At 37.4% G+C, this 126,713-nt stretch overlaps 3 protein-coding genes across 3 annotated transcripts in view; 2 read left to right on the top strand and 1 right to left on the bottom strand.

Moving 5' to 3' along the window:
- Positions 1 to 2,563, bottom strand: part of p2rx1 (purinergic receptor P2X, ligand-gated ion channel, 1) — a 27,139-nt gene extending 24,576 nt beyond the window's left edge. The window contains exon 1 of the mRNA XM_073840058.1: positions 2,301 to 2,563. Within this exon, the coding sequence (XP_073696159.1) occupies positions 2,301 to 2,437 (137 nt within the window). The 5' untranslated portion in view covers positions 2,438 to 2,563. The remainder of the gene's footprint in view (positions 1 to 2,300) is intronic.
- A 2,994-nt stretch (positions 2,564 to 5,557) lies between these two features.
- Positions 5,558 to 103,058, top strand: LOC141334722 (multiple epidermal growth factor-like domains protein 9). The gene is made up of 6 exons (XM_073839940.1): positions 5,558 to 6,153; positions 19,454 to 19,652; positions 67,840 to 67,979; positions 84,088 to 84,237; positions 96,411 to 96,680; positions 100,936 to 103,058. The coding sequence occupies exons 1-6, from the start codon at positions 5,652 to 5,654 to the stop codon at positions 101,376 to 101,378; spliced, it is 1,704 nt and encodes a 567-aa protein (XP_073696041.1). The 5' UTR covers positions 5,558 to 5,651; the 3' UTR covers positions 101,379 to 103,058.
- A 4,236-nt stretch (positions 103,059 to 107,294) lies between these two features.
- LOC141335340 (uncharacterized) lies at positions 107,295 to 112,449 on the top strand. Its single transcript, XM_073840764.1, has 4 exons — positions 107,295 to 108,962; positions 109,348 to 109,381; positions 110,589 to 110,648; positions 110,793 to 112,449. The coding sequence occupies exons 1-4, from the start codon at positions 108,861 to 108,863 to the stop codon at positions 111,209 to 111,211; spliced, it is 615 nt and encodes a 204-aa protein (XP_073696865.1). The 5' UTR covers positions 107,295 to 108,860; the 3' UTR covers positions 111,212 to 112,449.
- The last annotated feature ends 14,264 nt before the right edge of the window (positions 112,450 to 126,713 follow it).

Raw genomic sequence — 126,713 nt, 5'->3', positions numbered from 1 at the left:
ACTGGAGTAATGATGTTGAAAATGTAGCTTTAATCACAAGAATAAATTACATTTTAAAAAATATACAAATAGAAAACAGTTATTTTAAATAGTAAAAATATTTTAAACATTTTACTGTTTTTGCTGTACTTTGGATCAAATAAATGCAGGCTTGGTGAGCAGAAGAGCCGTCTTTAAAAACATTACAAATCTTAATGTTCAAAAATTAGTATATAATTTTATTATATATTTGTCATCCACATACATGACATTTCATGACAGCCTTTTTCACACCATGCATATAAATAAAACCTCCAGATTACTGCAAATTATACATCTTTACGAAATATTTGGCTAATCGCCATTTGTAAATTTTTGCGATACATAATTACTTCGCAAAACATCTCTTGTGAAGCATAAACATAATTAACAGAAGAAAAACATTACTGTGTAGGACTTGTCACTTGCCGTTGGAAGCTCCTTGCTCCTTCTACAGTATTTTGAAAGAGATTGCAGTACCAGTTTTGGCCACAATCCTACATACGGTTCCTTTAAATAAATATAATAAATTATATACTCAATTTATCCCTTTTAATGTTATAAAGGATGAAATTCCACAGTGTAACATATTTTGTTTTTGTGTGAAACTGTATCTGAATTTTAAATCATGCCATTTTATGGCTTAATATTCTGCTTTACATTGTCCAGTCCCTTTACTGTTTATTTTACTTTTGCAGATCTTAAAAAGGGTTATGAACTGCTTTAAATTAATATTTAAAAATTCTGCAGATACACTAAATGAAATAAATATAATGAAAATATAATGAAAATAAAATCTTCCTTGATATTTGTTTATATTTGTGTATTAAAAACATTTTTGATTAGACTCCTATCTGATTGTCTATATTAAAAAAAAAGGTATTTTTTTATTTGGGCTAGTTGGGCTAGCCCGAAAATTAATTTAACTAGCCCAAATTAAAAAATACCTTTTTTTTAAATATAGACAATATTTAAAAAAGTAACTAGCTACTTGAGTACTTTTTCCATCGGATACTTTTTTACTCTTACTCGAGTAACTATTAAGATTGTTACTTTTACTCTTACTTGAGTAAATATTTCCATAAGTACTTGTACTTTTACTTGAGTACAGATTTTGGGTACTCAACCCACCCATCCAAGCTGACAGAGCTTGAGAGGTGAAAAGGTGAGGCAAAGAATGGCAGATAATTGCCAAATGCAGATGTGAAAAGCTTGTCACATCATACCCAAAAAGACTTGAGGCTGTAAAGGTGCTTCAACTATGTACTGTACTGAGGTAAGGGTATGAATACTTATGCAATGTACTTATTTCAGTGTTTTATTTTTAATACATTTGTCAAATTTGCAAATCTGGTTTTTGCTTTGTCATTATTATGGTGTATGGAGTGTAAATTGATGTGGGGAAAAACTAATTTAAAGCAGTTAACATAATGCTGCAACAAAACAAAATGTGAAAAAAATGAAGGGGTATGAATACTTTTGCAAGGCACTGTCCCTCACATTCATCACTGATTTGAAGAGAAGCATAACCCACGTACTGAACATTCATTTGGCTTCTTTAAATGCAAATTGTATTGCTTAGAGCCCACAAATTAAACCCACTGATGCTGAATGGGTTGCACAATACACTTTTAAATTACTTAAGAGGAAATGCTCAACATTGTCAGGGCCTGACTGTTGCAAAGGTTAACATCTGTCGAAGCCTGCTTTTTCTCCATGAATGACTACAGCATGACATTGTACCGCTCAAATGAATGTTTGCTTTCATAAACATGTCTGTATGCGACACTCATATCATGAATATCACGTAAGTGAATCTTTTACACAGACGCCACGTACATCCAGTTATCTAATACATACTGAGGACCAGCTGTTGGCTGTATGACTGGAGATGTTCTGTTGCTACATTATTGATGCTATAAGCCATTAAATCGAAATCAGACACAATAAAACATATGGACATACTTTTGAGCAAATTGAGCTAACAAAATAAATCTCAGCTAATTCAAAGCTAAATTTCCACAGAAAGGTGTCACTTCTGAAACAAGTAAGAGTCTGATGGTGTGCTGCTAGTTAGACTAAATAATGCATTTTTTCTAATTAGTATGTCATGACGGCACTTAACCGTTCAATTCAACATTAGGCTTGACCCGTTAGTTTGTTTGCATTCTGTAAATTTTTTGCCCTTGTTGAAGCATGTTCTGTTTAGTTACTCATGCACACAGATATTTGTCTGCTTTCTGTTTCAGTTTTTTTTTTTACGAATAAAATAAATCTCTTACCCAATGATGTAGGCTAGGACACCCATTTGGATGATTCGGCACACAACTGCCACTCTTTTGTTCTTGACCAGAACCTGTCGAGGTGTTTCGTATTCAAAGAAGAAGTTTGAAAAACTTCTCTGCACTTGAGATTTCATTCTTCTCAATGGAAGGAAAAAGTACAAAGATGTTATATCCTCTTCTCTGTCTTCACAAGCCTTTTGTTCACTGGTAGGATGTCCTGGTAAGTGCTGTAAGATGTTTGTAGAGTGCTGTTATCTGACTTCCTTGCTCGCCTCAGCTTTATCTGTCTCTCTGACTTTCTTTCTCCCTCTCTTCTAAACCAAACACTTCTCAAAGTAAACCGCCCACGTTACGTTGTCTTCATCCCCCTCCTCTTGTGACTGTAACGCAAATTCACGTACAGGCGGATAAACTTCTTAAGGGAGGAGTAACAACTCCGTCCAATTGCAAATAAAGGCTTAATGTCCACCACACATCTGTGACATGTCTGAAACAGCCTTCTCTCTCACTCTCTCTATCAGCACTCTTCATGCTTTTTTTGGCCACTGCCTTCCTGAATGACTGCTAAAGATAAACCTCATTTCATTTTACTGTATGTTCACACATATACAGCTTCACAGGATTATTCTTATAAGTGTATGAAGCACCTCGGTTTTAATTGCTTTATACAGTTATGGTCAACTATCAGACATCAAACCTGCCTTTGAACTATCCAGAGAGCTGTGGATCTGCATGTGAACAGCTAAAAATGCCTGCAGTGATGTGAAATCTCTTTATTCATGGGTTGAATATCAGACTGGGTTCTCCAGTGCACATGTACTGTAAGTTGCCTAACAATGTTGTTATACAGAATAGAATCTTTTCTCATGGTCAAAAAAAGATGCAAATTATCAACCGCAGTCAAACAGTGGAGGTTTGCCCAGTGTATGTGCTTTATTAATGTGACTTTTAATGTAACATTTAATGTTATTCTTTTCTTATAAATACAATATGTGACATTTTGGAGTAACAGAAATAAAAACAGGTATTTGTCTTATCCCATTTTATCCTTTTTGATTGTCAAAATCCAGGAAAGGCTGTGAAAAGCTTCAAAAACGAAATCAAGATTTGTTTTATTTAGTTTAGGATATTTCAGGTATCTGCATTTTCTATTTTGATTATTATTAAATAAATTACTTTTTTTTTTTGTTTTGTTAAAATACCAGTCGACAACCCTGCTGAAAAAAACAAAACAATAGAAACCATCACAGAATTGTAATAGTTTTACTGGTTATAATGGGAATTGTACAGGTTTTAATGTAAACTATAATGGTCCCTGTTGGTCTCTTCTAGAATTTTTCACCTTATATTGGTGGCTTTATACCCATAAATCCTAAAGGAATACGGTTTAGTTCAAAAGTGTATATACATCTTGCAGAATCTGCAAAATGTTAATTATTTTACCAAAATAAGATGGATCATACAAAATGCATTATATTTTTTATTTAGTACTGACCTCAATAAGATAAGACGTTTACATATAGTCCACAAGAGAAAAAATATATATATAAATGACACTGTTCAAAAGTTTACATACACTTGATTCTTAAACTGCACACTGTTCTTCAGAAAATCCTTCAGGTCCTAAAAATTCTTTGGTTTTTCAGCATTTTTGTGTATTTGAACCCTTTGCAACGATGACTGTGTGATTTTGAGATCCATCTTTTCATACTGAGGACAACTGAGGGACTCATATGCAACTATTAGAAGGTTTAAAACGCTCACCGATGCTTCAGAAGAAACACAATGCATTAAAAGCCAAGGGTGTAAACTTTTGAACAGAATGAAAATGTGTACATTTTTCATATTTTTTTCAATATCATATTTTTTCATTTAGTACTGCCCTTCAGATGCTACAGAAGATATGTACATGTTTCCCAGAAGAGGTTAATGCATCATGTTTACTTTTGAAGCATCATTGAGCATTTGAACCTTTTGAACATGGTCAATTTTTTTATAAATTCAATTATTATTTTCTCTGGTTGACTATATGTGACCATGGACCACAAAACCAGTCTTAAGTAGCTTGGGTGTATTTGTAGCAATAGCCAAAAATAATGTATTTTATGGGTCAAAATTATAGATTTTTAGAGGATCATTAGGATATTGAGTAAAGATCCTGTTCCATTAAGATATTTTGTACATTTCCTACCGTGAATATATATAAAACTAAATTTTTGATTAATAATATGCATTGCTAAGAACTTCATTTGGACAACTTTAAAGGCGACTTTCTCAATATTTAGATTTTTTTGCACCCTCAGATTCCAGATATTGAAATAGTTGTATCTCAGCCCAATATTTTCTTATCCCAACAAACCATACATCAACAGAACACGTATTTATTTAGCTTTCAGATTATGTATAGCCTAAATCTCAATTTTAAATTGACCCTTAAGACTGTTTTTGTGGTCCAGGGTCACATATCTATATGTCTTTTATGTGAAATATCTTATTCAGTACAGTAATAAATTAAAATAACATGCATTTTGTTTGATCCCTCTTATTTTGGGATAATAATTAACATTTTGCAAATTCTGCAAGGTGTTTGTAAACTTTTGACTTCAACTGTATGTCCCGAAATACAAACATGGGAACATTTTAATGGTTTAATATTTGATGGTTTCTATTGTTTTTTTTATTTCAGCATGAATGTGACAGATGGTAGCGTGTTTTTTTACTAATGGTGCGTTAGCACTAGAGGACGCTATTACTCTGTACTTTTATTCAGCGCAAGCTCGACGTCTTCTTGTAAATGTGTTCCTCCTTCAGGCATTGGACTTTCTCCGTAAACTTTCCATTAACAATGAATCCATAAACATCGTCTGAATATTACGCCATTAAATTATGTAAATTTCCCATAATGCGGTGTTAATCTCAGTTAACACACCAGTTACACTCAGGTAGAATGAAGCCTCTTTCTCTTTTTCGCATTGCTTTAAATTAAAGCAGTTTTCTCTGAGAATGTCTCTTATCTCGGTATACCACACGGACCCTTTTCACTTCGTCTTACCTGTTTTCTTTCTTTTGTCACTTTTCAAGACAGTTCATAGAGTTGTCAGTTTTGCGGCTCCTCTTTGCAGTCGTATGATTGGTACAGTGTTACGCCAATCTTCATGTAGCCTGCGCTCTGATTGGTGGAGGCGTGGCCATAGTGGGCGGGGTTTACAACTGTCAGTCCCGCTGGAGTGAAACCGTGCAGTTCTCAGCGCGAGTGGACAAGTAACACGGATTCGGTAGTAGGAAAAACATCTGTATAGTACTAAAGGATACAGTTGAAACGTTTCACATGGGGAGCTAAAGAACAAAATGACGTGTATGCGTTACACTATGTTACTGTTTTCAGTTGTGGAGTTATTGTTGTTTGGATACACAGCTGGTTTGTCGCGTGCTGTACGCGATGAGAACGCATCTCCAGGCGCCAGACCCCCGCGTGCTGTGTTGGATGAGACGTTGGAGACGACCACCATCCCAAACCACTTACAGGAGGACGACAGGGACTCCAGGTTTTCAGCTTTCACCCCCACAATGACCATCTCATCCAGGGACTTCAGGACCACTGGTAAAACAAACCAACTGCAGCCCGTCTGGCTGACCACCACGGCTGCGCCTCTGACCAAAACAATGGACCCAACCTCCAAACGCAGTAAAGTCAAAGAAAACTCCACAACACTAAACATTACAGTAAAACCTACTTCTTCCTCTCCATTAAGTGGCACAAAAAACACAACACCACCTGCACTGGATACTGCAAACACTTCATGGACAGTGAAAAGCACCTCAAAGCCTCTTGTCGTGACCACTGAGAGAGGTAGGCTTAGTTCTTATTATTTTCAATGACATGCAATGTTTATAAAATGCATTAGTTTCCAAATAGTGTTCCTTCACCAAATACAAAAAAAAAAGGCCAGCTATAGTGTGTCCTTGAATTTCTTTCCCAGCCTCTGCACAACAGATTTTGAGGGGTTGCAAGACCTGCACAAGCTGCGCTCATGTGCTACATTTCTTATTTTATCATCATTACAGTATATACACAGAACTGCACTGTTTCCTATATATACTCCCTAGGTCACAGTTCAGTTTCAAACTGAAGAGTTCACAATAATTGTTGTTTACTGCTTCCTATTTTGGTTTTAAACCAAAACCAGTGCAGTCTTTGTTTGGAGACACACCTTTTTCTCACTTCACTTTTGTGACAGTACTGATAACTTGGCCATTTGATCAGCTGTATCATAAAATGAACTGACAGATAAATCCTTTCCACAAATCTCAGTACCTCAGTACAGCTGTATATCTGAAGGACGTTTGAGATCAGGCCAGTTGCGCAGAGACAACCTTCTTAAATTGCTTTAATGTGATTAATTGCCATCTGACTGCCAAAAGAGGAAAACAATCATAAATCTTAAACCCTCTCCTCATTTATCTTAAGTTACATGATGCCAGACTGGCTTAGAGAATAAGGATGATTAATTTTCATTAAGGTCATATCTAGTATAGTATCAGTCACCTTTATGTAGGCTTTATCTGTTTAATAGAATGATGCATTAATCTGTCTGATTCATGAGCTTTCATCCTGACAGTCTCTTGCTCAGAAACAGGGTGAGAAATTCCTCTTTTTGGTGCAATTAAATTCTCTCACTCTGAACTTGGACATGTTCAGTGACAGCAGTGGGATGAAGGCAGTTAAAAGGAAAGTGAACCAGCCATATGGGGTATAACCAAAGGTTCAGTTAAGACTGTATGTGATCTTCAGCCCCTCTGGAGTTCATTGGAAGTGATTGTACTGCAGGGAGACAGGTGTTTGAGATTACAGTGAATAAAAACCATCTCTTTCTATGTAGTGTCCTGAAGGCGACTGGCTCTGTTTCTGTTTGGGATTTGTTTCTGGATTGTTGCCCTTTGCTGTTTACTGCAGGTCTTAAATTGCTTCTGCGGAAAGGCAGATATATCACGTTAAACCCACTGATTCAGCAGCTTTATACACATATGAAGCACCGTCATCATATTTTAAGGCCTTTGTTCCTTCATGTACTGTATGTGTTCCCTTCCGAAGGGAACTCTCACTGCGTCCTCTAGATTCTTCGCATGCTCGTTCCCTATTCTCAGGGAACTAGGGTTACATACGTAACCTGAGACGTTTTGCATTGGAACATTTGTTGTGATTATCTGATTTATGAGTGGAGTGAACATTTCAGAAGCTGACTGTAAAAATAGCTGTCGTTTTCTAGTGAGGCAAGTTCAGTGACCTTGTTTCCACTAACATCTGTGACACCATAGTTTCTGGGAGGTGTCATTTTTGACCTGGATAGCGTCTTATTAGAAAGCTTAACCTAAAATCATGAGCGGAATATTCAGGATCGTCTCCAGTCATTATGATGTTAAGTAAATGTTTTGTTGTGATGATTGCATAAGAACATCTTTGGGATTTAGTTCTGGCAGCTGCTCCTTTTGATAAACCTTTTGTGACTGTTTAATATTAGCGGTGGTTTGAGAAAGTGAGAAACCCTTAAAACATTCACCTCTGTCACAAAATGATTTCAGACTCAGAAAAGACACCTTCACAAGTTATTGCAGAAGCAAGAATCAGAGCGAGACACCTTGAGTTCCTTTAATAATGAAAATCACCCCATACTACAGACCACACAAAATGCAATTTGACTTTTTATTATTACGAATGTTAGTGAATTGTTTTCTTTATTTTGTTGCTACAAAACACAGTGATCATTGATCAGTCTTGTAGATGTGCTAATGCAGTTTTATAGCTGTTGCACACACTGGTAATTGTCTCTTTTCAGTTTCCTCCATTATGTTCCCATCTTTGCTTTGTAGATCTATTTCTACAATCGCTTGTCAGACAAGCAAAGAAACAGAAATAAGATTGGGGAGAAATCATGTTTCTTTGTTCATGGAACATCTTTATGTATAGACACAATTTGTTGTACAGAAATTAAAGGATTAGTTTACTTCCAGAATGAAAATGATGATCCTGATCATTTACTCACCCTCATGTCATCAAGATGTTCATTACTTTCTTTCAGTGAGGTTTTCAGCGAGACTCAGTGGGTTAAAAGTCCAAATTGCTGTTTCAATTAAGCTTCAAAAGGCTCTACACAATCACTCATGTTTAGTTCTTTGTCTGTGTATTCCAGATCAAAAAGGTAGGGTAGGGTGAAAATCTCTATTTTATTCTCCAGCTTCAAAATCATCTGACATTGTTGTTTTACTTTTTATTCTTTGCACTTTCTTTCCAATGTGACTACGTAATGCGTGAAGTCGAACTAGTGCAAGACGAGCATTTGGGGTTAAAAATTATATAAATTTTTAAATTTACAAAAAAAAACAAAAACAAAGACCAATCATTTCTCTACATAAGACTCTAATTCCAAGTAGAGCCTCTTGAAGCTGTACTGAAACTGCAATTTGGCTCTTCAACCCGTTAAGTCCCATTGAAGTACATTATATGGAGAAAAATCCAGGAAATGTTTCCCTGGAACCTTAATTTCTTTTCGACTGAAGAAAGAAAGACATGAACATCTTGGATAACATGAGGTAAGTAAATTATCAGAATCATTTATTCTGGATGTGAACTAATTCTTTAAGTTCGCAAGAATGAAAAAATGTTGGCATTAAATTGCATAACAACTACAGTTGTTAGTTTATCCTAGAAACCGTTTGAACTTAGCCTTGCAATGTATTACAAAAGTAGGGTTAATATATGACAAACTGCTATCATATAGTCTTAGTCTACTTCTCTTATTTTGCACTGAACCGCTTAGTAATGTTTTGTTCTCAAAGATTTTTTGTTAATTTCAGACATTGTTAAATGTCAACCACCCTATTAAAGATAATTAACAATTTACAAGAATGCAGTTTACAAGCCGGTTTGAGGGTGAAATAATGCTTATAAAATTGACACCTGTTTATATTTAAGATGGTTCAACAAGAGTGGAATTAAGCATTAGACAAAACAAGAATATGAGTCTGTATTTTTCCCGTCAGAATCTTTAATTTGCCCTGTCCCAATTTCAGTGATTCCTGTAATGTGGTGTTTTTATTGCAGTGCAATCAGGGAAAATCACTTCCCAGCGATGTTTGTTCATGCTGTGGTGGTTCTTAGATAGGAGTATTTCATATATACAAGAATGCACTTTATTTCAAGGGTGCATAACAAACATCATAAAATAATGTGAACAATACACTAAAATACTTCATGGAGATGAGATTGGTTTATTGAACTGACCTGTTATGTGGCATACTCAATGGTAATTTTCTATATATTTTTTTAATTGCCAACAAATCATTTGTTAATAGGAATACACCCCAAACCACCATACAGTAGCTGTGATTCAGAGTTACACTGTACTGTAGCTGATATTGCACGTCATATCGTGCTCTACGTGTACGCAGCGTGTGGCTTATTAAAAACACAATTCAGACAAGGACAGTGAAAGTCATTTCATAAATCCCCAGCACTGCCGGACACACACAGACTCGTACGATGGCTGTTTTTCAGCTACCGTGCTGTCCTTGCTCAGCAGTTTCATAAACGGGTTTGAAGTAACATTAGCTCAAACTGATTGCTACCGTACACAGAGGTTATAGACTTTTAAAGTCTTTAACTATGCGTTACTATCTTACTGTACAGTTATTGACTAGATTTTTATAAGATGTGCTGTAGTAAGTTTAATATGGGCTGCATTTGCTGTGGTCTAAGTTACACATTAGGATATTATTTAAACATTGAAATTATTCACATCAAGCTCTGAATTGAAAATACTCCTGTGTGTTCACTTGGGTTTGGCTGTTTGAGCATTTCAAAGTCTGTTGACTTTAAACTTCAAATAGTTTGTTTGATGTCTCATATGCCAAACTAATACTATGCAACTGAAATGAATTGCAGTAGCGCAGCATGGCGACTGAAGTAACGGCTAAAGCTACTTTTCTTTAAATATGCAAATTAGTTGGAAGAGCTATTCATTTAGTTTTCTAACGTGCTGGGTAGCACATATTGATTTGCACCTTATTTGTGTATTCCCATATGGGAGTTTTATAAAAGCACTGGTCTGCTATTGCTTAGACTGCCATTCTTAATAGAGCTCCCAGCCTACAAACACCCTAAATCCAGTTCTTTTGTGAGGTGTAGACACTTCTAGACTACGTGGATTTATTTTTCTGCCTGATTAGAAACTCTAGGGAGTCCTAGAGCTATAATACACAGATAAATGCCCTTCTGCTTGTGTTTGATATCCAAGCTCTCAATATCCGCTCCCTCAACTATTTGAAAGTCAAATCCATAATGAATTTATAATCTACTGGCATAGCAGGCATACAGTATGAGTCTGTGTTTGGATATATCATTGCTAAAACACAAAGCATGTTGTAGCAATATATCCTAATGTTATATCCCTGTGCTATTCCTTATATATGCAAACAATATGACGTTTATTTCGCCTGTGGCATTAGTCCAGGCATTGAGCTTGTCATTATAGCTGAATTTATCTGCTTTGCATCCCTTATATAAAACGTGCATCCTAACCATCCAACTTTAGTGCATTTCTGTGTGTACTGTATTTATTCGTTTATGCATTATAATCCATTTCCTTGCTACTACCAATCAGCTCAATATCCAAAAGTGCACATATAGATATTGCTCAGCTGTTTATCTCCATCTCACACTCTGCTGGCCAGCACACTAAGTGCTCTGATGAAAATGAAGAGTGTCAGTTCGTGGACTGAGCACGCAACAAAGAGCAGGAGCAAGAATATCAGCACACGCTTAACTCGGGGTGCATTTACAGAGCTTTCACAATGCGTGCATGTCTTTGTGACTGAACTGATACCACACCCAGGCTTCTAGAAAATCCACTTCTTCTGAAAATTAATTTTAGGACAGGTTTGAACTTGTATGTCATTTCTGATCACTAATAATTCTTATTACAGTAGTCCTTCAGCTTTTATCTGATAGTCATGTGCCTTTCTCAGAGATGTAAAAGGGCTTATGTAGTTTAAAAATCTCTAAAGTAGGACTTGGTTGTACATAAGCGTAATAATTCCAAGCCGCACTTATTCAGTAAATATCATTTGCCGCTCATCTATCATTTACTTTGCTTGTTTGTGTTTTTTAGCTAGTGTCAACCTTTCTTTTTGTGATGTTTATGTGTTCCTCTTTTCTCTGTGAGATGAGAACAGAGCTCTCACACTCTCAGCGGTGCCACACAATCTGGCATGTGGGTGGCAATGCAGGGTGACAGTGGCCCCATCACCCATAACACCATGTTGCTCACCCTGAGGGTCAGCATGTCGTCGCACAGGCCCGTACACTTGTTACTGTTATATAAGTGTCCCGTAAATTTCTTATGTAACAACGCCAAAGCTACTGAATCTGATCATGGGATTTGCCCAAACATGTTCCGATTATGTGCGACTTCCCTGCACATCACAAACAAGAGTTCACCTTTTTTGGAAGCTATACATCTGATGATAGTGTCTACTTTTCACTAAGCATTTTAGCATTGATGGCACCTTAAAAAAGTTGTTAGTCTTCATTCAAGTCATGTAGTAATCACAATCTACAGTCATGTAGTAATTATGAATGATCACAAGGCAGTAAAACTACAAATTATGCTCCTTCCTTTTAACATAAATTATGATTGCAGGGCAGATTAGTGATTAACAAAGCCTTATTCGTATGGTTCCTTGCACAATACTATATGACCTCAAAACACATTAACCATAGCTTATCATGAAGTTCAAAGATTTGTTGAAGCAAGTCAAAATGCCATGGTTGCTTAAGCAAATGTTGTCTCACATTTGCTTTTGTGAAAGCTGTTGCCTATGTTTCTGGATGGGTTTAATGTAGGTTTTAGGGCTGTCACGATTCCTCGATTCAGTTTCGAAATACCGGAAGTGGTGCATTCCACAGGCAAGAATCAATGAAACACATTATTAGACAGTTTTTGCAAGGCTACCTGATATATTAAACCCATTCAAAAATCATAAAACATAATGCTATTGTGAATTCACAAAAGCTAAAATTCAATTAAATAAATAAATATAAATATAAATTATTTCTGTTCACTGTAAATGCTGCTCCACACAAACAGTTCTCATTTACATGTCTCAAACTCCATCTCTGCATATTGCTGTAAGGTTGGGTTTATTATAACGTTGATCTGGAAATGCAATATGCACCATTTCATCCGATTTGTAAGATAAATTATTTAGAAACCTACGCACACACAGGAGAATAGATCAATATGAATACATCAACTGTTCATTGCAATTTATTCTGAATTTACATGTTTTGATGTTCACATATTCAAGAAATTACAGTGGCTGTAGCATTTCTGTCATAAAGAAATGGCCATTGATTAAATGGACATTGGAATTAAATGCTGTTTAGTGAATATTAAACAAGGATTAGATCACGTTGTAAAGTGTAAAAACAGTCGTCAGACCGTTGGTGCCCCTGCAATCATTTGTTATAATGCATAATGCACGTTAGCTTTATTGTTTATAATACAAAATGTATTTTAACAGTTTTGTTCAATAAAATCATATGATAAGTCATTTTAAAGACTTGTTGGCTTAGGTCTATTTTTATTACCATAAAAAAGTAATTACAAACATCTGATCACTCAATTAAATCATCAGAATAATCGACTGACTACTCACTTACCAAAAGAATTGTTAGTGACAGTCCTAGTAGGTTTACTTTTTTTTTTTTTTAATGCGACTGACTGGACATTTCATTTAGGAATTGCTGTGATACGTACAACACCCAATGTAATAACATTACATTGCCAGATTTAGGGCCATCTGTTTGAGATAAAACTGAATGTGCTTTTAGCTCTATTCACTGGACATTTCACTTTTAAAATGTCATGAAATGTGCAAGAAGCGACATAAAAGCAGTCACCATAGGCACAAATTTCCAATGAGCCCTGCATTGATGAACAGTAGTGCAAATATGTACATGTATGTTATTTTTAGAGGTCAGCTTCTTTTTTCAGATACTTAAGTGCAGGAAGCAATGTGTGAATTAGTACAGCTGATAGCTTCATTCACCATCTCTTTGCCAGCGCATCGATCAAGATGAGTCTTTAGCTGCATTCACTGACAGCCTTCATTTTACAGTCTGGAGCCAAACGGCAGTCTGCCATTAAGGCTTTAATGATGGTAACTTGATATCTATCCGTATTGCAACAATGAGACTCCTCATGCAGACATTTGAACCTACACAGTATTTTGTTGTGTGAAAAAAAATGATTTGGAGCAGGACTTTCCAAGAAGGTGCCAAAGGTGAATGTAGGTCAGTGCTCCCAGCCCTGTAAGATGTGTAGCCGCTAAATGAAAGCTTTAATCCTTATTCAACCAGAACAAAGCTGTGATGTCGTCAACAAAGACTATGAGAAGCAGACAAGTCCTTTGCACAGTCTGACTTATGTTGCAGCCTGGAATTAAACCACACCATGCTGGTTTCATCTGGCCAGAAGAAAACTGGCCCCCCTGACTGAGCCTGGTTTCTCCCAAATTTTTTTTTCTACATTCCTGTTATTTCTAACGGAGTTTTGGTTCTTTGCCTCTGTCGCCTTTGGCTTGCTTAGTTGGGGATGTTTAATTTTTGGCATTGTTGTTGACTTGATTTTACAGACACTATTGGAAGGGAATTGAACTGAGCTGGACCATGACATAACTGAATGAACGAACTGACTTGAACTGAAAAATTGACTGTTTGCAATTGTCCTCTTTAATTATTGACACACTGTTTTCCTGTTTAATTCTGTAAAGCTGCTTTGACACAATCTGTATTGTATAAAGTGCTATATACTGTAGGGCTGTGCAGTAAATCGCATGCGATTGTCAAGTGTTTTAAATACCGCGCCATCTGAACGCAGGTGATGGAGATTTTCTACTAATCACAGAACCGGCTTTACTGATAAGTAGGGGTGTAACGATATTACAAACCGAACCGAAATATCGCGATACACCAACCACGATACGTATCACGAAACTCTCGTGGCGTACCGCGGTACTCTCACGCCCCCTGCTGCCCATTGTTGGGGTTGACGTCACTTGTCTCTAACTAATTTAACCAATTTAAACACATCTTTATTTTATCACATTTGATTAAATTGTATTAGCAATGATGAGCTTTTGTTCTAAATTTTGTTCTAAATATTATATTCTAAAGTTAGTATTTTCCAAGTGCATGTAATGTCATGTGACTTGAGTGAGCGATCACACTCGGTTACTACTCAGGGCTCGACATTAACGCTTGTCCGGGACAAGTGGATTTTGTGAAAGGGCAAGTGAAAGGGGATTTTACTTGTCCGACCGGACAAGTAACCTGATTAAAACATCAATTACAAACAATAACTAGCGCAGCAACGAAACTTTGGTGAGCATAATTCTGATTTTATTACTTAAGATGACTGAAAACGGACAGTATCAAGCTCGTGCAGGCTATCTGACAGAAAATCAACACTAACAGGCTCAACAGCATACACAAAGAAACAAGCATGAACAAACATACTGCGGTAGGAAAGCACCATTACGATTGCAAACGTGAGTGACATTGATGATTTTATACAACAGTAGTTCAATAAACTAGTAGTTAATATTAACTGACTTACATTTTAGACACATCATTAACCATTTTGCAAACGAAAATAGTTCTAAGCAACAGCAACAGTTCTAAGCAACTCCGTGAATCTCCGAGCAACACAGCGGTATTTCAGTCCTGAATGATTTAACTTTTTTTTTTTTAATGAATCGAGTCAGTGAACGAACTGGTTGAATCCATCTATGGTTGAATCCGTGACTCGCTCATTAAGACAGTGACTACTGCCACCTATTGGTGGTTCGATTTTATATTTAAAGGTATTGCATTTTTCCAATATTTTTGTATAACATTAATCTTATTACATTATTTATGTATTTGCAATTTTACTGTGTAAATGCATTTTTTGGAACCTCTTATCTTCATTAAACAGTCTAAGTAAATACAGTTAAATATCAATTTCATTGCAGGCCCAGAAAGATGGAGTTTGTTGATACTGATTTAATTTGTGCAACCATACAGAGTCTAATTATTCTAATTTGATGTATTGATAAAATTTAAGAATTTGCTGTGAATGATGACACATACAGTTAGTAAGGTTAGGAAAATAAAGTTAAAAAGTGTCCTAGAAATCAATTTAAGGCAAATATCACAAATATTCAGATTAAAGCAAGACCTTATAGAGTAGTGATGAGACTATTGCTTCAGATTGGATTAATTTACAGCAAAAAAGGCATTTTTTTTGCCCCGGACAAGTAAATTTTTAACTCGGACAAGTGAATGTCTAATTTTCACTAACTTACTCAGGTATCCTGACTGTACTAAAATGGGTTGGCAAAGTTAATAAAGAAAAAGTTTAGTTGTTCTTGTTATTAAGTGAATCTATTGTTCCTTAGCATTGCTGTTAAGATGACATCAACCCTAACCCCAGAGCAAACAGAAACCGAACCGAACCGTGGCCCCAAAACCGTGAACCAAACCGAATCGTGCCTTTGGTGTATCGTTACACCCCTACTGATAAGATATGCATGACAATCGCATGCGATTTATTGCACAGCCCTAATATACTGTAAGTAAAGGTGACTTGACCTGACTTTTACATGTTTGTGTAAAGTAAGCCTATACCTCATTGTCAGGTATCTTGAGCTGACTTCATTTCCTGCATTCTTAATGGATACTCAATAATGGAGAATCACCTTGTAAATGTCCTACCAACCACAAACACTCAAAGTCTTGTCTCAGCAGGTTTATGATTGTGTAAAGAAGACAGGCTCTTCCATCCTTATGTCCATAAAGACCATCACACTACCATTCAAAAAGAATCAGTAGGATGTTTTTAAAATATTCTATGCTCATTGAATCTGCAATTATTTTATGTAAAATATTAGTACAATAAATATATATTTTAAAGGATTAGTTCACTTCCAGAATAAAAATTTCCTTATAGATGTTCATGTCTTTCTTTCTTTAGTCACAAAGAAATGAAGGGTTTTAAGGAAAACATTCGAGGATTTTCCTCCAAATAGTGGACTTCAGTGGCGGCAAACAGGTTAAAGGTCCAAATTGCAGTTGCAATGCAGCTTCAAAGGGCTCTACACAATCCCAGTTGAGGAATAAGAATCTTATCTAGCGAAATTAAATGATTTTCTGAAAAAAGCAAAAAATGATATACTTTTTAACCACAAATGCTCGTCTTGCACTAGCTCTGCTATGCTTGTCTTCATGCATTGCGTAATCACATTGGAAAAGAAACACACTGTTAGATCTTCGTCCATGTACTTCAGTTTAAAAAGGTAGGGTAGGGCGAAAAACTCAATCTCATTTTCTCTTCCAGCTTCAAAATTGTTCGTCATCATTGATTTGCTTTTTTTGTAAAGGGTGTTTGACTTTCTTTGCACATACACTTTTGTAATCTTGCTAGTGCAAGATGAGCACTTGTGGTTGTGTTAATTTTTTTTTTTTTAGAAAATGAGAGATCATTTCGCTAGATAAGTCTCTTATTCCACAGCTGGGATTGTGTAGAGCCCTTTGAAGCTGTGCTGAAACTGCAATTTGGACCTTTAAACTGTTGGGCACCATTGAGGACCACTATATGGAGAAAAATCCTGGAATGTTTTCCTCAAAACCTTTATTTCTTATGACTGAAGAAAGAAAGACATGAATATCTTGGGTGACATGGTGGTGAGTAAATTATCAGGAAATGTATTCTGGAAGTGAGCTAATCTTTTAAAAATATAATTAATTCCTGTGATGCCAAGCTGAATTTTCATCAGCCATTACTCCAGTCTTCAGTGCCTCATGATCTTTCAGAAATCATTCTGTTTTGATGATTTGGTGCTCTAGAAATGTCTTATTATTAATGTTAAAAGCAGTTGTGAAAGTTTACTGTCACTTTTGATTTATTTAATGCATTCTTAATGCATCATTCCACTGGTACGGAAAAAACCCCACACTAACCTCAAACTTTTGACCGGTGTATCTGTGTTTCTATTAAATGATGCCTGCCCTCACGGGACTGTGAGAAGTAGGCTAGGAGGGAGTCTTGTAAGACGATACATGACAGATAAGATGAATACTTGTAATTGTTCCATTAAGAGACAAGTAAAATGTTTTCTTTTTGACTTTGTCTGGCAGAGCTCCCCTATTGTGTAATCTGATCTTCAGCAAGGTCACCTCTGATTCAGATCAGATTGCCCCCAGTCAGCTATGGGAACTGTACACGCTGAGAGCTTCTGCTAAATATATCACAGTGCTCCATTTCTCTCACTGCGTCAGTGCACATGTGTATATGTTTTTTCACGTGTTCACACTCGCAGGTCCGATGGGAGGTCACTGTAAAACAATGACACACTGCGAGAATGGCCCCCTCTGGGTTTATGCATGCAGTATGTTAAAAAGACAGAAGAAAAGGAACTTTTTCTGAATTTAGCACCCACCAGATGTGCTCCCTTATGGAGCGGTGTTATTTCAACCTATCAAAATGTGCTTCTTGAGATTTTACTAGTGATCCAGGGCTTGCCTTTGGCATTTTGTCAGGTAGGCTTTACAAAGAGATCCAAAAATGAATATTTTATCCGTTATTTTTTCCTCTCACACACGTCTTTGAAACTATCATCATCCTAAATTACAGCTGTGCTTTTCCTCTGGGTGAAAGCACCGGCTTCCTTTTTACCCAGAAAAAAACTGTATTTGAACACTGCATGTATGTGATGTAGTTTCTCATCAGATAAGCACTGGGGTTGCTACACAGCACGCTAATATTACAGCACAGTCAGAAGAATGGTGCTTTAATAATGAGGCTTCTTTGTTCTGCACAGTTTTTGACTTCTGGGAGCAAATAATTTCGCTGACAGCCTCTCGGTGACCTCAGTAATATTGCTGATCGTATTAGATGTGTAAGGTTACTGCTGCTGTAGGTGCTGGAGGCTTTGAGTTACAGAGCAGACTGTTTTTATACCAAAAAACTGTTTACTGAGGTGTTGACGTACACAGGAGAGAACAGCTTGTACTGTGAGAGCCGATAACAAGACGGACCAAGCTCAAGCCCTCTCTAAATCCTACAAAACATTCCTTGAAACAGTCCTTGAAGGCAGTAGCCAAGTACAGGCTGTATTCATCAAGCTGGTGTATTTCAGTCTGTTTTCAGTGACTACAGGTTCAGTGCACCCCTGGAGGTGCAGTCACCCCACTGGCTATGAAATGTGCACTTTCCATATCATTTCCATAAGGTGCGCTACTGGAATTGTAATGTTGCTGTTTTGCTCATACAGTTTCTTTGAGAGATATTTTGGCTTGAAAAAGAAAAACCAATACTTTTGATCCATATAGTGTATTTTTGGGTATTGGTACAATATACCAGTGCTACTTTAAAGGGATAGTTCACCCAAAAATAACAATTCTGTCATTAATTATTCAACCTCATGTCATTCCAGACCCATAAGACCTTCATTCATCTTCAGAACAAAAATTAAGATATTATTGAAAGCTCCTCTGAGAGCTTTCTGACCCTGCATAGACAGCAACACAACTGACACGTTCAAGGCCCAGAAGGTAGCAAGGACATTGATAAAGTAGTCCATGTCCATGTGTGTGCAAAGAAAGCAAAAATAACTAAGATGAGCGAAGGTCTTATGGGTTTAGAACGACATGAGGGTGAGTAATTAATGATAGAATTTTAATTTTTGGGTAAACTATCCCTTTAGAAGTGCTTTATATTTTAATTAATTTAAGACTTTGCTGAGTTCCACAGGGAAAAGTCATATGTTCAGAGTGAATAATTAATGACAGAATTATAATTTTTGAACAAGCTATTTCATTAACAAACCAACATTATGCATTCATGCTGATAGTTGTCAGTATGTGAAGACCAAGACCGCTGGAACACAAAAGATCTAGTTAAACATTCGAAAAAGTACACTTTTAAATACCAATGTTCTCTCATATGACTCATTTCAGCATTAACTGGGGAAAATCATCACCAAGATAATAAAATCTTACATTGGAAAGAAAAGATAACATGTAGTTAATCTCTCTTCTCTCTCGCACACAGGACTTCAGTGCAACTGTAGTGCTGAGGGCTCAGAGGACCAAGATACCTGCGACCCTGTCACAGGTCAGTGTATATGTCTACCTGGATACATGGGTCGGCGTTGTGATGAATGTGCCGATGCATATTTCACCAATGGGACCAGCGGCTGCCAGGCTTGTGAATGTGACTCCTATGGAGCCAAGAGTCGACTCTGCAATAGGTGAGTATCTGCTCTACTCACACCAATTACATCACCCTTTTCTGGTTCAGAACTATGGGTATCATGCAGATAGGTGGAGAATTTCCTCAGAAACCTCTTTACAACAGAATGTAGAATTTGAATAAATGTATTTAATAGCACTGTGTGTTCCCAGCTTTATAATATATAATAGTCCCAAACTCCCAATGAAATGAAAATGTTATTTTTTGGGCTTTTATTATGAATATCCTAGCCTTAATGTTATCTGTAAGCTAGTGTGCTCCAAAACAATGGCAAAATTCACATTTAGAAGATATAAGCATTTAACATTTACAGTCTGTAGCTTCCACCAATAAGGATCAATGATTTTAATTGATTTGTCCAATTAAATGCTATGTATAATCCGAAGCGTCCCGCCCCCTACATTATAAATAGATGCTGAAGCTGCAGCTGATCACTTGTTCACAGAATTCGCATTTTCTCTATGGTGAATAGCAACATAGTGCACTATATAGGAGATAGGGAACGATTCAGACAGTGTAAATATGTTTTCCATTGGCGTCAAAGAAGTCTAGTTCCGCTAGAAACACAAATCACAGAAGTGCATTGAAGCTCGCTTCGGTCCAGAGACATGATAGCACGGAGCGGATCATATGCATGACTCGGCACAGACCACAAAATGTATCGGACACATTTGAATTCTACACAGAATGCTATTTTATATATAGATAATGCAATATGGATGAGATTGTGTCTGTCATACGCTGTGAAATGTGGCTTTACACAGCTCAACAGCTCTAGCCCAAGCTGTGATATAAACAAACCCAATTGGCAATTTAAAAAAGGGGGCTAACTGCTGGATATGTCTTCCTGTTTCAGTTGAACTTACGTCAACACAAAGAATAACACTGCGTGTTTCTAAGCACTTCAGTGGACCTTTAAAGTGTCTCATGCAGTGTGATACAGCTACTGGTCGAATTATGATCTGAACTATGAGCTGTGTGTCTGGGTTGTCGGATAGCATTTCATGTTTCATTTCCTGTATCTCTCATTGTGTAAAGCTGTACTTACCGTATGTCTCATGTTTGTCCTTAATTTGACATCTGCATGAATGCAGTCAGCAGGCATGGAGAGATCAGTCTCTGCACTGCAGTAACTGGCTGCTGGGTTTTCCCTACCCCTCGACTTTGTCAGCTTCCTGCCAAACTGCTGCAATCATGTCACACTTATTGTATCATAGTAACAGAATGTCACCTGTCAACCGTCTGTGGTTTTTCCCAGTGAGCCCCTTTATGATATGAGTCTCTGAGTAACCTTCGCCGAGTACGTTCCCCTGCATGGATCCTGTCTGAGCATGTTTGTGGGTGTGTCGTGGTGTCATACCTTGTCATTGACTGTGTTGTTTTGTGCACCTGTTATTCATATTAGACTGTAGGAATACAGTTAGGCCACAGAAACCTTATATTGTCATACCAAACCACCACACATTCCTAGGAATGTGAAACTTATTTCACAACATTACAATAAAAACAAAAACAAAAAACAAATAGGACAAGGTAATATAAATATTTAAAGGCAATAAACATCTGTCCGTCTGTCCATCTGTCATAGCATCCTCTGTGAACTTCATGTTGGCTGTTTGTTTTATGCTTGACAGTAATAACTCAAACATCGTTAAAGTATTAGTTCACTTCCAGAATAAAATTTCCTGATAATTTACTTAACCGCATGTCAAGATGTTCATGTCTTTCTTTCTTCAATTAAACGCATTGCGTAATCATATTAGAAAATTCACGCAGTTAGTTATGAAAAAGTCCATCTGATTTTCTCCTCCAACTTTAAAATCGACTGACAATGTTGTTTTACCTTTTTTTTTTTTGTGAAGGGCATTTGACTTTCTATGCACATTCTCTTTGTTAACACTGTGTCGGTGTCAAGGGGCAACCTCCCGCTCTCTCTATTGAAACCAACATGGAAGTGACTTAAACTGCAATTCATCGTCTGGCCGCTAGAGACTGGCTTCAGAAGGGAGTCAGTCCCATTGACTCCCCATGTTAAAATGCCCAACTTTACAGCAGAAAAAAGTATGTTTACAGCCTGGTTCAAAAAATGGTTTTGGTCTATATAGCTAGTTTTGCCCTTCATGTCAACTGTGAGGGGGATGGATTTTTTTATAACTCATCCGTTTAAGTTATATTAAGCCTTAAAGTTCTGCATAATTAAGGGCGTGGTCACTTGAGTGACAGGGGGATTGCCGCTGCTGTCACCACTGGCGCACTAGGCGGGCGTGGTTTCAGCAACTAGCTCCACCCACGTCCCGCCTTTTTGCCCATTTTAGATTATCCGGGAGTGACACGCGGTGACGCGATTCCAATATGGCGACGGCCAACTACCGCCCACTATAGGCTTCAAAATAGCTCTTCAGAATCCTACGGGTGACGTCACGGATACTACGTCCATATTTTATACAGTTTATGGTCGGTGTAGATCCTTTTTTTTTTTTTAGGAAATGACTGATCATTTAACTAGATAAGACCTATATTTGCATTGAAACTGCAGTTTGGACCATCAACTTCTTGATCCCCATTGAAGTCCACTATATGGAGAAAAATCCTGGAATGTTTTCCTCAAAAACCTTAATTTCTTTTTGAATAAAGAAAGAAAGAAAAAAGAAAGAAAGTAAGTAAGAGAAAGAAAGACATGCACATCTTGGATGACTTGGGAGTCAGTAAAATTATTAGGAATTTTTTATTCTGGAACTGAACAAATCCTTTAATGTCTTCTTGGTCTCTGTACATAACATTACATGTAAATGTAGTGTACTATTATGTTGACAGTGTCTCTCTTTTTATATACATCTGTGTGTGTAAAGCAGACATGAGAGTACAAGGGTAAAGTTAGTGACTCCACACGCTGAGCAATTATAGCTTTCCCACAGCAGACGGTTGCAGATGGAAACGGGATAGCCGCAGTCGTGCGAGAGTTGGCCATCCGCTTGTGTTTGATTTGGAGCGGGCTCAAAGACTGCAGCCCCCCTCTGCTCCCCCTGACATGGAGAAAGGCATCATAATTCACAGCATTCCCACTCCCTCTCCCAACACTGGCTGTAGACAGCTTCCATTACAGTATTCAATCTGTCATTCATAAAGTCCTGCTGTGTCTGTTGTGTTTAAGTAGTATGTGCTTTTTAGAGTAAGAAACACGCAGTTGGGATAAGCAGGAAGAGTCTAAAATGTTAAGATATTCGAGCAAATTAATTTGTTTGTATACTGCATGTAAGGTATAACACATGGTGGTCTTTAGAAATTATACTGTGTGTGAATGTTTGTGTCATTTGCTACATAGTGATTAATGAGTCCATGCTGAGAAGTACATTGCCACACTTGATCACAGATCACGACATCCATCAAAATACAGACTGAAAGTGACAGGTCATTAGCCCAGGGTGCTATAGATGTATATTTCATGCTGTAAGCTTTCATGCTACACACACAGGCATACAAGACACCCTAGCAGCCCCACAGTGAGTGGGGATCCTGACCCTAAATGGGAGGGGGGCACTCATAGCAGTATGAGCCAATTTAAATATGGTTAAATTTGCTATGTAGAACTGTTCTGCTTCACACCGAAATCGCATATAGCATCAAGGTCACAATATGCAGCCAGTACCAGTAAACAATAAATGCAACACATTTGAATGTTTATTATTGATTTAGACAGAAAATGAGAGCTGTGCTGATTGGCATGATCGAGGGGCGGTGTGAAGACAGCCTTTGTCAGTCCAACTGCTTCCCTGTGAAGTAAAGGAAAGATTAGGAAACAATGTTCCATTCTGAATTGTGTCTGTCTTGTTTGTATCATGGTTTATTTGAGTGGTTTAACATTTACATCGCTTGAGCACGACGTCACTACTTGTGGATGGATAGGGCCCCATCTCATGGTGCGTGGGGGAGGGGGAGCCTACGATTTGCGGTACACTACACACAAGTCTAGATGTTACCATATGACAAAGAAGCTGTGTCTAGTTGAAGCTCTGGATTTGCGGCCTGTCGGCAAACAGCGTATTATTGATACTGTTGTAGCTGCTGGAAATGTTGCTCTTTGTCTGAACATGTAATTTCCATGACTTCCTCTTTTGTCATATCAATAAGCCTTTTGTAATTTGGCCATTACATCAGGACTCATACATTTTCTAGACATAAAGACCGTTGTTTTTTAAGTAGGTGTTTGCAGAAATACTTTTTTTTATTATTATTAGGGCTAAATAGTGACACAGAATCACAAATCAATTTGGTTAGCAAGCTCTTGATTCTATTTGATTCTAATCTTGATTCAGTTTGATATATCAGATCCAGTACATATCAGGTACAATAGATCAATTTTTTATTAATAAGGAAAAAAGCTCTCTCAACCAACTAAATCATTGTGTTTTCAGCCTCTGCCACCTCAATTAGTACATGAACACATGAACAATCTCTTTGAGAGTCACTTCACATGCATTTTGCCATTTCTTTTGAGAAAAACGTATTGGTCTTCACAACAACCTGTCAAAATTAAACTTCGGGTTTAACATGAAGAAACTCTGACAGAAATATATTAGTTAATGTAATGATAGTACTGCTACTACTATTAACTTATTAAAAAAACTTTTTTTTTATTAGAATATGCAAGATGTACATAAATTGGGATCACAAACAGGGAAAAGAAATAAACAAACAAACAAACAAGACAAGCAAAACAAAACCTATACAGTCAGGAACTGACAGATGCGTGCGTTTGTGTGTGTGCGTGTGTGCATGTAAAGGCAACTGGGTGGGCGTGTCACAGTACATACTTTGGAAAACAAGAGATAGAGAAAAAAAAGGGAAGATATATATATGCAAATAAACATACATACATAAACATGTATAAGTCAGTATATGAAAACAAATAACAGATACAAATAAAACATAAATATAAAGAAATCAATCAGTGGTAAGGAGTGACTACTCAGTGTTTAACCTAAGTTTCCAGCTTTGGGTGGGGTGTGTGGGGGGGGGGGGGTAAGTCCAAAACTCTCTATTTTAACATTTTGAACAATAGGGCTCTACAATCTTTTGCTTTTTTTTTTTTGAAATTCTTGTGTGTTTTAATTTTTCTCATAATCAAATGAAAGCATAAACATTTATTTTTAATCAAATAAAAAATAAACCCTTTTAATTTTTGGCAAACAAACAGAGGTTTACTGTTAAAATCAATAAATAATAATAATTTAACATTTAAATAATAATTGTAGTATTTTTTTCCCTGCAATTACATGGTTAATCTTGTTATATTTATTTTTTATCATATATTGTTTTCTGTCAATTATTTAAATAGGAATATATAAACACCTACATTATACTGTACAAAAGTAATACAGGACTAATGTTCTGTTACATGTTTCACCGTAACTTTTATTTTGACAGGTTGCCGTGAAGTTTCTGTGTGTACAGTATGATATGATGCTAGTTTTCTCACAGCAGCTTTGGAAATGAATTTATCTGTTCATGTGAGATGCAAATGCCAAAAATTTGCGGGAGCGTCAGGCATGCTTCAGTATGTAGTAAAAACGCGTCTCCGCCATAAGAGGCAAACGGAACATGCAGGATAAGGATTCATATTAAAAAGGCCTTTTTGCATTTCAGTTTTTACAGAAACTAGTCCATATCGCGATTTGAATTAAGTGACAGACCAGCTTTTGATTTATGAATCCAAAAATCTGTGAATTTATGTTGCATTCCGTGCTATAGTAGATTCGTTTTTTATGAATGGAGTCCGCGATCCCATCTGTGTTGTGCCGTTGGGGGGGCGGGGCGCACCCCTAAGATAATGGTGGGGGAAACACTGCTACTAATACTACTACTACTACAACATCTACTACTACAACTACTACTTCAACAACCACAACTACTACTACAATCTCTACTTCTACAATAACGGCTACAACTACTTCAACCACAACTACTACTACAATCTCTGCTTCTACAATAACGGCTACAACTACTTCAACCACAACTACTACTACAATCTCTGCTTCTACAATAACGGCTACAACTACTTCAACCACAACTACTACTACAATCTCTGCTTCTACAATAACGGCTACAACTACTTCAACCACAACTACTACTACAATCTCTGCTTCTACAATAACGGCTACAACTACTTCAACCACAACTACTACTACAATCTCTACTTCTACAATAACGGCTACAACTACTTCAACCACAACTACTACTACAATCTCTACTTCTACAATAACGGCTACAACTACTTCAACCACAACTACTACTACAATCTCTGCTTCTACAATAACGGCTACAACTACTTCAACCACAACTACTACTACAATCTCTACTTCTACAATAACGGCTACAACTACTTCAACCACAACTACTACTACAATCTCTGCTTCTACAATAACGGCTACAACTACTTCAACCACAACTACTACTACAATCTCTGCTTCTACAATAACGGCTACAACTACTTCAACCACAACTACTACTACAATCTCTACTTCTACAATAACGGCTACAACTACTTCAACCACAACTACTACTACAATCTCTACTACTACGATAACTGCTACTACTACTACATCAGCAACTTGAATAATGATAATGGTATAAATACTTGATAGTAATGATAATAAGATAACAGAAGGACAAATCAGAACAGTAATAATAGTAATGATAACAAAAGTATAAGTAATAATATTAATGATAGTAATGAAGAGGTGAGGGGAGGTTGGGAAATCTTAAAAAAAACAATTTTTAAAGGAATATTTATGTTATTTTTTTGTTTAAAATTTGAATAAATTGCTGTTAAATATTGTAAGTTTCATGATTTCAATTAATTAGACATGCTTTTTGATTAATAAAAAAGTCTAGAAAACTAAAACAGAAAAAATGTAATCCAGAAAAATGGAAATGGGGAAAAAAAGAATTTAAAAAAGAAAATGTAATTTAGGGAAAAATAAAACTGATTTCATAGGACACTAGTAATATTTGCATGTATTTAGCAAAGTGTTCTTTTCTAGAGTCATTTTTTTCTAGCTGACTAACAAGCTAGGGACATTGAATGGCTTTGATATCTTTCTGCAGTTAAAAACCTGGTTGATTGGTTATGTGATACATTTCTAGTTGTACTGTTTCGTTTAACATACCTTCTGATTTTCATTCATGTTTATTTCATGCTGTAATTAGTAGTAAAGAGGAAAAGATGATCGGTTCAGGTGTGTTCCACACTATTGATTGAATGCCAACTAATGTGGCTACAGCGAGTTGTCACTCCACATAAAAGAGTATCAAAAAGATGTTTACTGTGTGGATTTCATGATAAAATTGAATAAATTTGAAAGCAGATAATTTGTGTAATATTAAAAGTAAAAAACGGCAAAACTTATTGCTATTAATTAATGGCATGCACATGCACAAATAATTTTTTGTGAAGTTTTGTTCACACATTAACAGAAAACAGCATAGAATAAGGCTGTGTTTACATTAGCACAAAAAACACACAGACACTATTTAGGAAAAAAATGTTTTTATTCTACATGTAATATATGTATCATGTTTCTGTGTTAGTCATTTGTTCTGTTGCAGTGACTGAAGGCCGTATAGCTTTAGAGAGCTCTGCTCTGGTCATGGTCCAAACCTCAAGCTATTTCCTGAGCTGTAAGACCAAAGGCAAGCTGAAACAAAATAAAGAAAAACTGCTAGCCCTGATTTGGTTGTGGAAGTCTGATCCTGTGGAAATTGGTAGTTTTCACATTCCTGGCTGCCCCGGAGTGTTTGGGGAATGCTGATTGAACCAAAGCTTGTGCTTTACTGCCTCTCACACTGACTCTGGACCGACCTCCTTATCCCAGACTGTGATTTCCACCATTGTAAGAGAAACCACGAAACTGGTCTCTAATCAGCCAGACACTTACAATGTGTTGTTACTTCTTGACAGCGCTCCACTTTCTGACATGCACTGCTGCCATTAGGTTATAAGGGACATTTTCAACCACAAATATTTACAGTGAGCCTCAAGTCATTATATTAAACTCTGCTGATATTGTAAGGACACACACTATAATTAGATGTAGCCTAGACAGAGGAAAAATCTGCCATCTGAGGGTGCTGCGGTATGCTGTTTGCCAGACAGATTAAGAAAATAAAGAAAACCTCTCTATAATTCGGTCACATTGACAGCTGTAAAGCTGTGTTCCCTGCTAAAAGTCTCCGGACTGAAAATAGTTGTTGTTCAATACAATCGAAGTAACTTAAGATTTTCAGCAGTCTTCTCCTCAGTAATAATTTTTCAGTTGATTTTTTTTTTCTTCACTCTGTTTTTTTAAATATAGCCTATCTGGGTCTGTTGTGGAAAAAGCTGTGCCGTTGATATGTTTTTTCCCCCTCTCTGGCCTGCTTCACCACATTTTAGCCTGCTACAGCAGTTGTCAAAGAAAAAACAGCATTCAAAGCTAAAAAGTTGCTGCATCAAAACCAGTTCAGATATTTAGTAACTCCAAGACTCTGAAGTGTCACATCTTGTTTGCTTTTTCGCTTCTGCTTCGGTGTGGCTCAAGCCAATGTCTTTCTGATGCCAGTGACCCTTGTTTTCTTCTGATGAATGTGCCTTAGGACATTTTTAAAGTGCCAATCCACATTTGCCAGATCTGGCTGACTGTTGGTGGTGTTGCAACAACAAAATCCTTCAAGCCCTTTGTTCCCATATACTTCTACATTCATTCCCCCAAGATGTTTACAACCACTAAATCAATTCCCATGGTTCCCTCTTTAGAGTATACCTAGACAAACATTGCTTCTGCTTGAGTGTTTCTGTAAATAGCAGTGAACAAAATGGTTCTTCTGAAGCTACTTAAAGCAACACTATAGGAAGTCGAGACACACACACATAAACACAATCACTTGCTCCTCAGATTTATGTATATGCAGATCCAGGAACGTATTCATAAATCATCAGTCCATATTACAAGAAACACAGACGTAGCAGAATTCAGTTTGTTTAAGCCTATAAAAATTACAAAGCGATTTATATAAATGACATGCACAATTAAGTTCCGCCTGGTCGCATGGAGTGAGTAAATGAGATGAGACCTGCTCTATATCAGCTCTGGCATGTGGAGAGACTTCTTTGGCCCATTATGTATACAGCTTACCTGAGGCCAGACTTCAGCGGAAAAAACACCATACAAGGCTTTTGTGAAAGAGAGTTTGTGCGCCACTTTAATATGTGTGTCAAACGAGAGATGGAGAGAAAGATCAATAATAGCAGTGCACAGTGGGACCTGATGTTCGTGAGTTGCACTGTATGTGTTTCTAAATTAAAAAGTATTGCACATTGTTTATTGGCACAGGACACTTCATATCAGTGTAAATGCATTTGTTGCGTAGCAACTGAAAAGGGAAGAACCCCTCAACCCAATAAAAAGATTAGCAAACAGGGGAAAAGAGCAGAGATAGAAGTGTGGGGGGACACCATCTGTGAGAGAAGCCTTTAAGCTGAGTATTTGGCAGTTTGCGTTTGTGTGTGTGCATCTTATTGGGGCATGAAAAACAGGAACTTGAATGTAAAACTGGGCCAAAGAGTGACATTCTAACACATTTAGCCTCTGAATATGCTGTTTATTTTCTCCTTTAGATTTAATGTAGATATGCTATACTGTAGGACATGTGGCTTCAAAGTAACATATTGCTGTATGTGTTCATGCATGGTTGGGACATGCACCTTATGGAGGCTTGTCACGGTTTGATTTACACTTATAGGCATGCAGTAGCCTAAAGGGAAACATGCTACATTGTCTGATCCTATACTTCATTGATTCTGTTATAATAAATCTGATAGCATGTTATAAATATAGGCAAATTGCTTTGTTGCTTTTTAGCTTTTTTTGTTAGGTGTCAGATCACCAAAAAATGGGATACGTATACTTATGTCAAAAATACACTACTAGTCAAAAGTTTTTAATGGTTTTTTATTGGTGGTGGGGGGTCAGTAAAAGCCTCCTTTAGCGATCCGATGTGTTTTTGTAAGAAAAATATTCATATCTAAAACGTAAGAATCACTTTAATCTAGCTTGTGCAGTTGTACACGGAACTTGCTGCTTTGGGAAGGGGCATGGCAGTACTGAAACGCAGTCTAAGCTGTTCGACAATTGCAACGCAGTGAGGCTGCTAACCAATCACAAAACGATTAGTTTTTCGGAAGGCGGGCCGTCATCAAACCCGGAAATAAACGAGCCATTTGTGCCAGCCTGCCACCAAGCATGAGAGCATGTTCTAGTCCACCCCTAAAACAAAATAAAGACTTTGTAAAAGAGCATAATAGGACCTCTTTAAAGAAGTCTCTTCTGCTCACAAAGCCTGCATTTATTTGATCCAAATGATCCAAATCAGAATATCAGAATGATTAAATTACGTTTTAAAATATATTCAAATAGAAAGCAGTTATTTTAAATTGTAGAAATATTTCAAAATTGTACTGTTTTTACTGTACTTTGAATCAAATATATGCAGGCTTAGTGAGCAGAAGAGACTTCTTTAAAAAAAACATAAAAAATCTTACTGTTCAAAAACTTTTGACTGGTAGTGTAAAAAAGTAAGAATTTCATTGCATTAAAAAAAAATTAAAGCAAGTGGCATCTGAATGATTCTATACCATTTTTCAGAACTAACTTTGATTTTCTGAGCCATTTTATTGACTTTTAAATAAATGGTGTAAAGGTTATTTTAGTAGAGGTACATTGTTCATCACATCTATAAACACATTATTTATTTTCCACTAACAATTTACCAACAAAGTGTCCAAATTCTTTCATATTATTGTTGAACAACTGAAATATATTTTATAGTCAGTAGAGATGCACCAATTGCAATTTATAATAAAATACATTTTTAAACATCATAGGATCTTCTTACAACAAAATAACTTTAACAACAAAATAAAGTGCTTTGTGCCTTTGAAAAAGGTATAAAATTAGTTCCTGTAACTAACATAGTATAGTTATACTAACAAAAATCTTTTCCTCAAGGTATTTTTTTTATTTTATAATAAAAGAAATGTATAAACATTACAGCATCTTCTCATATTAAAATAACTTTAACAAAATAAAGTGCTCTGAGCCTTGAAAACATTAGAAATAAAATATAAGTAACAAAGCAGGCATACAAAAATCTACTTTCCTTCATTGAATTTTAAATGGATTTTTTTTTAAACATTAATTACAGGATCATCTCACAACAATAACTTTAATAACAAAACGTGCACTGTGTCTTCAAACAGGTAGAAATAACAATGCTAGTACTAAATGCTATTACTTGAGCATTAATGGCAAATTTTCCTTGATAAAGAGAAGCATTTCTGCCTTGTCACCAGTTAATCCAGCGGTAACGTTACTACACTTCGAAACATTCATTCACATATTTGCGTTACGCCACCGCATACAGCGTCTTCACACACAGATGATATTTACTACATAATTTAATACAAATTAAATTCACGTCGCGCACGCTTTAATTACCTTCTAATGGAACATATACGCTCGCTTCGAACTATTAGTGTGTGAAGAGGCTGTATGCGGAGGCGCAGCGCAAATATGTGAATGAATGAAAGTAGGGCTGCACGATATATCGTAAAAATACTGTTATCGCGATAACAGTATACGCGATATTGGTATCGCAGAGAGTTGCGATAAATGACATTTAAATTATATGGCAAACATATGTGCTTCGCATGGTCCTGATTTGACCAAACAGATGGGGGCTTACTATCTTTATACCCGCCTCCCAAGTAGGTGCTATAATGCTATTGGCTAGACTGGGCCAAAAGGTGAACCTGGTGGCTCAGAGCAGAGAATGAAAAATAAATAGGGCAGGAGTATGAAGGGAGAAAATGACAGCAGTGATGAACTTGTGCCTAAAAAGAACTGTAGATCTGAAATATACATTTCGCATATGCTCCCAAAATTTAATCTGCCTGACCTCAAATTATATTTAGGAGCATCTGTGCCAGTGCAAGAAATTGTTGTGGTGCGACTTGATTTCATTTCTTTACAAAACTTTCGCTAGCCTAACGAAAGTTAAAACAACGAAAGCAAAAGTAAAACGCGCACCCGCATTCAAAAGCAATTTTAATACCCCACGTTTATAGAGCGACTCCCCAATGCGTGCAAATGGGCTACATAACATATCTAGGCTGTTATTAGTATGTAGGCTGTAATAAGTTGTCTATAACTCTGAATCATACTTAAAAAATTCGGTCTCTATTTGCACTTGAGACTTGACATAGTTGACTACTTTGATTATGGCTGCATTTATTGTCTACACGACTAAGAAAGAACTGTGTCATTTATTTTTTTTGTTATTTCTACTGTAGATTGTTTAAAAATTCAGTGGTTGTCTTTCATTTAAATGGCTGTACCTTTAATAGAGAAAATAAACATCTTGTTAATGTACTCATAATTTCATTCATTCGTGTCCCTTGCTTTGGGCATAAAATAAATGTATAAAAAAGGCTTTCAGAATCAGCCCATTTGATTTGCTTGGCAACCAGAATCAGCCTTGAAGAATCAAGATCGGTGCATTACTAAAAATATATATATTTTTAATGCTTCTACTTTTTTGAAGTTTAATAGTAAACTTTTTGTTTAATAGTATTTGTGTGTCTGTGTGTGTGTGTGTGTGTGTGTGTGTGTGTGTGTGTGTGTGGGCATGTTTTTGTGACATATCAGGACACAAATGTGTGTAATAACATGGGTATGACATAGGTATTACAATGAGAGGGTGACTTATGAGGACATTGCCCATGTCCCCACTTTTCAAAAGGCTTATAAATCATACAGAATACGTTTTTTTGAGAATGTAAAGATATGCACAGTCTCCTGTGAGGGCTAGGTTTAGGTGTAGGGAAGGTGTAGGGTGATAGAAAGTACGGTTTGTACAGTATAAAAACCATTACGCCTATGGAATGTCCCCACAATTCACAAAAACAAACGTGTGTGTGTGTGTGTGTGTGTGTGTGTGTGTGTGTGTGTGTGTGTGTGTGTGTGTGTGTGTGTGTGTGTGTGTGTGTGTGTGTCTGTAATAATATTTATTTTTATAAAAAAAGGCAAAAAAGGGAAATATTTTGTTTAAAAGATACTCTTGAGTGTACATGTTACATGTAAATAAAAAGTAATGGCAGAATATCTGCTGAGGTTTTAAGTCATTCATCGTGTTTTAAAGTCTAAATTTTTGCAACTTCATTGACTTTTTTTGTAGCCTGAATTACATTTAATTTGGATGACAGATGAATATCTATTACCTGTTTATTTTAGTATGATCATTACATATATAAATGATAAAAAATAGATAATAATAATAATAATTATTATTATTATTATTAATAATAATTTAAAAAAGCATTTCTCTAGGGAAATGTTATATCGCAAGATATCGTTATCGCAATATTCAACACCAATATCGCAGATTTTCCCAATATCGTGCAGCCCTAAATGAAAGTGTAGTAAACGTCAACGAATTTCCCCTGCTCAGGGAGTAGGGAGCAATGAACACTGGGCAGGGACCATGTCAATCGGAACACAGTTCATTCACGGAGCTTACTTCTAACGAGTGGGTTATCTGAATCAGGTGTGTTCAATTTCAATTCATTTCAATTTCAATTTCAATTTCAATTTCAATTTCAATTGAATTGAAATTGAAATTGAAATTGAATTGAACACCAAAGACATGTTTACACGCGACTGTGAGTGCGCGGCTGTGACGTAATTTCATGCGCCGCTGGCAATAAAAGGATCGGCTAGGAATCGGCAAGAGGAGAAATTGACGAGCCGGTCACCGATCCGGGCCGATCATGCGCAAATTTGCAGATTCCGATCACTAGTCGATCAATCGGTGCATCTCTAATAGTCAGTATAAACTTTATTTTTGTAAATGGTTTAGCTTCAAAAGTGTGCATGCCTTTTTGTAAGAAAATAATTACCACTTGGTTTGCTGTTTTGTTTAATGCGCCTGAGGCTAATACAAAGGCATTTATACATTTTTAAGTGTGGTGTTGTAAGAACTAGTGTTTTTTCATGTTTACATATTTGAGCATTTGAGTATGTGTATTTGCGTCAAATATCATCACAGTGGGATGTAAACATATTGACAATATCAGCTGTAAACATGTGTCTCCAACACATTCTTTAATGCGTTTATCTATTTTATTGTTATTAATGAATGAATGAATTAACCCAGTTAACAGTTGTAGTCTTGGGTTATTTCTAAAGAGTATAAGCAAACACACAAATATGTACAATGACAAGTGAATATGAGTGAGATCTTCTTGGATATTCCACTGAAGACAAAGGGGTCAAATGGGACTCAAAGCATGTGTGTGTGTGTGTGTCTGTGTCTGTGTGTGTGTGTGTGTGTGTGTGTGTGTGTGTGTGTGTGTGTGTGTGTGTGTGTGTGTGTGTGTGTGTGTGTGTGATGCCAGTGACTGGCTAGGCATGACACATCTCTGTGTTTAGACAGACATCCAAACAGTGGACAGAATCAACCGCAAATGACCCACATTCACACACGCTGCCATGTTTGCCTGTAGGTATCCTTCGGGGAGAAAGTCTGCATGTTTGAGTGCATGAATGCACTCAGTGTTTCTGGTGTGGATTTGTGTGTGTGTATGTGTGTTTCCTTGAAATATGCAGAAATGTTCCTGAAATTCTGAAAATTAACTTTCAGTTTTTTACGTTTTATTTGGGGTTTATCTTTGTTCATGTAGAAACCTTTATTTCAGTCCTGTTAGGTATGCTTCCTGTTCACCCACACAGTCTAATGTGGGTAGCTGCAAAAGTACCAAACCTTTACCAGGACAAAGTGAAACTTAAAAACCTCCTTTTAGTTTCTTTTGAGACAGTTCAGTAATATGTTAGGTGTTCTCTCCTTTATCACTCATTTCAAATATACAGTGAGGAAAAAAGTATTTGATCCCCTGCTGATTTTGTACATTTGCTTACTGACAACGAAATTATCATTATATCATTTCAATGGTAGGTTTATTTGAAAAGTGAGAGACAGACAAAAGAAAAACACCTATATGAAAGACTCCTGTCCACAGAAGCAATCATCAATCAGAATCCAAACTCTCCACCATGGCCAAGACCAAAGAGCTGATTGTAGACCTACGCAAGTTTGTAATGGGCTACAAGACCATCGCCAAGCAGCTTGGTAAGAAGGTAAAAACAGTTGGGGCGATTATTCGCAAATGGAAGAAACACAAAATAACTGTCAATCTCCCTGGGTCTGGGGCTTCATGCACCTCGTGGAGTTTTTAATGATCATGGAAACGGTGAGAAATCAGCCCAGAACTACACGGGAGGATCTTGTCAATGATCTCAAGGCAGCTGGGACCATAGTCACCAAGAAAACAATTGGTAACACTGCAGTGCCCGCAAGGTCCCCCTGCTCAAGAAAGCACATACAGGCCCAATGAACATCTGAATGATTCATGGGAGAACTGAGTGAAAGCATTGTGGTCAGATGAGACCAAAATCAAGCTCTCAACTCAACTCACCGTGTTTGGAGGAGGAGGAATGCTGCCTATGACCCCAAGAACACCATCCCCACCGTCAAACATGGAGTTGGAAACATAATGCTTCAGGGGTGTTTTTCTGCTAAGGGGACAGGACAACTGCACCACATCAAAGGGACTATGGGCAGGGCCAGGGTATTAAAGACAGCCAGGGCTTTGAAAATGGGTCGTATTTGGATATTCCAGCATGACAGTGACCCAAAACACATGGCCAAGGCAACAAAGGAGTGGCTCAAGAAGAAGCACATTATAATCCTGGAGTGACCTAGCCATTCTCCAGACCTTAATCCCATAGAAAATCTGTGGAGGGAAGTGAAGGTTCGTCAGCTTCGAAAACTTAATGACTTGGGGAGGATCTGCAAAGAGGAGTGAGACAAAATCCTTCCTGAGATGTGTGCAAACCTGCTGGCCAACTACAAGAAACGTCTGACCTCTGTGATTGCCAACAAGGGTTTTGCGAAGGGGTCAAATACTTTTCCCTCATTAAAATGCAAATCAATTTATAACTTTTTTGAAATGTGTTTTTCTGTTGTTTTTTGTTTGTTATTCTGACTCTCACTGTTCAAATAAACCTACCATTAAAATTATAGACTGATCATTTCTTTGTCAGTGGGCAAAATCAGCAGATGATCAGATAATTTTTTTCCTTTTACCCACATTACTGCATTAATATTTGTCTTTTTTCATTAACACACTGCTGGCCCAACTGGATATAATACCTAAATCCTAGTGAGACAACTACTGCCACTCTAAAATATACTCAAGAGACAAACATTTGTGTTATCTTGCCATGATTTATTGCTAGTTTCCTCACACAACAGAATATTACATCAACCCATCTGTTTCATGTCATTTGGAGAGAAATCAAACTGTCTGTAGACAGAAAATCCTCAGTCATTTTTCTCTCTGTGCTGCTTTCTATTTGAATAAATGGGCTCATTTTTATGAGGCCCACCTCACAGTTTTCTCCATTCCAGCATATACACACGTCACACACTACATTTGAAAACATCACTGCGGGTAATCCACACTTCCTGCTCTACCTAGATGTTTCTGAATTCCGGCTTTGCCTTCAACTTCACTTCCTAACCTCAATGGAAATGTTTCTTCTGAAAATAAGAAGCCAATTATAGTAGCCTCACTCACCCTTAGCTCACATGTCAATCAACTCGGCCACCCCAGTGAACTAAAGTCATAACTCTGGCCCGGTCCTAATACAGGAAATTCAATTTTAATGCAGATCTTACTCTCATGTATCTAGACTTCAGTCAGTTGACATAGCCCCTGGTCCACAGCATAGTTTATTGTGGTCAAAAGCCGCTCACTTAGACAGGAACAGGCATATAAATCAATCAACATTTACGTAACATTTACATTTATTCATTTAGAAGAAGTTTTATTCAAAATTGAAAACCTTTTATACTTGACTTTATTTCCTGACCTCCCGTCATGAACTTGGAATGTCCATTGGGCCATTGCGCTTGAAACTCAAATCATAATCATATTGCTGGTAGCCACATGAAATAACGATCTATTGTATAGCTAATTATGTTAGTTTGTGGGTTGCAACATGGACACACAGTTCCTTTTTGAAACATGTTAGGTTCTATGAGTGTATCTGACTGTCTGTTCGTTTGAAAAAGGAAGCATATTTTTAGAAAATAAAAGCCCCTGAGTCTGTTTCAGTTTATGTCTATAGAACTGAAAAGCAGAACAAGGCAGCATATGAGTTAAAAAATATATTTTAATGAGAGGGCATAAATGACAACTCTGTCCTGATACAATCTTGTTAGGTTAAAAGACAATAAAACATCATCTAAGAAATGCTGCAAGGCACAAAAGAGCAGCTAGTCCCCAAGCTGCACATTGAACTGATGGATGCTGAAGTATGACCGATTAGCCACAAACAGGATTACACTTCTAATAGTTTCAATGTAGAATGGCTGCTCAGAGGGCTTTCTAGTAGAAATTACAATGGCTATTAGTCTATTCTGGTTTCCATTTGGCCTTTTAGGCCTGCCTTCAACATAATGATGATTTATTAAAACAATCAATGCTCAGTATTGGACATTTATAGATAGATAATTTGTGTGCCACATTTAACATACTGTATTGTTTTGTGTACCTGCTGAGTATACCACAAAAAGGCTTATTGAAGGTTTGTGGAGTTAAAAACAATATTTAATACGACAGCAAACTTGCAGGCAGAGCTGGAGAAAAGTCTAACTCATTTCACAATAGACCAATTTGGAGTAGACGTCACAGTTACATCACTTGCAGCTGCGTGCGCATTGTGGTGGCAGAAAAACACTGGTAACAAGTAGAAGGAAACGCTAAAATCCATGGAATAAGAGAAAAATGTATTGTACCTTTGAATGTCAGAATCAGAATGCAAATCATTTTTATAGAATACTATCGTCAAAGACGCCATTTGAAGCTAAACGCAGATGTTAAAACGCACATATGGGTGAAACCTGCTATGATGACTCTAGTTTTAAAGTATAAATTTGATATAAACAATAGGTCCACATAATATTCACATATGCAGTTCATATCACGAGCTGAGATTAGTTTCTCAGTTTGTTACCTGTATAAAAGACATCTGTCTATAGAAAGCAATCAATCAGATACAAGCACATGTACAGGCCCAATGAACATCTAAATGATTCAGAGGAGAACTGGGTGAAAGCGTGGTCAGATGAGACCAAAATCGAGCTCTCAACTCAACATAGGAATGCTGCCTATGACCCCAAGAACACCATCCCCACCATCAAACATGGAGGTGGAAACATTATGCTTTGGGGGTGTTTTTCTGCTATTGTATTAGCCCTACAGTTAAGGCATGAAATACTATTTAAACCTTTAACATTTAAAATAACATTTACCTATTTTGTCTCTCATTTTTTTTTTACTTTTTTTCTTGCAAATGCAAGCTTATATCTAGTTCAGACTTTCTAACTCGATTTAACTCGACAGTAGCGAGTTTGTTAATTCTGAGGGAAATAATCTAGAAGTGTTGGATATAAACTCATGATTCTGAGCCGAGGGGAAAATGAAGAATGACGAGTTGATTTCTCTTATCAGAATTGAGATACAATCTCGGAATTGCAAGAACAAAGTCAGAATTTTTGCTATATAAACTCAAATTTACAATTTTTTTATTCTTTTATTCCATGGCTTCAAAGACTGCTTGTTCTGCCACCAGGCTCTGCACAAAAAAAAAAAAAAAAAACATCATTACTGTTTGCAAACACAGAAACTGGTCTATTAAAAGGGAAGTTTTTTGAAGAAGCAGCAGTGAAAAACTGCTTTAGAGTCAAAAAAAAAAAGGTAGTAAGTGGTCATGTAAAACTTAACCTTTGGTTACTTGCATTATAATTGGAGAAATCATTTTTAAAAATATATATGACCCCCTTATAGGACATGAACTCTTTGTTATTCTATAAAAGCTGGACGTTTCTTCAAATTTCTGTGGAGTAGTTCAGGTGTGGTTTATGTGAGGAAAAAGAACAAGTAAATAAGCTGGAAATTGCTGTTTGTGACTCCAGTCTGTTCATAATTTGATTTTACTGTTTCGTTTTATTGCTGTTGTTGTATGCTCCTCTCTGTGTGTGTGTGTGTTATATCCTGGTGGGGACCTAAACCTGAATACACACAGACTGGTGAGAACTTGTGTCACGGTGGGGACCTAAAATGAGTTTTTTGAGAATGTAAAAATGCAGAAAGTTCCCTCTAAGGGTTAGGTTTAGCGTTAGGGGTAGGTTAAGGGGATAGAAAATACAGTGTCCCAATGTCCCCACAAGGATAGTGGAACAAACATATGTATGTGTGTGTGTGTGTGTGTGTGTGTGTGTGTGTGTGTGGTCTGGTATTCATCACGTTGTGGGGACCAAATGTCCCCATAAGGATAGGAATACCAGTAGATTTTGACCTTGTGGGGACATTTCTGAGGTCCCCATGAGGAAACAGGCTTATAAATCATGCACAATGAGTTTTTTTGATGAAGTAAAAGTATGCACAATCTCCTGTGAGGGCTAGGTTTAGGTGTAGGGTAGGGTTAGGGCGATAGAAAATACGGTTTGTACAGTATAAAAACCATTACGCCTATGGAATGTCCCCATAAAACATGTAAACCAGTGTGCGTGTGTGTGTGTGTGTGTGTGTGTGTGTGTGTGGTGAAGACTGAAAATAAGAAAGAATGTGAGCCAATGTTGTGGTGAGTTTTTGTGACTCTGTGCATCCAGTGTCGCTCTAGTATTTATAGCAGAGGTCAAGTCTCTGCTCCCTGATAGTATGGTGATACTTCTCGAGTGACAGCTCCAAAAGTTTCCTTCAGAACAACACCACATCCTGTTACCCTTATTACTTCTCCCTTCTTCTTCTCCCTTTCCGATTTTCACCCCTCCTGATTTTGTATTTTCTCTCTACTTGTCTTTGTTCAGATGTCTACTAGTAAAAATGCTTTGCCATTCCTAATTTTTCATGTATCAGCACAACAATTTGACTGAAAAGTTACATTGAAAAATGACCATGTAATTATGGTATTTGGTAATGTGTTTGGTTTGTTGGCTTTTTGTTTTAAAGGGCTAGTTCACCGAAAAATGAAATTTCTGTCATTAATTACTCACCCTCATGTTTTTTCAAACCTGAAAACCTTCGTTCATCTTCAGAACACAAATTAAGAATTTTTGGATGAAATCCAAGAGCTTTCTAACCCTCCAAAGACAGCAAGGGAACTACCACGGTCAAGGCACAGAAACCTACTAAGGACATTGATAAAACGGTCCATGTGACATCAATGAAAACTGCATTAAATTTGTGTCTGATGTTCTTTTTGAGATGATCCAAAGAGTATGCACTTTAATCGAAGCAGAAACATCTGACCGTCTGTACAAACAGTCACATGATTAACGTTATAAATTTACTTATTTGAATAGTGACTTAGATATTGTTCAGAATCAGAAATATTTCTTCACTGTTTTATGTTTTAGACTATTTTTCTTTACTGGCTGAAGCTTGATTTTAAATGCTTTGATGAAAATTTGGGAACTGGATTTTCAGCCCTTAACTGCTGATTAGACAGCATATTGAAGTACACAGGTTATGTTAGATTTTTACGCTGAGGACAAATATGTCAGCCTTGTAGTGAATCAGCCCTCCCTGCTGTTCCCCAACGAGTGCAGCCGTCAACACAACACTCCACCTCTTTTTTTCTTTCTCTCTAACCTTATGCTCCAGGCACTGCAGAAAAAGTAGAGGGTGGGATGGAGGTTTGTGCGGATCCGTTAACTGGGGATCATGTTGGAGATTCATAAATCTGTGATAAATCAATCAGGCTCTGGAAAGCCCAATGAGAGCCCACTTATTGTGTGCCGGAACACAGCAGATGCAGGCGCACTAGACTGGAGGTAATTGGGTAGGGATTATATGTGACAGCAAAGATCAAGTACTGGGGTAGATGCACAAGTGGATTGTGGGATAGCAATAGACCGTTTAGACCCTCACAACTGTATAGCCATTACTAGGCAATCAATAAATAAGGTAATAAAGTTTCTTTTTTAAAAATTATTAAAGCCATCCCTAATAAAAAATGCAACATGCTACCTTTCAAAAGTTTGGGCGCAGTAAGATGGAAATAAAGATACTTCGGTAACACTTTATAATAACTACACACTATGAATCATTAGTTAAGCATTGGTAAATAGTTAATTAATCATTTATAAAGCATTATTCCTACATTAATAGACATGTGTAAACAGTTTATAAATACAGCTATAAATGCTTTATTCTTGTTTTATAAGCATCTGTATAATATGCTTAATAATTGTATTTTGATACTTTAAGGATCAGTTAATCATTTCTAAATTAAGCATTACATTATTTACTAGTCTCAGCCTCAGACGTCACGCCCACGGAACGTTGGCTAAACGTCATATGGTACACTTAACTGGAAACACTTCAGGAATGTCGAAGTCGTCATCTGATTAGTTGAATTTGACGGATTTCCGGGAGACGTAAGTGTCGCGTTTATTTTCGGTCTGCCGGGAAAAAAAGCGCAGACTGATTTACTCTGCGTTTTGCTAAAAGGTGCTTATGCAGACACCATTGTTGTTTTACGCATTTGCGACGTTTGCGAACAAATTACTGACTTACTGCTTGTTCTCCGTCTTCTTCGTTAACTTTCAATGCTGGTTATTTCAATGACTGACTTGTTGCACGCCAGTCTGTTGTTGTGGGGGCGTTTCCACGCACCGAAACGTGACGCTGAACAAAACGAACTGCGATTGGTTGTTTGACATGTCGATCAAACGGTCTTATGGGCGGGCCTTGGCCAATGAAAGCTGCCATGAATTCCAGACCTTCAGCCGTCAGTCTGAAGGTCTGGCTACGCAAGAGTAATTATTTATAAACTGGTTAGTTAGTAGTTGTAAGTGGTTCATGAGATCATTTAGAAAGTGTTATTAAATGATTCATAAACCATTTGAATGCACATTTATAAATCTCATTATTCAGACATATTTGAACAGTTAGTCAGTGTGTTAAGAAATGCTTATAACACATATTCCTACTGTAACTCATAACTAATTTACTAGCTGCCAGTTAATGGTTTTTGTTAGCGCATCTAAAGTGAGGACTATTTATGCCTTGTAAAGTGTTTACAAAAGTCGTTCTCCTGTTCTGGCGATATCACTTCTAGCATAGTTTAGCATAGATCATTGAATCCTTTGAGACCAATATAGCATAGGAAAACGGCTGAATGGATTTCAAAATGGTAAAACTCAACTTATTAACACTTTACAAGGCATAAATAGTGCTCACTTTAGATGAGCTCACAAAAAACATTAACTGACAGCTAGTAAATGTTTTATAACTGCCTGAATTAATTATTAGTTACAGTAGGAATATGTGTTATTAAAGCATTTATTAACACACTGACTAACTGTTCATATATGTCTGAATAATAAGATGTATAAATGTGCATTCAAATGGTTTTTGAATCATTTACTTAAAATTCTAAATTATCTCATGAACCACTTACAACTACTAACTAACCGGTTTGTAAATAATGTAATGCTTAATTTAGAAATGATTAACTGATCCTTAATAAAGTATGAAAATACAATTATTAAGCATATTATACAGATGCTTATAAAACAAGAATAAAGCATTTATAGCTGTATTTATAAACTGCTTACAAATATCTATTAATGTAGGAATAATGCTTTATAAATGATGAATTAACTATTTACTAATGCTCAACTAATGATTCATAGTGTGTAGTTATTATAAAGTGTTACCGATACGGTTATTCAGCAAGAATGCATTGAATTGTTCAAAAGTGTCAGAAAATACATTTATGATGTTTAAACAAATAAATTTCAAATAAATGCCATCTCATCAAAAAATTCTGAAATTCTTCTGTTCATGTATTGGGAAATGGTGACTTTAAGGGGGTGCTGTGGGAGTAAAGAAAATATCTGTCACGTAGAGGAGGAGATCTGGGTCCAAATGCGGGGAAGAAGATTTTAATTAAATAAACACAAATAAACAGAACAAAAGGCCAACACGGCACAACACAACTTGAAACAATACAAAATAAACAGAACTGAAAACACGGTCAAAGATCCAGGGAACACAGAAACAAACCACACAGAAGACAATGCAGCCAGAATGAGCAGTGAGACATGAGCAGCTTTAAAGTCCGTATAATTGTGAACAGGTGTGAGTTGAGACAAGTGTAACGAACACAAGACAGGTGTGTACAATCAGGGAAGTGCAGTGCAAGGGGAACAGCGACCTCAGGGGGCTGAGGGAAAACCCCACAGCCCAGATCATGACATTACCCCCCCTCAAGGGAACGGCTTCCAGACGTTTCCAACGAAAAAACTAAACAAAACAAACCATCTGGAGGGAGGAGGAACGGTGGAAGGTGAATCAGGGGGAGGGATGGCGGGCCAGGCCCGTGCAGTGGAGGAACTTGAGTTGGCTTCGCCGCCAGAGGAACGTCAGTCGCCAGAGGAACGTGAGCTGGCATAGCCGCCAGAGGAACGTCAGCGGGCACCACTGCCAGAGGAACGCGAGCCGGAATAGCCGCCAGAGGAACGTGAGCTGGCATAGCCGCCAGAGGAACGCCAGCAGTCACCGCCGCGTCCGGCGCAGAGAAAGCGGTCACCGCCGCGTCAGGAACAGAGAGCGCGGTCACCTCCACGTCCGGAACAGAGAGAGCGGTCACCGCCGCGTCCGGAACAGAGAGAGCGGTCACCGCCGCGTCCGGAACAGAGAGAGCGGTCACCTCCGCGTCCGGAACAGAGAGAGCGGTCACCGCCGCGTCCGGAACAGAGAGAGCGGTCACCTCCGCGTCCGGAACAGAGAGAGCGGTCACCGCCGCGTCCGGAACAGAGAGAGTGGTCACCGCCGCGTCACGAACAGAGGGCGCGGTCACCGCCGCGTCCGGAACAGAGAGAGCGGTCACCGCCGCGTCCGGAACAGAGAGAGCGGTCACCTCCGCGTCCGGAACAGAGAGAGCGGTCACCGCCGCGTCCGGAACAGAGAGCGCGGTCACCGCCGCGTCCGGAACAGAGAGAGTGGTCACCGCCGCGTCACGAACAGAGGGCGCGGTCACCGCCGCGTCCGGAACAGAGAGAGCGGTCACCGCCGCGTCCGGAACAGAGAGAGCGGTCACCTCCGCGTCCGGAACAGAGAGAGCGGTCACCTCCGCGTCCGGAACAGAGAGAGCGGTCACCGCCGCGTCCGGAAAAGAGAGAGCGGTCACCGCCGCGTCCGGAACAGAGAGCGCGGTCACCTCCGCGTCCGGAACAGAGAGAGCGGTAACCGCCGCGTCCGGAATGGAGAGATCGATCACGGCCGCGTCAGGAACAGAGATAGCGGTCGCCGCCACTTCAGAAACAGAGATAGTGGTCGCCGCCGCATCAGGCAGAGAGTGATTGATCGCCACCGGTTTGTAGGTGTCCATCGCTGCCAGGCAAGCATATATATATTCGAAGCGAGCGGCCGACTCTTCGAAAAAATTCCTCCCCGCTGGACCCATTTGTGCTGGCTGCATTCTGTCACGTAGAGGAGGAGATCTGGGTCCAAATGCGGGGAAGAAGATTTTAATTAAATAAACACAAATAAACAGAACAAAAGGCCAACACGGCACAACACAACTTGAAACAATACAAAATAAACAGAACTGAAAACACGGTCAAAGATCCAGGGAACACAGAAACAAATCACACAGAAGACAATGCAGCCAGAATGAGCAGTGAGACATGAGCAGCTTTAAGTCCGTATAATTGTGAACAGGTGTGAGTTGAGACAAGTGTAACGATCACAAGACAGGTGTGTACAATCAGGGAAGTGCAGTGCAAGGGGAACAGCGACCTCAGGTGGCTGAGGGAAAACCCCACAGCCCAGATCATGACAATATCCATAATGCAGGCTGACCTAATATGAGTTCATAGTGGTTCATCCAGAGCCCACAGTGCTACTGCTGTCTGCCAGATAGCGGTGCATATATCTGCTGTCTGCTTAAACACTATTATCAGATGTGCATTTTGGGCATGTAGTGTATTTAGAGTAAATGCTTTTGGAGCTAAGTCATAAGATGGTTTTTTAACACACATCGGCTGAGATGAGGAAAATAGGACTGCTTAACCATAGTAATGTGTCTGCTGCCAGGGATTATAAAAACACTGTGACAGGATTTGGATGCAAGCCTTGTGGGTCACAGTGGAGGTATTACAGTGATGTCATATGCTGGCATTTTTCTCTTCTGCTGCTGTTTCAGTGACTTGAAGTGTGTCATCTTGAGAACATGTGTTTGTGAGCTGTTACATGTGTTGATAGGCTGAATAATGTGGTGTGAAGAGTGTTGGCCTTGCTCTTACAAATGGTGGAAAATGTGTGAAAACACCCAAAAAAGACTTCAATTCAAAGTTTTTATAAGTCTATTTGTATTTTCAATTTATAAAACGTATTAAAGGTTTAGTTCACTTCCAGGATAAATATTTCCTAATAATTTAGTCACCCTTATGTCATTCATGTCTTTCTTTCTTTATTCAGTCGAAAAGAAATTAAGTTTTTTGAGGAAAACATTCTAGGATTTTTTAAATGATGGCCAACAGGTTGAAGGTTCAGATTGTAGTTTTAATGCAGCTTCAAAGGGCTCTACACAATCCCAGTCACGGAATAAGGGTTTTATCTAGCGAAACAATCCGTCATTTTCTAAAAAAATAACATTAATATACATTTTAACCACGAATGCTCGTCTTGCACTTGCTTGTTGAAATGTGAAAAAACATCAAATGCCCTTTACAATGGAAGGTATAAGAACAGTGTCAGATGATTTTAAAGTTGGAAGAGAAAATGAGATAGAGTTTTTCATACACAGACGAAGAACTAACCACGCATAACTTTTCCAACGTGATTACTAGGGCTGTCCCCTAATAGTCGCTTAGTTGCAGGAAAAAAAATCCACAGGACGTGATAGACAGATGGTTAGCAACTGATCTACAGTGTGAAAAAATGTTGGCCCCTTTAATATATTTTTTTTTTGCATGTTTGTCACACTTTAATGTTTCAGATCATCAAAAAAATTTAAATATTAATCAAAGATAATACAAGTAAACACAACATGCAGTTTTTAAATAAAGGGTTTTATATGAAGGGGAAAAAAATTCAAACCCTCATGGCCCTGTGTGAAAAAAAGCTACACATCATGTTGAGATTTAAAGAAATTCAGGAACAAATATAAAGTAATTGAGATCTATCAGTCTGGAAAATGTTATAAAGCCATTTCTAAAGCTTTGGGATTCCAGCTAACCACAGTGAGAGCCATTATCCTCAAATGGCGAAAACATGGAACAGTAGTGAACCTTCCCAGGAGTGGCCAGCCGACCAAAATTACCCCAAGAGCGCAGCAACGACTCATCCAAGAGGTCACCAAAAAGACCCCACAACAACATCTAAAGAACTGCAGGCCTCTCTTGCCTCAGTTAAGGTCAGTGTTCATGACTCCACCATAAGAAATAGACTGGGCAAAAATGGCCTGCATGGCAGAGTTCCAAGAAGAAAACCGCTGCTGAGCAAAAAGAACATAAAGGCTCGTCTCACTTTTGCCAGAACAGATCTTGATGATCCCCAAGATTTTTGGGAAAATAGTATGTGGGCTGACGAGACAAAAGTTGAACTTTTTGGAAGGTGTGTGTCCCATTAGGTTTGGCGTAAAAGTATGATCCAATGATCCAAAACACACCAGCTGAAAAATCGACCCCTCAATGGCTAAAGAAAAACAAAATGAAGACTTTGGAGTGGCCTAGTCAAAGTCCTGACCTGAATCCTATTGAGATGCTGTGGCATGACCTTAAAAAGGCGGTTCATGCTCGAAAACCCTCCAATGTGGCTGAATTACAGCAATTCTGCCAAGATGAGTGGGACAAAATTCCTGCACAGCGCTGTAATAGACTCATTGCAAGTTATCGCAAACGCTTGATTGCAGTTGTTTCTGATAAGGGTGATCCAACCAGTTATTAAGTTTAGGGGGCAAACACTTTTTCACACAGGGCCATGTGGGTTTGGATTTTGTTTTCCCTTCATAATAAAAAAACTTCATTCAAAAACTGCATGTTGTGTTTACGTGTGTTATCTTTGATTAATATTTAAATTTGTTTGATGATATGAAACATTAAAGTGTGACAAACATGCAAAAAAAAAAAATCAGGAAGGGAGCCAACACTTTCTCACACCACTGTATGTGGCTATATAGTACATCAGGCGGGACATCCAAACACTCACCTATCATTCATCAACCTCAACAGGAAATTTTATTCTGTAAGTGAACTAATCTTTTAATGTTTCATAAAATGTAAGTGACGCATGAAAAGTCAGAATATCAAAAAAGCAATTTGTTTATAGCTAAGGATAGTTAATTATTTTCTAATATTTTTCAAAATATTTGTTTCACAGAACAACATGCTACAAAAAAAAATTGTGAAGTATTACTTTTTTTGTGCCCCCTTAAAACAAATTTACTCCAGATTTTTTTAATCAAATATTTAGTGGTTTATCACTCCCCAGTGCCCTGAATGTTTTTGAAGCACCCACAGATCAAATCCTTCCTTGGCATGTGATGCTTATCCATCCTGCTTGAGTGTGACAGCACAGCGATTGACCTGGACTCGTCTGAGAGCTTGAATGAAGTGTCCATCTTCCTATGAGCCACATCCTTGAACTGCATCATTTCTCAGGCTCTATGGCCAGCAAAAGCACATTTGATGGTTTTCTGCTGTTTCCAGGGGCCATTTTAACAGGTCATGAATCCATGACAGTTAAAGTGGATCATCATGGCCTGGTTTTCATGGCCAGCGACTGACAAAAGGACTAACCTCTCATAAAGCACCTTGACTCAAATCTTCAGTGTACCTCTTTATCTGTCTGTAAGCAGCTGTGACTAAATCCGTTGGCTTTGATCTCATTTATAGACTTTAATTTCAATCACAAATAATCTTATAATCATAATTATAATCATAATAAAGATTATATCAGCATATAAAATGGAATAATGCTGATTTAATCATCTGCTATGGCAGCTGAAGATTTTGGCTTGTGGAAATGGTAGCAGAGGCAGTCACAGAGGGTTTAATGGAGATATGAACACAAAGACTGGCACAGCAGAGAAAACTGAAATCCCTCCCACATAATGCCCCTTCAGCAATCTGTCCCCATTCTTCTGCAGCATTGGCTAGTCACGCTCCATCAGCATCTTGTTTATTGGAAGAAAGAGAAAAGGAAACAGAAAAAAACGAGAGTGAGAGAAACCATTAAAAGCTGTATGTGACAACGTCCATGTGTCTGCTGGCAGGATCTAGTGCTGGTCCTTCTACAAAAGTCTTTGAATACAACACAATACAACATACATGCATGGCAATGCTAAATTAAAGGGATAGTTCATCCAAAAATGAAAATTCTGTCATTAATTACTAATTAATTGCATGTCTTTTGTTTAGTCCTTAACATAGTCCTAACCCCAACTATTAATTAATGTTAAATAGCCCATCAAGGAAATTCTAAATTGAGAAGAATGTTATTGAAGCCTTAAATATAACCCTAATACTGAACCTATCTGTGAAATCTGATTGCTTGATAGGAATGTTGTTCTGGAACCAAAAAGGATGTTGATGCAGGAATATGTCCTGCTTAGAAAAATCCCTGTAAGCACTGAAGGAAATGAAGAGGAATATGTCCAGTAAAGAGATTAAATCTGGAATTTCATTGCACTTGTTATAACTGGGCAGTAATATTGTTGGAATGGGAGCTTCATAATTTCCTGCGGTGTTTGTCTGTGTATCTGTGAGGTTCTTTCACACCTTTCTCACTTTTGACATTAAGAAAAAAATTAGGGCTTATTTTCCCTTTTTGTTGTGGTCCTGTATGTTAGACATAAACACTTTAATCACAATCTTGGCATGAGATGCTGTTTCTCAGTCAAGTGAGAACAGCATGCATGGCACACCAGGTGGAAACATTAGAGTGCGGATGGTCTGCATTTTTCTTGTGGGTTCTGTGGGAACTCTGACTGAGATGCAGGTGCTCTGTGCCGGAACAGAAGTGAGGCATTATACCCAGGAACATTCTGTTCTTCTGTTCCTGCTGTTAGAGGTTGAACCTCTGTTTTTTCTTATCATCTCTGTTGTTCCTGAAAAGATACAGGAATTACATCTAGTGAGGAAAAGCTCTCTGCTTTTTATTCTTCATATAGACATGAAGGGTCTTTTTGAACAGTAACCCATACAACAAAAATGTCCTAAAGATAAGATTTAAATGTAAAGTATATCTAAATATACATAAAATGGCCAAAAATACATTTATTATATAGATTTAAATATACTTAAAGTTGCACTCAAAATTATTCAACCCCACCAGAGACTGCAGTACTTTACAAATACAAGATCCAGGATTTTATAAAAATTGCATTTGCAACAGTTTACTGCAATATTAAGTCACTTATTTTTATGGTAGGGAACAAAATTGTTTTAAAGCACAATTAAGCCTTGAGAAACTATTAAACAAACAGAATTAGCTTGGGCTGTTACACATATGTACATTTAGCCCATGCATATGCTTAAGTTGAGTAGCAAATATGGCAAAGTCAACAGCTCTCTATAAAAAAAAAAAGCTATAAAGAAGCTATAGAGAAGAAATAGTTTTATTACATAGATAGTTTTTAAGACTACATAAAGATTTAAAGGACATTGACAGTTTATAGGGACACAGTTGGTAGCCTTACAAGCAATGGCATATGAAAACCAAAGATTATCAATGATCCTAAAGCTTTATCAAGTAAGGAATGGGCCAAGATTGCATGAATGTTTAGAGCCAATTAGATTTTTTTTTTCCTTATTCATCAACTTTATGTTCTCAGAATTACTCAAATGTGTACTAATAAACTTTCTCAAATAGTTTAATGATGGCTTTGTTGAATTGTTTTTATAAAATTTTGTTCTCTGCATTAAAAATCTCTGGCAGGTCGAGGGGGTTAAATAATTTTGATTGCAACTGTACCTACATTTATTTTTAATTATTTTTAGTTATGTATTTTACCTCATACATTTCATCAATCATAAACGTATTTATATTCTCCAAAATATGATAATATAATAATATATTTTTGCATTTTGAATTTACAGAAAATTTATTTTTCTTGCCTTTTGAAGTACATTTTGGCATTTGAAGGTTTAATCAAATATATTTTCAATTTGGGGGAAAAAACTAAGCCATGCTGGTTTATTTAGCATATTTGTGAAGTATAGTTAGGTCAGAAAAAAATCTGTATGTGAATTATTGTGTCCAATTTGGATAATGGTTGATATAATTCCAAAATATATTGGAATCTAATGGCACTAAAAATCACTATGAAAAGCAGGAGAAGTCACTGAATATAATAATTTTCATATATAATAAGTACTTGTGCAGGTACTCTTTAGATTTTGGTATATAGAAAATATAGAAAATTAGATAGTAGTCTAAATGTCAATTAAAAATATTTTCAATATACAAATATCAAGTAAGGAATTTTATTTCACTATTTATTTCACTATTTATACGGGGGCAGCCGTGGTCTAATGGTTAGAGAGTCGGACTTGTAACCCAAAGGTTGCGGGTTCGAGTCTCAGGTCCGGCAGGGATTGTCGGTGGGGAAGGTGTATAACCAGCACTCTCTCGACCCTCAATAGCACGACTGAGGTGAGTCCCTTGAACAAGGCACCGTACCCCCAACTGCTCCCCGGGCGCCGCAGCAATGGCTGCCCACTGCTCTGGGTGTGTGTTCACGGTGTGTGTGTTCACTACTGTGTGTGTGCACTTGGATGGGTTAAATTCCTAGTATGGGTCACCTCCTTTCCTTTCCATAGGGTATCTGCAGAATTTCTAAATATCAATTTAAGGCGATTTATGACCCTTTTTAGGGATGCACAAAAATAAACAGTATGAGTGAGGTTGGACAATGTACGGTAACATATTAAGCCATAAAATGACATGATTTACAGTTCAGATACAGGTTTTCACAAAACAAAAAATCTTATACAATGGCATTTTAGCCCTGTTAAGGGATTAATCAAGTATATAATTTATTATATTTATTTCAAACATAAATATTACTGTCTTAATTGTTTAGATTTTTATAAGGCACATTAACTGCTTTCACATTTACAACTTTATGTGTTTGCTGCATAAAAACATGGGTCGATATTTGCAATAATCTGACCATAAACAGCTGAAAAATTTATCGGAAATGCAAATTCATTCTCTGTCACGAGGTGGCGCTGTAGTTCTGTCCCCAACTGTAAGATTTCTTACATTTATAATTAAGACTTTTCTTATGCTATTTAACATATTAACTTTTTATGATCTTAAATTTGATACAACTGAAGTTTGTATTGAGTTTTTAAGGACCTGCGGGGGCCCTCTATTTTAAGATAGCCCATCGGGCAGTCCGGTGAAACATTTTGGTAGCCCGACTGGAAAACACATCAGCCCCGGGACATCGGGCTAGCGATTTTGCGAGCCCTGTGCAGTCATTGCTTTCGAAGACGGATACCTGCTGTTTGGGAACGCAGTTGTATAAAACAGTTCTGGGAGGCAATTATACAGAAATACTTTGATGTCAGATTTTCCTAAATATAGTATATTAGCAAAATTGGTCTATCACTTGTCAGCATCAAGTCTATTATTCTCTCTCCCTTTTCCTTCTCTCCATGTTCCCCCCACTCATCATTGTCCATTTTGGTTCAGTCTGCTGTGAGGTCTAAAGGCTCTTTTCATGAGCCATGGAGAGGTAATGGTGTGAAGTTGTGTGTATGACGGCAGCCCCAGCCCCTCGTCCTACAGCCTGGCCTCTTGCCCACGGCAGCTCTCTGTTCCCTGGGTGCAGCCACGGCTGTGAGCGATTGAACAAGCCCTGTTTGATATAATCTGAAAAGGCTTTATTCATGCTGGAGGACAAAGAGAAAAGACCGGTCAAGACATGACCTTCCAGGGATTGTCATCCAATCAGATGACTCTGTGTGCATGGTTTCAGAGGATGTGATCCAGGCAAGACGTCCGGGGCCCTGGTGGGACGACGCTCTATTATACTCAGTAATTGCCGAGAGAGTTCCAGAAGAATGAATCATAATGCCTGACATTTTTTTTTTATAATTAAACCCATTATTTTCTGTGTTAGAAACGATTTAATAGACATTTGTTTCTTGACATTTTCCTCATTGCTGTTTTGCACTATTGTGGGGAAAGTGTTTCATCTTTCATTGAGCCATCATTAGAAATTCCCTATTCAGAAAATCAATATATGCAATAGCCAGACCTTCAAGAGCTTTTACACCAAGAGCAGCATGTTGTTTAACACCATGTGAGTTCATTACTGATTACTGGAGTCTGTGCTACTGTAATTATAGAGATAAGAAGTCAGTTTGTGTCCTCACTACACATTGATGAGACAAACCTTATGTTTAGGAGAATTTTGTGACCTCTAGCTAAATAAAATGTAACTGTCTGAGGTGCTGGACTGATTAAACAAAGATATTGTAGTGCCAAAGCCAGTAAAAAGGGCCAGTGGCGTGAAATGAACACTACCAATATGCTAAGGTGCTTGAGGCTTTCTGTTCCCTCACATCTTATATGCAGACTAATATTTGATCTTGTGGGTGCATGAAATAAGATTGAGCTATTTAATTATTCAAATGATATTGACACAGTTCGTGCTGGCCTGCCAATCATTTTGAAATCCCCAAGGCTGGCTAACTATACTGCCATGCTCTGTTGATGCTACTGGATGTTGCTGTTGATCTGGTTCAGATCAGGACATGCCGTAATGAATCAAGCCTTCACCTAGTGCAAAAGGGCAATGTCTGCCTAGAGTGTGCTGAAAGAGTCATAATTTTGATTTATAACAGCCTCTCTTCCGAGTCCATTGGGCTTTTATGTTCTAATGACTTGTCAGTAATTTGCTATTACTGTATTCCTGCTTTGCTAAGTGATCAGCTATCCAGACTGGGCAGTATCAGGAATGGACATGGACAAAAAAAATAAGGGGAAAATCTATCCATCTATCTATCTAAAATTATTTAAAGTCATTATTGTGTTAAATGAGAAAAGCTTCAAAAAGACTTTGTTGGATGGAGTAGATGAAAGCCAGTTTCCACCACTGAAAAAAAAGGTAGTTGCGACTTGTCATCTCACAATTCTGACTTTTTTTTTTCTCAGAGATGTGTGATATAAACTCGGAATTGCAAGTTGTAAACTCATGCAGGTTATAAAGTCTTGGGGGAATTGCGGGATATACTGTAAACTCGCCATTTTTACTTTATATCTTGCAATTCTGACTTTTTTCAGAATTGTGTGATACAAACTTGCAATTCTGAATTTTCTCTAAGAAATGCAAGATATAAACTCTCTCTCTCAATTTTGACTTGAAGTAAACGTGCAATTGCGAGTTATAAAGTCCAATTTTCAGAGTGAAAAAAGATGGTTTATATCTCACAATTCTCACTTAATAACTCGGGATTTTATGTTATTTTGTGTTATTTCTTAGAATTGTGACTTTATTTCTCTTGGAATTCAGGCTTTTTTTCTTACACTTTTGAGATTTATATCGTGCAATTCCGAGAAAAAAAGTAAAAAGTGCAAGATAAAAAGTCACAATTATCTTTTTTATTTTTTATTCAATGGCTGAATAAAAGTACGGGCTTCCATACTTTAGAAATAAATATTAACATTTGCATTAATATATAAATATGGCGTTATTTTTAGTGGAATGCCTCTCTAAATAAGAAACTAAAACTACCATTAGGTGGCAGTAAATGTGTTAATGAGTTTAGTTATTCATTCATTTGATTTGTTCAAATGGCTGATTTATTCAGGAATTAAGTAAATGGCTCTTTTTATGGAGGGACCATTGAATCATACACTCGATGTATTCAAAATGCGTTGCTTGGAAGACCACACAAGTCCTGCTATGGCTTTTATAAGGAATATTTTCAGTGGAAAAATTTAGCAAAAACAGACAATACAGTGTCTACGCGGACTCATTCATAAAAACGGAATTTACTATAGCGCGGAATGCCGCAGAATTCGTGGATTTTTGGATTAATAAATCAAAAGTTGGTCTGTTACTTAATTCGAATCGCGATATGGACTAGTGTCTCTGAAAACTGAAATGCAAAAACACCGTTTTAATATGAATCCTGCATGTTCCGTTTGCCTCTGTATGTATGAATGGCAGAGACGCGTTTTTTTTTTCACTACACACATATTGAAGTACACGTGACGCTCCCGGTAATTTTTGGCCTTTGCATCTCACATGAACTGATAAACTCCAATAAATAAATCTCCAAAGCTGCTGTGAGTGTCACTTTTTGTCAATTTTACCGTTTGATTAGTGATCATAGCATCATATCATACTGTATACACACAGAAACTTCACGGCAACCTGTCAAAATAAAAGTATAGTTTAACATCTAACAGAACAGTATTAGTCTTGTATTACTTTTGTGCAGTATAATGTAGGTGTTTATATATTCCCATTTAAATAATTTACATAAACAATATATATGATAAAAAATAAATATTACAACAAGATTCACCACTTTATTGTAGAAAAAAAAACTACAATTATTCTTAAAACTTTTTTTAACTGAATATAATTTTTCTTCTATGTATTAATTTTAACAGTAAAGCTCTGTTTATTTTTATTTTTAAGGGTTTATTTTTCATTTGATTAAAAATAAACCAGTGTTTTTGCTTTCATTTGATTATCAGAAAAATTAAAACACAAGAATTTCTGAAAAAAAGCCAAAGATTGTAGGGCCCTATTGTTCAAAATGTTGAAAGTTTTGGACTTATTTTTTCAGTGAAATAAATTTTTTCGTTATTACACAAAGTAGGCTAAAGTACCGGGAAAGAAGTAACGTTGGCTACCGGCAACCAGCAATCTGTGCAGCAAGAAATATTGTCAGCCAAGTACTTGGCAACAACCTCTGACCTGTGGTCAAACCGTACTTCTGAGCCATACATTAGCTTGACCATTCACTTCATCGACAATGAATGGGGTTTGAATTAAGCATTAAGAGATAATTGTTAAGTGTTCATTGTGACTTTAGACTTATGTTTACATTTTAATTATTTAAGTTTTCCATGGTTGTTGACATTTCTGTCTTAATCACTGAGGGGATTATGATCAGAGGAAGGTTAAGTTTAAAATAAAAATGTTTAAATGTAATATATTTTTCTCCTGGTCCTTATTTTAAATGGGTCATAAAAAAATATCAATAATTATCGATATCGATCGATATGAAACACTGATATCGTGATACAGTTTTCAGCCATATCGCCCAGCCCTGTTCTATAGGCAGTGGGTTGACTATGATGTCCATAGGTCTGGGGCGGGGTAGGTGTGTTAACTGTGTTATTTTTCTACATAATTATTTTCTAAACATGTCAAATCAACAGCACTAAGATACATGGATATATATATGTGACCCTGGACCACAAAACCAGTCATAAGGTTAAATTTGACAAAACTGAGATTTATACATCATATGAAAGCTCCATAAATAAGCTTTCTATTGATGTATGGTTTGTTAGGATAGGACAATATTTGGCTGAGATACATCTATTTGAAATCAGAAATCTGAGGATGCAAAAAAATCAAAAAGACTGAGAAAATCACCTTTAAAGTTGTCCAAATTAGGTTCTTAACAATGCATATTACAAATCAAAAATTACATTTTGATATGTTTACAGTAGGAATTTTACAAAAAATCTTCATGGAACATGAACTTTACTAGCCAGGAAAAATCCAGACCCTAATCTATTAAGATTATGGGTCTGGCCTCAAGCAATGAAAAGGACCTAACTCGAGGGGCGGCACCAAGCATGCATTTGAAATTCTCACTGCACGCAATTGGATAACTCCAGACCAATCACAACAATACATGGTGTGACGTATCCAGAGCGACGGTGAACATATAAGAGTGGATTTCAATGTTATAACATAAACAATGTGAAAAGATTAATAACTATTAATTACGACAGCCGAATCAATCTCATTAAAACAATTAGGTCCGATCAAACTATTCATTAACTATCAACTAATATGTGGATAGACGCTAGAGTTTCATTCAGCAGCGAGACATATCGTCCTGTTCAAGTTAGGCTACTGTATTACAATTGAATAGTTCAGTTTTTCGTTACAGTAAGTTTCCCAAGTGACTCTTACCATTTGTAAATGAGATGGACCTCATCCACCACAATCCCAATCAGGTTGTCCCGGTAGACCTTGTTCGTTAACATTTATCGCCACTTCTTTTTTAACAGCCAGGACTCGAGACTGCCGAATGCTATCTGGCATTGCCCGGTTCTGATCTGTTCCCCTTCATGGTCGCCCCATACGCTTAACTACCAGCGGAGCTAACTGATAGATTAAACTCTTGCCGTATCCAGTCCGCAAAAACAGCAAAAACGTCCTTCTTGCAAAGGAAAGATTCGAGCGCGGCTTTCTGTTCCTCTTTTGTAGCGGCCAAAGCCATTTCAAACAACTGATTTTCATCTGTAGAATAGATCTCTTTCAATGTTTACTAAATGATTCCGTACGTCGCAGCGCTGTCGTCATCAGCTTAGCTCGCCTCTGGCCCGCCTACATCAGATACACCGATTCGATTGGTTCCCAGAATTGCTTACGTATTGCAGTAACATGCATCATTGCTCGAGGCCAGAGTGTCTTGCAGAGACAATTCAAATTGTGCTCTCGCGAGATCTCTGGATTTCCAGGGTAGAACTTTACTTAATTTCTCAATGATTTTTGGCATAAAAGAAAAATCAAAAATTTTGACCCATGTATTTTTGGCTATTGCTACAAACTTACCCCAGCGACTTAAGCCTGGTTTTGTGGTCCAGGGTCACATATGGTGAGAGAGAGAGAGAGCGGTGTATTCCGTTCACGTAATAGTTTTGTGGACGCTACCAGTAAAAAGTTTTCCACATTTTAGAGTAGCAGTCACTATGAAAACAAAACTGAGGTATGGGAATTATGTAGCGACCATATCAGTCGCCCACTACCACACACAGTGGTGGAAGAGCCCAGTTACGCTTCTTACTGATCTTGTTACAGAGGATTTAATTTCCGTCCAACCAGAAGTGTGAAGACACTGACACCCAACAGCGTGAGCCTAACTAAACAAAGCTATAACACACCCTTAGAGCACTCTTTACTATAGCGTATGAGATTACTTCTTTCCTTTTTTTCCATTTGCCATTTTCCATTTCTGTTTTTATTTGGATAAGATGAAATGACTTGGCTGCTGATATCTCTTGCCTGTGAGGAGGATTAGTTTAGCCTGCTGTGTGGCCTAATCAAAAGCCAGGCAAAAAAAACGTGATGCTTGCCAAAGGAAAAATAAGATCTGTGCAATGGAACGGTTTATTTTTGATGGGGAGGAAAAAAGCATTGCTCATCACACACTGCTAAGTGCTTCGTCTGTTCACTTTTGCAGAAAGAAGTCTTAAAGTGGCCATGGGTGGGAGCAAAAGTGTTTAACTTTCTTCTTGTTTAAGTCTAGTTGGTTCCTCAATGTGATGCAGTTGAAGTTGCTCTGATGTCTGGCCAGACGTTGGAGAATTGTGACGGAAAGAAAGCACTAATCCTGTCTGTGGGGTTTGCACAGATAAATTGGCTCAGATCCAGCTCATTCACTGTTCTGCTCAGCCTCATGAAGAGCTCCCGCCCCTCGAATGAGCACAAACCTCAAGGAGTCGACCACTGTGGCATTAATGCAGAGAACCCAGCAGACTTTAATCTCACGTAAATTAAACATTCAAATAAAGGTCCCCTCACTGAGTGCCTCCAGGTGAGAGCAAATATTAAAATGGAAATTTCAATACAAAGTTTTTCAGGGAGAAGAAAATTTAACGTTGTTCCTAGTGTGATTCTTTCAAATTTAATTGCAACTTTTTGCATGTGTGTGCGTGAATGTGACCCAACACGAATCCTACCCTTAAACCAAAAAAACTCTTTGCATTTTAGATAATAATTAAAACATTTAGTAGGTTTATCTATTTATATACTCCTGATCATCGTTAAAAGTCAACTCAGCCCCCCTTTGATGATCACTCATCATTTCCTTTCTATAATTGCCTGCTTTTTAGTCTCGTTTTCTCCTCGACAGCTCTCTGCATTCATTCTCGCCAGCTCTGGCCTGTAGGCAGAAGGGGTTATTAACAGTCTCCAGCTCTGCTCCAAGCACAGTGTGGCTTTGTTCTGTCAGGCCTCCCACTGCCCTCCACACAATCAGCATTTTCACTGTGCAAACAGGGATTTTTAAATCTTATGCTTTTCTATCAGGATGGCCCTGTACTGGAATCCCTCACTCCAAGTCACTTGGCATGTTACTTGTACTTCTGGTGGTTAATGGTGTTTTCCTACTATTGGACAAACAACCTTTGCCTCTTGGTTGTGGTCCGGAAGCTTGAATTAGTTGCTTCAGATGAATGCACTATTTTGGTGCAGTATTAGGTTTCTGGGGATGCTGTAATTTACATTAGTTTGTTAGTCCAGTTGAGGCTCAAACATATAGTTCCTCCATCAGAAAAAAGCCTCTAAAATATCCCAGTGAATGAGGGCACCACCATAATTAGGCAAGATACTGTCATCCACTATTTTACTCTATGTCTGTTACTCTGGGTTATTATTTCCAAGAGCTCAAAGTTTTTTGGGAAGAGATTGTGGCAGAATAGTGACATTAGTGAGTGATCAGAAGCGACAGTCAATAACAGAGTCAATGAATAGTAAACAGTCAGCTTCACAATTTAAACATTTTTCAATCGATAATAGTAGTTTCTATCTGAGATATTACAAGAGAGCTGACTTTTATAGTATTTCTCTGGCACTTATTCGAGAGAAAGTAGATCAGGAGATACCCAAATATTACACCAGCTCGTTTATGGCCTGCCTGTAATGACCCAGGGGAAGTGTGCCTGTTTTACTGAGCGTGAATAAACCCCGAAATAACAGTAGGAGTAAGAGAGAAAGACTCAAATTCATGACATGTGCAGCAGATGCTGCTGTTAGGAGTGTTGTGGTGGTGGTGAATTTATGCTCTTTCCATTTTTATATTCATTTTTCTACCTGATCTCATGATGAAAACATACCTGTGGGAACTATTACAAATTGACGCATACATGAATAAATATATTTAAAAATTCATTACTTCTGGCGCCCTGTCATACACACATTCGTAAATTAAAAAAAAAAAAATTACCATTTTTTTAGTGCATGGTTTTTGAAGTAACAATTTTAAGCATCCTGTCAACTTCTGATCTGATCTCATGATAAAAACGTATCTGTGGGAACTTTTCGCAAGATACAAAATATGCACCAATAACAAAACATATCACTGCAGTTTCCAATAAAAAATTAACACTAGAGGCGGTAAAACAGCGAGCACTTGTAATCGTTTTCAACAAGCGCGACATAGTTTTCGACAAGTGCGACATTTTGATTCTACAAGTATTGTGTTTTGATATTGCTGTTAGGGCTGGGACGATACGCTAGTCTGACGATTCAAATGTTCAACAAAATCTGTAGAAAAAATATTTTCTGAAATAAAATAAAGTGCTATGTTACTTTGCAAACCGTTTTAGTCATGTTTTCTCTGCCAAAAAAATTTACTTTGTTTACCGCAAAGCATATTTTGGTCATCTCATTAAAAATAACATTCAAATTGAATCATTTTAGAGCTTTAAAGTCAGTCCCTCCAGAAAAACGCGGCGTTTTTTTGTGATTGTTGCGGGCAAAAATCCTTGATTATGCGGCACGTTTTCTTAAAAAATGCGATTGAATATGCGGGATATTTATGTAATTTTATGCGATGAAATTGCGGGAACTTGCAAAAACTGCGGGAACTTGCAAAAACTGCGGTTTGGTGAAAAAGAGAGAAAAAAGTGATTCCCCCAACACACTTATTGCCAGATGTAGCACCGTAAGGGGTGAATTTCGTTATTCTGGACTCAATTGTAATTATAACATCGACTACTCCACCCTGGGAATCTCTCCCAGGGAAATAATGGTCAAAGACACCCAGGTCTGTTCCCACAAGAATAGAGCAGAGACGTGAATATAGAAAAAAAGATACAATATTTTATTATTACTGGGATAAAAGCTAAACACACAGACACAATTTAGGACACAAGGGGTTAATATGGCTTCCAAATCAAAACAAAAAAATAAACAAATTAGACAAATCAAAAGTAACACATCAGATGGCAAGGAGAAATAACCAACCTACCCCAATTCCACTTCACTACGCACTTCAAACGTACACTAATGTACTCATTTCACCACAAACACACGTGTATTCAGATGACACGTGTAAAAATCAGAAGAACAAAATCACTCAGTGAACAAGGGTACCCATTAACATGGACCTAGAGTGGTCAGCACTCCTTAGCCCGTCCAACTAAATTAACAAAATCAACATCAAATTGACACAAATCAATAAACACACACACACACACACACACACACACACACACACACACACACACACACACACAAAAGAATACAATCAAATAGTCATAAGTCAAAATCATCTAAACACGAAAAACAAAAAAAATCAAATGACCATAAATCAAATCAAATCAATTAAAAAAAATAAATAAATTGATCAACAAAAATAAAAAAGCAACAAAATAACAGATGCAATCACATTACACCTGGTCCATCAACAATATACACACAACAAAATTTACTCCATAAGATCACGCAAACTCACAACCCTTAGTACCGATTTCTCACGCTCACACACTCGTACATATACACACTCGCACACGCTTCCAACAATAAACAAACAGACCACACTCAAACCACTCACATCAACTTATAATTTCATCCACACAACAATCTATTGGTACCATACGAACCCCACAAACACAGTCCTCCAGTTGAAACAGTGCGGGGGTGGCCAAACGGCCACACGGATTTATATTCGGGTCTCACAATCTCTCGATGTCCAATACACTAGATGTGGACTGGTCAGGCTCGCGAAAATGAAGTGAGGCAAGACAGAACGTCGCGGCAACGCACGACCACAATAGTACTCGAAAGAACAAAGACAAAGACCCAAACGGAAATGGGATTATGAAATTATGCAAGCCCGCATATTTTGCGCGCGGAAATCTGCAATTTATGCGGCGAAAGTGCGGCGTATTTGAAAAAATGCGTCCCCCGCATAAATATGCGGACTTTGGCTGATTATGCATGGAATCATGCGATCGCATAATCGCGTTTTTTCTGGAGGGACGTGCTGGAAATAGTTATGTTAAATGCTGGAAAGTCATTAAAAAGGTGCTTGAATTTCTCTCTCAAAGGTTGTATTATTATTTTACCACAACACTATGGTTATAGTTAGCATTAATACTTCTGGTTTTCTGACTTAAGTCAGTGCTGTTTATAACAGAGAATTCTGGGCAGAATTTGAAGCTTAGCGGTCCGAGCTGATAAACGGTCCGCATTTTGCCAGTGTCGTTGTGGGTTTTTGTTTTTTTTGCTGTTTTAGGCTGTAAGGACCTTTGAAACAACTGAAATCGTGTGGCGAAGTGATATAGACATGTAATGCGGTTAAGTGCTGCCTGGAATTACGTTCGTCGTGCGTTTCCCTGAAAATAATGCACACCATTGGAACGTTCGTCAGCCAATCAGATTCAAGCATTCAACGGCCCCATAGTATAAGGTACGGTTATGGTGATAGTGGGTTTGTGAAAAATGTGATGCATTTTTTTGGGATTCTTTGATCAATAGAAAGTTTAAAAGAACAACATTTATTTGAAATAAAAATCTTTTGTTACAACGTAAAAGTCTTTACTGTCACTTTTGATTAATTTAAGGCATCCTTTAATGCATCCTTGCTGAATTAAAGTATTACTTAAAAAATCTAAATCTTATTGACCTCAAACTTAGTGTGCATTGATTGCACTTTAAGTCACTTCAAATAAAAGCGTAGATTTATTAAAATGCCAAACGTTTAAGAGACTACAATGAAAACACACTTAATAAGGCTAAAAAGCTTTTCTTACATGGCGTGTCTGACAAGGATGGACTATGTGTTCTTCAACTGAACATGACAGTCTACTTTAGCACAACTGAACCATAGGACGCCAAGAGCTTTCAGAAGGTTGTTTGACTGCTCTGAAAACCTTTGGGTCTGACCATATAATTCAGAGATCAGCATAACCCACTACCGCAATAAAACTGGGTTATACATTAGAGGTTCCAAACCACCCAGGCCTCAAACCGCACTGCCCTTAAATAGTCTGGAAGGAAGTAGCCAAGTACTAAAGCAGTGACCACCAGATTTCCCTGGATGCTGTGCATTAATGTCAGCTACAAACGAACTGGTCTTGCACAAATGGATTTCATTAAAACAGCACATCCCTAAATACCCAACATGAGTATTACAAAACACAATAGCAGTGTGAGCATATCAGCATTCGCAAATAATTGTACTGCTACTTTTAAAAAGTGAATATATTCAGGCTATATTTCCCCCTTATGAGTTGGTATGAACCGTGCTGTGCCATCAGCATTTTCACAATTTGCTAAAACGGTTCATTAATTAATCTTGACAGGTGCAAAGGCTGCATGATTTACGAAAGGTTGTACATTTGCTTTCACAGCATATTTAATGCTTGTCTTTTGTGTGGGATTGTTGCCCTGGTGATTATACTGTAATAGACTTTCAGTTTAATCACAGCGGGGTACTTTCTGGTGATCTGAGGTGTTGTTGCCATGGAAACCTCAACATTCTTACACCCTCAGGGCAAAGTCAGCGAGTGTATTCTCCGGAGTTCTCAAGAGCTTAAGGTTTGCGACCAGTGCCGTTCTGGATCATGTCCAGGAGGAACATCTCATTTGTATTACTTTTAAGCCTTAAAACTGCAGTGTGCTTGAACACATTGCAGAAATAATTAGTTTGCAAATAAGTTTCCTAAATATCCTCTCCATCTTCCATTGTTTGGCCAAGCAGAGCCCCTAACTCATTTACTGTGCAAAAAGTAGACATTGCTCTACTCATTAAACATTTACTTGCAGTTGTTTCTGCAAATTAGGAGTTTAAACCATGAAAAATTACACACTGCAGGCTACAGCTCTAATTATATTATCTGTTTTTTTATTATTATTATTCAAATGGATACTAAATTGGAATATTTGGGAAGACACTGAAATGCATTAAAATTGAAAGGACTAAGCCAGCCCATGACAGAAGTGTGCTGCTCAAATGAGTCTCTCTTTCTTTATAGACACTGGATGGGATACAGTAATGGCTTAGTTCTCTCTAGACGTGACTGTGAGGCCAAACATCAAAGTTATTGACTTGTGCTGTGGAGGATCATGGTGTCAGCTTATAGCTCAAAGAGACGGGCTGAAAGGTCTTTGAGCTGCTCTTCTTCAGCGCAGAGAATCTGCTCTGTATGATGCCTGCTAATACTCTCTTACCACTCACTCTCTTTTTCTCTTTTTGCACATTGCACTTTAACAGATTTCATCCAATAAAAAAAAAACAAAAAAAAAAACATCGAGACTTTTGACCATTTAATGTAGTCTTTTTGAGTGTTGAGCTGTGGCTCAGTGGTTTTGTTTTCATTTTTAAATTGGACACTTAAGACTTCTATGGCTTAATATAACGCAAATTATGTTTGTAGTAGGAAACCGATTTACGTTAAAAAAAAAAACACAAAAAAATAAAAAAAATAAAATAAAACTTTCTAAAGACCTGTGTCTTTGTTCTCTCCACTTTAGCCCTGATTTGAGGCATTTAGTAGACCACAGCTAACAGCAGAGACAAGAAACACTAGATGCCATCCTGGCAAGCTGTAAACATGCTAAAGCTTATGACACTGCAACCACTAAAGGAGTTTCTTTCATGGATTTCCTCGATATCCGCGGGTGTTTAGACTCCATGTGGTGAAAAATCGATGGTATGGCATTTGGTTTTAAGCCTACACTTTTATCCATCGCCACCTTGTAAGCTTATTCAGTAGCTGTTAGGGATGCTCATTTTGGTTAATTTTCCTGACCGACAACCGCCGTTTGTTATCCGAACATTAACCGTTAACTGATAAAATTAGAATAATAAATTAGTTTAAAATAAAAATAGAATGCACGAGTATCTGTGATGATACATTAAAAATACAAGCAGATGTTTTATTTTAACGTGCAAACAGCAGCATACAGAGCAACAACAAAAACTGTATTGACATACTTAAATTATCACGCATCAGCAGCGCTTCTGAGAACAGAGAAAATCTGAATGAAAAAAAAGAATAATATAAATAGGCCTACACTAAATATGTATAAATTAAATAACTACCTAATTAAGATGACAAAACTAAAACACACTGAATCCTTTTATGTGCTTTGAAGAACTGTACCGGTCTTATTCTTCTCGTCGGACATAAAAATATATAGCAGGCCAGCCAATACCTCAGTGTGCTTAGTTTTTAACATGTCGACATGCTGTACAGATAGATTGGAACGCTGCCGGTTAACTCTTAGATCCGCGAAAAAAACACCATCACAAAAACCCTTTCAATTTGCGGTTCGGGACTTCCATCCACTGTCATATGCGTGTGGAGAAGCGCGTGTTTTACAGCATTCAGCAATAGCCAATCACAGATATGTATGTTGATTTGATTATCACTGTGGCCAATCAGAGGAGGCTATGTTACAATCCACTCACCAACCAAAGTGCCGGTTTCAGTTTAGCTGATTTCTACACTTTCGCGAACTCTCTTATTAAAACAAAGAAAGTGTTGGCAGCATTATATAAATAAGAGATTAATTGTGCAGTGTAAAGGTTATTTTATTACTTTTTAATAACTTTATGAGATTGCGATGAACTACTCTAGGATGAGTGATAGCTTTCCAGTGATTGTAACGAGAGCGGCCTATTGCGCACTTTCTAGACTATAATTCATTCAGAATTTGAATACATTCACTCACGGATTCACTCTCTAATAACCCAATAACGCCACTTGCCATTGAGTTGCATATACTACATCTGTTTACTAAGTAAAGGTGAGGCGAAATATGTCTACAGCCACACTGCACGTGTCGACACGCGCGCGAGTAAACAGATAACTTACATATAGCATTATTTCTTTCACCATGCAGCAAATGTAAAAAAAAAAAAAAAAAAGAATAGAAAAAAACCCTTATAAACCGTTTAACTGATAGTAATAATCGGTTAAAATTCTTACTGTCGGTTAACGGTTAAACGGTCAATATGAGCATCCCTAGTAGCTGTAGTCTACTAAAAGCCTCAAAGGCATCAGGGCTAAAGTGGAGAGAACAAAAACGCAGGTCTTTAGGAAGTTTTATTCATCCACAGGCATCTTCCCATTCTTTACTCCTCATGTTATTGCTTGGAAAGCAGTAAAGATTTCTTCTCTTGTTGCCTTTTATTTTGTTTTCTGAGTTGCAGAAAAATAGCAACAAGTAGCACCAATAGCTCACCGAGTGCAACCATTTGAATTTATCAGATTATTTAAATAACGTGTATTTTCTACATATATTTCTGCTACATATTTCAGTAAGAGAAATCCTTTACGTTGTTATAAGCCATACATTCCCTTTAAAGAAATGTCAAAGTGTGTTTTAATGAACGACTGTACATATGTGTGTTTGTTTTAACCTGTCAGCAAACAGTGTGGCGCTAAAAGAGTGTTAGTTTTTTTCCCCTCAGAACAGATGAACATACATATGGTATGTTTTATGAGATATTGGTTTTGGTCTTGTCACTGCAGTTCTGACTTGAAATGTCCGCTGAGTGGCGCTGTAACTCTAATGCACTGTGACATTTTAAAATAAATGATGAGGTTCGGGAGGAGCACGATCAGATAATCAATCCATTCGGCACAGGTGCAACTTGTTTAACCAATCATTGAATTAGCGCATCATCTATATATTGCCAGCCGTCTTACCTCCATCCAGCGACAGTTTCTTGGCATCCCTCCTCCACCCCTACTCCCCACTTCTAATCTGTTTCTATCCTAAACTATCAGGGGGAGTTCTCTGGGTCCGGCCTGTATTCCGGGCCCGGAACTCTTCCCCAGGACAGCACGCCAAAATATGCTTATTACTCGCTCAAGCAGATTAGATGTAAGGGCGAACTCGTGAATGTACCATGTCGGCACCGATAGCCTTCTGGGCAGTGCACCGACATACAACGTTGTTGTGTTCCGGGCGTCCCGTGTTCGAATCCCGACTTGAGGACCTTTTCCGACCCCGACCGTAATCTCTCTTCCACTTTGCTTCCTGACATATCTGATCTGTCCTGTCACAATAAAGGCAAAAAAATGCCAAAAGTAAATCTTAAAAAAAAAAATAACATACCATCTGCACTACACGTAAACCTACCCGATAGTAGGAACAAAAGTGAATGTGATGTCAAAACGCAATTGCAAGCATGCCGTTTTAGCTTTTTTTTTCCCGATCTGTCATCGTTCAGCTCTTTGAGTCATGTTTTACACAGAATTCATACTCAAGGATTCTGCATCTTAAGTCCGATTCCATGCCGGCTGATGTTGCATCCAGAAAACAAAACATATGGAGCTGTAATCATAACTGTATATGAAAATTAATACAAGTGCTTGCAGTTTTACCACCTCTAGTGAAAATTCTCTTGGAAACTGCAGTTATATGTACTTATTGGTACGCATTTTGCATTTTGCAAAAACTTTCCCACAGGTACATTTTTGTCATGAGATCAGGTAGCCAGAAGTTGATGGGACACGCAAAATTGATGCTTAAAAAAACACTTCTGGTGGCCAGAAGTAATGTATTTTTTAATGTATTTATTCATATATGCATTTGTTTATTTACTTGCTTGCTTACTTTACTTGTATACTTACTTATTTATATGATGGGGAAACTGAAAATGTTTGCAAAAAATCATTTAATGTTGAATGTTGTGAAACACAGGTTTTTAGGTCTGGTTGCTGTTGTTAAGTGCTTTTAATATTACTTATAGTGTAGTGGATTGTGCTCTGAATTATTTAAATTGTACGCATCCTATTGAAACCAGTAGGAATACCGATATGATTTGAGCGGTCGAGTTTAACTGAACTGACACGTCAGGGTTATTTTTCTCAGGAACTTTGAGTTCAGCATCAGTCAGAATAACAAGTAGTCTAATTACTCTGAGTATAGGGAAAGGCAGAGAACTTCTGATTGTACATGTGGAGAGTAAATTCACTCTGTGAGTGTGTGTGTGTGTGTGTGTGTGTGTGTGTGTGTGTGTGTGTGTGTGCTTGAAAGAAATAATTGCTGATATTTTTCATAGATTTCACAAGCCTCTCCCAGAAGAAATCATCCTTCTGTGTTTCTCATTTGCTCTTCAAAAGACTGAAGTGTGTAATGGTATATGCAGAAGTTTTCTCATCTCTGAGAGTTTCTGTTCCTTTTCATTTTAAGTGCTCTGATATTGTTACACTTTAATTTCTTATGTAGAGCATATTTACCACGCTCTGTTTCTCTTCTAAACAGCACAAAGAGATTTTATTACAAGCACAGACACTAACGACTAATTAACCTGTGTGTAATCATTTTTCATATAACCCAGGGCAGGAAAGGCTCTGGTGTATCCTACCTGCTGCTCCAATACAGATAAAATACATTTAGGTATTTATTGTTCACAAACCAGTCATCTTATATTATTTATGCTTGGATGTTACTATAATGTATAAATTTGAATTTTCATCTAGATCAGTGCATCCCAATGTTTTTCGGCCGCTAGTTTACAGCATTATTTCTAACAGATGTGGCTTCAGCTTTCATGGAGCGGGCCTATTAACATGTGATGGATGGAAAGGAGCAGCTATTCTGGCAGTTCAGAGGAAACCTGGTGTTTGATGTGGACAGAGGTTTTAACCTCCCTGTGTCTGGCTTTTGAAGGATACTGTACACTTCTGTATGAACAAAAAATCTTTCTTTCTGTGTCTCTATACTGTAGCTCTCTCTCTCTAACTCCATAAATGTTCCTCTGTATTTTTCTGGCAGTTCAGGCATGTGCATCTGCAAGATTGGAGTGCATGGGGACAAGTGTGATGACTGCCGCCCAGGCTTCTCGCACTTCAGCAGCACGGGGTGCCAACCATGCCAGTGCAATAATCATAGCAGCTACTGCCACCCACAGTCAGGTGAGCCACCCACATGCACACAACACACTGTAAGTTGCAAAAGAAGCCAGAACACTGTTTTCCATTTGGTTGTCACACAGAGATAGATCTCTGTTTGGATGGTAGTTGAAACTCAGTCTCCAGAAGCTTCAAGTTATCTATCTAATTAGTCATTTAACTGATGCTTCTATCCAAGTATATTTATTACAGTGCGGAACACCTGGAGAAAATTGATATTAATCGTGAGATTAATAGTGATGGTTCACGGATCACCCTTGACGGGATTTAACAAGTAATGTATTGCAGAAACAATGGTATCATCTGATTTATGGCCATTTTCTGTGCAAATTGCTCAGCTGCAGATTGTCTAAAAACATATGTTGATCAGATCTGAGTAAGTGCCAGGGGCGCCGCTAAGGGGGGGGTAAGTTAGGACGATTCTAAGGGCCCATGCCCTTTAGGGGCCTCCAGAGATCTGCTTTGGTGTGGTGGGGGGGCCCAAACTCATATTTTGTCATAGGGCCCAAAATTGCGAGCGGCGCCCCTGGTATGTGCTGTCATTCTAGCTTGGTTCAAAAATGTGATTTTTCTGTATTTAAACAGATATGTTTTCCAACCAGGGAAGCATGATGTATATTAATCCTTAAACAATTATGAAACAAATTGCAAAATAGTGTGTTTTCAAATACATTTGTTTTGAATGATTGGATTGTTTCTGGCAGCACTACAATAGCAAGTGGCACCACCTAGCGGCTGTGTACAGGACACCCCTAGCATGTCAGCCAGGGTTCAAAGTTGTCGGCAAGTGCCAAATGCAAGTAAAAATTGGCTAGTATATGAAGCAGTGGCTAGTATATGAAGCAGTATTACTCACCAGTTGGTCAAAATATTAAATCTAAAGGGCTGTTTTAAATATGTACAGTGCCTTGCGAAATTATTCATACCCCTTCATTTTTTTTCAAATTTTGTTATGTTGCTGCCTTATGTTAAACTACTTTAAATTACTTTTTTCCCCACATCAATCTACACTCCCTGTGCAAATTTATTAAAAATAAAAAACTGAAAAGATCTCTTTGCATAAGTATTCATACCCTTAACTCAGTACATAGTTGAAGCACCTTTAGAGCCTCAAGTCTTTTTGGGTATGATGTGACAAGCTTTGCACATTTGCATTTGGCAATTATCTGCCATTCTTTGCTCTGTCAGCTTGGATGGGGGCTGGCAGACATTTACTAGAGTCCTAGATGTTCCAATCCTCTTCCATTATGGATAATGCTTCTGTAAACTTCAATGCAGCAGATTTTTTTTTGGAACTCTTCCCTAGATCATTGCCTTAACGCAAGTCTGTCACTGAGCTCTACAGGCAGTTATCTTGACCTCAAGACTTGGTTTTTGGTCTGATATGCATTTTCAGCTGTTAGACCTTTTCTGAGAGGTGTGTGCCTTTCTAAATCATACTCATTCAAATGAATTTGCCACAGTTTAACTCCACTCGAAGTGTAGTAACATCTAGAAGCAATATGAATGCTCCTGAGATGAATTTCGAGTGTCCCAGAAATTAATGAATACTTATGCAACGGGATCTTTTCAGTTTTTTATTTTGAAAAAATTTGCATAAATGTTAAAAACCTGTTTTTTGCTTTGCCATTATGGAGTAGGGAGTGTAGATTGATGTGGGAAAAAAGTAATTTAAAGTAGTTTAACATAAGGCAGCAGCATAACAAATGACAGCAGAATTCCAATTTGAAGCTTGAAAAACAACTTCAAATTTGAATAAATTATGCATGAAAATCGAACAATGCAACAATAAAACAAGCTTCCTATTCCATTATAATTGTTATATCCCAAGAATTGTTTTCATAAAGTAGTTATCTCTTACACCACCTTCATTAGAGACTGTTCTCATTACAATTTGAAAAGCATTAGAGAAAGATGGCATTGCCACAGTGCATCTTTATTAGAAAGGCTTTTGTTGTGTCAGTCCACTGCAGTAACAAAATACTGGTGTTGATGCTGATGCGCAGGAGCCATGTCATCACTCTAACTCAACAACTGCACATAAGCGCTTCCTGCTGCTGTATGCACTGACAGCACTGCAGAGCTTTAACCCATACTGTGTCTCTCTTACCAGCTCTCCAGACAGGGGTTTTCAGACTTGCAAAATGGTACCTCCTTTCTAAAATGTAAAGGCACGTATATATTTTCCAACCCTGGATCTTTAGAAATGTGTGCTTGTGGCATCATTTCTGTAAAATATTACATGGCTATTCATGGCTATTACATGGCTTTCTTCATGGCTTCACATTTAGCTTCACTTTCAAAATGAAATGTGGTCTAATTAGTAAAAGTACATTCAGTTTCGTCCAAAACATAAATGTGAATTTGGCAATGTTTTATTCTGTTGGTTCTTGTACATGTCACGGATGTTCGGAAAGTAAATGTCTTCCACCTACACTAAACCCTACACAAAACCTCAAGCAATCATGCCATTTTAACTTGCTTCTACAAGTTTTTGAGCTTGTTTATCGTGACTCATGTTTCATGGGACTCGAGTGCACAGCTGCATAAGTGGAGTTCCGTACTAGGTGAGCTACTGAGCATGTTTACTGCATCAGAAATGTTGGTAAAAATATTATCGTACAAGGAACCATGAAAATAAGTCTTTATTAACTGATAATCTGCCCTTGTATAGGTATTTTACTACCTGAGTTCATGACGAAAAACGTACCTGTGGGAATTTTTTTCGCAAGACACAAAATACATACCAACTACATATCACTGCAGTTTCCAACAGAAATGAACACTAGAGGCGGTAAAACATCAAGCACTTGAGATCGTTTTTGTACACAGTTATGATTACAGCTCTATATGTTTTGTTTTAGGTTGATTTTTGCATAGCTGATTTTGGCAAGGTAAAAATGGTGTTTTTTGCACTACCATTGAGAATTTTTAAGCAAAGCATGTTATAGACTTTTTATTAAGACCCTAAAGAATCATATCAACTCCGATGACCCCTTTAAAATGTCACCGAGCATTATAGTTACAGCACCACTCAATGGACATTTCAAGTCAGAACTGAAGTGACACATTGAATATGTCACAAAACGTTCATGGCGGTATGTATTTCACATCTTGCAAAAAAGTTTAGACAGGTACGCTTTCGTCATGAGATCAGGTTGGTGTTTTAGGTTGGGTTGGTACAGTATAAACCCCCTTTAGTCTTGTGGGTCCTCAGACTCCAAATAAAAAGTCCCATTCTTCAGACACTTCATTTTATTCAAATTCCCAGACCAGTATGTAATGCAAATTGTCCAGTAATCACTGACACTGCTTTTAAAGGCTTTCTCTGAAACATGAATATTGTATCATAATTTTCTCACCCTTATGTCATTCCAAACCTCATCATTGGCTAACCATGAGGGTTAAGTAATGACAAAATTAGCATTTTTGGGGTTTACTATCCTTAATGTCAGATAACATTCAGAATCTGTTTTTGCCCTTATTTTCTGTTTGTGGCAAAGACTGTTAAAAAGCTTTGAACGTTGCTGTAAATGAATCCATCAAATGTCTTCTTGCTAATGTACTGTATTTTTTCACTCTCTTTCCATCAGTTGATTTTCTGTCAGATGTTTTTGCTGTTCAGTGTTAGCTTTACCAGCCTGATGTAATTTTTAGTATCCAGTGTTACCTGCAGAATAAGCTTTTTCCCCACAGTTCTGGTTAAGTAGGAACATATTTTCATAATGACAGTTTGGAACAGAAGCCTGACATCTCAAATATTTTTTTATTTTATTTTTTCTCTCTCTCTTCTGATGCATTGTCCCTATACCTATCTTGGCTTTTTTCCCCTAGCATCCATTTGTGCCACTCCAGCGGTGTTTAATGTTCCTGTCAGCATGCACTCTGCTTTCAAAAAGCCAATAATGTACATACACAGACAAGCACAGAGGGCTTCCATTACCTTTCTGCCATTACGTCAGATACCACAGCAGGAGTCAAACTGTCCTAACCGGTGCCTCCGAGCCGGTGAATCTCGCCACTCGTGTGTATGTCCTTGCAGTGAGACGAACGGATATTGTTACATTAGTTCAGCACAATTTGAGCTGTTGTAGACAACCAAGGCCCCTGGATGTGTATCTTGTGTAGCTCTTTGGTCTTTTCTGCACACCATTCTTAGCTTAAACGTTTCATCTTGTTACACTTTTGAGACCTGAAATAATCATATTTCCTGCTTGGTTTCCCAGATCAGCCATTGTCAATATATTGGTGCATTCATTTTACACATCCACAGCCGTGATTTCATTTTCAGAAATTACATTTCTGTTCACTATGATACAAAAGCATCAAAACCTTCACTGCTAGATTAAGTTAATATGGCACTTGTCAACAGAATGATAAACAATCTCCAAGTAAATGTGATATTTTTAGCTCCCTCAGGTCTTTTGGTAAAGTTTGGAGATTAACTACAAGACTGTTGTTGTTACAAATAGTTGCAAATGCTGTTTATTATCTGTTGAAAAATTTTGTAGATTTAAGTTGCAGCTGTTTAAAGTTGAACTGTCAAGCTTGGGCTTTGTCCATTTGTCTGTAGACCTCTCACACATGGTGACATTGACCTTAATGTGGTAACTACTGGAAATCCAGCCGGTTTGAGCCTGTAAGTTTTCAAACAAAGCTATGTTTAGCTCAATAAATAGTTGCCTAATCAGTGAAATTATTCAATACAGATTGAAACTACAGCGCTGACCCATTAAATTTAAATCTTTTTCAACCACACATTTCCAAAACACATTTTTCCCATTGGCTTTCAAACAATATTACAAAGAGATCTTGTTCGGTTTTCAGGACATGCCGCAGTAAAGAGTCTGCTCTTCTAACAGTCTTTAATGATTTCTTGTTGTCTGTGAACTCTTACATCTTTTCTGGACCTTAACATTGCTTTCGACATAATCAGTCATGCAATTCATTGCATTGTGGTTGTCATTCATTTGCTCCACTGCAATAATCCAGCATTACACCTCTGAGATCTACAGATAATCCCAGTTAGACTTGAGGAGTGCTTGTGCCCTTTCTGCTCTCTAGCTGCTCCAGAGCTTTGAATCATTTCAGAGTATTTTGCCCACCGCTACTATTGATTTATTTAGGTCCTGTCTATAGATAACCTTTCCTCTTTGGTCAGCTTTTGTATTGAATTGTATGTTTTGTGTGTAATACATTGACTTATTTTTTATGTTTTGATTTTGACATTGCTGTTTTAGTGTAATTTATATATCATTATCCACCTTATTATCTCATCCGAATCTAGCTTTTTTTAGCTTTACAAAACAGCTAATTTTGTTGCTTGATATTGCAAATTAGTGTGTCATACAATATTTTTTAATGCATTATCTTAATTATGAACACATCGGTTTGTAGTGCAAACAGTTTCACCATTTACCGCACATTGTTATTCTTCACGTTATTTCCCTACAGCGCCTAATGAACCAGAAGTCTTGCCCACAGGATTACTTCCATGTAAAAGAATAAGGTGGATCGTATTAATTAATATTTTGAATTAGCCTATTTTTTTATATTTTTTGTCGTTTTGTCATTTAGATTTATATATATCAGTTTCAATCAAAATTATTCAACCCCCCTAAAGGCTACAGTACAAAGCTTTTTTGAAGATCCAGGACTTTATAAAAATTACATCTGTAACAGATTACTGGCATATTAAAAGTGGTGATGTCAATATATAATGTAATATATTTGAGTTCTAGCATTGCTAGCTCCTAATTATTAAATCCGCATTGAACATTGCTGTGTTATAGTCATTTATTTGAATGGTGGGGTCTTAAAACACAAACCTTTAGAAACTCTATCAGAAAACAGAATTAGCTTGAGCTGTTACACATAGATACATTTAGTCCATGCATGTGCTGAAGTTTGAGAAGCTAAAATGTGACCCTAGACCACAAAAACAGTTTTAAGTAGCGAAGGTATATTTGTAGCCAATAGCCAACAATACATTGTATGGGTCACAATTATGTATTTTTCTTTCATGCCAAAAATCATAAAGATAGTAAGTAAAGCTCATGTTCCATTAAGATATGTAGTAAATTTCTTAGCGTAAATATATCAAAACATAATTTTTGATTTAGTAATATGCCATGCTAAGTGCTTAATTTGGACAACTTTAAAGGTGATTTTGTGGTCCAGGGTCTTGTATGACATCAACAGAGCTCTCACAAAAGCTATAGAGAAGCTAAGGAGAAGAAATCATTTTAATACTTTTGAAAGTCTGAGGCTTTATGAAGATTTCCAAGACAATAAAAGTTCCTAGAGACACAGCGGGCAGCCCTATTCTTTAGCTTAAAATGTGTTGTACCAGAAAACCTTTGAGTGTGTTGAAGAAAAAGCACAATATTTTAAAATGTTTGATCAGAACAACTGAGGAAAAACCTGCAATGTACAGGCAAAGACTTTCAAGCTGACCCAGTGAAAGGGGAAAAAACATTTCAATGCAGTGTATTAGAAGAACACTAGACAAGCATGGCTTGCCGAATGCCACTCTTAACCAAGAAGAACTTAAAATGCTGATTTGAATATGTTAAAATTCATTTAGATAGACCTGTGGAGTTCTGGAAGAATGTTTTTTGGATTTTTATGTGACCAAATTGGAACTTTATGTACCTATGGATCAGCAGTATGTCTGGTGCAAAAAAGGCTAAAATTATAAGCAGAAGAACACCATCTCCATAGTCAAACGTGGAGGTGGGCCAGTCCTGTTCTGTTACATGGGTGTTTTACTGTTGCAGGAAGTGGACATCGTGGATTCTTTGAAGTATTAGGCCATTTTGGCAAAAATTGTGATGCCTTTGATGCAAAGACTGAAGCTGATGATCAATGGATCAAAGATTATCAATGATCTGAAAGCTGAGGAATGGGCCAAGATTGCAGTAGAGAGGTGACAGAAGCTTCTAAGCACTTCCAAGCAGCTTTTACCTGTGGTTTTAAAGAATAAAAGGTTCTTCACCAAATTGGACTTTTGGAGGTTGAATCATTTTGAACATTTAGAGCCAATTAGATTTTTGTTTTCATTATTCTTCAACTTACATTCCCAGAATTACTTAAATGTGTATTAATAAACTTTCTCTAATAGTTTTCTCTAATTGTTTTCACAAAATTTAGTTCTCTGTAGCAAAAAGTCTTGCCGGTCAAGGGGGTTGAATAATTTTGTTTGCAGCTCTCTCTATATATTTATATATAGCTTTAACTGATGTTTATTTCAGTTTTGGTTTTAGCAATTTTACAACTTCAACTTAATTGCAAAGGCAACATTTCTCATTTTCTTTTAAGTTTTTAAAATGTAGGTTCGTAATGTAATAATATAAAAAGTTCAGATGCACCTCTAAGTGCTGTTTGAAATTTTTTTCTAAAATGATCCATTTTATCAGGCTCCTAAGTTTATTTTCAGTAACTTTACTTTAATGGCAATGAAAAAAAATGCAATTAAAGTGAAATTACTGAACATACACTTAAGAGCCTGATAAAAATGCCCATTTTAGAAGACACTTTGAGGCACTCTGAACCCGAATTTTAATTTGACCCAGTCTTTTCCAGAATTTCACTATCAGCCGACGAACTACATTTGGATCATTTCACATGTGCATTGCTTTTTCTCCATGTTTCAAATTTCTTTAATCCGACCAATAAAATTGTTTATTCCAGTCATTATTTTTTTGATTTGCAGACATTAGGTGACCACCTACTGCGTAGTATTGATTTCCAGCCACACAATTCACCTCTCTTTGGACTTTTAATAATTTACGGGCTATGCATGTTTGATCTTCTCACACCTGTCTTCATAATTACACTCATACATACGCAGACACTTGTGCCCATTAATGCGACTCATTATTCTTCCTCCCAGTTCAGTGCTTTCCTGGGCACTGTCATAATGGTGATTTGTGGACTCACTGCTGCTGATCTATAAGCTTTCACTACACTGTAAAGTCTTGCAGAATCAACTGCACTTGGAGTTCTTTCACCAGTGTATCCTGGCCCTTTATTCAGTGCAACTGCCAAAGAAATTATATTTCAACCGAGTTGACAGTTTTCAGGCATAATTGAATGTGATGCGATAAAACAGCCCAAAAAGCACACAACAATACAGAGACAATAAACAGATAACACTGTTTCTGTTGTATTGTTTTTGCTTGCTACACTGCGACCAGTGTAGTATGATTCACAAACCAATAGCTGTGAGGCAGTTTAATGATTAATCAGTCAAAAAGACAAAAACAAAAGTCTTTGAATTAGTCAAATTACATGCTCAGTCAGTCGGAGCAATTACTAATTAACATCTGACTCACTGACTAAATCTGTGTGGTTTTTAGTTACAGATACACAGGTTTTATTATAATAAATAGTATTTTAATTAAAAGTTTCAAATATAAAATAGTAGTATTGGTATATAGAGCCTGCGAAACACTAGGAAACGTTGCATATATTTTGTTTGTGATAGTCCATCTGATTCAGTTAGTTTTAGATAATTGTTTTGTCTGCTGCATTGTGTTAATGTAAACACAACTGATCTTGCTTCCCTCTGACCCCTATGTCAGTCTCCTGTTGTGAAATCAAAGAAAAGTTAGAGCTGGACCAGGGGGAGTGTTTGCATAGGGCTTCATCTGTGGACACTCAATACAGGGAACAGCGTTTGAACACTAATGATCCTCCTCCTGCTTTACTGTCTGGCCCTGGAGACCCAGTGGAAAAACACACACTTACACACGCACAGTCGAGTGGGTCTGACAGCAGCCCATCTTTTCAAACACGCATACACAGCCTCTTTGATCTGTGTGCTTTTGGCCCTCAGTTGGATCTTTGTAGTGTGCTTACGGAATATGTTTTTGCTTTCATCCCTGAAGTTTTTCAGGTTCTTGCCTTCTGATGGACAGATGCTTGAAGTCATCAACTGATCCATGATATTGCAATTTTATGTCATATTTTTATACTATATATATAAATATATATGGATATTTAAAAGAGTACCTGAATGTACACTCTTGTTTGTACAGTGTTTTAAAAAATGCATGTATTTTCAAGGTAGCTAGATAGCACTCCATAAGATGTTTAGATGGAAGGAAAAACAACCTTGGTTGAAACCATACCTGATTTCACTGGGAGAAGCCATCAAGAAACAGATTTACAATAATATACGTACAGTCAAGCCTGAAATTATTCATACCCTGGCAAATTCTGACTTAAAGTTACTTCTATTCAACCAGCAAGTTTTTTTTTTTAATGAGAAATGACACAGACGTCTCCCAGAAGATAAGATGATGTACAAGAGGCATCACTGTGGAAAAAAAAATATTACTCATCTTTTATTTACATTTGAACAAAAAGTGGCATGTCCAAAATTATTCATACCCTTCTCAATAATCAATAGAAAAACCTTTATTGGCTATTACTGCAATCAAACGTTTCCTATAATTGCTGACCAGCTTTTTGCATGTCTCCACTGGTATTTTTGCCCATTCATCTTTAGAGATGAGCTCCAACTCTTTCAGGTTGGAGGGTCTACTTGCCATCACCCTGATCTTTATCTCCCTCCACAGATTCTCAATTGGATTTAAGTCAGGACTCTGGCTGGGCCGCTGCAAAACATTCATGTTTTTGTCTGCTAACCATTTCTTCACCACTTTTGCTGTTGTGTTTTGGGTCGTTGTTGTGGTGAAATGTCCACTGGTGCCCAAGGCCAAGTTTCTCTGCAGACTGCCTGATGTTGTTGTTGAGAATTTTTTCATGGTGCCGTTTACTGTGATTAGGTTCCCTGGTCCACCGGCTGAAAAACACCTCCAAAACATTAGGTTCCCACCACCATGTTTGACAGTGGGGATGGTGTTCTTAGGGTTGAAGGCTTCTCCTTTTTTACACCAAATGAAGGCTACATCATTGTGGCCAAACAATTCAATTTTTGTTTCATCTGACCATAAAACAGAAGACCAGAAGTCTTCTTTTGTGTGCCTTATCTGGAGAAGTGGTGTTGTCCTTGTTCTGCGTCCGTGGAACCCAGTGGTGTACAGTGTCCGTTGTACTGTCTGCCTTGAGATGTTGCCACCAGCAGAGACCAGAATTATCAGGATGGCCTTGGTGGTGATCCTTGGATTCTTTTTTACCTCTCTCACTATCCTCCTGGCCAGCACAGGTGTCACTTTTCGTTACTTTCCACTGTAGCCACTGGAACTTCAAAACATTTAGATATGGTCTTATAGCCCTTTCCTGACTTTTGAGCAGCCACAAGCTGCAGGTTCTCAGTGAGCTCCTTTGTCTTAGCCATGACTGTCCACAAACCAACAGCAGAGGGCTTCTGTTTTTTCACCTGTTGAGTTGATTAAAACAGTTGTTCCCAATGAATCAGGGTAATTAGGATGCTTTAGAACAGTTTGGACTATTTGGAATAGTACAGAACTTTGGATTTTCCCATAGACTGTGACAGTTTGCAAAGGGTATGAATAATTTTGGACATGCCACATTTTGTTCAAATGTAAATAAAAGCTGTCAAAAATATTTTTTTTCCACAATGATGCCTCATTGTCTTATTATCTTTTGGGAGAAGCCTGTGTCATTTCCGGTTAAAAAACTTGTTGGTTGAATAAAAGTAACTTTAAGTCAGAATTTGCCAGGGGTGTGAATAATTTTGGGCTTGACTGTATACTATATAGCAATGCTCTAGCAACCATTCAGAACACTCTAGCTGTTGAACACACTTGGCATTTGTGTTGGTGAGTTTTACAGAGCCAAGTACCACTCACATTTTCTTCAGAAAATATAGAAATCTTCAATTGTTAAGCAGTGTATTTGTAAAAAGTAAGTTATCTTTGACTGTACATCCAATGATAGATGAGAAAAATGAACCTGAAGAAAATGAAATCACCTCATTGCTTGGCTGTCTGTGATATTGGTGTGTCGGATCAAATGTTAGAAAGTTAATTCAGATAGCGATCTTGTACAAAAACACAAAGGCTGCACTCATATCATACAGAGATGATCAAAAAAACTTAAATGCTCTTGTTGAAGACAGCTGTACAGTAACTCATAGTCAGCTGATTACTAGTGATCCTGGTTACACTTGTGCGGTGCAGTTTTTCATGAATTGTGACTGCTGCTTGGTTAATTTGTGTCATTTATCTTTTTCTGTCTGAGGTAATTGCTTACTGAGCACTGCAGTGGTCCCAAAACATTTTGGACATTGATGCCGCAATTAAAAATGCATGAATGTGTTGAATTGCGTATGCTCCTCTATTGTAAGATGCTTTGGATAAAAGCATCTGCTAAATGTACAACGTAGGGCTTTACAATTATCACATTTTAATCATGACAATGATTTCTCCTTCTCTTGATTAAGCATAATCATTGCGGAATTGCCCTGCTGATTATTTTTTTATGTGACATTTACATTATTAATGACAAGTCTCTATTAGCTTTCATGGTTGCCAGATGTTAAAAGTCTAAATCCCTCAAAACTGGAATAGTTCACCCAGAAATGAAAATTCTGTCAGTAATTACTCACCCTCATGTCGTTTTAAACCTGTAACACCTTTATTCATCTTCGGAACACAAATTAATATATTTTTAATGAAATCCGTGTGCTTTCTGACCAAATGCAACTGACACGTTCAAGGCCCAGAAAGGTAAGGACCAGGGCTTAAAAACGGAAAAAAAATTAATTCGGTTCACTCCGAGCAGAATCGATATTATAACGTTTCTGTTCTTGCGTTCCTCATTAAACGGTTTTCTAGAAAAAAATACCGGTTAATAACGTTATTTTATTGCACAGCCCGATAGATAGATAGATAGATAGATAGATAGATAGATAGATAGATAGATAGATAGATAGATAGTGTGCCTTTTAATAACATGTTTGGCATTATGTTTACAAATGATTAAACCAAATTCCGTGTTCGTGTCATTTGAACTTCTTGTCTTTAAAACCGAAAGTAAACGAGTTCACAACCAGGGTTTGAAAATTAGTGCGGTCCGAAGTAAGGTGTTAAAAAAATTGTGCTATAATAACACCCTCAAATGCACTACATATAGCCAAAGACTATAGAATACCAAAGACATGTCACTCGTGTAGTTTTGAATGGGGAAAAATGCAACGGTCATCATGGCCGCGAAGCTCCGCCTTCTTAGTGAAAGAGCCAATCGTTGATCAGTAAAGTCAGCGCGTCACTGCAGCAGCCGTTAGAAGTCCCGGTTGCAATAGAAACAATCGGCGCTCTGAGACGTGAGCTCAGTACTGCGCATGTGCACTGGCTCATCTAGCCAGAAAAATAAGCGTTTTTTCACGCTATTGGAGCACAAGGAACCATATTTATGAGGCAGTTCTTGTTGGATTTCTTTGCAGATTTAAAATATGAAATTTATTCGTGAGGTTGGTGAACAGTTTTGGAGAATTTGATGTTTCCCCATTCAAAGAGATAGGAGTTGCACTTGAATGCCCGAGTAGCGTTTCAAAGATGGCCGCCGAGTGACATGACTTGTCTTAAAAGGACTTTGATATAGCCTATCGTCAGAAAAAAAACAGAATTATGTTTGTTTCTTTGACTGCACACTCCGCGACCCACTCAAAACCCTAACCCTGACCCACCAGTTGAGAAACACCACTTTAATTAATGTTTTTGATGACTTAACGTTAACTAAAGAGCATGAGACATCTTCCTGCTGACCAGTAACGGTCACGTTTTTTGGCATCGCTGCGTTTGTCTGACCGATTGTGGTATTTTCCTGTCAGCAATTAAGTAGATTGTCTAAAAGATTTTTTTTATGAAAGTACAATGTTGCCAGATATTGCTACGAAAAACAAGCAATTACAAAAAGAGAGAAAAAGATATACGAAATAAGTTCAAAGCTTGTGATTTGTGAACAAGATTAATATATCAGTAACACTAACGTTCAACTTTCCACTTTATAAACGTCCCAAAGTGTCACACTAAATTGGAAAAATACACGTATAATAGGTGGATCTGGCAACAAACGGAGGCTGCACACGTGCTCTCACTCAATGCGCTCTCAAGCCCCGTTCACTGCGCTAGCTTCTCGCATCAACATGAATTGCAAACACTCATGTGTTATGAGGTGGTTTAAACGGCTAAATAATCATTCAGAGAGCTTGGCATTGACCTCATAGCTGGCTACGGCCGTGCCTGAGCTAATAATTTTTTAAAAACAATTTTCTTGTTTGATAATACTATAGCGAAATAAGCCCCTTCAAGACCATCCGCTTCACATTCGGACTTAATCTGCGATAAAAACCTGTTGACTCAATTATTCCTTACCTAATATGCATAGCCTATTATAGGCTATTTTCACTCAAACAAAACAGAACTCCAGATAGTTATGATTTTACATTTAATGCATAAAAGTAAAAGAAAACGTAATGCATTGTAACATTATAAAACAACAACAGATTATTTTTAACATTTAACACAACAGATCAACAACTTAAATTATAGTATACCCAATAGGCTACTGGAAAGAGATTTTCTTTATGGCAACCCATCTAAAAACAATAGACAGTTTTAATTAGGCTACAAGAACTTAAACCTAAACATACCTTTGCACATGAAACAGCCAGGACTGGTAACCTTAAGCTCGTCGCATCAGAAAGGGCTCTGCTTATGATGTCTGCTTCGCGGGCATTTCACGTTGTATGCGTCACCGTCGCATTTGCGCACACAATTTGAATTCATGTTTTTGGTCTGCCAAATTGATATAATAAAGAGAACGATAAAAATACCGTTATTAACCAGTTAATTTGGAATTTCTGTTTCCGTTTCTGTTCAGAGCGATTAAAATTGATTTTGTTTTCGTTTTTGTTCCTGTTCCTGTTCCTGTTCAATGTCATTTGTTTTCGTTTTTCGTTTTCGTTTCCTTAAACCGGTTCAGAGCCCTGGTAAGGACATTGTTAAAATAGTCCATGTGACATTAGTAGTTCAACCGTAATTTTATAAAGCTTACAAGAATACTTTTTGTGCGCAAAGAAAATAAAAATAACAATTTTATTTAACAATTTCTTGTCTTCCATGTCAGTCTTGGACACATGTTCACAAGAGTACCACGTCGTATGTGTGTGGTGCTGCTGACGCAGGAGAGCAAAAATGTTTTACCAGTTGTTATAATGAAGAAAGTCGGTTGATGTAAAGTAAGTAAAATAAACCCTGCGAATAAGATGATTTGTGCTTACATGAAAGTGCATTCATTCTGATGAAATGTAAATTAAAACAATCATGATTAATGATTGTGGTTTATGTTGAGCAAATATGAGTGATTTATGTACTGCATTTCAAAAGTTTAGGATCAGAATGATTTTTTTTTTTTAGATGTTTTTTAGAAGTCTTTTATGCTCATCAAAGTTATATTTATTTGATTAAAAATACAGAAAAGGGATTATTATAAAAAATTATTAAATTTAATAAAAAGTTTTAAAGCACAGCATTTATTTAAAATAGAAACCTTTTCTAACAATTTAAATCTTTACTATCACTTTTTATTAATTTAACACATCCTTGCTAAATAAAAGCAAACTTTGAAATGTAGTGTACATTGTTACAAAATATATCTATTTTAAATAAATGCTGTTCATTTACTGTTTTATTTATCAAAAAATCTTGAAAAATATTAAACAGCACAACTGTTTTCAACATTGATAATAAATCAGCGTAATAGAATGATTTCTGAAGGATAATGTGACACTGAAGACTGGAGTAATGATGCTGAAAAATCAGCTTTGCATCACAGAAATATGTTATATTTTAAAGTATATTAAAATAAAAAGAATGTTATTTTAAATTGCATCAATATTTTATATTTCTTTTATTTTTTAATCAAATTAATGCAGCCTTGATAAGCATAAGAGACTTCTTTAAAAACATTAAAAATCTTACTGATAGCAAACTTTTGCACACTTAAGCAAAATAAGCACGATTACCAGTTTAACTATTATCATGAAGTCCTATTATAAATGTAAATGTAATGTAATGAATGTTTTAGCATTAAATAACAAAATCTCAGTCCAAGAGGTATCGGCAAAGAAATTATGCAGTCTTCCCTTATATTTATTTATATATATTTCAAAGGGATAGTTCACCCCAAAATTACAAATCAGATTTTTTTTCTGCTGCATTTCTTGGTTTGGTAGTTTGCTATCTACTACAGTTAAATTCATACTTTGTGTACAAAAGTAGGACAAGAAGTGGTACTTTAAAAAAAAACGGATAAAAGAACAGCAAAAACAAAAAGGCTGATGTACAACAGAGAAATCTCTTTTGTACACCAGTAGCACAGGTGTTCATCAGCATGTGAATCAGAGGATCACCGTCACATGTGCAAAAGCTGTCAGATCCTGTTCCAGCTTCAGAACAACACCTCAATCCTCAACCAGCCTTTCCTTCTGCTGTTTCATTCCACTCAATTATTTCTGTACAGCGTATTTGCTTTTTCTTTCAAAAATTCATGACTCTCATTCATCTCAACAGTTTTCAGCTGGTCACTTTTTCCCAATTAGAAACTGCAATATTGATGCACATGTCAAGGTGGGCTTGTTGCATAATAATCAGAGGAAAGTCATTCAATGCGTGTGTGTGTGTGTGTGTGTGGTTTCTTGTACTTCCTCTGTGGTTATGCAATCGCTTGTTGAAGTGTGCTCTTTTCACTTGGCTTTCAAACACCATTTCAAATCAATTAAAAAAAAGCCGTTCAAACCACTCAATCCATAAAGAGTTCACTTGAATGTTATTGGCAGACACAAAAAGAGCTCATTCAAGTTTTAATGCGTTTTATTTGTTTTCGCAACTCTCTGTTAGTATTTTGTCATTAGATTTGCACATGCTCTGGCAGGATCTGAGCAAGTTCCTTCCTTTTTTTCATGTGTTGCAGCCTTGCGTGCTCCCTAGAAGTAGGTGTGCTTGATCTCGCCATCTCTTTTTACTTTTTTTCTGACTTCTGGTTTGTTATGTCTACCTTGTTTATTAGCGCCGTTGAACTCCGTTTCCCTCTCGTCAACCTCACTGGACCAAAGTCCTGTCAGTCACAGCTGTGGGTCTGTTTACTCAACCCTCTCTCCCTCCCTCTGTTCTTTCAGGCATCTGCGAGCACTGCCAAGGCAACACCGAAGGACCCAGCTGTGAGAAGTGCAGGTATAATTTCTACCGAAGGCCCGGTTCTCCTGTGACGGAGCCCTGCATCCCCTGCCCCTGCTCCAGTGTCACCTCCACAGGCAGCTGTAAGCTTGGTGAGTCCTTCCCACAGGCTAGCGTAGCCCACGTTAGCATAGCCTGCTAACTTTATTATTGAGCTCTTATTGGCCACTGCTGTAGGAGATTTCCACATCTGGGATATGCGGAGAACCCCCATTCTCATCTGTTTTGGATTATGTGTCTTGCATCATTTTGGCCAACAGCCTGCTCTCTGAATTTCTGGGTGGGTGGACTGAGACTTTTAAGAGAAGAGAGGTTTATTTTAAGTGAAAGTGAAACTGGAAACTTTTTTTTTCTCTCTCCTCTCTGGGCCTCCACTCTGAACAAAACCTATCACAGGATATGTTTATGAAATATACTGTAAAGGTGAGAGCGATGAGGGTGTTTCTTGTGTCTTTTTCAGAAAGTCTTTTGATCAGGCCCGCAGGCTGATTTTATTCGCCATATGTTTGTGAGGAATTGCGTTATATTGTTTTGTTGATCTGCGGAGGGGTTTCTAGGTTTGCTGACGGCAGCAGTGTTCTTTTAGCCTTGCAAGCTGATGTAAGGTAGGACCTGGCAATGGATAAATACCACATAGACCAGCAAAAGGGCAGATGTGTGTTCAGTGTTTCCAGATATTATAGTAGCGTATACATCACAAATGTAGACACACAGTGTAGCTACTGTTTTTGTGTAACAGGAGAAACATTTTAACATGCACTGTAAGATTTAGTCGCAATCTTTTAAATAAATAAATATAACAATTTAAACCACATTTATTTATTTTTTAATACATTAGCGCACAAAAGTTTGGGGTCGTATGGCTGCGTTTATTTGATCAAAAATACACTACAAACAGTATAAATATTGTAAAATGTAACAATTGTAACAATGTAAAAAAATTTTTTTATTTTAATATATTTTGAAACAAATTTTAGTTTTGTTATTGTCTTGTTTTCGCCAACGAAATTACCACTGATGTACATACTATGTACTACTTAGGCCCAATCCCAATTCTATTTTCTACCCCTTCGCCTACCCCTCGCCCCTTCCCCTTGTCCCTTGAAACAAAGTGTAAAGGGGAAGGGCTAAAATATTTCCCCTAAGAAATGGGACACCACTACAACACTGTTATACGTCATCATAGGTTGTCGCTAGTTCCTAATGTTACGTCAGAGGACATGCGCAGATGTTTATCACTCATTCCAAGATGTCAAAATGTTGTCATGTTTCAAAAAGTACAAATGTACGGTGTACGCACCGTTCATTCACATGTGGCCGTAAGCAAAACAAACAACGCATTATCACATGCGCGGCAAATTGCTGATCAGTGTAGTGGTGCCTGGAGAAGTATATATGCTTCATTTGTGAATTTCGTTTTCAACTTTCTATTTGAACGCGTTCGTTTTCTGGATCCTTGGACTAAAATGTTTACAGGGGTTCACTGGTTTAAGAAATTTCTGATCGTAAAAATCAGCTTCTTTTTATTTGTAAGGTATCGTTTTTATTATTATGTACTGATTTAAATTACTGGTGCGGTAGACGTATCGGGCGCAGGTGCATTAGGCGCAATCATCAAATACATTTCAAAGCAAGCCGGCTCCACGGTCCTGACTGCATCATCACTGCCTTTATTGGGTTTTTTTAGCGAATATTTACATTTATTCACATGACTGGATGTGGTGGACTGCCATGATTTTGGCGAATGCAGGACACTACTGAATAATGCGCATCAGAGGGGATTTAAAAAGTGGAAGTGTGTATACACCGTATACCTGCGTACACCCTCCACTACACCACCGTTGCAAATTGCCGTGCCACTGGTCTTTCGTGTTTCTAACATGCAGTCAAGTGTATATTACATAAAAATATATTTTGTAATATCGTGCGATCTGCTAGCAAACTTTAGCGATTTTTTTTGCAAACGTTTATTTACAAAACAACACCATAAACACAAACACAAGATTGAAGGTAATATACATATAATGAAACATTGTCATCAAAATCCTTATTAAAGGAAAAAATTACTTATATTTACGAGTCTGCTTGCTCGAGTGAGCAGCCATGTTGGAAATTTCTCTTAGCCCTTCGTTTGAAGTGAGGTCCTGAAAAATCTTCGTTTGGAGGGCTATCTGGCCCTTCCCCTTACCCCTACCCCTCCAACCAAAGGAGAAATGAGACACCCCTACCCCTTCACGTGAACGCGCCAAACGGAGGGGTAGGGCTAAGTGTAGGGGTAAGGGGTAGAATTGGGATTGAGCCTTACAATAACTAGGTACTAACCCTGAACCTACCCCGAAACCTAACCCTACCCCATGTAGTTACCTTATATTACCAGAACTTTCTTAGGTAGGTACACTACTGTAAAATAACGTTCAACCTACAGCTTTCTTAACAGTAAATTTTAACTTTTGTAACTTTTTTATACTCTGTATTCCAAATTGTTCATGAATTATACCAATTAAAGTCTGAATAGTGTACTTTCAGGTCTTAATGGGGTAAATAATAAATAAATAAATCTGCCCCAGACTTTTGAAATGTTGTGTATTTTTATTTGATCTATTACATGTAAAAACTAAATGTACATTTTAGGAAATTACAAAGTACATATGTTAATTTTTATGACTAAATATCTGTTTTTATTTATTTTGTTTGATATGTAATGCCACTTGTTTCTAACTCAGAAGTGACTGTTTTCACACAACCAAGCACCTGCAATCAGCACCTTGATTAACACTTTCTGCCAAAGTGACATACTCACAATTACCTTCTCTGGGATTTGAGGCATCTGGTCTTATTTGTGGTGTGGGTTTTGCAGGCCTTTACAGTCTTTGTTTGCATCTGGCTCTAGAAAATGGTGGTCATAAAACTAATCTGTGGGGTAAACTGCTTTTCAGGCACAAATGTTATCCAAGATGGTAAGCGAGTATTAATCAATTGCCTTTCCAAGATTCACCCCCACCCTGATTAAACTGTCATTTGAAAGTAATACAGTAATATCTTATATCTAACCATTCATATTTGCATAACTACCATTGTCTTATTCCACTGTAAACACTTCCATCTTAGTACTTGATGTGTATTTAGTATTGCAACTGCATTTGCACTGTTTGCAGTTTAAAAAAACATACATTTTTCTTCTTGATAGAGGCTTTCTTAATCAAGTTATACATTTGGATATGTTTTATAATTGTCAGTTGGTTGCCAGTTAAATTTATGCAAATGCAAAGGCACATCAGCATAACTCAAGGCACGTCTGTATAATAGGAACTCTTACATGTGATTTAAGATGTCTGCCCAGAGCTATTTCTATCTTTCCATTCTTCTAGTTTCTGCTGTTGATTTGTAGGAGCAACTGATAAACAACATTTTGAAACTACACATAGTCTAACAAAACCTAGCTAATGAATAATGAATGTGGCTTGACTTCTCAATCATAAAGCTTCCTGTCATAGTATTTAATGAGAAAAATGTTCATCATCTTGCCTGTATCCAAAAAGCAGCCCTCACTGATATGGGAACTACCGGTTCAGCCTTTGAGGATTAGTGATTATGGTAATGGAATGCTAATAATCAGCACAGTCAGGACAGAGGCTGATTAGACGACAGACCTTATTTTATTCTGCCCGTAAATCCCTGATGATGCAGCCTGATGAGGTACAGGGGAGCACACAAGTGTTAAATGAATTCCTCATTTACTCATCAAGGCCACACTTTTATTAACAAAACTCCCTGAAGAGCTAAATGTACCGTCAGCCGGCCTCTAGATTACACTGGACGTCTCTATAGAGCGCACTTGGGAAACTGTGTTTTACTGGGATCTAAACAATGGAAATATATCATGATGTCGAGCACCAGCATGAGGATGGAAGTGATTAATTCACACATGTGCTGCTGGAAAGGTCACTCAGCACAAGAGCAGAGCACATGGCTTAGATCATTAGTTTACATTCTGCACTGCACCATGGGAGGCATTAGCTCTGCTGCTGTGATTGAAGGGTTGCTGGTTCAAGTCTCAGCATCTGAGAGGCTGATGCAGCTCTAGGTGGGTTGCAGGTATAATGAGCAGTTGCACCCGTTTGCACGCTTCCTGCCCTACAGTTGTTGCTGTGTTTTCAAATGAGAAACTGTTACTGTATAAACCCCGAGTGCCAGTGCCATAACCCAAATAAAAGATAAACCTTTTAACCTGTAGCTTGGCGAGCCTTATACGGCTCTCTTAGGATTTAAGTGATGGATCAAAGCCAGAATGGTTCTTCATCAAGTTTTCATTTAATTGCCCTGATCATAAAGATGTGCCCTTAGCATCAGCGTAATTAACACTACATATTTTGCTCTGGGATGGTGATAACACCATTTCAAAGATCAATTTCAAAGTGCAGTTGTAAAATCAAACACCCAATATTCAGTATTAGTGAGAGCGTGGAAAAAGTAGAGCGCTCATAACACAAATCCAGTTTTACTCAGCATCCGACTGGTGTTCAGGGACTCTTTTTCTCTCTTCCTCTCATTGTGTCCGTGGTCATCTACAGTCTGGATGCATCCCTCAGCACTCACAGCCAGAAGCTCTTTGCTTGGATCTCATCACAGCAAACTCTAACACCAGTGTTGAGTGTAAATATGCGAGTTCGTTTCATTCGCGTGGTGCCGCATACAGTATAGTAATAAAAGTACTGTGTTTTTTGTGTAAAGCAGTCTGCCATAGAAAAGTCTACTAACAAAATACAAAAAACTGTGCATAGAATTAACACATCATAGGCTCATTGGAAATACGTGCCTCATTTATGCAAAACTGAAGAATCAAATATATGTACAAATCACTGCAATTTCCAGTTCAGGCAGTAAAACAACAACTTTTATTCCTTTTCACACAAAGTGTGATTTACATAGAGTTTAATAAAGCCTAATTTTCACACAATTACTTGCAGAATATTATATTATGGCTTCAAAACAATTTTAACATCCTGCATGGTTTGAAAACTGTTACTTTTGAACATTGTCGTCACATATACAGCTTCATATGTGTGAGTTTTCTAATTCAGTAGGTTTGCTCGGTAGCTCACGCAATATGGTGTTGCACTTGAGTCATGAAGAGTTCCGGTATGAAACTACGCTTCAACAAAACAGCTCAAATCAGCATAAGAAAGTCTGACTCAACTAATGCCTTTTTATATTACTTTTGCATTTGTTAACACTATCATGTAGCTTTAGGGTTGGGTCTGGTGTAGCATTAACCTTTAGCGACACTCCCTGGATATTTGAATTCTGACGCAGCGTAATAAAAATGCAGTAATACGTGCCTGTACTAACATAATACAAATGTACCACAGTCAGGTATTGAACGTATGTTTTAGCACCACTCTCTGGACATTTCACTTTGAAACTGCCACAAAACATGCAGTAATTTATGTTATTACGGTTTTGCAGAATTGTATGTAGAGGTACGTATTTCCAATGAGCCTGGACTGAGTTAACACTAACCTTAGAAAGAGAAGAAATTGATAAATGCTTTACAAAAGATTTATGCTTGAAATGCTGTTCTTTTTAACTTTCATTATCAAGAAATCCTGTGGAAAAAATCTGTCACTGTTTTCATGAAAATATGAGCAGCACAACTGTTTTTAACTGTGATAACAAGAAATGTTTATTGAACATTAAATCAGCATATTAGAATTATTCCTGAAGGATCATGTGACACTAAAGACTAAAGGGCTGCTAAAAGTTCATCTTTGCGTCAGGAAATTATTATTTTTTTAATATATTCAAACAGAAAACAATTCAGCTAAAAGTGGTAGTGTATTTTGGTTAAAATAATCATACATCTAAAAAAGCTTGTGTATGTAATGTAATGTAAGCTTAAGTATGTTTTTGCAATGTAAGCTTTATTAGTCAATTAAGTTCCATTTTTTAGACTAAATTCTTTTACTGTTTCACACTTTTTGTTATTTACTGTTATTTCATTGCTCTCCTCTTACATTTTCGTAAGCAATGAGGCCATGCCTTTATTTACAATACAGTATGATCATGAGTGCTATAAAGGGAACCCCAAATATTAAGACTTGTATGCTGCCCTCCAAAGGCAAAGTGCAGTAACTACGTCAACACTGAAACTGAGAAAAATGTCTTTAAAGTTTTTACACCAGCTAGTCAAACATGTTGACACTCTTGTTTCTCTGAAACACTCTCGTTTCTCTGGGACAAAATTGAACCAGGAGACTTTGCCACAAGACAAAACAGTTGTCACAAAGTCCATTTTAAGCCTTAACTCAATTTTGACCAAATATGTAGTTACTGCGCTTTGCCTTTGGAGGGCAGTGTGGCTTAATATAACGCAATTGATGTCTCTAACTGAAATATGTAGTAGAACAGCCATGAAAGATTTACATTATTTTATACTTTTTTTTTATACCGCGGAAAGTAAAATACTGATACAATGCCACATTGTGCGGCTTTGGTTGTAATTTTCACTCGAAGAGCAACAAGAGAAGTGGTGAAAGAATGGGAAAATACCTGTGGATGAATAAAACTTCTTAAAGACCCGTGTTTTTGTTCCATCCACTTTAGTCCTGAAGCCTTTGAGGCTTTTAATAGACCATAGCTACTGAAAGAGATTACAAACAGCAGAGACAAGAAACACTTGATGCCATCCTGGCAGGATGTAAACATGCTAACGCTTGTCATAGCACAGCAATAACTGAAGGAGTTTAATTTGTCATACAGCAAACATTGTCATTCTGCTGGAATGCTGAGTTGACCCTTTCTGCAGTATTTTTTACTTTATGTTTTTTAAGTTCGATGAACTTTTCCATCACAGTAAGGGTCTCTGCATCAGAGAAAAAAATATTTTGAAGTTGCTTTTATGAATTCAGGTCTTGTAGAGCAAACACTCTGAAGTCAGTTATTTGATCTCTATAAATTGCTGCATTTGCTTTGCTTCAGTAATTCTTTGTTTGTCCATATAACATTGTCTGAATTAACAAATGGATGCTGTCTCAGTAACTAAAGTGAAATCAATTGTCCTGAACAGTGAACAAGTCGTTATTAGTACCTCCTATTGTTACCGTGACATGGCCTTGACACTTTCTGTTGTGCACTGTTAAATCAAAACCCATGAGGTCTCAAAAAACACACAAACATGATTTGGTGAAACCCTGTAAGTGGAGGAAAATTGACAGGCACAGATTAAGCTCTCACATCTGCCATTATAAATTCATGTAACCGTGTAGTTCTTATTGTTTTATTAACTAGGTGGATGCGTTTTTGAAATCTGGAATTATTAAACTCTCCGAGATCCTGTGAGGCTTAATCCTTTAATATTGTACATATTTAACCATATTGTGTTTCTTGGTATATTTAGGTCATTCTTTGCAGGTCTCTCCAACAGAGTGTCTCATAAATATGTAAATGCAGTTGCAAATGTCTGTTCCAAAGCAGCTGTCAGTCATTATTTGGCAAGTTTCTTGGGAAACAAGGGCATTATTTGATCCGTCTGAAATTTGGAGGGCCTTTAGATGGTGGATGTAGCAGAACATTAAATAAAAAATATTCTAGCAATTATTTTTATCAGTTAAAAGATAACTTCATTCACTGCTCTCTGAATATTTTTTTTGAATATCTCATTATGTTCTATGACCATGTTCAAAAGTTTAAAGCATAAACTTGATTCCTAAAACTGTGTTGTCACCTGAATGAATCCACAGCTGTGTTTTTTGTTTAGTGATAGTTGTTCATGAGTCCTGAAAAGTTCAACTGTGTGCTGTTCTTTAGAAAAAATTTTTTAGATCCCACAAATTATTTGATTTTTCAGCATTTTTGTGTATTTGAACCCTTTCCAACAATGACTGAGGCCAGTGACTATATTTAGGTTCAAACGCTCGCTGATGCTTCAGAAGGAAACACGATGCATTAAAATCCAGGGGTGTAAACTTTTGAACAGAATGAAGATGTGTATATTTTTCTTTTTTTGCCTAAATATCATATTTTCTTCATTTAGTACTGCCCTTCAGAAGCTACAGAACATACTTGCATGTTCCCTAGAAGACAAAATAAGTTAAATTTACCCTGATCCTCAAATTCAAAAAGTTTTCACCCCTGGCTCTTAATCCATCGTGTTTCCTTCTGAAGCATCAGTAAGCGTTTTAACCTTCTGTAAAAGTTGCACATAAGTCCCTCAGTTGTCCTCAGTGTGAAAAGATGGATCTCAAAATCATACACTCAATGTTGGAAAGAGTTCAAATACACTAAAATGCTGAAAAACCAAAGAATTTGTGGGACCTGAAGGATTTTTCTGAAGAACAGCAGGCAGTTTAACTGTTCAGGACAAACAAGGGACTCATGAACAACTATCACTAAAAAAAAAACCCACACAGCTGTGGATCATTCAGGTAACAACACAGTATTAAGAATCAAGTGTATGTAAACTTTTGAACGGGGTTATTTTTATAAATTCAACTATTATTTTCTCTTGTGGACTATATACAAATGCCTTTTATGTGAAATATCTTATTCAGGTCAGTACTATACAAAAAAATAACAAACATTTTGTAAGATCCCTATTATTTTGGTTAAATAATTAACATTTTGCAGATTCTGCAAGGTGTATGTAAACTTTTGACCACAACTGTATTTAGTTGGAAGTTAGGAAGTTTTTTTTAGATCAAAACTTATTTAGCAAAGTGTACATTAAATTGATCGAAATGACAGTAAAGACAAAAGGTTTCTATTTCTGAATGATCATGTGACACTTTTTAAAAATATTTTTAAATGTTATTTTAAAATGTAATAATATTTTACAATATTACTGTTTTACAGTATTTGCATGAGTATGAGATTTTAATCAAAAACACTAAATCTCTGACCACAAACTTTTTGAATGGTGTGTGTATTATATTATATTTGTCACTAGCTTATGGCATCATCCAACACTCCCTCCCCCGAGTTACTCTGTAGATGTCTCACTTATTTTAAGAAAGCTGCTAAAAGCTGCACATTCGCTGTAAGATTTAACTGGCATGTGAGTGTAGATTAGATGCTCATTCAATCATTCTCAACCGAAATTTCTTCAGCAATTTGTAATGTCTTTTTTCTTCACAAGTGGCACCTTTTGAACAGAGTCTCTGCTCTCTTTGCCAGTGCTAGATTTCCTTAGTGAAATGCATGTTTGATTTGCATATGCTGGCTGAATTTGCATTGGAAATGACTTAGCACTGCTTGGCTTGTTATCTGCCATACAGTGTCAGTTGCTCTAATTTTGATGAAGTCGCCTGCTTTATTTCAACCAGAGCTTCAGCTTTGATTCAGCAGTCTGTGAAAAGTATTACATATAAGACAAGAAATCTTAATATATACATAATGAGCAGAAGAGTAATTTGACCATCTTACTCTGCATTCTATTGACTGTACATTTGTTTGTTACTATATTATATTAAGGTACATTATATACTTTTTTTGTTCTAACTGTGGTCAGGAAGTGTGGAAACTGTTGGAAGCCCTTGAGCATGTCCATACCTGTTTGAGCTTGTGCGTCAAACGTTGCGTGCGTCTGTGTGTGTACACTTGTGACGCTGAAAAAGCAACTAGGTAAAAGTCAGCACACTACAGAAGCTCCTGCCGGCAATGCAATTATAAGACGGTTAAACATTGACTAGCCTCATTTCAGACATTATCGTCACGAGTCCGAGTCACAACTACAGGAGGAAGCATATCTTTTGTGTCGCCGGAAATCTTTGTAGGCTTAAACATGTTGGGACATCTGCGCTGCCAAGCAGTCCTTTAGTTTTGGCTTCCGCCAAAAGAAGCGGAAAAACGGCTTTTTGGAATAAACACATACAGTTGAGACCAAACAAAAGAAGTCTTTGTGTGTCTCTGTGTGTGTTTAAACATTGATTTCTCTCTGACCACCAACAGGTCTGTTTCTCTTTGTTCTTTCATTCTCTTGTTCATTTAATTTGTGTGTATGTTCTTAATTCTGTATTACATTTGAACTTAATCGTTTTAAGTTCAAAGAGCTCAGAATAGCTTAAGCTCTTTGTCCCTACGTGATTTGTTTTACTATTGTGATGATATATATCTAAATGGGCTCTTTTCTGCTTCAGTCTCTTTCCGTCTTTTCATTGTGTCATTATCTTACCATGATGGTTATTGCCCTCATGCTTGAGAAATGTGGAAAATTGGTCTTTCTAGTGTAGAATTCCCTGGGTGTACATCACTGCCTGGAGGTTTGGGTTTTATATCCTGCTGTCGGCCATATGCAGGTGCTGAGTCTGGGCAAATGAAGATAGGAGGGTCCTGATTCACTGCCCCTCTCCGTATGTAACATAAAAATTGCCTCTCTGCTAGATATATTTGATTCACAGCAGGTACTGCGTACAGTCTGTCTTACAGTCTCTCTCTCTCTCTCTCTCTCTTCTTGTATGGCTCAACATGGTTTTTGCTTTAACTGTCCCTTTCTTCCTTCCTCCTCAGTTCTTGTCTCTTACTTTCCTATTATTTTACCTCGGCTTCGTTGGGCCAGGTTATAAAATCGATTCGTTCTAGTTTTGAACTAATGTATTTTTCCATCTCTATTGGGATGAGCAGTATTTTTTTAACGGAGGGAGGGTTGCCTTTGATAGCTTTTGTATTCATATTCTTATTTGTTATTGTTTAGAAATGTACTGGTTAATACTTTTTATTCGGCAGTGATTAAATTAATCATTTATAATTGTACAAAAGATGCCCATTAAAAATCTAGCTATTTGAAATGTTCTATTCATCAAAGAATCCTGAAAATATATGCTCTAAGAGAGCAACCTTAAAATCTATCCAAAATTCACTGAAGAAACTGCAGAAAAATGCCTGCCAATTAGTTCTGCCAAAAGGAAAAGAGAGAGAAAAACAGATTTGGTTGAGACTGCTGTGCTCATTAATGATTTTAAAAAGTGCCTCTTTCTGGATCATCTCTCCTTTTTTCTTCACAAAAAAGTAATCACTTTATATTATGAGCACTAGATGACAACTCATTTCCTTGGTGTCAGGCACTGAAACGTCCTAAAATGTGATATTGCTCTTGAAAATACTTGAAACGTACTTTAGAAAACACAAACAATGCAGTATAAATGTTTCAGTAGTTCCTCAGTGCTTTCCCAGTAGTCATATAATCATCATGCTGATTTTATGACTTCACATTTGATTGCAAGCATTTTAATTGCAGTGGCAGGTCACACTGTATGTCTGCTTTCAGTATCCACCCTTCACGTGACATTTCTGTCCTGTGAATGCATAACAGTTAAAACTTCATTAAGATTTTTGTGTTCTTAGCTGCACTAGAAATGGAAAAATGGCATTTACAGTATGCACTTATCACATTATCTTGTGCGTTAGCACCATTCCCTGTGGACACTGGCTAATTTATAAAACATTTAATGTTATTTTTTTACATTTTCACATGACAAACATCGGTTATGTTATCAGACAAAAGAAAGATGTTTATCTGCAGTATGTGTCATCCTCAGTATGTGTGCATAGGGAAAATTGTCTTTACCTTTTATTTAATTTAAGCTTAAGGAATCATCATCCCTTTTCATAGGCCATATGTGACCCTGGACCACAAAACCAGTCTTAAGTCGCTGAGGTATATTTGAAGCAATAGCCAAAAATACATTGCATGGGTCAATTTTTGATTTTTCTTTTATGCCAAAAATCATTAGGAAATTAAGTAAAGATCATGTTCCATGAAGATTTTTTTGTAAAATTCCTACTGTAAATATATCAAAATGTAATTTTTGATTGTGTTTGGCATTAAGGAAAAATTGATCATTTTATCCTATACAATGTATTCTTGGATATTGCTACAAATATACCTGTGCTACTTAAGACTGGTGTTGTGGTCGAGGGTCACATATTTGCCCGTTGATGGATTACATGCTCTGCAATCAAATGCAAAAGAAAAGAATCTTTGTGATAACACATTTACAAAATCATTAGAGGTGAAAAGTTCATCTGACAACTGAATATAGGCTAAACAAAGACCTTATTTTCCCTTCACGCTCTCCTCACAATCCTTAAAAGATTCTGCCATCTAGTGGTAGATGAATGAAACAGACTCTGGGTCTTCAATAGCCTTTGCCATAGCAAAGCATTATAGCATTATCCTGTGTCTAGTTTCTAATTCATCCTGTTTCAACAGAGTGAATTTAGCCGAAAACCTGTCTGGTTATAAAATGTCTTTTTGTCTATATGTGTTTAGACACCAGCGGCCAGCCAATCTGTGTCCAGTGCAAGCCGGAGTACCAGGGTCCCAACTGTGAGCAGTGTAGTGATGGCTTCTACAACGCCGACAGCATCTGCCTTCCCTGTAACTGCAGCGGGAACGGAGACCCCCGCATATCCCCTCGGCTCTGTCATCCGGACACGGGCCACTGCCTGAGCTGCATCAACAACACTACGGGGCCGCACTGCGAGCGCTGCGCAGAGGGCTTCACAGGGGACGCGCTCGCCAGGAACTGCACTCCTACAGGTGAGAGCCTGCTCTAGCAAAACCTCTAGTGATTTTTGGCTACAGTCGGGTATTTTAGGGCCTTGCCGATACATTCTTGCATTTCATTTTCAGCTACAGTTCAGCTAAAGCTGTGACTCTGAAACCATCACTGTGCAGTCAGAACTGCTTCAGTACTAAAGAAAAGTGAAGTGAACCAGTTGAGAGAGGTTGAAACCGATCCCACAGGTTAACTCTTTCTCGTGGACAAACTGAGTCGCTTTCTCGTGCATTTGGTGTAGTTTCAGTTGTGATTTACTTATGATATTGCAACTTATTTAAATGCATCACCTCGATGTTATCCAGCCCTTACTGTAGACTGTGTGAACAGGAAAGACCTGAACTTTTGATATTAATATATTTAAGCAAATATTTAAAGAGGTGATTGAAAAGTGCTTGCGTGTTATGCGACTGTGGTTTTCAGAGAGGGGAAGAGAGGATGTGTTGTAGAATGACTAATCCCAGATGAGTGTTCTGACTCACAACATCCGTCTATACACTGCTGATTCTATCAGTGGCATACTGTAAAGAGGACAGATCATACATTCCCACAGGCAGGTTGACTCGGGCTGCCAAACGGTGAGTTTGGACCACAGGGTGAATATATGAAAGAGAGAGGAAGAAGAAAAGAGTGATTTATCACTCCAGTAAGTCAGCCAAATCCACACTCTCTTTTCGTCAATCTTTCCACTCTGCCAAAAATAATAAATCCTTCCATTTCGGCCTGTCTGAGCTCTGCTCCAGATGTTCTGCTGCTACAGAACAACCATGTTGCCGCTCACTGATGATGTTGTGTTATGGAGGTACACTAATGGAGCTCCAAAAGGCAACATATTGACTTTTAGTATTGACTTTCAAACAATAGCTGAAATGTCTCTGATAAAGTGTTTCCTTTGATAACAGTGTTGTTATTGTTAATGTAAAACGATACTAAAACTTTTCTGTTTTTGGTCATTTAACTACCAGCTGTAATAAAATAAAATACAAATATAATTTGAAAAACTTTATTCTTACAATTAATTAGAAATGCTACTTTGGCAACTAAATAAACAAACTAAACTAAACTAAAAGTACTAAATATAGTACTAAGTAAAGTACATACAATTAAATTCAAATCTGAAAAATAAAGCTAATTCAAAATATTAATAAATACTATAATGGTATATCAATAATACTAAATGAATGTTGCATGTTTTCTGAAGTAGGTTTTTAGGTTGTTATGTACACTGCGTATGGTCTGACATTTTCTGTTCTACTGAACAGATGGAATCGCTCCTGCCTGTGAACCTTCTACCAGAATGCAGCATCTGTTCTCTACATTACACTAGATCAGGCCTCCACATGGGACTGTTTTGCTGCTCTCACCTTTTTTCATTTCCTTCTTCTTACTTTGTTTCTTCTCTTCCTTTACTCTTTTCTGCTCTCTCTATTTTCCACTCTATCAAAATATAAAGCATTACAATGCTTCTAACATTTTTCCCCATTAGGATTCTTTGATAGAAAGTCCAAAAGAACAGCATTTATATTAATTAAAATCTTTTGTAACATTTAAAATATCTTTAATGACACTTTTGATAAATTTAAATGTTATTATTATTATGAATGGAAATAATATTTAAAAACATTTTAAATAATAGAATTATATAAATTATATAAAATTATAAAAGTATCAAAAAGAACTTGCCCTAAACTTTTGAATGTTAGTGTATATATACACATTTGTAAAATATTATTATCTACAGTCCACACAAACGTGTGTGTGTGTGTGTGTGTGTGTGTGTGTGTGTGTGTGTACCTGGTATTCATCACGTTGTGGGGACCAAATGTCCCCACAAGGATAGGAATACCAGTAGATTTTGACCTTGTGGGGACATTTCTCAGGTCCCCATGAGGAAACAGGCTTATAAATCACGCACAATGAGTTTTTTTTTTTGATGAAGTAAAAGTATGCACAATCTCCTGTGAGGGCTAGGTTTAGGTGTAGGGTAGGTGTAGGGCGATAGAAAGTACGGTTTGTACAGTATAAAAACCATTACGCCTATGGAATGTCCCCATAAAACATGTAAACCCAACGTGTGTGTGTGTGTGTGTGTGTGTGTGTGTGTGTGTGTGTGTGTGTGTCTGTGTCTGTGTCTGTGTGTTTGTGTACTGGTATTCACTACGTTATGGGTACCAAATGTCCCCACAGGTATACAGTAAGTAAAAAAAATAATTTGATCCCCTGCTGTTTTTGTACGTTTGCCCACTGACAAAGAAATGATCAGTCTATAATTGTAATGGTACGTTTATTTGAACAGTGAGAGACAGAATAAAATAAGAATATCCAGAAAAACGCATTTCAAAAAAGTTATAAATTGATTTGCATTTAATGAGTGAAATAAGTATTTGATCCCCTGTCAATCAGCAAGATTTCTGACTCCCAGGTGTCTTTTATACAGGTAACAAGCTGAGACTAGGAGTACTCTCTTAAAAGGAGTGCTCCTAATCTCAGCTTGCTACCGGTATAAAAGACACCTGTTCACAGAAGCAATCAGTCATTCAGATTCCAAACTGTCCACCATGGCCAAGACCAAAGAGCTGTCTAAGGATGTCAGGGACAAGATTGTAGACCTACACAAGGCTGGAATGGGCTACAAAACCATTGCCAAGCAGCTTGGTGAGAAGGTGACAACAGTTGGTACGATTATTCGCAAATGAAAGAAACACAAAATAACTGTCAATATCTCTCTGTCTGGAGCTCCATGCAGGATCTCACCTCGTAGAGTTTCAATGATCAATGAACAGTGAGGAATTAGCCCAGAACTACACAGGAGGATCTTGTCAATGATCTCAAGGCAGCTGGGACCATAGTCACCAAGAAAACAATTGGTAACACACTACGCCCTGAAGGACTGAAATATCCCCCTGCTCAAGAAAGCACATGTACAGGCCCAATAAACATCTGAATGATTCAGAGGAGAACTGGGTGAAAGTCTTGTGGTCAGATGAGACCAAAATTGAGCTTTTTGGCATCAACTTTTTTTGGAGGAGGAATGCTGCCTATGACCCCAAAAACACCATAACCACTATCAGACATGTAGGTGGAAACATTATGCTTTGGGGGTGTTTTTCTGCTAAGGGGACAGGACAACTGCACCGCATCAAAGGGGCGGTGGACGGGGCCATGCACCATCAAATCTTGGGTGAGAACCTCCTTCCCTCACCCAGGGCATTAAAAATGACTCAAAACACACGGCCAAGGCAATAAAGGAGTGGCTCAAGAAGAAGCACATTAAGGACCTGTAGTGGCCTAGCCAGTCTCCAGACCTTAATCCCATAGAAAATCTGTGGAGGGAGCTGAAGGTTTGAGTTGCCAGATATCAGCCTCGAAACCTTAATGGCTTGGAAAGAATTTGCAAAGAGGAGTGGTACAAAATCCCTTCTGAGATGTGTGCAAACCTGCTGGCCAACTACAAGAAACGTCTGACCTCTGTGATTGCCAACAAGGGTTTTGCCACCAAGTACTAAGCCATGTTTTGCGAAGGGGTCAAATACTTATTTCACATCAAATATTTTTTCCCTCACTATAGTTATGCCAGTAAATTTGACATTTTTAGCCATTTTTAAGCTTAAAAAAGCATACAGAATGAAATGTTTTGTAAAAATGCAGTTTCCTGTGAGGGGTAGGTTTGGGTGTAGGGTGAAAAACCATTACGGCTATGGAATGTGTGTGTGTGTGTGTGTGTGTGTGTGTGTGTGTGTGTGTGTGTGTGTGTGTGTGTGTGTGTGTGTGTGTGTTCGTGTATGTGACAGAAATGTATTTAAATAAACATTATATGGAGTTTAGTCACCAATTTTAGTTAACAAAAACCTCAAGTACATACAATTTGCTTTGTTTCCAGATAATGCTAACTTGCAGTTAAATGATAACTTTCAGTTCGCTGAGTGAGTCAGAAGTTCAGTCACACTGATTCAAAAAAGTACCTTGAGTTTTTTTTTTTTTTTTTTTGAATGATTCATCCAAAAAAAAAAAAAAAAGTTTTCTCCACACAGCCCACAAAGACATCTCATTTTCTTGCTATGTCATAGTTCACAATCTCTTTGAAGACTGTAAACTCACATTCACAACTTATATTCAGCAGCGGTACAGGAATATCACTGAATAGCCACTGGAGTTTAATTCATAATTGAATTCATGTTGTATTAGATGCGTATTGTCTCAAACTGTCCTTTTTTCTCTCTCTTGCCCTGTCCATAGTCGTCCACACTACTCCTTCAACCACTACCCACTGGTTTCACTACACCACCATGACCTCCAGCCCCAATGCTACAGCACAGTTCACCACCTTCTCCACAACTTTGCTGAGCAGCCTGAGTAGCTCCACCCCCAACACCACCACCACAACAGTGACTCCACTCCCGTGGAACCAGTTCAACATCATTGTCCTGGCCGTCATCATCATAGTCGTCATTGCTCTCTTGGCGGTGGTCGGTGGCGTGTACACTTACAGAGAATACCAGAACCGCAAGCTAAACGCCCCTTTCTGGACCATCGAGCTGAAGGAGGACAACATTAGCTTCAGCAGCTATCATGACAGCATTCCCAACGCAGATGTATCAGGGCTTTTAGAAGATGAAGTTAGTGACATGGGCAATGGACAGCTCGCTTTAACCGGTCCTGGTAGTTTGTATAAGGTGTAACTGATGCTCCTGCACAGAAACTGGGCTGCTGCGCCAGCGCTGGCCCAACGCTGGACAGATTATAGACCTGTGGATTTATTTTTTAATTCATACTGATGAAAGGACAAGGTTTTTTCCATTGGACTTAATGCAAACAATCACACAAGCACTCCAGAGCGAGAAGACAAAGTAATGAATGAGAAACGAGCTGTGTTTTTACTGAAAAGCCAAGTTCCTGCCTTGTTGAAGGCCTTGGCCTCACAGCTGAAACATGCTTTGAAGAAAGAGAAGAGATAGAGAGACTAATGAAGCATGTCTGATTGAGTGTTTATACAGCGACCGTGAGACATGCATGACGTTTCATCACACATGGATAGATCAATCACATGCATCTGCTTATTAACATTATTTGCACATTTACATCCATTCACACGTTCCCCATTGCTGTTTTAAATGCACAGAGTGGATATTAGTTTTCAACAAACTCAGGATGGATATCATTTTGGGATGTGTGTGTGTGTGTGTGTGTGTGTGTGTGTGCAAACCACACCGTTTTAGTGTCACTTACTATTACATGTGCAGGACTTTAGGGGGCGCCGTTACACTGGACCTGGCATACGGAGCAGGCCTGTGTATTATGCAATGGAAATACATAATACTAAATGGCAAATGCTGAATGACTTCTGCATTTATTTTTGGCAGACGCTTTCTTGCCGAAGCAAATTGCAGGAGGAGATGATTTGTTTTTAATCGGGCCAAAGAGGATCTGTGTGTCAGTCTCAGATGGAGAGAGCCTGACTAATTCTTGTCACAGTTTTACAGCGGTAAAGTGGATTTAGAAGACTGTTTCATGGTGTATGGAATTGTACTTGTTTTATTTATTTTTCAGGAATTTTCTCCTAAATCCGCTTTTCCTTCGTGACTTACAGTATCACCGGCCACCTGTTGAAAGGTGCCAAGCCTTGTTGTGTGGACTTGACTCAACTTGTCTCACTAAGAGAATTTAAGTTTTGGTTAATTTATTTGGACGAACCTCTCTCTCAGACTGATAGCTTTGGGTCAGTTTGCGTGAGTCACAGGGGAGGGGAACAAATATGATCAGATGAGCAATAATGGCCGTACTGGACAGTAAACAATCACTGCCATTTACGTAACACAGGCTAAAACAAGTTGAGCAAATGGTTCAGTGATGAATAAGTGCACATGTTTGAGTGTGTGGGTGTATGTGTGGGTGCTGAGCATGGTAATCTAATATATTATTATTGTTATTGAAGTTGGAGTTGGATAAAAGAGTATAAAGTGCCATGTCAGTAAGTACAAGACATAAAAGGGTGTGTATGAATGAGTCTGTTCTCTGACCAGATCAATAGTTCTTTTGTGATTGTGTGTCATCATTATTCTTGGGATATTTACTTTTAGCTCCCTCCCCATTTCCACCATCTCACCGTCTTTATCCGAGGTGTGTTGGTAGAAAACGATGTAAATATTAGATGTACGGAACGGTTGTCCTGAGAAGGCTGCTATCGTATTGGTATATTTGGCAATGAGTCTTGTTTCTGTGACCAGCATACTCGTGCGCACACACAGAGACTGACGTCATGATGGTGTCTTAATGTCACGTATGCATTGTGCAGTATGCATGGTGCACCACATTCACAACTAACTCTGTGGAAAATTTCAATAAAGTCAGTTTTCCTATAATATGTGCCTTCCTTATTATATCGTGGTATGTCGTGAAGGCATGTGACGGTATCAAATTTTCATGTTGCGGTATATGGTATTATCACGATATTGAAATTTAGTTGCAAAAAGTGTTATAATACAGTATTACAGTACAATAGGCTTTAAAGTCAAAAGTTTAAACACTTTGCAGAATCTGCAAAATGTTAATTATTTTACCAAAATAAAAGGGATTATACAAAATGCACGTTATTTTTTGTTTGAAATAAGCTCGAATAAGATATTTCACATAAAATACATTTACATATAGTCCACAAGAGAAAATAATAATTGAATTTATGAAAGTTACCCTGTTCAAAAGTTTACATACACTTGATTTTTAATACTGTGTTGTTACATGAATAGTCCACAACTGTGTTTTTTGATTTAGTGATAGTTGTCCATGAGTCCCTTGTTTGTCCTGAACGCTGTTCTTGAGAAAAATCCTTCAGGTCCCACAAATTTTTGTGTACCCTTTCCAACAATGACTGTATGATTTTGAGATCCATCTTTTCTCACTGAGGACAACTTATGCAACTCATATGCAACTATTACAAACGTTTCAAAAGCTTACTGATGCTTTAGAAGGACAAACAAGGCATTAAGAGCCAAGGGTGTAAACTTTTGAACAGAATGAAGATGAAGAATTAAATATCATTTTTTTTTTTTTTTCAGATAGTACTACCCTTCAGAAGGTTCAAATGCACAAAAAAGCTGAAAAACCAAATAATTTGTGGGACCTGAAGGGTTTTTCTAAAGAACAGCGGGCAGTTTTAACTGTTCAGAAGAAACAAGGGCCTCATAAACATTTATTAAATATCAAGTGTATGTTAACTTTTCAGTCATTTTTATAAATTCAACTATTATTTTCTCTTGTGGACTATATGTAAATGCTTTTATGTGAAATATCTTATTCAGGTCACTACTAAATAAAATAAAAAACATACATTTTGTATGATCCATCTTATTTTGGTCAAATAATTAACATTTTGCAGATTCAGCAAGGTGTATCTTCAACTGTAAATATAATAAAGCAATACAAAAATGTATAAAGTAAACAAATGTTTCAAAGTGTTAAATGTAACTTCAAATGTTAAAGTGCAAAAGAATTATAAAGAACAATAGTTAACACTTTACAATACGGTCCTTATTGTTAACCTTAGTTAATGCATTTACATTAAAGAGCATATTGCAGGTTAGATCCGCCAGTGAGTCAATGTAAAGAAAAATAATGTAGGAACTAGATTTTATTTTAAATAAACTTATAAATACACTACTGAGGCTTTGTTTTTGTGAGAGAATTTGACTTCCGCATCTGAAAATGTCTAACTGGAAGTTATGTAACGGGAGGGAGCGCGGCCAATTTAAACAACAGAAAAACAATGGATGCTATGACAGTTTGGACACTGGGGAAATTGTAAATGTTTATTCAAACTCGTATGACAGACCACACCCATGCAATATTATTCTGTTATTCAAACTAAATACCAAACTACTTTTAATATTTTACATGTAGTGTAAGTGGTATAATTTAAATGAAAGAAATAAAATAGAATGATACCAGATGCATTTGACATATTCTGCAAAACTACAACAGCATCATCCTCATTATGTACATCTTAAAGTCATCTAAATTTGTTAGAATTTAGCAGTGAACTCTGTTCTTATGTATGCAAATATGTTTACCTTAGTTCGTAGTGTTCCTTCAGTGAGACCGCAAATATCAAACAAAGGTTAAAAGATGACTCCTTTTTTACATGTGCAGAAAACTATATTGCTCAGATCAGTTTCTTTTTTTCTGTTCAGTATAATCATCACTTTCATCTACAGACCATGTGTTTCTAAAGGCATCATCTGGGTAAGAATCGTGATGGAAGGGTAAATCAAGTAAGTGCCTGACTTCAAAGGTTTTGCTTGTTTCTAACACGTTTTAACATCTTGTAGCACATCATTTCAAACATTTATAGCCCTCCTCCCTGGCATGGCACGTGAAGCTGCTTGAGTTTGAGTGATATGCTAATGTGTGGCATTTTCAGCTATATGATCTGTTACGTACTGCCAATTTCTATTGAGCAAAAACGGTTAGTAGTAAGTTCCACAAAAGAAATTTTGTATTTAGAAGCCCACGCACAAGTCCTAAATCTCCTAAATGTGATCTAAATCTGTTTTGATCTAGACCTAGCTGCCAGGTGGCTTGTCATTGAGTCACATTGCAAATGTCTTTTACAGTTCTGATGTACAGAGTGCATGTTTGATCACAAATACCAGATGATACAGTCACCATATTGAGACTTTCATCTGGCTGCTGTTAACTGGGGTGAACAATTTGTTTTTGCTCAATCCTGAAAAACAATCCAGTGGAGGATAGCTATAAAAGCCCCCCACCCACTTAAATGTTCTCATCTTTAATTTGTACCCTTCTTAAAGGTCAGCGGTAGATAGCTGGGGAGTATTCCCACAATCACCCACACCTTCTGGGTATCCATTAAGGGGTCATACTAACAAATATCACAGAATCTGAGTCACTTTTTTTAAGTCATACTAAGCACATGCTTTCGTTTCATTATTATTTCTGTCAAAGCAAATAAAAAGCATTCGCCTGAAATCTATAAATAAGCAAAAATGTAATTCAACTTAGTCGCCTTCCCCTGGCTTATTTATTTAATCTCACACTGAATTAAAATAGTAGAACCAAGAATTATTGTAGCCGCTCACGTAAACCTAGTCTAGACTATTGTAAGAGCAAAACTGGAATCTCACTGGCACCTTTCTCTGTCTGCATTTCAACTTTAATGTTGTTAAATACTAGCAGAAGATTTTACATGTAACTTTTAGCATGCTTCTAAACTCTGACCTCATTATCATTAGTCATTTTTCACAGAAATCATGTTTAATGGAGAAATTAACTTTTGAAACCACAAAAGAGGTGTTGTTTTGTACACATTACACACCCCTGCATTTGTCACCTGCTGCCTCGTATGTAAAAAGGCCTTAAGTGTCATACAGAAATATGATGATAATGTTGATTATGTTTGCGATATTGTAAACACGATGCAGACGCGCTGTGGGAGTGATTCAAAACACGACTGATTTTCACTTATCTCCCGTCCCAGTTAACACTGCATTTTTCCATTTTGCTAGTGGAGAGCATTTCAAGTGGAAACTAACTGCTGTAGTAGTGAGAGTCTTTCGCATGTCTGTCTTGCCTACCTGGAAATACTGTTGCCGTGACACAGAGATGCTCAATCCCACAAAGCCTGCATTGACACTGGACATAAAAACTTTATGAGAATTTCTTGAGTATTTGACTCTGATATTGGCAGAATGCTTTGATTCTGAGCTGTATATCAGTCTTAGTAAATAAGATTGTAAAGTCCAATAAGTCAGTTACTTCGCTCAAGTAATCAGTAATGACAAACACAAATGTGAATCGCTACTGCACAACAAAAATCCCGAGACGTTTAAATTATTCTGAGCACATGATGCCGGAAATCAATGGCATTTAGCCAATCGAGTGCTGACGAGTGGAATGTGATGTCATTGTGGCATTACTGAGCCATGTAGGCCTTTGAAATGGAAGACATTTGCGGGCATTTTCTTTTACTTACTTTGATATAATCTGGGAAACTGCCCTCTTTTGGAAATTCAACTTGTGAGTTGTGTAAACAGACTAACCGATAAAAAATGAGTCATATAAAATATATATGTGTGTATATATATAACTGGAAAAAAATAATCTGTGTCTGAATCAACAAGTGAGATGCTCACAAACAGACCGAATGTCCCTAAAGCATCTAAACATGCACAGTGCATGAAGACTTTTGCTGATGCTTCTGCTAACACCCACACCCAATGGGAGCACACGTATAGACATGTGGTGACCTTGTTTGTGTGATTGATTACAGATATTTCTTATGACTTCCAGTCAACATTACGGAAAATACCAGATGGGTGGTCTCTAAAGGGCTTGTGGTCTATATCTGCTCTTAAAGGGATAGTTCACCCAAAAATTCTAATTCTGTCCCTATTTACACACACTGTTCCAAGCCTGTGTCAGAGGAGGCAGTGGTTTCTGTGCAATGACCATGGGCGTAAACCCCCCCCCCCCCACACACACACCCGAGGGTTGCCCCCCCCCCCAAACCCCCCCAAAAATATATTAAAAAATCGCACTCTCTTTTGTGAAAAATATATGTGATATATGTAATTCATAAATTAGTTGCCGATTACCGATGTAATTTTCCGTGAATCTGCTATATTAGCGATTAAAATATTACTTATCTAGTTAACGTTAGCTTGTGTACAGTAGCTTGTTGCATAATGCACTGCAGCTAACACGCCAAAGCTGTTTCCCATGCATTGTTTTATTTGTGATGACTTGGCATAATGTTAACTTAACATTAACAGCCACAATTAGCATATTGTTTATGTAACAGAGGCCAGCTAGTGCAGGCAAACCTCACGCCCCTGATCTCAAGACATGCACTAGCGAGTGACACTAGTGGTTGTAGACTTTAGCCTCCTTGTTAGTCCATCCGCCTCCCGTGCCGGAGACCCGGGTTCGCGACCTGCTCGTCGCAGTTGTGAGCAGAACCCTGGTGTGGGGGTTTACATTTAGCAGTGCATTTACTACTGTAAATGAGTACTGTGTTACATCCGAACTGACCCCACTGTATTTTTTGTATAATCAATTTCTATTCTGTTCTTAAGTGTCTTAATTCATTTTAAATAAAATTCTAAACCTTATTTTAATTCCTTATTTTTTTGTTGTGTATCTTAATAAGTCCAATTTGACACTATTATTTTGTGTCCCCTTCAAAAATTGCTCATGATAAATTTTATATTTATTGTACCCCCCTACTGTTAAATGAAATTTACGCCCATGGCAATGACAGTGGTGATAAAGACCGAAAAAGGATGCAAAATCACTCTTTAGGTCTTCTGAAGTCATGTGATGGCTTTGTGTGAGGATGGAACAGTTGAAACTGAAGTTGTCACTGACAGATAATAGGGACTTTAAACAACAGTAGCAGTTAACAGTTTACTACCAGTTGCTGTTGCTGGGATTAGATCATTAAATGAGTTTTAGGAGAACCATGAATGAATCATTCAGAGCTGTTTTTAAATGGATGGAAAAGATCTAATTCAAACAAATGATTATTCACCAAACGGTTATTGCTACATATTTAACAAAGTCCTCGTTCACAATTGCTACCATATGGCTTTTCTGGAGGATTTGAGATTTGTACAGTGATTATTATGTCCAAAAATTCTCCTTTTAATATACAGGTTTGTAATGACATGAGGATGACTAATGATGACAGAATTACTGTTCCTTTAAGATTTCTTTTGATTGTCACTTGTCAGGAGCTTTTACGAATAAGAATTTAAACTTCTATGTCTTACCAAAAACAAAAAGTACCAAATACCATTTCCAAACTGACATAAGAGAAAGTTTCACTGTGTTTTATTCACCAACCAACCATGTCACCTTATTTTGCTAGGTTTAGGCAATCTGATAAAATTACAAACAGTGCTAATATCTCAAATGAAACAAGATGTTGGCTTAGATTACAACAAGATATGCTTTACATAGTGAAAGCTATGAGTTTTCTGTTACCATGATCGCATCCACCCTCATCTCACCCACAGGTGATGCGGAGTTAATAGCGCACCGTTGAATGCGTGGGAGAGACTCATATCTCATTACAGTCGACAACTCCATCCGGTACAAGAGGCATTTCTAGTGAGACTGCAGTTATTTCAACTTCTTGAGGAGCAGGCATGGATACAGCGCGGGCAGCTAGGGCACATATCATCTGGACATCGATAGCTTTGCTCATTATTTTAATCGCATCGTGCGTGACATATTTCTTCATATCGAAGGTAAATATAAGTGGATCTACAACCGTAGAATTTCAGATATTGCTATTTTGGACAATAAAATTACCTGGTGTTCAGAACCTTGAAACAGAATAACTCGGCGATTGATTAAAGTCTAGTAAGATAGTTTACCATTCTAGTAAGCATGCGGTTTTAATATTTTTATGAAAAAGAGAAAAGTCATCCGTTCACATACACACAGGGCTGAGATACACTTCCTTATTTTCCTTCTTAGCTAATTCATGGATCAAGTTGCAGAGGGCGTGTTTGTAAACAACGAATGAATGCTTTTATGCTAACGTTACCAGTATTTGAGTAGGCTCTGCTTCTGTGCAATCTACTTTTGAAGTATGCATGCCAGTGATACGTCTTACTTGAACTTTAACAGGTGCCTGGATGCCAAAGAATTGGCATCGTGAATGGTAAGTTATACCTAAATATTCCATCATGTTTTCGGTCACTAATTGTGTATTTTTTCAGCGACTATTGGCGGATTTTATTTTCATGTTTTCTTCACGCTACATTTGCTCATTAAGCTTTTTGTTTATACCGGTTTTCTATGGGAGAAAAACACTGCGTAATATTCTAAGGTAGCCTATAAATTGTCATTTTTATTAGTGCATTGAGTCATGTTAATATTTTTAAAATGTCCTACACTTAAGAATTTGTAATATTTGTGATATGTAGGGAAAAAAACCCGCCTGAATGTCCACTACTGATAATGGAATACTGTTACTAATTTGGAGAGTTGAAACTATACGCTCTGACTAACTTGTAATTTGACTTTTGTCGTTACTAAAGCGTTCAAAACTCATGGTAAAACATAGAACCTAAATGTTAATACAAAAAAAAACGGTCACACTTTACATTAGGTGCCCTTAACTGTACTTACATTTAAATGAATCATTTGGTACTTATTATGTACATACATGTCTTTACTTATATATTTTTTAACAACCTATATGTAATTATATTTGTGATTAATTTCTGTAATTACCACTGTTGACCCATTCCTTACACCCTAACCCACCCTTAAACCTACCCATACCAAACCGGTCCCTAGCCCAATATCCCATATTAATACAAGCAAAAGTGTTTTCCAATGCAATATGACCACATTAAGTACATTGTACTTTTTTAAGTACATAGTTTAGGCCACCTAATAAAGTGTGACCAAAAAACCTCTCAATAATTGGTTATTATTACCCAGGTTATTATTTGACATTAACCACTCACAAGCACCTACATAAAAATTGAGCATGATCAAATAAAAAATAAAAGCTGATGTAAACCACATATTTCCATTCTCTGAATTTCCATTCTAATTGATTACCATTATAGTAACCACGGTTAATAAACTGCAATGGTAGCACACTATAATGGTAACATTTTGTACAAGCGAGACTGTGTGTGTTTGTGGGAGTCTGCAGTGAGAATGTTTGGGTGGGGAGCCGTGCCGTGCCGTCTCGCTTCGTGTTTGCGTAAATGCCTTTTGTGGTCTGCTTCAGCGCACTTTCCTGTACAGCTGTGAATTTAGTCATACAATTTTTGTTGTCAGCATTCGTTTAGTGATGGAACACCTGGAGATGTTTACAGATGTTTTTCTTTCCCTGTTTGTCTGTCCGACAGTCTCTGCAATAGAAAATATGTTCAGACAGCAAGTCTCTTCAGAGCACTATCTTCTAATAGGTAATTAGCCACAAAATTTGTTGAATAAATATATTTTATATTAATAATAAGATATTGGTAGAAAGAAAGAAAATGGTTTCAAGTGAAGTCCACATTTCTCACTGAAAACCATATTGTATTAAAATGACATTTATCTTCTTCAAGCTCAGAATCAAAGGGATGACCGTTTGATCTGGGAGGATGAATGGCGGGGATACGGGAATGAGAGTAAAGGCATTCTGGACCCCACCAACATGTGGATGGTCTTTCGAGAGAAAGGTGTCTATCTGGTCTACATACAAGCTAACTTCCTCCTGAAGCCAGAGAGCAGCTCTACTGTAGAACTCAAAATCTTAGTGGACCTCCGTTATAATGGGGAGCAGCATGTGTTTTCAGCCGCACATGACACTCAGGTGGTGAACTACAACTCACCTCAAGACGCCAAGCTCAACACTTTCCTTCTGATGAAGATGGAGTCATTAAGCCAGTTATCAGTGAGAGTATATCCAAGTCATTTGGTGAACTACCAACCACGACCATTCTCCACCTTCATCACTATCATAAAATGGGCAGACAACTGGTAGGCTGTTGCACATATCGCAGAAGCAACTGACTTTCAGGGTGAAACCCATATCCGTGTCCAATTTGTACAATGGCTTATATTCTTTTTAGCTTTAAATGTGACATATCGAGAGGATGCAGTCTCAAGATCAGCTGCTTGAACACCTGAGATTTTCCAGCTGTTGTACTAGGAAATGCTCGCTGACATTAACAAGGATTGCGTGGGGGTTGTGATACTTTCTTGGTGTTTTTTCTTCTTCCTTTCGAAATATGAAGATCACATCTCATGATCTTCTCAGAAACATGACACATTTTCCTCTCAACAGATGTATGAGTTAGGTTTGTTTTGTTTCAGTTTTTTTTATGAGTCAAGATGAAAAAGGGCACGATATGCTGTTAATGAACACCGACTTTGAAGATTCTCATGTATTACGTACAAAAAGATGTCATAACTGCCTGCAAACATTGTTTTACAAAACAGAAAGTAGTAAGCTAATTCTGAACTAGTGGGTATTTCTTAAGTGTAATCATACAGTATTTTAATCATCGACAACTGAATGTAAAAACCTTTATAACACCCTATCTTTCTATCCAGTGTCAATATTTGATATGAATGCTCACTGTGTCAAAAGCTATGGCAGCGATATTTTATTTTGTAAATATGTGCTTCTTTTTTTAAGACAAGAAACCAGTGTTTTTTATTTGAGTCAAAGTTCTTGAAATGTGGTGCCAGTTTTCAGCTGTAAGCTGATTAATCCAGCCACAGAAGCACTTATTTGTTCTTGAATGTCATGGAATTTTTCCCTCACATAAAATGACCACTAGTTACACTAATCCAGTCAGTCAAGCAAGCCGTACGAATCTGAACAACATCAGCTGTTTTAAATGAGACAGTGAAGTGTTTTTGTTTTCCAGCGAGTGGGGAAGTTAAAAAAAAAAACAGTATTTTCTTCAGTCAGGAAAATGCAATTTATGATTACATGTACTTTTTTGCTGTTTTTGACCCAAACCAGCTGGCCAAATTTTTTAAGTAGACTAAATGTAATTTCTGTACAATTTTATTTTCCCTTTGTATGAACGTTTTGTTCTTTCACAGCAAAGCCCTTATACTTGTGTTTATACTAAGTTCATGCTGAGTGATTTCAATTGACTACGTTTTTTTACTGTTCTCAAATATGCAAACTATATTATATTTATATGCCATTTGTAATATTTTTATTTAAACTAATAATTATAAATAAAGCAATGTTTTCCCTCTGCATGTCATTTTTTGTACATTAACCACATCAACAAACATCACACATAGGAAGTGTTGCGTGATAGATGCTTAATAAATGTATGGCTGTATGAATGTGACAAACTGACGATGTAAAAATCTTTTCTTATCAGACAAGGTTTTGTATTGACTTGTACAGAAAAGAAAACATTCAGCTTTAACTAAAGTGGTTAAAAACATGTGACCCTGGACCACAAAACCAATCTTAAGTAGAAGTGCAGCAATAGCCTTTGTGTCAAAATTATCCATTTTTCTTTAATGCCAAAAATCATTAGGATATCAAGGATTATTGGAATATTTATTAGTATAGATCATGTTCCATTAAAGGTCCCATATTGTACACATTTCTGGAGGTTTATTTTAGTTGTTGATGTCCTTAAGAATGTATATTTGCGGTATCAGTGTCAAAATCCATCTCAATATATTTTTAGGCGCTCTGTCGAGAACAGGTCGATTTTGGCCCGTCTAATTAATATTCATGAGCCTCTCTTCTGATTGGCCTGTTGTTTTCTGAGTGACGCACAACCAGGCCAATCACAGGTAACTTAGTTCATGTATGCTGTAGCCTAGCCCAGAGCCATGGAGAGAGCCTAGCCTGCTGATGCTCGGCAGGATATTTCAGAATGATCATTAATGTTTCTTTCTTTTTCAAACACCGAATGCAGTAAACTACGTAACTGTTGCTTTAGTAAAGCCCCTTTCACAATGCACGTTGATTCTGGAAAATTATGGAAAGGAGCGCTGTGTGAACAAAAGCCAGAACCAAATGCCATAAAGGTGGTGTTGTAGTGATGATGCACGTTACCCTGCGACTCCTCACGATGAAAAATATATGTGCAAAGTGGAATGAAGCAGCGATCAGGGAGCTCCTCACTATCAGCACTGAAGCACAGTTTAGTGAAATGTACACTGTAAAAAGTTTGCTGTAAATTTTACAGTAACTTACTGGCAGCTGGATGCCAGTAAGTTACTGTAAAAATGTTTACAGTATTAATACTGTAAGTGCATTTACAGTACTAAAAGGTCTTTACTGTGATTTCATTTACAGTATTTTTACTGTAATTTCATTTACATTATTTTTACTGTAATTTCATTTACAGTGTTTTTACTGTATCTTCAATTACAGTATTTTTACTGTATTTTCAATTACAGTATCAGTACTATAGAGTTTATTTTCATTTATTTTAAACATTTTTTACCTGTAAAAACAATCCAATTAACCTACAGCACTGTAATTCAAGATTTTTACCACCCCAACCCCATAAAAATCACAATAACTCATAAGCATTAGTTCTGATAATATTCTTTTTAATTGTTGAACATTTTCTTTTTAAAAGTACAGAGACTTTGTATCATGGCAAACATACACATACTGAAAAGCAAAAATAAGTAAGTACACTACCAGTCATAAGTTTTTGAACACTAAGATTTTTTTAAAGAATTCTCTTCTGCTTACCAAGCCTGCATTAATTTGATCCAAATTTAATTTATTCCTTTGATCAAAGCTGAATTTTCAGCATCATTACTCGTCTTCAGTATCACATGATCCTTCAGAAATCATTCTAGTATGCTGATAAACATTATTTAATTTTTAGATTTTTCAGGATTCTTTGATGAATAGAAAGATATTATTTAGCAAGGATGATTTAAATTGATCAAAAGTGATAATAAAGACATTCATAATGTTACAAACTATTTCTGTTTCAGATAAATGCTGTTTATCTGAACTTTCTATTCATCAAAGAAACCTGAAAAAAAAAATGTACTCCACTGTTTTTAGCATTATAATAATTTCAGCAACATCATCATAATAGTTTTTGAGCAGAAAATCAAATTATTAGAATGATTTCTGAAGGATCATGTGACTGCAGTAATGATGCTAAAAATTAAGGTTTGATCACAGCAATAAATTACATTTTAAAATATATTCAAAAAGAAAACAGTTATTTTAAATAATAAAAATGGTTCAAAAGTGTATTGTTTTTGCTGTACTTTGGACCAAATGAATGCAGGCTTAGTGAGCAGAAGAGACCTTCTTTAAAAACATTTAAAATCTTACTGTTCAAAAGCTTTGTCTGGTAGTGTAAATAAAATAAAATCATACAGTAAACATGTGTTTGTGTTGTGTTAAATTTTAGTAGTTTTGAGTCAAAGTTGACAAGCTCTCTGATGAGAAACGGCAGAATGGGATTCAGGCTGATGCTTGTTGTTTGCACCCTCTTTCCAGAAGTCCATCTGATCTGTGACTGTCAATGCATTTGCTGCCACAAAGGTTGACTGTCTGAACAAACCTGCAAGCACAAGAAAAACAGTGTTTAAAGAATTTGCCTCAACTGTCAAACTTGGTGCTGTATGCATTTTTAAAAAAAATGATATACTACATACGAATGCAGTAGTAAGAAAAAAAACTGAAGAAACTTTTTCTTGAAATTTTTTATAAAGAATTTTATGAATGGGTCAGTAAGTCACTGATTCTAGGTGTTTAAAAAAGGTAAATTCATTCAGTAATGAAACACTGCTGTGTGCAGAGATGCACAACATGGCTTTGTTAAGAACCGTTTTTACTAAATGGAGCAAAAAGACAATATTTTCTTCTTGATTTAAAGGAGAACTCCGGTGTGATTTTGACCTACAGTGTATTAAATCATGATACCAACTGTAAACGTACCTTGCATATCTCATCTCGTCTTGTCCACTGCAGTCCGAAATCTGGGGTCAGTTATCCGATGCTCACAACAGGTTGTCAATGAGAGTCAATAGGGCATCGAAGAAGCCATGTAAATAAATCACTGTTTTACGCCATTTACGAGGCACAAAGTAGCTCCACACTTCATTGGTAGACTTCCAAGGGCCCTGACATTTAAAACGAGACATTGAGAACTCAGAAAAAGCACCGGGAGTTTATTTACAAGTAGATTTATACAGACAGTAACTGCAAGAAGTTTAGCCGCCATCTTAAATTTAGTCACGATAAGTCGAGTGTCGAGCACGAAGGAAACTACAACCTGATAAGTTGATAACCTGATAAATTCCTTGGTGCTCCACACTCGACTTATCGTGACTAAATTTAAGATGGCGGCGGCCGGATTTTTTCTTGCAGGAACTGTCTGTATAAATCTTCTCGTAAATAAACTACCGGTGCTTTTTCTGAGTTCTCAATGTCTCGTTTTAAATGTCAGGGCCCTTGGAAGTCTACCAATGAAGTGTGGAGCTACTTTGTGACTCGTAAATGGCGTAAAACAGTGATTTATTTACATGGCTTATTCGATGCCCTATTGACTCTCATTGACAACCTGTTGTGAGCATCGGATAACTGACCCCAGATTTCGGACTGCAGTGGACAAGACGAGATGAGATATGCAAGGTACGTTTACAGTCGGTATCATGATTCAATACACTTTAGGTCAAAATCACACCGGAGTTCTCCTTTAAATCACTTAATATTACATTCTTGTTTATTGAATTTTGTTGCCCTGACACTTAGTAAAGTCTGCCACAGACCATGCTAAATGCTAACCAATCTGTTCATATAAACATTCTAAACAGGTGTGTGTTTCCTAGAAAGTCTGTGCATATAATAGGCCTACTATGATTAAAAATCTATATTTGTTGTTTTACAGTAACAATAATCTAAATTGACAGACAGTAAGATTGCTATTATGAATTTAAAGGTTACAGTAAGTTAAAGATACCTGAAGCAGCTGCATTTTGCTGTTTAAATGCTGGTTTAATAGAAATAATTTTAATGCGCATGCAAACTCAATCTTGATGGTAATAAAAAACATTCCCAGGAGATAAATACCTTACAAATGTGTACTTTAAATACAATATAACTTGCTTAGGATAAAAGCATCTGAAAAATGCATGAATGTAAATGCAATGTAAAACAAAAATATGTTTTAGGTTACCTTATTCTGCATGTCTGTAAAATGGACAGCTGGCTGTGTGATGATTCTGCCCTTGATGGTCAGCATCCAGTTAGTGCTTGGAGAAATCTCCTGTAACAGACAGTGTCACAACACCCTTTTAGTGTTACTATAGTTTATGATCAGAAAAGACAACTACTGTACAGTAATACAATTTACATTTTTAATAAAATAAACATTTATAATATGTATTAGCAAAACTTGCTATATTAATATATTGCTAGCCCGTTACTCTCTTTAAAATGTTAACCCGTTCTGTGAGTTAGTGGAGAACAGCAGCCTGTGGCTAATTTAGTAACGTTAACATTAGTTAAGTTGACGAAAGCAAAAGCTTAAAGGTCCACTGAAGTGCCTTGAAACACGCAGCGTTATTCTATGTGGTGACGTACTTTTAACTGAAACAAAAAGATATCGCCCAGCCCCGCCCACTAATTTTGAATAGCCAATAGCGTTCCATTTATATCTGCTCGGGGAAGAGCCGTTCAGCTCGGTAAAGCCGAATTTGTAAGCTTATGACAGCCACAGACTAATAAATTACCCCACAGATTCAATATAAAACTTGCTAAAACGAAATAGTGATCATTATCATGCTGAGGCTGTGTAGTTTAATACATGCCGACCGCACTATATGAGCGCTTATGACCAGCTCCGCGTCTCTGTGTAGGGGGCGGGACACTACGGACTCTAGAGAGCATTTGATTGGACAGAACGTTTGATGAGAAACTGAAGTGCACGGTGATATCATCCAAATCCTTGATTCATATTGGCGGAAGTGACGAGACTGTAAGTTTTGAATGCCCATATCTTGTAAACGCGAATTTTGTCTTTGTTTTGCAGCACACTAGTTTATAGATCACCTTAAGGCTAATATATTCATACTAAAAGCCAAAAAACTTTAATTTTGATTTCAGGGGGACTTTAACGTTACCTGTTGTTTGCACTGCGACGACGGCAATCACCAGAAAAGGCTCCAATACACCTCTGATGCAGACGACATGACCACGAGACCACAAACTTGAAAATAAAACACAAAAGAAGCACTTAACCGCGGTGTTTCAGCTTTACCTCAGTGTTTCATGTTAGCGCGCTGTTTATGTCACGTCTGTCACTGAATTTAGGGACCGTCTATAAAGTTACATACGACAGTGAGTACGTTTACATGGACAACAATATTCCGATTTTAATGCGATTAAGACAATACTCTGATTAAGAAGCAACCATGTAAACTGAGATTTTTGATTAATTTAATCTGACTAAAGTCATAATCGAAGTAAACACAAATCGAATTAAGACAGGTGGAGTATTCCTATTTTAGTCGCATTATGGAAGACATGTACACACCTTAATCACACTATTACCCTTGTGTAGGACTTTTCGCCACATTTTGCGACAGGATACACACTAATGCTGCGTTCCAGGCAGGTTTTTGAGCTCGTAAATCACGTCTTCAAACCATGACTCAGAACTTTAGCATTCCAGGCAAGTCACGCCAAGCATTTATTATTTTTATATTATTAATAATTTGACTGCAACGTTATATTGTCCTAAACTCTATTTTCCCACCGTGTGCCACTTGCATAAACACCGCACCCCTACAGGCTTTATTGTTGTTTCGCGGGCTATGTCACGTCAGAACTCGGAACTGGGAGTGCGTCGATCTAGTACGAGTTCGCGGATGGGAATTCACGGGTTTGACTGCCTTTCCAGTGCACTTTCACAGGTAGAAGTTATGGAAAAACACGGGTAACGTGTTGCCTGGAACGCTGCATAACGTTCTCAGTTGGTCGCACATGCATATGCTTTGGTTTCATTTTTATTTATTTATTTTTTTGCTACAACATGGGATTAATCAATGCTCATTGCTGATAAATAGTTCGTCTGTTATCATAATTTATAGTTTTATGAAAACGTATTTAACATTCAACCCGTTCTTTTTCATTAGTAGGCTATTATTTGTGATTTTAATTTTGTGAACGGGATTTCCGCTATTGGAATATCTTAGGATGCTTTTCACTTTTACTTTCGAATTCATGATCTTGGTTTTGCTTACATATATAGGCTACACCTATCAATTTTAAGATTGAAACAAATTCTTAAAAGATGGATTTGTTATTTAAACAGCATAACAACAATAAAATAAAACTAGCTTATGTAGCATTTATTAACAAAAACTAATAAGACGAGGAATGGACTCCATCGCATGCTGTGTTATATGCCGACTAAACAATTTATTACAGGGCGCGCAAACACTGTGTAATCAAATTAATTAATAAAAAAATATAAATGAAAGCCTCCAAAGCGTAATGTGAGGTAAACGGCAAAGATAACAGGGCTTTCAAAATGAAAACAAACAAAAAAGTAAAACTAAACTGGCTTTCAGTGACTGTGCTTGCGTGTTTTTTTTTTTTTTTTTTTCCCTAAAAACTGACTGGCTCTGAAATGCTCGCTGTATGGAGCAGACGCTTTGGAGCAGCACAGCATGCACTCGCACAAATGCGACCACGGCAAATTTTAACTCACACATTCTAAAATATTTGTTGCATATGTCCAGTGCCACTTCAAGCTTTTTGTAAAATTAAAACCGAAACATCCAAAAATCTATAAGGAAGATGAACTGATAGTGTCGCGTGTGGACCCAATGATGTGTGTCATTAATCGATCTATGTACTATAACATGTAAAACGGGAACATGAAAGGAATATTCTAAAAGCCACTCATGTAAACAGCTTAATCATATTATTGTCTTATTCAGAATAAGGTCATTAATTAGATTACTGGTGTCCATGTAAACGTAGTCAGTGATACACACATTTCTTACTTAAACATCATTTGAAGAGAATTACCTTGCCAGCTATAAAGAAGCAGCGTTGAAACGATATTATGCCGCTCTGTGACTAACGTTGAGTTTGTCAACTTCGGCTTATGGACATTATTAGCTTACCAGTTCATGTTATCGTCGATACTATGGCAGTCATTCACAAGAAGAAGATCCAAAATACACCTCCGACGTTACAGACGACATCCAGACCAGAAACTTGAAAATAACAAGCAAAAGAAGGGCTTGAAAATACTATTTAAAATCTCCACAGAAAAAGCGGTGTTGCTTAATGCACTTTACGTTACCTCAGTATTTCACCTCAGTTCGCCGTTAAGCTTGAGTAACGTTAAGGGCTCGTCAGACGAGTTAACTTGCATTAAAGGGCAGCACAATATACAAACGCGTTTCTCGGTTTCACTAAAGTTTATTTCGACTAATATATGTCACCTTAAGTTACTCACCAGTCCATGTTTTCACCGTTATGGCGGCGCCCCGGCCGTCAGTCAGAAAAAAAGGCTACCGACATGCAAAACACGATGAATATTGTTAGTTTGCTGTTAACAAGTGAAAACATCTTAAAATTGTTCAGTTTTTCATAAAACAGAAATAATATACTAACCTTTTTGTCAAGTTATTGGTGCAACATTTGATTTCTCCTTTTGTCCTTTTTACCGCCACTTCCTCTCAGCAGGAGAGAAAAAAATCGCCCTTGCCATTGGTCAATTTTTCGCGGGCAAGTTCACTACTGTAAATTTACAGTAGTTTACTGTAAACGGATTTACAGTAGTGGATAATTACAGTAGTGATCATATATTTTCCCATAATCCTTTGCAGTTTACAGTAAAATACTGTATATACATTTTACAGTATCTTACTGTAGATATTACAGTAAAATACTGTTCAATTTACAAAAATCGGTTACAGTGTACGCATTGCATTTAGTGATGCTCCGATTGATCGGCCGATATTGGCTTAAAATAGCTTGATCGGCGAACCCCAAAAGCGCCGATCAAAAAAGCCGATCACTTGAGGTAAATTACTTGTGCGACTTTTTCACAGGTGCATGGAGCTTACCAGTGGCAACATGAGTACTAAATTCCTTATTCGTTTTGTAAGGGTAGTCTTGTTATTGGGCATGAAGTTGTGCGTGTACAGAGCGCTGACTAGTTTTGCCGGAGATGTTCAAGTTTACTTTCGGTTTCATTCTCTGCTATCTTCAGTGAGTGGTAAATGTGCGTGCTTGAATGTAAATGAATGTATCTTTCTATACCCGTCATATTGCAATAATGTTACCGCTGTATGTCTGATTGTTGTCATCAGGTCATGTTGTAGTTCAGTTCATATAGAACGAGGAGAAACGGTGCTCGTGTAATTCACTTGCGTATGTTTAGCACCATTTTATCGCATCTGGCTTTGTGGTCCAGGGATACATATTGTGTCTAATGAGTTATTTTGTAGACTATTTATTCAGAGGGGAAAAAAGGTGTTGGTGTGTCAAACTGGTAGTGTAGTATTCTTTGCAGAACCATAACAGTAGAATCATAACTATAAACCAACATTATATTAGAAGGGCTGATTTACTCTAAAAATATTTTGAAAATCTTATAGATCTTAAAAATGTAAGAGACCACGAACTTAAGGACATAAAATCCTACATCCAGTTTTGCTCCCTTTTGCACACCACACACTAACAGATTTTCACCCAGAGTCCCATCTGTGAACACAGGTAATCTCACAAAATCTTGAGAATAAACATCACACAACAGTTTTTTTAATAGCTTTATTTCAATGAGTCGTTCTGTCTTTGCCTGATGTTTATTCACATTGGAATCACCTGACAGACAATATTGTTTGGAAAAAGGTTTAGATAATATTTAATCAATATTTAATTCCAAACAAGGTTAAGGAAGTATCATGCAAAATTATACACAGGATTTACCCAGCCAAATATTATTTGGTAAAATTTAAATCTGATATTGATTTGAGTTGCTCCTTTTGTGTCAGTTGCCCTGAAACAGTGGTACATTATTTTGGCATTGGCCTTTTGTAAAACAATTTTGGCAAAATGTCTGGGATTTTATTGTACAAAATGTTGATAATCATTTTGTTTTGTTATAGAAATATGTATTATTTGGTATCTTGGAGAAAAGCTCAGTCACGTCTACATGATAAATCAATGCAAAATATTCACAAATATCATTTATCTTTCCTTCTTTTAGGAAGGAAATGGAGCATTATATTGATACTTCACCAATTAAAATGGTGAAAGTTTGTAAACACTAATATTTTTATATAAAAAACTTGTATTTGTATACAGCCCCTCTATAGTGTATAATTCAATGGGTTTATATAATGTATAATGTTTATTCTTTATATCATAATTATGTTTGTCATACACATGTAATTTCACCTTGTTAATAATAATGATAATTAAAAAAAACAAAAAAAAAACATTTGAATAAAAAAACATGGCCATGACCGAGTTTGTTTATGCTTCCGTCTTCTGTCAGCTTGTTTTCTGATTGGATAGTGCTTTGTTTCACGTGATAGTCTCCAGATCATACACAGTTTGTCCTCGGGGTTCCTCCCACACATCAGGATTTCTGATTGTGTTGAATATTTACGATTCGCGATCGAGGAGCCCCCGACGTTCTTCTAAGCAGATTTAGTCATGCTTAACACATCTCACACCGCAGTAAAATCTGGTAAAATAATCTTTGGAACCACCAGGATAATCGGACGTTACCTAGGATCGTTGAAAGGGGAGAAATCGGCCCAAAATCAGACCGATTATCTTGTGGCTTGTACCCAGTTTAAGTTGATGTAAGCCCATGTGTAACGGTGCGTACTGCCCCCTTGTGGCACAGATTTAAATTCTGATGGAAAAAATGGTTAGTGTTAATAAAGTTAAAAATGGCAACCCCAACTGGTTTAAGATCATCTCTTTCCTCCTTCAACTGCTAAACTGTAGTAATCAAATCTCTTTATAGTTTCTTTAAATCAGCATTCTCTTCTCGCAGGGTTTCCACATGCTGATCCCATCGATCTGCTATATGCTATACATATACATATACTGCTATACCATGGTTGCGGACTGTGATAATCAATGCTGTGCTGCTACATGCAGGGTGTCCATCCTGACATCATCTTCTGGTGACACAGCACATGGAGATTTATGGGAACAGCTGGGTGGTGATTGGGATCTATGTAGATCATAACCAGTCAAATCCTTATCTTGCAAGAGCACTGGAAGAGATGTTTGTCTCCGGGTCCTCTCAACAGGAACATCATCAGATGGCTGCTTCTCCATAACTGTGAAAAACTCGGCTCGAAGGACCATAAAGAAAACTGGTTAGTTAAGCAGGCCAATGCCATGTTTGCATCACAAATGTCTCAACCAGAAGCAGAAGTGAAACGGTTGTTAAGTTGGCAAAATCACCAGTCATAATTTCCTCAAGCATTATGTACCTTTCCTGTACCTTCTCAGTCAAAGGTCCTGAACTGCCCTAAACCAGTTCCAGTCCCAAGGAAGCCAAGATCTACTGAACCCACAGTAAATCCAAACTATGCTCAAGTTTCTCATGATGCATCGCAAGAAAGTTGATCTGTAGAAAGTGTGGAGAGCTCTGAGTATTCAAGCAGTCACGAAAGCTTGTGCTCTTCAGTTGATGGCATGAGAAACCTGTCCCTGTGTGCATCCAGGCCAAGGAAAGTTAAGACTGGCCCAACAACGGATAGATACATTTGTCAGAGAAAAGATAGAGGAAATCAAGCCAAGAAGGTTAGAAATTATGTTTGAATGCCCTCTCCACACTATTCTCCCAGACCATGGCACAACTTGTCTTCTATGAGTAGATGGCACCACCACTCTCTAAGTCCACCTACTGGTGAATCCTACAGCAGTTCACATCATCCTTATACTAGCATTACAACGCATAGTGGAATTGATGGATAGGCACAGCATCAGCACTGGGGATATTCAGACTTTTCAAATGTATGCTCTGAAGGTGAGATCCTTAGTGGGAATGCTGAAACAACTGGATAAGCCTGGCATGGTGGAATTAGGATGTAGATGATTTATCTGTCCACTAGACGTAAAGATTCCTACCCTCTTCAACTTTGCAGACTGGTTAGAATATGAAATCCAAGATCAAGAAGATTCCACAAGGTATGTGAGCTGTTCAGGTACTCAGTAGAGGATACTCAAATAGTTTGTCCAGGGAAATGTCATGGAAGGTGAAATCATTCCATAAAGAGACCAACGTTCTGTTTGGCACTGAGAAATTCCCTTCATTACCATCACCTTCCTCATCTGTCACAAAGGGGAAGTTTACTGCCCTTATTGTGATGACACCAAACACCCTTTGAATAACTGTGTAAACTGTCAAAATCTCAGAGGCAGAATTGGATCAAGAGGCACAACCGATGCTGGCACTGTGGACAGGGCCATCAGAGTGCAACCTTAAAGGGATAGTTCACCCAAAAATGAAAATTTGATGTTTATCTGCTTACCCCCAGGGCATCCAAGATGTAGGTGACTTTGTTTCCTCAGAAAAACACAAATGAAGATTTTTAATGAAAACCGGTGCAGTCTGCCAGCCTTATCATGGGCATGGATGAGCACCAAACCTTTAAAAGTAAACAAAAACATGCACAGACAAATCCAAATTACACCCTGCGGCTCGTGACGATACATTGATGTCCTAAGACACGAAACGATCGGTTTTTGTGAGAAACTGAACAGTATTTATATCATTTTTACCTTTGATACACAGCCTGTCATGAGCACGAGTTTGGCATCAGTCACGTCACATGTGCACGTGCTCTAGCATAGAATACGCAAACACCGGAAGCGATCTGTCGCATGTATACGACACTCATTGTTTACACAGTGCACAGAGATTGTGGGTATAGCGGCTATTCAAAATGGTAACAACTTGCTCGTATCCTGATTGTTTAAACCGATTTAAAGCTAAAAGATTAAGTTTGCTTGCGCAAACTCATCCGGGACTTTTCACTGATTTCCCCTTACGGCGTTTGCGTATTCTACGTTAGAGCGCGTGCACATGTGACGTGACTGATGCCAAACTCGTGCTCATGACAGATGGACCTGGCTGTGTAAAAAATGATATAAATACTGTTCAGTTTCTTGCAAAAAACGATCGTTTCGTGTCTTAAGACATCAATGTATCGTCACGAGTCGCAGGGTGTAATTTGAATTTGTCTGTGCATGTTTTTGTTTACTTTTAAAGGTTTGGTGCCCATCCACGTCCATGATAAGGCTGGCAGACTGCACCGGTTTTTTCGTTAAAAATCTTCGTTTGTGTTTTTCTGAGGAAACAAAGTCACCTACATCTTGGATGCTCTGGGGGTAAGCAGATAAACATCAAATTTTCATTTTTGGGTGAACTATCCCTTTAAGATGCACTGCAAAGCATGAAATGGTCGTCACTTGCTTGTTCTTCATGAAGTTAATGCATGGAACAAAGAGGAAGCAGTGTAAGGAGAGGATCCACCTGTTCGCCATATTCCGGGGGAAGCCACCAACGAGGTATTAGTCATTGACAAGCCTCCAGGAAGTTGTAAGGTATTGTTAAAGATGTGAATGCAAAGTCATTCTAAGAAATGGAGATTGATCCATGGATGCTTATGCCATACTTGATGATGGCTTAGAAAGAAACATCTTGTTAAATACTGCAGCAAATCAGCTGAAACTAAAAGGTAACCCAGAGGACTTGCCCCTACGCACAGTCAGTCAAGAATTGAAGGTCCTGCATGTGGCGGCTGTTTCCTTTAAACTTTCATCGGTCTGCCATCCAAACAAGATGTATCTGATCAATAGAGCTTTCACAGCATCAGAGTTAGGGCTTGGAGTGCACCGTCATCCTGTTAAAGCTTTACGGGAAAGGTACCAGGGGCCTCATGTACAAAGACTTGCGTTGAATTAATACTAAAACATTGCGTACGTACAAAGCTGTAAATGTGCGTACGCAGTAAAAAAATCAGATGTACGAAACACTGCGTACGCGGAATTCCACGCATAATCTCTTTGTACATCTGAATTAACGTGAATTTGAGCGCACATGCACGAGCGCAAAACCCCTCCCTGCCTCCTCCCCCATATTAATATGGTAATGACTCCACTTTGGCAAAACCAAACGAAAAAGCAAGCAAGAGAAACTTAACAGAATGTGAATTGAAGGTGCTCCTACCGGAGGTAAACCGGAGAAAAACTGTTATTTGCAAGCTTGTAAAAAAATAAATAGAAAAAATAGAGTGGGAGAGTTTAGCTAACGCGGTTAACGCAGGGGGGTCTGAACATCGCACTGTGAACAAATTAAAAAAGAAATGGTCCGATGTAAAGGTGCAGGTAAGAGGAGAACAGCGGCGACTTTCAGCGCATCAGTCAGTCATAGAGCGGAAGCAGATGAACGTCTTTGTCTTGTAATGGTAAAATATATTGTTGTTTGAATAAGTACAACATTGTCTTAAAGTAGGCCTATGTCTATAAAGGTTCATATAATGCATCACCACACGGTGTGATGTTGACATAATGTGATTTAGTTTGACACAAAGCAACCGAGTGATCCTTGTCAGCTAGGTAAAATATATTATAAGAAATTTCTATTTTGATTTTATGGCTATCTGCTGAATTTGCTGATACTTGTAAATTACATGATGTAATTTATTAACATTTCATCATATTATATAGCCTATATAGCCATTGAGAGGGACATCCCAGTGGATCACAGTGTTGTTTTAATTAGTTTACATAAGATATAAGATATTTACATAAGATCCCCTCTATATGTATGTATTATCTGTATAAAAGTTATTAATACTTATTAAATATAATATAATAATATTATTGTGTGTGTGTTTTTTTTTTTTTTTTGGTGGTGGAGAGGTTGGGGGGTGCCCTTTTTTCAGTTTCAGCACATGCCCCTCAAAAGGTCTGTGCCAGCGGAATTTCAGTTGCCCAATCGCCCGCTACAAGTGCGAGAATGGGCATCATTGTATCTGCGCTCTTGGTCAGTTTGTGGGTTGTTGAGGGGGGTTAACAGCCACGTCTTTAATGGATAACCGCTGTCTCCTGATAAATAATTACGCTCAATAAAATTAAAAAAAGTAAAACTTGGCTGTTTCCGATTCACGTATCCAAATTGGTCTTCGATCGCTTGCGGTTACATTAGGAAAACCGGGGATCGCTGCTAATTGCGCTTTGTTTGGCTGGTCAACTGCATGGTATGGAAATCTTATATACCTGCTAGACATGCGGATGATCCCGTCCCATACATCTGGCATTGCACGGCTCAAAGACGACTGGCTTAACCCAGAGCGGTCTGCCAGTTCTCTTGGGAAAGAACCATTTGCCAGGAAACCGAGCGTTATCAGCACCTGTAAGGGAACGGGTAATGCGTGGCTCCTCGCTGTCTCCAAATTTGGACCCAACTCAGCACAGAGCTCCAAGAGGAGCTCTTGGAGATCTGAAACAGCTTATAAGC

Source organism: Garra rufa, chromosome 5 (assembly GCF_049309525.1).
Source record: "Garra rufa chromosome 5, GarRuf1.0, whole genome shotgun sequence".
In the NCBI taxonomy this organism is placed as follows: Eukaryota; Metazoa; Chordata; class Actinopteri; order Cypriniformes; family Cyprinidae; genus Garra; species Garra rufa.
The sequence above is the reverse complement of the archived record's forward strand: the minus strand, read 5'-3'. Positions and strand labels throughout refer to the sequence as shown.

What these genes read in the sequence shown, in the direction of transcription:
- LOC141334722 (XM_073839940.1), top strand. Translation starts at nt 5,652, where the DNA reads ATGACGTGTATGCGTTACACTATGTTACTGTTTTCAGTTGTGGAGTTA. An exon ending in TGTCGTGACCACTGAGAGAG is followed by an intron (nt 6,154 to 19,453) that starts GTAGGCTTAGTT and finishes TCTCGCACACAG; the next exon opens with GACTTCAGTGCAACTGTAGT. An exon ending in CAGGAACTGCACTCCTACAG is followed by an intron (nt 96,681 to 100,935) that starts GTGAGAGCCTGC and finishes CCCTGTCCATAG; the next exon opens with TCGTCCACACTACTCCTTCA.
- LOC141335340 (XM_073840764.1), top strand. Translation starts at nt 108,861, where the DNA reads ATGGATACAGCGCGGGCAGCTAGGGCACATATCATCTGGACATCGATA. An exon ending in CATATTTCTTCATATCGAAG is followed by an intron (nt 108,963 to 109,347) that starts GTAAATATAAGT and finishes GAACTTTAACAG; the next exon opens with GTGCCTGGATGCCAAAGAAT. An exon ending in AAGAATTGGCATCGTGAATG is followed by an intron (nt 109,382 to 110,588) that starts GTAAGTTATACC and finishes TCTGTCCGACAG; the next exon opens with TCTCTGCAATAGAAAATATG.